Below are 144,179 nucleotides of genomic sequence, written 5' to 3' on the forward strand. Positions count from 1 at the left end.
AAAGCAAATCATTGGATCATTGGATTTTACCCTAGACCCATTGAATCAGTATTTCTGAGTCTTGAGGTTGGGAATATGGTTTTAACAGACACCCCAAACTTTTCTTAAGCAGACAAAAATACAACTTCTATATCATCTTGAAACTTTATATTTTAACATAAATGTTCTGCCTCCCCGTCTCTTTCTTTTTAATTGGGGTGTAGTTGCTTTACAATGTTGTGTTAGTTTCTGCCGTACAATAAAGTAAATCCCACTATGGGTATATACCCTTAGAAAACCATTATTCAAAAAGACACATACACCCCAATGTTCAGTGCAGCACCATTTATAATAGCGAGGACATGGAAGCAACCTAATGTCCATCAACAGATGAATGGATAAAGAAGATGTGGTACATACATACAATCAATTCAGTTCAGTCCCTCAGTCATGTTTGACTCTTTGTGACCCCAAGAATGCCAAGCCTCCCTGTCCATCACCAACTACCAGAGCTTGCTCAAACTCATGTCCATCGAGTTAGTGATACCATCCAACCATCTCATCTTCTGTCATCCCCTCCTCCTCCTGCCTTCAATCTTTCCCAGCATCAGGGTATTTTCCAATGAGTTAGTTCTTTGCATCAAGTGGCCAAAGTATTGGAATATTCAGTTCAGTTCAGTTCAGTCGCTCAGTCGTGTCCAACTCTTTGCAACCTCATGAATCGCAGCACACCAGGCCTCCCTGTCCATTACCAACTCCCGGAGTTTACTCAAACTCATGTGCATCGAGTCGGTGATGCCATTCAGCCATCTCATCCTCTGTGTTCCCCTTCTCCTCCTGCCCCCAATCCCTCCCAGCATCAGAGTCTTTTCCAGTGAGTCAACTCTTCCCAACAGGTGGCCAAAGTATTGGAGTTTCAGCTTTAGCATCAGTCCTTCCAATGAACACCCAAGACCGATCTCCTTCAGAATGGACTGGTTGGATCTCCTTGCAGTCCAAGGGACTCTCAAGAGTCTTCTCCAACACCACAGTTCAAAAGCATCAATTCTTCGGCGCTCAGCTTTCTTCACAGTCCAACTCTCACATCCATACATGACCACTGGAAAAACCATACCCTTGACTAGACAGACCTTTGTTGGCAAAGTAATGTCTGTGCTTTTGAATATGCTATCTAGGTTGGTCATAAATTTCCTTCCAAGGAGTCTTTTAATTTCATAGCTTCAATCACCATCTGCAGTGATTCTGGAATATTGCTCAGCCTTAAAAAGAAATGAAGTTGGGTCATTTGTAGAGATGTGGATGGACCTAGAGTCTGTCATACAGGGTGAATTCAGTAAGTCCCTGGTTCTTGATCAAGGCATATTTCATAGTATCTACAACCACCTTGCTTCATGTGATGGGAAGGGACACATTAAGGAGTCTATTTTAAACTTGAATTCCTCCCATATTACAGGCAGAGCAGAACACAAGAGAAGGTGAAAGGGGGTCAATAAGGGCAGGCCTGGTAATCTTTCATTGATATATAGGTCTTCATGGATCTCAGCCAGCTTTCACTGCACAGATGGCAGGAAACGTCAGCTGACTTACATTGCAGCACCCCTTGTTTTGTAGGAGATGTGCTGCTTTTCTATATAAATGTTAAGGAGAGGGAAATTATTTCATCAAGTGTGTGGATTAGTTGGATTCCTCTGAGAAGCAGGCCCCAAAAAGCAGACTGAATACACGGTTTATTTGGGAGGTTCATGACAGATGAGACAGAGCAAGTAAGGCAGCCAATAGGGGCCCAGAATGAAGAGAGCTACCTTGGGGGAGGAGACACGAGGTGGGCAACCAGACTTTAATCCAACTTAGAGGTTCTGGGAAAAGATAGCACTCACACATCCCAGTTATCCTGCCAAATACAGGGAATTTGGCTTGGATATTTATATTCCCACCCTCAAGTAATTTGTAAGGATACCCCTAGAGAGTCATTAATTTCCAGGCATTTCAAAAGGCAAAGCAGGTTCTAGCAGTCCAAGGGTAGGTATTTGACATTGTGCATGAAAATGGCAAAGGACCCAAGAAAAAATAAGGAGAACACACCCACAGCCTGTCAGAAGATCTCACATCTTCACCAAGGCTTAATCAAAACAAGTCAGACTGGGGTTGTGTATGGTTATTCTGTCTGTTCTGTTGTTTTAGCTTATTCCTGGAAAAACCTTACTTTTCTTGGAGGTAAAGAATCTGCCCCACTGAGAAACCTGCACTATTTCATCTTTTTCTGAATAAAGCAACCTGTTATCAAAGAAAGAAATAGCTTTTGGAATGCTCATGACATTGTTTCCAGATGTGTGATTTCCAGATATACACTGGCCAGATACAGAAGAGCTCAGGCCACGGTGCAGGAGCAGATGCCTGAAAGTTTGAGGGATATCCCTGATTCCATGAAGATCCTGGCTTTGTGGACCACTTTGATGTCATCTTTCATGGTTCATTGTGGTGTATGTTACTTTACAAGCAGGGGGAGCATCTGGGCTATTTCAACTGGCTTCACTTTTTTGGGGTAGTGTTTGAGATCGTTGTTTGGAAAGGCCTACACTGGAAATTGCCAGTGATAACATATGTGCTGGCTTTGTTCTTCCCAACATTCTCTCACATTGCTCCACCTCACATCTGAGCCATGAGAGCTGCCCAGAAAACCCTTTAGATGTTAGTCTCCACATGCATTCCCTTTAGAATGCAAAGAAATTGCAAGGTAGCTAATGAGTGAGTTCTGATGACAACATTCTGGACTAGAGTGAAAACAATGATCTAATTACTCACTCAGAAGGGTGCTTGAGTTACTGTTCAGTCTCTCAGTTGTGTCTGACTCTTCGTGACCCCATGGACTACAGCATGCCAGGTTTCCCTGTCCTTCACTGTCTCCCAGAGTTTGCTCAAACTCATGTCCACTGAGTCAGTGATGCCATCCAACCATCTCATCCTTTATCACCTACTTCTCCTCCCACCCTCAATCTTTCCCTGCATCAGGGTCTTTTCCAATGAGTCGGCTCTTTGCATCAGGTAGCCAAAGTATTTGAGCTTCAGCTTTAGCATCAGTCCTTCCAGTGAATAGTCAGAATTGATTTCCTTTAGGATGGACTGGTTTGATCTCCTTGCTGTTCAAGGGACTCTCAAGAGTCTTCCCAAACACCACAGTTCAGAAACATCAATATTTTGGTGCTCAGCCATCTTCACAGTCCAGCTCTGATGCTTTTGAACTGTGGTGTTGGAGAAGACTCTTGAGAGTCCCTTGGACTGCAAGGAGATCCAATCAGTCCATTCTGAAGATCAGCCCTGGGATTTCTTTGGAAGGAATGATGCTAAAGCTGAAACTCCAGTACTTTGGCCACCTCATGCAAAGAGTTGACTCATTGGAAAAGACTCTGATGCTGCGAGGGATTAGGGGCAGGACGAGAAGGGGACGTCAGAGGATGAGATGGCTGGATGGCATCACTGACTCGATGGACGTGAGTCTGAGTGAACTCTGGGAGTTGGTGATGGACAGGGAGGCCTGGCGTGCTGCGATTCATGGGGTCGCAAAGAGTCGGACATGACTGAGCAACTGATCTGATCTGACTGGAAAAACCATGGACTTCCTAGATGGAGCCAGTGGTCAAGAACCCACCTGCCAATGCAGGTAGACTTAAGAGGTGTGGGTTCAATCCCTGGGTCAGGAAGATCCCCTGGAAGAAGGCACAGTAATCCACTCATTCTTGCCTGGAGAATCCCATGGACAGATGAGCCTGGCAGGCTACAGTCCATAGGGTCGCACAGAGTCAGACACAACTGAAGCAACTTGGCACACACTGAAAAAACCATAGCTTTGACTAGACAGACCTTTATAGGGTTGGCAAACTGATATCTCTGTTTTTTAATATGCCATCTAAGTTTGTCATAGCTTTTCTTCCAAGGAGCAAGTATCTTTTAATTTCGTGGCTGAAGTCACCATCTGCAGAGAAGAGGTGGGTGCTTGAGAAGAGATTCCCATTATTCCAATTTGATTGTGTTTCTTTGATTTGTGACTCTATTTGCCTATTATTTTTCTCCCCGACAAGAGACAACCTTCTTCCCTGGCCATTTCTACTGAGTAGAAACCAAAGCTGAAAAACAGATAAAAGAAACTGTAAGACATTACGTATGACATTGAAGGAAGAACCATTTTGTTTTTATTAATTAATTACTTACTTTTGATTGCGCTAGATGTTCCTTGCTGCTTTCTCTAGTTGTGGCGAGTCAGGGGCTACTCTCCACTGGGGTGAATGGGCTTCTCATGGCAGTGGCTTCACTTGTTGGGGAGCAGAGACTCTAGGGCGCACAGCACTTGAGCTCAATAGTTGTGACCCACAGACTTAGTTGCTCTGAGGTATGTGAGATCTTCCTAGACCATTGAGCATGTGCCCCTGCATTGGCAGACAAATTCCTGACCACTGGGCCACCAGAGAAGTTCCCAGACCATTTTCTTAAGGCTTCAAAATCACTTCTCTTCCGCTTTAGAGGCAAATTCAAACTCTAATCTGGCCTGACCTCTAACATCATCTCTCCCCACTCCCCTTCTCCTCCCATGGGCCTTGCTTCTGTCCCCCAACACAGCAAACCCACTCTGGGGTCTTTGCCCTTGCTTGGAATCCTGTGACCCATGCCTGGGTGGCTTGTGTTTATCATTTAGGCCTCGGCTTTAATGTTATCTCCTCAGAGAAACCCTCTCTGACCACACCATCTTATGCATGTCAACTTTTACCTAACCTGCAACTTAACCATTCTCCAAGATTATCTGATTTGTTCATTTGTTTGCTTATTGTCTGTTTTCCCCACTCAGTTCAGTTTCTCAGTCATGTCTGACTCTTTGCGACCCCATGGACTGCAGCACACCAGGCCTCCCTGCCCATCACCAACTCCCGGATCTTGCTCAAACTCATGTCCATCGAGTCGGTGATGCCATCCAGCCATCTCATCTTCTGTCGTCCCCTTCTCCTCCTGCCTTCAATCTTTCCCAGTATCAGCGTCTTTTCCAGTGAGTCAGTTCTTCGCATCAAATGGCCAAAGGATTGGAGTTTCAGCTTCAGCATCAGTCCTTCCAATGAATATTCAGGACTGATTTCCTTTAGGAGGGACTGGTTGGATTTCATTAGAACAGGTCTCTGACCTCCATTCTGCACTGTATTCCTAATATCTGGCACACAGTCAGTCCTCAATAACTACATGTTAGGTTGATGAATAAATAAATAAAAGAGATATTGTGGGCAGAATAGAGGGTTTGATGAGCTTAGAAGCAGGACTGAAAGAAGCAAGAGAGGAAGAAGCTAGGAAAACAGTCCCATGACAACTAAGAATAGCAACAGGAGGCAGGGGCTTTCCCCTGGGCTGGGAAAGCTGTTTGACTATCAACTCTATTGCCTTTCCTGTCATTGTGACTTTAAGCTTCACAGACCATTTTAAAGGTAAAAGTGTGAGAAGTAGGCATCAGCAGCTATTGTTTCTTCGAGTCCACACTTGTGCTGAGCTCCCAGCCTGCTCATCCCCTTCCAGGAGCCTGGAAGACACAGCCAGCCAACTGGTGGCCTCAACATCCTGCCTGCAGCCAGAGAGCCTGCTCAGGCCCCTGGGAGGACCAGGGTGTTGCCTGTGGTGCTGGCCTTGTCATCTCTGCCTCCTTCTCCTACTGACTCCAATTATTCCTGGCTCCTGTATCTCCCTTAGGAGCCTGGATTCAGGATTTAAAAGACTTCGGAAGGGCAAAGCTTATTTCAAACCATGGACTAGGGGATGACTTTAATCCTAGCCAGAATCTACATTTCTGAGGGCTACTTAGCTGAGTCAGTCTCTTCAAAAGCATTATTCTGTTTAAGCTCACAATCCCACTATGAGGGAGTTGTTATTATTATTATTATCCCCACTTCCCAGATAAGCAAACTGAAGCTTAGAGAATTAAAAAAAATTTACAGCATTCCAAAGCTCAGTAATGGTGGAAATGGCATATAAACCTACGTCTAAATGCTTTTTAGGGTCATGGCCCCAAAATGAGTAAAAGTATACTTTAAACTCTCTTTCTGACTTTGGTACTCTGCCCTCAGTTTAAATGAGTAGCTCATTCCTTCTTCCATGACCGGTATGAAGGGATAAATATCTAAATATATTTGTCTATTTTTCTCTAGTTGCTGCTAAGCTGCTGCTAAGTCGCTTCAGTCTTGTCCGACTCTGTGTGACCCCATGGACTGCAGCCTACCAGTTTCCTCCGTCCATGGGATTTTCCAGGCAAGAGTACTGGAATGGGTTGCCACCGTGAATTCCAAAACGATGTGGCAAGCTTTGCACATCTGTTTAATTTTTACACGAGGTAATTGTAGGAGCCATTTTTTGATTGTTTGCCTTCTGAGGACTCCTTCCTGGCTTGCCTTGCGCCCTAGAAATCTCCTTCACATCCTTTAAAATCAGACAAGTATCTTCTGCCTGCACCTCAATTTCTGTTTGGTTCTGCCCTCTAGTGGCTAAAATAAATGCAGCTTCTGTTCAAGCGGTAACTTTTCACTGGGGCTCAGAAGCCGCGGTTTGCGGGTTGTTGTTTTGTTTTTTTTAAAACATTACTGAGTTGTGGTTGTTTAACTGGAGTATAGTTGCTTTACAACGTTGTGTTATTTTCTTCTGTCCAGCAAAGTGAATAAGTTGTATGTCTTCTTAAGGCGTCCAGAGATTAACAAACATCTGCAGGTGCCCAAGGACGGGGGAGCCTGGTGGGCTTCCGACTATGGGGTCGCACAGAGTCGGACACGACTGAAGCGACTTAGCAGCAGCAGCAGCAGCAGCATGTGCTGAATGGTACATGGGCGTCTATATGCTCTTTCTGCCCAGTAACCCAGAATTGGAAGAGCGGTTCAGAAGGATTGAGAGACACTTCCAAGTAAAATACGCGTCATTTCATCAGTTTCGAGTGCAGAAGCACTTTCTCAGTCTTCCTCTCTCCATTGATCAGAAACTAAGTAAAAGCCATAAAGTACAGAGAGAAGAGAGTGGTGGTAATTAACCTGTGCTCTACAAGCAAAGCCTTCCTCGTACATGTCCCGGAGGGTGCGTAAATCAGATGGCACCGTCGGCTTTACAATGAAATACAAATGTGAATGCAGCCCACTTCTTAGGAATTCTGGCATTTTCTTCTGACTTTGAGGGAAGAAGCAGGGGCTTCGCAGGAAGAATAGAGAAGGCTAGTAATAATTCTCTAAAAAGCCACGTGTTAGAAGGAAGAACGGGTGAAAGCTGTGAGTATACGCAAGACATCGTTTGCGAGTTTGTTTGTTGTGGCCTCTTAGAGTCTGTGGATCAGAAAAACAAAGACTCTGCGGCTGTTTCCAAGTATACAAGACTGACCAGGCTGACTGGATTAACCCATGATTCAGTCAGACGGGTTTAACTGATTATTTTCTTCCTTGAACCCACCAGTCCTTTTGATGATTCATAAACCAGCAAAACCAGCCCAGTGAGCTAGGCCAGACCACAAAGACTGATCTCAGTTTGCAAGAATTCTGACTTGGATTCAGTTCAAGGTTGCTTTCATTTAGGTCTCATTACCCAAGCGGCAAAAATATGCAAACATTACAGATGACATCAAAAATACAAACGGAAGATTCACTGATGCCGCCCGTGTTCGGCCCGTTGGCACATCCAAGGTCAGTGCCAGTGCAGCCCGGGTGGGGTGATGAGCCCCCCAGGACAAGGGAGCCCCAGGCAGATGTGCCAGAGAGACCTATGGATCGGCTAGACATCCTGAGCTCAAAGAGGAATACCGTGGCAGGGGGAGAGTTGGGCGTATTCTCCTGGAGAAGGTGTCAGTATGAAGTGTGTTCACGTGAAGGAGGGTAAGCATGGATGGCAGATTGTCCAAGGAGTACAGGTGGTAACATATATTTTCCCCAGTGAAGAATCCCTGAATCTATAGACAGATACAGCATTCTCCACGGGTCAAAGTTGAGACAGGCCTGGAACCTGGGACCTTTTCTGCAGTGCTGCAATGCTTGCATCTGGACACACACCTCACCTGGAGCAAAAAAATACCAAGAAACTATATAGGACTAAAACTAACCGTGTACATGTGCAGGTGGGGCAAATTCTGGACAAAAGATACAAAGAGACCAAAAAACCTAACTGGCATTTTTGAAGAGCCTGGAGCAAAAGCAAGGTACTGCACATGCCCCCCTGCACACAACACCACCTAAGAGGCGGGCAAACCATCTAAGCCACGCCCTCCGCCACAACCCCTGTCCCCCAGTTGTGTCTGACTCTTTTCAGTCCAGCCATCTCATCCTCTGATGCCTTCTTCTTCTGCCCTCGATCTTTCCCAGCATCAGGGACTTTTCCAATGAGTCATCTGTTCACATCAGATGACCAAAATACTTGAGCTTCAGCTAGTCCTTCCAACGAATATTCAGGGTTGATCTCCCTTAAGATTGACTGGTTTGATCTCCTTGCTGTCCAAGGGACTTTGAGGAGTCTTCTCCAGCTCCGTGGTTTAAAGGCATCAATTCTTTTGCATTCTGCCTCCTTTACAGTCCAGCTCTCACAACCATATGTGACCACTGGGAAGACATAGCCTTGACTATACGAACCTTTGTTGGCAGAGTAATGTCTCTGCTTTTCACACCTCTACCCTCACCCCATGTAAAGAACAAGCTTACCCCACCTCAAGAGTAAGTAAGCAAGGGAACCTGTTGCTTGTTCTTGCTTCCCCCTGCTGCAGTGCATGCACGCACGTTTAATCACTTAGTTGTGTCTGACTCTTCATGACCCCATGGACTGTAACCCACCAGGCTCGTCTGTCCATGGGATTTCCCAGGCAAGACTACTAGAGTGGGTTGCCGTTTCCTTCTCCAGAGGATCTTCCCAATCCAGGGATCAAACTCAGGTCTCCTGCATTTCAGGCAGATTCTTTACCATCTGAGCCACCAGGGAAGCCTTCCCTGCTGCAATCAGATCAGATCAGATCAGTCACTCAGTCCTGTCCGACTCTTTGCGACCCCATGAATCGCAGCACGCCAGGCCTCCCTGTCCATCACCAACTCCCAGAGTTCACTCAGGCTCACGTCCATTGAGTCAGTGATGCCATCCAGCCATCTCATCCTCTGTCGTCCCCTTCTCCTCCTGCCCCCAATCCCTTCCAGCATCAGAGTCTTTTCCAATGAGTCAACTCTTCGCATGAGGTGGCCAAAGTATTGGAGTTTCAGCTTTAGCATCATTCCTTCCAAAGAAATCCCAGGGCTGATCTCCTTCACAATGGACTGGTTGGATCTCCTTGCAGTCCAAGGGACTCTCAAGAGTCTTCTCCAACACCACAGTTCAAAAGCATCAATTCTTCGGTGCTCAGCCTTCTTCACAGTCCAACTCTCACATCCATACATGACCAAAGGAAAAACCATAGCCTTGACTAGAAGAACCTTTGTTGGCAAAGTAATGTCTCTGCTTTTGAATATGCTATGTAGGTTGGTCATAACTTTCCTTCCAAGGAGTAAGCGTCTTTTAATTTCATGGCTGCAGTCACCATCTGTAGTGATTTTGGAGCCCAGAAAAAAAAAGTCTGACACTGTTTCCACTGTTTCCCCATCTATTTCCCATGAAGTGATGGGACCGGATGCCATGATCTTCGTTTTCTGAATGTTGAGCTTTAAGCCAACTTTTTCACTCTCCACTTTCACTTTTATCAAGAGGCTTTTGAGTTCCTCTTCACTTTCTGACATAAGGGTGGTGTCATCTGCATATCTGAGGTTATTGATATTTCTCCCGGCAACCTTGATTCCAGCTTGTGTTTCTTCCAGTCCAGTGTTTCTCATGATGTACTCTGCATATAAATTAAATAAGCAGGGTGACAATATACAGCCTTGACAAACTCCTTTTCCTATTTGGAACCAGTAGGGGCACCAATAAAGCCTTGTCTGAACTTTTTGTCTGGCCTCTGATCAATTTCTATTGATTAAGGAAGCCAAGAACCCTGGTTGATAACAATGTGACATAGCCAAGGAAAGATAGAAGTTCCATGTGAGAGAAGATGTGCTAAGTCACTTCAGTCATTTCTGAATCTTTGTGACCCCATGGACTTTAGCTCGCTAGGCTTCTCTGTCCATGGGATTCTCCAGGCAAGAACACTGGAGTGGGTTGCCATTTTTTCTTCCAGGAGATCTTCCTGATCCAGGGATCGAACCCAAATCTCTTACGTCTCCTGCATTGGCAGGCAGGTTCTTTGCCACTAGTGCCAGCTGCCTCCTTAGGAGGACAAGATAACTTTCAGATCTCTTTCACCCTTTTGTTCATACCTGGAACACAACTGGGAGGTTAGGAGGTACAGCAGCCCTTTTGTAACTATGAAGCAATGAGCATCAAAATGAGGGCTTAAATGTTAAAGATGGTGGAATGGATCACTGGTAGTCCTGAGTGAGCTACCACATATGCCTTGAACTGGATTCCCTTCCCTGAATTTCTTTGTATGCCAAAAAAATCCTAATGTTTAAGTCCCTTGTTCTGTCCTGTGGGTCCCATCCTACTGATGGTAATGCTCTGGACTAGGAAAATATGAAGCCCCATCCGTCCTAACAAGGCACACAGATGTTCCCAACCCACACTGGGCCCAGCTTTGTGCCAATGCCCATCCTTATGGTTTTTATTATGATCACAGGATACACTTCAGAAAAAAAAAAAGTCAGCAAACTATAAGGGACAAGATTGGTTACTCAGAGAGCCTGGAAAATGTACTACACGCCCGAGGGCCACAGAGCAAGATCTCGAGGTGACAGACACAGAGACAGAGAGAGACAGAGAGCATGGGCCTGGGACTCTGCTTTTATTAGGGTCTGAGGGTGAGGTGTCTGGGGTTTTGTGGGGTCACTCATTATGGGGTAATTTGAAGCATGGGGGGATTTAGGGCTCAGGGGAGTGGAGGAAGGGTCACTACAGGGGTCAGTTATCCAGGTGGCCTGGGGAACTTCAGGAGTGTGGGTGGCCTAGTTCCTTACCTGGTTGGTCTGCTAAGGAGCAAGTTCATACAGCCAGGGACATGCCTAATCAAAATAGATGTCTTTTGAAATGGATTTCTCCACAATCAAAGGCTTAATGTCAGGCACCTACACTACCCCATTCTTACAGAGTTTTGTGTTGGTTATAACTGAATAGTACATTTCTAAGAGATTGTCTCAGCCTCCTCAGGCCACCAGAGCAACATACCATAGGCTGGGTGGCTTAAACAAAAGAAATTTATTTCTCATGGTTCTGGAAGCTGGAAGTCCAAGATCAAGGTCTCAAGGATCTGTCCTCACCAGGCTTTTCCGCAGTACTTGCTAGTGGAGAAAGAATGAGATTTCTCTTAATCTCTATTTTGTTGCTGTTTAGCCGTTAAGTCATGCCCTTTGCGACCCCATGCGTGGCAGCATTACCAGTCTCCCCTGTCCTTCTATATCTCCCAGAGTTTGCTCAAACTCATTCCACTTATCCTCTATTGCCCTCTTCTCCTCCTGCCCTCAACCTATTCCAGCCAAGAAAAAGAAATGCATGAAAGCAAGTGGTTGTCTGAGGAGGCCATATAAATAGCTTAGAAAAGAAGAGAAGTGAAAGGCAAAGGAGAAAAGGAAAGATATACCCAACTGAATACAGAGCTCCAGAGAATAGCAAGGAGAGATAAGAAAGCAACATGAACAAGGCAATGAAATAGAGGAAAACAGTAGAATGGGAAAGACTAGAGAGCTCTTCAAGAAAATCAGAGATACCAAAGGGGAATATTTCATGCAAAGATGGGCTCAATAAAGGCCCTAAGAGAAGCAGAAGAGATTAAGAAGAGGTGGCAAGAATACACAGAAGAACTGTACCAAAAAGACATTCACGACCCAGATAATCACGATGGTGTGATCTCTCACCTAGAGCCAGACATCCTGGAATGTGAAGTCAAGTGGGCCTTAGGAAGCATCACTACGAACAAAGCTAGTGGAGGTGATGGAATTCCAGTTGAGCTATTTCAAATCCTAAGAGATGATGCTGTTGAAGTGTTGCATTAAATATGCCAGCAAATTTGGAAAACTCAGCAGTGGCCACGGGACTAGAAAAGGTCAGTTTTCACTCCAATACCAAAGAAAGGCAATGCCAAAGGATGCTCAAACTACCAAACAGTTGTGCTCATTTCACATGTTAGTAAGGCTATGCTCAAAGTCCTTCAAGCTAAGCTTCAGCAGTATGTGAACCGAAAGCTTTCAGATGAACAAGCTGGATTTAGAAAAGGCAGAGGAGTCACTTAAGAAATAGAAAATAGTTTGATACAAATATCCATTTAATTACTTGAGTCATAAAATTTCACTTTATCTATTGGATTCAGATTGTGAACAAACAAAAGAAATAATTTCCATTTGGCTATCAGTTTTAGAAACACATTATCAGTTTTAAAAAGACACACATAGACATACATATACTTTTGATCCTCATTTCAGTACCCAGCCTGTTTCCAGCATCTCTTTTTTTATTTTTAATTGAGAGAGACTCCTCTGAGAGATCATGAGGAAGAATAACACAGCCTGTGAATAATTGTAAAATCATCAGTCTACAGTGGATCACTAGGAACTGCACTACAACCGTGAGTTAATAAACATGACTAAAGGAATGGATTGGAGTTGTACACCTGAAAAAGAAATTTAACAGTAAAATACAAGGTGACTCTGTGTTTGCTCAGCAGCAATGTGTCTGGGTATCATTGTTAGCCTCATGGGGGATGCATAAACATGCTTAATAGTGATTCACAACCGTAATTTTAGGTCGTAATCATACTGTGCATTTTTATGTTTTGTTTTCTGTTGAGTACTCTACTAAAGAATCAAAGCAAAAAAATAAAGAAAAGAACAACAGCAATGAGAAAATTCTAAAACATTTCATTGGACTTGAATTTTTTTCATTCCTAGCAGTTGCAGAGAACCCTAAAGATAAGAGTATGTTTTAAAATTTCCCTTTCACAACCATTAATCAGTCAGCATGATACTAGCATCCTCTAGATTTGTAAACTATGGATTTATATCCCATAAAGAGGTTGTTGTTGTTTTTCCCTTGTTCAGTAAGCTAGCAGCTTCCTGCAGTAGTACCAGCCAGGGTCCTGGCAGGACTTTGAACACAATGTCAGGAAATGAAGTGGCAAATATGTCACTTTCAGTGTTAGAAATTACGCCCAGGCAGAGAGTTTTGTTTTTTTGGTTTGGGCTTTATTTTTATTTATTTATTGGTTTTTAGGTTTGGGGGAAGAGATTGACAACATATTTAGATGCATTGCTTTTTTCAAAAAAGATAAAAGATCGGTTTTAATCATAACATATTTGGGATGTGGTTAGATCAAAATGTACCACTTAGGTTGTACAAATGCCACCGCCTTCGGCCAATAAATAGTGCTGAGCTTTGCGCAATATCTGGACTGTTGGGGGTTACAGTCAGACTGAAGTGACCTCACAAGCCATGCCTTGCCCTGCAGGGACTCCTAGGCTTTGCTTTGTCCCAGCTTCTTCTCTGAGACACTACAAAGATGACCCAGATTTTCTGTTGATGTCTGAAGGCTGTCCTTGGAGTCTAGATCAAATTAGGTCTTCTATGACCATCCTAGAAGAACTTAGAGCTCTGTGTTTAAAGGAATTAAAACTTCAGGAATGCTTTGCACAAGTAAATGAGCCCACCCTGGATAGACATTGTAAGTGATTACAAATGCCTGATCCCATTTTTTCCCCAGGTTCTTTCTCTCCCCTCCCACACATGTCCCCAAAGGGCCAGAGTATTAACATGGACTCAAGAAAGACCTCTCTTCTAGAACTTAGTGACAGAGTAGTGGTTCATTTGTTATGCAGACTCTAGTCTCTCCTTTATAAGTGGTTTTGTTGTTACTGTTGCTGCTGTTCTTGTTTAGTCAGTCTTTTGCGACCCCATGGACTGTAGCCTGCCAGGCTCCTCTATCCATGGGATTTCCCAGTCAAGAATGTTGGAGTGGATTGGCATTTTCTTTTCCAAGGGATCTTTCCAGACCAGGGATTGAACCCACGTCTCCTGCATTGCAGGTGGATTCTTCACTGTTGAGAAAATCGGAGCTTCCCTGTAAGTGGTTAACTTTAGATTGTTAATGTCTATTTGGACAGACTTACCTGTCCAAATAGACATTAACAACCTGAAGTTACAAAACAAAATTGAAAGAAGGAAGGAAGAAAGGGAGGGAGAGGTGGGAGAAAAAGGGGAGGGGAGGAGAGGAGATGGGCACAGCAAGATATGCAAGTGACATTTTGCTTTTCGTGATGGAAGATTTAAATTTTGATGATTTATTTCTTGATAAGACATATTTTTTAATCCCATGATTTACATTATCTCATGAATCTTTGACTCTCTGCTTGTAGCTAAGAAATCTTTGGTATCAAGCCCTTGGAGTTTCCTTCTTTTTGTCACAGCTCTCATGCTAAGCTGCATCTTTGAGGCAAAGGGGCTTTTGGGTCTATTTCATAACTCATGCATTTGAAGACTGGAGGTTCCTCCTGACTTTTGCTTTGACAGGTTCATCACTTTAAGCCCATGAAATTGTAACCACCTTCATTTCTATCTTGCTTAATTGTCTCTGAGATGTCAGCTTTATCTGATTATAAAATGTTATGTAATGTCCTCTAACTTCCTAGAAAACATCTGAAAATAACATGACTTGAAAAATAATAACCTAATCTGGTGAAATTAACTTCTATGACTATGTATTACATGACTGTGATTAAAACTTTATTTCAAATAATAAATATATTCTAGAATAGTTATACTGTTTCTAATAGACTTTCAGTTATGCGGCTATAAAATGAGAGCAAATGTATGAAGTACATTTTGCTACAGGTATATTTATTTCAATTTTAAAAATCTCTACAAGAAATACAGGAAATAGACAAGTTGTAGGTGTTTGAGTTCATTTCTGTTAAAAATATAGGCTTTGCCTATTCAACTCTTTCTAAGTTATATCAGATTCATTGGGATTCACATATCCCTGGTATACAAGTAGATTTTCTACATCTATACTCTTTCAAAGTATTGGGGTTACAATTTTTATTCTGTGCTTATAAAATACATTGTACTGAAAACTCCAGAAAGTCAAAATCAGCATTTATTCTTATAACTGGTACCACCTGCAAAGTGGAAGCATCACAGCCCCACCCATGGCTCCTTCCTGGGTTTCATTACAGACAGGAACCCTGGGAATTAAGGAATTTTGATTTGCAGCATATAGACAAGCGACTTAATCATCATTAGGAAAGGAGCTTTTACCCATATGTAAAAGTCAAAAATGGTTAGAGGGTTTTCCAAGGACACTTTCCTTGAGGTGACGTTTTCATGAGGCCTAAAGTAATGATTCAGACATCAATTCTGTATCACATTCCTTCTCCTCTCTTTACCTATGTGTGATGCATATGCATTTGTGCCTGCATGTCTGCATATATATATTTTTTTCATATGCAATCAGGAGAAAGTTGCTGAAATCAGCATTCAAGACATGTGTTTAAGCAATCATTACCCAATAACTGTAGAACCACACAGGGTTAATCTGCCTATGGACTAGCCAGTATATCTCAAAGTGTGTCCCATCTCTCTAGAACTATTAAGTGAGATCCTCTGCCAGTGAGGCCAAAGCATCTGTACTAAAAAAAAAAAAAAAATCCCCAAGTGATTCTTTTTCAAAATATTTATTGATCTATTTAGCTGCACCAGGTTTGGGTTGCAGCATGTGAGATCTGTTTCCCTGACTTGGGCTCAAACCCGGGCCCCTTGCATGAGGAGCGCAGAGTCTCCGCCACTGGGCCACCAGGGAAATCACAAGTGATTCTTATCTTTTCTAAAATTTAAAGAATGTCTAGGCTGGATCATTTATTCATCCATGTGTTCATTTAACAAACTTTTACTGAGCTCCTATTAAGTACTGGGGGATGCAAATGAATACGACAATCACAGTCCCTATCTCCAGGAAACCTAGAATCTGGCATCTGCTAAACTGCATCTCATAGGCTCCCAGCATCCTACAAGAACTTAATAATTGTTGCAAACTTTTCTGCTGAACAGGACCCAAGTCAAGAATAACCCATGTTCTAAAGAATAAAGAGAATTGTAAGTAATCGGAAACCAGATTCTTACTGCCTTTAGGGCTTAGTAAGTGGCAGCTGAACTACCTCTAATTGTCATCATCACCCAAGCACAAACCAATTTTCTTTTTTAATTAACTTATTTGGCTACACTGGGTCTTAGTTGTGCCATGCAGGATCTTTGTTGGATCATGCAGGATCTTTGTTGGATCATGAGGATCTTTTTTTTTTTTTTTTGGCTGAGGTACACAGACTCTCTAGCTGTGGCTCACAGGCTCCAGAATGTGCAGGCTTAGTTGCCCTATGACATGTGGGATCTTAGTTCCCCAACCAGGGATTGAACTCTCATCCTCTGGATTGCAAGGTGGAGTCTTAACCACTGGACCACCAGGGAAGTCCCACAAATCCCATTTTCTATGGATGAAGAATGCATAGAAAAATAAGAGGGGAAGAGGAGGCATCAGTTCAAGGGCATAAAGTTCCAGAGCTCTCACCATAGTATTGTAACCAAAAGTGAGGTCTGGCAGCTCGACACTCAAAAGTCAAAAAAGAAGCCATATTGGTAGAAAGGAAAGTTGTTTATTTTGGATGCCAGCAACCGGGGCAGGGTATAAGGGTGGGGGCGGACACCTGTCCAAAGGCTGACTACCCACCCTTGATAGTCAGGGAGCAAGAGCTTTTGTAGACAGAGAGAGGGGACTACATGCAGAAACAGCACAGTCAGTTTTGACATTCATCTTCCAATTGGTCATCAGTGGTCTAGCCAGCGTCATCTTGATTGTTTTAGGCACAATTAATCAGTTCCATGCAGAGAAGGCAATGGCACCCAACTCCAGTACTCTTGCCTGGAAAATCCCATGGACAGAGGAGCCTCCTGGGCTGCAGTCCATGGGGTCACTAAGAGTCAGACATGACTGAGTGACTTCACTTTCACTTTTCACTTTCATGCATTGGAGAAGGAAATGGCAACCCACTCCACTGTTCTTGCCTGGAGAATCCCAGGGATAGCAGAGCCTGGTGGGCTGCCATCTATGGGGTCACACAGAGTCGGACACGACTGAAGCAACTTAGCAGCAGTAGCAGTAGCAGCAATCAGTTCCATGGGTCCGTTTGTTCCCATCCCCTTGAGGCCAATTCTCGGAATTGTGGCAGCTTATGTCATGGCTATAATCTGGTCATCATGTAGTAAATGTCTTCCACCTGGTGGGGGTTTCAGTATCTATAAGATAGTTCACTACTGACAAAGCTATGGTTTGTCCAATCAAAGCTATGGTTTGTCCAGTCAAAGCTATGGTTTTTCCAGTAGTCATGTATGGATGTGAGAGTTGGACCATAAAGAAAACTGAGTACCAAAGAACTGATGCTTTTGAATGGTGGTGGTGGAGAAGACTCTTTAGAATCCCTTGGCCTGTTAGGATATCAAACCAGTCGATCATAAAGAAAATCAATCCTGAATGTTCACTGGAAGGACTGATGTTGAAGCTGAAATTCCAGTACTTTGGCCACCTGATGTGAAGAACTGACTCACTGGAAAAGACCCTGATTCTGGGAAAGATTGAAGGCAGGAAGAGAAGGGGATGACAGAGGATGAGATGGTTGGATGGCATCACCTACTCAATGGACAAGAGTTTGAGCAAACTCCGGGAGTTGGTGATAGACAGGGAAGCCTGGCGTGCTATAGTCCATGGAGTAGCAAAGAGTCAGATACGACTGAGCAACTGAACTGAACTGAAGATAGTTCACAGGATATATGGCTCAGAATATTAGCCATCTAGGACTAATGTCCTTGACTCAGGTCATTGAACTTGCTTACTGACTAAATTATTATTGTTTTGTCCTGTCTACTGTTTTTCTTTGCTTTTGCATCTTCTCGCTTCTCTGATTAAACTTATTCTTTAGCTAAAGTTTTTCTACATGATCACAAAGAGTTGGACATGACTTAGTGGCTGAAAAGCAACAACAAAATTTTTTCCACAGACAAAAGGCAGGCAGAGGGCGTAGAGGACAAGGACCAGAGGGTCCTGATCCATTTCAGTATTACAGCACTTCCATCTCCACACTGTGAAAAGAGGGATTGCCTCCTCATGCCAAAAACCAAGTAAAGAAGGTGCTAGCTGAGACTCCTTTAGAAATTGGCAGAAGGAGAGAATAGACATCTCTTCCTTTCAGAAGGAGAGCTAGACATCTAATTCCCTTGTCAAATGTCTACTTATACAGTGGGCTTGCTGGTCTACCATCTGTAGCTGTCTCAGCTAGGTTGCAGAGAACTTGAGAGAGGAGGCAGTGTAGAGAGGAGTGGCGGTGGACCAACCTGTATGCTCATGAAGATCACTGGATTTGAGTCAACTCCCCACCTGGGAGGGCAGTCAATTGATGAGGAATCCCTAGAAGCAAGAGGCTGTAGGGTCCACCATGCAGGTGGGAACTGAGAAATGTTGGAAGAGATTGATCCAGGAGTTCATCCATGCATTATGCAGTGAAGATCCACATTTCAGAGAATGTAAACAAGGACCCTATAAGAGAGTCAGCATTTAAATGTCTGTCATGCCAGATCACACATAGGGTTTCAGTTAACCAGGTCTCCTGTAAAGTGACTCACAATAGTGTATTAAATTACATTTCCACTTTCACAGAAAAAAAAAAAAGAACATTTGCTCTTTGTAACCTTTAGTTTTTCTCTTCTATTCCAATAGAACCCAGAAGAAGTTTGAAAGGAGAGGTGATGGTGTTGCTGACCAAAATCTTGGCCTTCTCTGCCCATCAAAGCTTTTGGAGGAAATAGAAAGGTGGTTTTAATTCTCAGCCAGCGGCAAGGGGAACACAGTACCCTCATGCCTCAAGAACTGTGCACACACACATCCCTGCCATGAGGAGTCCAGGAGCTTACATAAGACAAGGACTTGTTGTCAGGAGCCAGTGATGAGGAACAAAGGTGACAGGATCTTGATTTCTTCCTCTTGCATTGTTTCAAAGACAGTGTTTCAATGACAAATAAACTGGCATCCGTGACCCAGTAATTGAGCCCGGCAGTTTGGGGGCCCTGTGACCTTCTTTCTGCTATGTAACTACAAGGGGAAGGGTGTTTTAAGGGTAAATAACAGATAGGGGATGTATTTAGCATACAGTCAAAGGGAAAAATGTGAATTGTAGCTCCTACAGAGTTGTTGTTCAGTCGCTACATCATGTCCAACTCTTTGCAACCCCTTGCAGCACAGCAGGCTGACCTGACTTTCACTGTCTCCCAGAACTTCCTCAAACTCATGTCCATTGAGTCTTTGATGCCATCCAACCATCTTATCCTGCAGAGTTAGGAGGCAGAAAAGCAAACTTAGTTACAGAGTTAGAACCAGTTAAAGTAAAAAAAAAAAAAAACTAAGAAATTTCATGCCTACTTACTGTTCTCTTTATCTTCTTTGTTCTCAGGAAAGGGAAAGAGAAAAACTCATTCCTCTTTTTCCCTTTTCACTTCAACAATAGGGCAAACCAACATCCCCTGCCCCCATTTTGAATGCCTGTGCAGGGGGAACAGAATGATGTACAGTACCACTCTGGACAGGAGATTGAGTTTTTAATTGAACTAGATTGGAATAGAATGATTAGAAAGCTATGGGATCTGGCCATATTATTATGGCATAAGGGGTGTAACTGAAGGAGGTAACTGAAAAAAATTAAGTATTTCATGTTTATATCATAATGTTATGTGCTTTCCACATGGCTCAGTGGTAAAGAATCTGTCTGCTAATTCAAGAGACCCGGGAGATGTGGGTTCAGTCCCAGGACTGGGAAGATCCCCTGGAGAAGGAAACGGCAACCCACCCCAGTATCCTTGCTTAGAAAAGCCCATGGACAGATGAATTCAGAGGGCTATAGCCCATGGGGTTGCAGAGAGTCAGACATGACTTAGCGACAGCACCCACAAGCACACACGCACCCCCACACTATTGTAGACTGAATTTTTGTGGACCTCCCACCAAATTCATGTATTGAAACTTAATCCCCAGTGCAATGACATGTGGAGGTGGGGAGATGATTAATTCTTGAGGACGGATTCCTCATGAATGGGATTCAGTTCAGTTCAGTTCAATTCAGTCGCTCAGTCGTGTCCGACTCTTTGTGACCCCATGAATCCCAGGATGCCAGGCCTCCCTGTCCATCACCAACTCCCAGAGTTCACCCAGATCCACGTCCATCGAGTCAGTGATGCCATCCAGCCATCTCATCCTCTGTCATCCCCTTCTCCTCCTGCCCCCAATCCCTCCCAGCATCAGAGTCTTTTCCAATGAGTCAACTCTTCGCATGAGGTGGCCAAAGTACTGGAGTTTCAGCTTTAGCATCATTCCTTCCAAAGAAATCCCAGGGCTGATCTCCTTCACAATGGACTGGTTGGATCTCCTTGCAGTCCAAGGCACTCTCAAGAGTCTTCTCCAACACCACAGTTCAAAAGCATCAATTCTTTGGTGTTCAGCCTTCTTCACAGTCCAACTCTCACATCCATACATGACCACAGGAAAAACCATAGCCTTGACTAGACAGACTTTTGTCAGCAAAGTAATGTCTCTGCTTTTGAATATGCTATCTAGGTTGGTCATAACTTTCCTTCCAAGGAGTAAGCGTCTTTTAATTTCATGGCTGCAGTCACCATCTGTAGTGATTTTGGAGCCCAGAAAATTAAAGTCTGACACTGTTTCCACTGTTTCCCCATCTATTTCCCATGAAGTGATGGGACCGGATGCCATGATCTTCGTTTTCTGAATGTTGAGCTTTAAGCCAACTTTTTCACTCTCCACTTCCACCTTCTTCAAGAGGCTTTTTAGTTCCTCTTCACTTTCTGCCATAAGGGTGGTGTCATCTGCATATCTGAGATTATTGATATTTCTCCTGGCAATCTTGATTCCAGCTTGTGTTTCTTCCAGTCCAGTGTTTCTCATGATGTACTCTGCATATAAGTTAAATAAGCAGGGTGACAATATACAGCCTTGACATACTCCTTTTCCTATTTGGAACCAGTCTGTTGTTCCATGTCCAGTTCTAACTGTTGCTTCCTGACCTGCATGCAGATTTCTCAAGAGGCAGGTCAGGTGGTCTGGTATTCCCATCTCTTTCAGAATTTTCCACAGTTTATTGTGATTCACACAGTCAAAGGCTTTGGCGTAGTCAATAAAGCAGAAATAGATGTTTTTCTGGAACTCTCTTGCTTTTTCCATGATCCAGCGGATGTTGGCAATTTGATCTCTGGTTCCTCTGCCTTTTATAAAACCAGCTTGAACATCAGGAAGTTCATGGTTCACATATTGCTGAAGCCTGGCTTGGAGAATTTTGAGCATTACTTTACTAGCGTGTGAGATGAGTGCAATTGTGCAGTAGTTTGAGCATTCTTTGGCATTGCCTGTCTTTGGGATTGGAATGAAAACTGACCTTTTCCAGTTCTGTGGCCACCGCTGAGTTTTCCACATTTGCTGGCATATTGAGTGCAGCACTTTCACAGCATCATCTTTCAGGATTTGAAATAGCTCAACTGGAATTCCATCACCTCCACTAGCTTTGTTCGTAGTGATGCTTTCTAAGGCCCACTTGACTTCACATTCCAGGATATCTGGCTCTAGGTCAATGATCACATCATTGTGATTATCTGGGTCATGAAGATCTTTTTTGTACAGTTCTTCTGTGTATTCTTGCCATCTCTTCTTAATATCTTCTGCTTCTGTTAGGTCCATACCATTTCTGAATGGAATTAGTGCCCTAATAAAAGACACCATAGAGAGCTCCCTTGCCCCTTCTTCTAGGTAAGGACACGGTAAGAAGACAACTGATTACGACACATGAAATAGGCTCTCATCTCACCTCGTCTGCAGGCCCCTTGGTCTTGGACCCCCCAGTCTCCAGACTCTGGGAAACAAATTTCTGTGTTTAAGCTTTCCAGTTCACCGTATTTTTGTTATAGGAGCCCAAGTGGACTAAGACTCACAGCAACTTCAAACCATTTGGTAAACCACCTGAATGGATATTATGTGAAAAATGAACAAATGAAAACGTGTTCTTTGGTAAAATAAGACTGTGAAGCAATGTAAACTATAATCCCCACCATAAAATTAGCCACAGCTGCCACCACCACGCTGAAATTGACAGTGACAATCAGTATATTAAAGGCTCTGTGAAGTTCTGCAGAAAAGACTATTAGATTGTTTTCAACCCAGCATTTTGCTTGTTCTCAATAGAAAGAGAAAGAAGGAGATATTACATCTTAAGGGATGCTGATGTACTATGAAGGACACTTTGAGAAGTAAATGCTGGGATAAACAAAGTTTGTGTTGTGTAGTGTAGGATGTAGTGCTATGAGATGATAGATCAAAGAGATTATTACATGACATTATGGTTATTAAAAGTAGCATTGAACATACTATCATTCATGAAGATAATAATACTAACTAATCCTTATTGAAGATGAAATATCTTATGGAGATTTTCTGTACATTATCATATTTAATCTTCCCAAGAACCCTGAGGCAAGTACTATTCATATTCTCAGGTTATAGTTAAAAAGCTTCCCTTGTAGCTCAGTTGGTAAAGAATCTGCCTGCAATGCAGGAGACCTGGGTTCGATCTCTGGGTCTAGAAGATTCCCTGGAGAAGAAAATAGCAACCCACTCCAGTATTCTTGCCTGGAGAATCCCATGGACAGAGAAACCTGGCAGGCTACAGTCCATGGGGTAAAAAGAGTCGGACACAACTTAGCAACTAAACCACGACCACAAGTTATAATTGAGAAAAATGGAAGCCAAGTTTACACAGCTAGGAAAAAGCCTTAACCTAGGTCTGTCAGAGCCCAGTTCTGCTCTGGACCACTGGGATATATTGCTCTGTATCCCTTTCTATCTCTGCACTCTTTTGGAACATTCTCCAGACTGTGATTCTAGGATTACTCACTACCACATCGAATAATCAGTCATAGCTGTGAACCTTGTGGCAATTAAATGATCCTTACTTTTCCAACCAGCATGTTCAGGCTCAACAATAAGGTAAGGGTCTGCATAATAAGTGGAGCAATGATTTGAAATCGATATGAACTACAAGAGAAAGGCCAAAGAGAGGCTGAGCAGCTGTTCGCTTAGGAAATGTTAAGGTTCCTCTGGGTGGCATGTTATACGAGTCTCTGTGTGTGCTGAGGGGGTGGGGTGGGTATGGGGAAAATATTTATCTTCAATATACCCCGAGTATGAGAAAATTGGTTGCAGATGGCTCACAGCTGTGAGGAATACCTTTGTTTCATTTGAAAGTTGTTATAAATCTGTTCCTTAAACTACCTGCTCCAATGACTTTTAATTTAGAGGATGTTGGGTAAGTCCCTGGATCTGATGCTCATATATCACCATAAAAGTGGTGGGGTGGCTTGGCCTGGAAACCCCGTGGGAGAGGCCCTAGATTTGTCGAAGGACTAGGTTACCACGGGTGCTTTGGGGAGTTTGAGTAAAGACTTTTATTGATTACCAACATTGTAAAGAAGAAATCAGTTTTTACCAAGAGCAGAATTGAGGGAGAAAATCTCCTTTGGCTATAATTTTTTTTAAAAAAAGAAGTTAAGCCAGAATTAGTCTTTTTTTCTCTGAGAGCATTGTGGAAGTGGAACTGTCATTCCATAAGTTAAAGAAGTTTGGAGTGAAATGGAAAAGAAACAGTTCTGTGGGTAAGCAGTTTAACTGGTTTTTCTCATCAAGGGCAAGGAATATCGAATCAATATCCAGTGGTACATTTTTTATGGGGTCAGGGTCAGGGGATGGGAGGGAGATAAGTGGATGATAATCAAAAAGAGTTATTTGCTTTCATAAAGTCCAAATTAATGGATCTCATAGTTGGAAAGCAAAACTTTTCTCAACTGTTTTTGTATCCTACAGCAAATTGGCACTAAATTCTACAAAGTGACTTTTAAAAAGTGTCTTAAATATTGGGAGTTCTTATAATTTCTGTTTTACAAGGGTTTATTTTTAATTATTGAAATTTCAAGGCTCCTTTCACACTAACTCTTTGAAAGTCAGAAGCTTTGAGTTAAGCATTTTCTTCTGACTCCTTAAGTTTTGAGAAGACTTTAGTTAATGGCTGTATACCCTCTACAGTGGCCTCCTTTACCTCCATTATAGCCAGCATATCAGTCTTCCCAGAAAACATTGGACCCTTCCTAGAGGTGCATCAAAATAAAGATCTCAATCTTAAACAAACAAACAAAAAAGAACTCTATGAACCATTTAAGTTTCCCTATCACACACAAGCCATCTAAGGAAAAAATGAAATTCATTTTAATGAGCAACCAAGATAGAACATAGAAGGCCACCACAAGGTAACAGAGGATCCAGCTTTTCCCTGACTGTTCTCATTCAAAGATTTTCTCCACCTTTCATATGCATCAAATTAGCAAGAACTATTTTAAGAGTAGGAGAAGGCGATGGCACCCCACTCCAGTACTCTTGCCTGGAAAATCCCATGGATGGAGGAGCCTGGTGGGCTGCAGTCCATGGTGTCGCTAAGAGTCGGACACTACTGGGCAACTTCACTTTCACTTTTCGCTTTCATGCATTGGAGAAAGAAATGGCAACCCACTCCAGTGTTCTTGCCTGGAGAATCCCAGGGACGGGGGAGCCTGGTGGGCTACCGTCTCTGGGGTCGCACAGAATCGGACACGACTGAAGCAACTTAGCAGCAGCAGCAGCAGTAGCATTTTAAGGGTGATTGCCATAAATTGAATACAATTTAGCAGGCTGAGTAGTGAAGAATACTTCTATTTGTAATATTAAAGTTTGCCAGGGATAAGAATCTATATTATGTTCCTAACTTCACTAGATGTGACTTTAAGATATATCATCAATCCAGCCTCTAGAAACATCCTCAACAGAAAGAAAAAGATACTTGGTTTTACCAAATAAATATTTTAATAGTCTGAACTTTTTTATTTCTGTTTTATAACATGTTTTTTTAAATTCTGTGATCAGGTTTTCTGCTTTTATGGTAGAAATTTATTTCCAGAGACAAAATCCTTAAATATATTATTGTACTAGGGCTTCTCAGGTGGCTTAAGAATCCACCTGCCAATGCAAGAGATGCAAGTTTGATCCCTGGGTTGGGAAGATCCCCTGAAGAAGGGAATGGCAACCCAGTCCAGTATTCTTGCCTGGGAAATTCCATGGACAGTGGAGCCCAATGGGCTACAGTCCAGTGGGCCACAAAAAAGTCAGACACAGCTTAGTGACTAAACAACAATAGCATAGAAAATAAAGGTTTTCTTATTATGGTCCACCTTATGACTGTCCAGGAACTATTTAGTCATATTTTGGGGAAAGATAAAATCCATTAATTCAAGTCAAAGTGTTAATACGTGTTTTTATTCTCTTCTATTATGACAATTAAAAAAAAATCAGAAACTGGCTACTTGAGTTGCAGGAAATATTTTAATGTTCCTCTAAACTACCTCTAAACTACCCAGGGATCTTCTTAAAATGCAGATTCTGACTCATTGACTTGGATAGAGCCTGAGATTCTACATTTCTAACAAGCTGACAAGATGATACTAATACTGCAAGTTAAGAATCTCTGGTACATGGACGAGGAGGAGAAAAGGAAAGTTCCTAAATAAAGGAAAAGGCACAGCATAAAACACTGACCACCTTGACATCCTAGTGTCCATCTATAAAAATCTTGAAAAATAAATAGTTACAGCCATGATAATAGGACTTCCCTGTAGCTTAAATGGTAAAGAATCTGCCTGCAATGCAGGAGACCAGGGTTTGATCTCCAGGTTGGGAAGTTCCTCTGGAGAAGGGAATGGCAATCCACTCCAGTATTCTTGCCTGGAGAATTCCACAGACAGAGAAATCTGGCGAGCTACAGTCTGTGGGGTTGCAAAGAGTCGGACAAGACTGAGTGACTAACACACATAACACACATAATGATAATACACATATTTGGTTAAGAACTGTGTAAAGAATTATAGCAGAAAAGCCTCATTCTACCTTTAGCTCTACCACTAATTATGCGAACTTGGGCAATTCAACCACGCAATCTGGATTTTGGTTTTCTTATCTTTATAATGATGTGGGCATGTACTCAACTAATTTTACCACCAGAGATAACATGATTTGTGCATTTATGTAAGTATGAAGTGCTGCAGTCAAGAAAGATAAATAGATATCTTCCTATGCTGCTACTGTGTGTATTTTCTGAAAAGCAGATTAACAATGCCTATTTTTAAACAAGAACTCCACCTCTAGAAATTAGTCCTGAAACATAATCATCAGTTCAGTTCAGTCGCTCAGTCGTGTCTCACTCTTTGCAACCCCATAGACTGCAGCACTCCAGGCTTCCCTGTCCATCACCAACTCCCAGAGCATACTCAAACTCACGTCCGTTGAGTCGGTGAAGCCATACAACCATCTAATCCTCTGTCGTCCCCTTCTCCTCCTGACTTCAATCTTTCCCAGCATCAGGGTCTTTTCCAATGAGTCAGTTCTTTGCATCAGGTGGCCAAAGTATTTGAGTTTCAGCTTCAGCATCAGTCCTTCCAATGAATATTCAGGACTGATTTCCTTTAGGATGGACTGGCTTGATCTCCTTGAAGTTCAAGGGACTCTCAAGAGTCTTCTCCAACACCACAGTTCAAAAACATAAGTTCTTCAGTGCTCAGCTTTCTTTATGGTCCAACTCTCACATCCATACATGACCACAGGAAAAACCGTAACTTTGACTAGACAGACCTTTGTCATCAAAGTAATGTCTCTGCTTTTTAATATGCTGTTTAGGTTGGTCATAGCTTTTCTTCAAAGGAGCAAGCGTCTTTTAATCTCATGGCTGCAATAACCATTTGCAGTGATTTGGGAGCCCCTCAAAATAAAGTCTCTCACTGTTTCCCCATCTATTTGCCATGAAGTGATGGGACCAGATGCCATGATCTTAACTTTTTGAATGTTGAGTTTTAAGCCAACTTCTTCCATCTCCTCTTTCACTTTCAGCAAGAGGCTCTTTAGTTCTTCTTCACTTTATGCCATAAGGGTGGTGTTATCTGCATATCTGAAATTATTGATATTTCTCCCGGCAATCTTGATTCCAACTTCTCCCAGCCCAGTGTTTCTCATGATGTACTCTTCTTATAAGTTAAATAAGCATGGTGACAATATACAGCCTTGACACACTCCTTTTCCAATTTGGAACCAGTCTCTTGTTCCATGTCCAGTTCTAAATTGTTGCTTCTTGACCTGTATACAGATTTCTCAGGAGACAGGTCAGGTGGTCCAGTATTCCCATCTCTTTAAGACTTTTCCACAGTTTGTTGTGATCCACACAGCCAAAGGCTTTGATGTAGTCAATAAAGCAGAAGTAGATGTTTTTCTGTAACTCTCTTGCTTTTTCGATGATCTAGCGGATGTTGACAATTTGATCTCTGGTTCCTCTGCCTTTTCTAAATCCAGTTTGAACATCTGGAAGTTCATGGTTCATGTACTGTTGAAGCCTGGCTTGGAGAATATTGAGCATTACTTTGCCAGCATGTGAGATGCGTGCAATCGACATGATGGCATATCACCCAACAATTTTAAAATATTTTAAGGGATATTGTGACAAGAGATTGTATAATAAAAACCGAAAAGATTCTGGAAGGAAATGGATTAGATTTAAATAAGACTTTGTATTCGTCAGATTTTCTTTAGGGCATGGCTTTTGATAATCATAAATAAGGGATATTTTTAAGATTAATTCTCACTGGAGAATTGGGAAAGTGTTATAGATAATGAGTCACTTGCTTTCACTCACTCTCAAAAAGTTGAGTGCAATAGTTTCTTAGGTCCTTTTCAGTTCTAAGATGCAATTATTCTATAAAGGAGCCTCTTTTTCTAACAAAGCACACCAGAAAATTGAAACAACAATTCAGATAATCATTTCAAAGTCAGTTTCTCAGTTTTTTACTTGTTATTTATTTTCGGCTGTGCCGGGTCCTCAGTGCCGCCTGGGCTTTTCTCTGGTTCTGGCCAGCGGGAGCTACTCTCTGGTTGTGGCGCTCAGGCTTCTCACTGAGGTGGCTTCTGTTGCGGAGCACAGACTAGTTGCAGCTCCCAGGCTTTGCGGAGCACAGACTAGTTGCAGCTCCCGGGCTTTGCGGAGCACAGACTAGTTGCAGCTCCCGGGCTTTGCGGAGCACAGACTAGTTGCAGCTCCCGGGCTTTGCGGAGCACAGACTAGTTGCAGCTCCCGGGCTTTGCGGAGCACAGACTAGTTGCAGCTCCCGGGCTTTGCGGAGCACAGACTAGTTGCAGCTCCCGGGCTTTGCGGAGCACAGACTAGTTGCAGCTCCCGGGCTCTAGAGCACAGGCTCAATAGTTGTGGTGCATGGACTTAGGTGCTCCAAGGCATGTGGGATAGTCCTGGATCTGGGATTAAATCCATGTCTCCTGTATTTGCAGGTGAATTCTTTACCACTGAGCCATCAAGGAAGCCCCAGAGTTTCTCTTAGTATTAAGTTTTCAGTGAATAAAAGCATCTCCTTAGGAAGCATATGTGATCCCCAAGGTTTTCAGTCACTCAACCTTCTCTGTATTGATCCTTTGGGAATTAAATTTTATAATATCAAATGATCTCCAGAAGTGTCTAGGGTTCTTTTTTTTCTTTCTTTCTCAATTTTGAAATCACCTAAATGTTGTTTGCCTAATGGAAATTTAAATATTGATCAAAAAGCAGAACATCAAGTGTTAAAAATCTACAGAGTTCCACAAATTACTAGCACTGGGGTATAGGGTGAATGAACTTTGTAGCTCAAGAGTGGTATGTATATCATGCTGTTACTGAGGTAGTAATCTATGAAGATGTATTTTGGTGAAATGTTTGTCTAACAATGCATATGAAACTGCATAAATAGACTTTGTTATAAATAAATGCGGGCTTCCCACCTGCCAGTAGAGGACACATAGGAGACACAAGTTCGATCCTTGGGTTGGGAAGATCCCCTGGAGGAGGGCATGGCAACCCACTCCAGTATTCTTGCCTAGAGATCCCATGGACGGAGGAGCCTGGAGGGATACAGTTCACAGGGTTGAACAGAGTCAGACACGACTAAAGCAACTGAGCACGCATACACACACACACATAATAAACAAATGCATATCTTCTCAAAAAACACACACACACACACAAATGAACTGTAAATGCCTTAAATTAGAACAAAATCTAAGATGCCTTCTGACTTAAACTATATGTGAATCTATGTTAACGTGTTTGTCCCTTTGACCTAAAACAGTCAATGAACAGTGCAGTATCTGCAGCTTATCTTAGTTTGGGGCTGAATGATCCAGTGCTTATTCATTCTCCTGAAGTTAGGTAAACAAAGTCTACCTTCCCCACACTATCTGGGTTCCCAGGGCCTCTTCACACATCTGCATGATAGTGTGGGTAAGCAGGTGGCCAAACCCCAGATAAATCCCAAATACACATGTTTGAAATGTCAAGTCCAAAATTAATAAAATGCAAATTTAACTAGAGTTTTCTTGATAAAAAGATCAATGATAATATTTAATGTCTGAGTGTGATGCATTATTTTAAGTGCATATAATTGACATGATTTCTATTGAAGCCGTGAATCTGTTATTTTGATACTAATATGTAGAAAATGTGATTTCCTTCATAAAACTCACTAAAAACCTCTTACACCACTTCCTAGAATACAGAGCCATCGAGATTTCATTTTGAATTAGTATCAAAGTCATATTTAATATTTGGTTCAAACGAGTGAAGATAAGCTTGTTTTCTCTTATCTCATAGTAAATTTGAGTGATACCCCAATTAAGTCTTTATTTGGTCCTTGATTTAAAAAAAAAAAAAAGCTTAGTATTTTGCAAATGGATTAATAAGACCAAGTTAAACGTAAGTGTAATGAATGTGTTTTCCATTAGTAAAGCCATTTGTGTTTTGAAAAAAAAAAATGCTTTAAATGTGTGTGTTGTTTCATGTTTGCCTATTAATTGTTTTCATTTCTCCCTTGGATAGAAACAGGCAAATGGAAAGTTGTTGGATGTGTGAATATCAAACTTGTTTGAAAAAGCTTAGAAAATTATTGAGTGGCAGACACAAATTGACTTTCTGATGTTAAAGAAATAATTAGACTTCAGTTTTTCAGTTTTCACTTTCCAGCTAGTTCAGTCATTTCACTTGGCCTCCAAGATTAAAGTGTTTAAAAACTCTCACGAAGAATTCACCTGGACTTCCCCACTGCCACCTGAAGTCGTCATGTGTAATGAGAGCGTGTGGCCTGGCTTCTACGTGGCTCTTAGGACTTCGGATGTAACTTAGCAAGTGACCTCACATCAATAATTTTTTTAGAGTGATGACTGTTTTTATGAAGATGATACACGGTCATGATAAAATTTTAAACAATAAAGTGCAAAAAAAAAAAAAAAAAAAACACAGATGACCCCAAATCTTACCACACGATAATAAACATTTTTTAGTATTTGATGAATATTATTCCAGATCTCTATACATATGCAGCTGACCCTCAAATGCAGGGGGTGGAGTTGGGGTTGGGGTTAGGGGTGCTAACCCTGTTGTTTTCTTACTTATATTTTTTGGAGGATAACTGCTTCATAATGTTCTGTTAGTTTCTGTTGTACAACAACATGAATCGGCTATGTGTATATATATCCAATTTCTCTGATGGCTCAGCAGGTAAAGAATCTACCTGCAATGCAGTGAAAAATCCATGTATAACTTTATTCAGGGCTTTCCAGGTGGCGCTAGCAGTAAGAACCTGCCTGCCAGTGCAGGCGACATAAGAGACATGGGTTTGATCCCTGGGTGGGGAAGATCCCCTGTCCCTATTAAACTGTAATCATCCTCAGAACAAGACCTGTGTGCTTATTTTTTCCCCCTTCTTTTTATTTTTTCCCAGTCACCTGGGCTTTCCACAAAGCTCAGAGGGCCATATAGGCAGATGCTTAATCAATAGTTGTTGAGTGATCATTCCCAGACCAGGCAGATGGAAGTCTGCATTTTGCAGTCATTGGGTGGTTGTGATGTGCGGCCTACAGGCTCTGCAAGGCAGATGAAGGGTCTGGAGGTATCACAGAAGTGGTGAGGGGTCCCCGGAGGCTCCACCAATGGGAACTCAGGACAGATGTTAAGAAACGCCTCACCAGGGAAGCTGGGAGCTTAGTTAGAATGACAGAAACATGCCTAACAATGGCACTGCCGAATTATATCCCTGAATCGCTTTATATAAACTCTAATTAAATAAGGATAAATAAGTATAACATTTATATGGAAACTAATACATTGTGACACCTTGCGTTTAAAAAAAATGAGGGGAAAAAATCCCAAGGGTGAGAAATAAACAGAAAATTGCCTACTGAAGGGGGGTGGGGAATAAGCAGAAGCTCCTCTGGGGAAAAGAGAGGGCAAAAGGAAGACAGGCGAGAAGGTAAATTTCTTTTGTTACTGAAAGAGGGGTCTGGCTGCTCGCTGCTCAAAGGCCATTAGAGTCCAGGTTGGTGGAAAGGAAAAATTTGCTTTATTTTGATGCTGACAACTAGGGGTAGGCGGATGGGTAGAGGGTATGCCCATCCAAAGGTCGATTCCCACCCCCATCTGACAATCAGGGTGCAAGAGCTTTTACAGACAAAGAGAGAAGGCAGCATGTAGAAACAGCACAGTTCAGTTCAATTCAGTCACTCAGTCGTTTCGGAGTCTTTGTGACCCCATGAATCGCAGCACACCAGGCCTCCCTGTCCATTACCAACTCCCGAATTTACCCAAACTCGTGTGCATCAAGTCGATGGTGCCATCCAGCCATCTCATCCTCTCCCCTTTTCCTCCTGCCCCCAATTCCTCTCAGCATCAGGGTCTTTTCCAATGAGTCAACTCTTCACATGAGGTGGCCAAAGGACTGGAGTTTCAGCTTCAGCATCAGTCCTTCCAGTGAACACCCAGGACTGATCTCCTTTAGAATGGACTGGTTGGACCTCCTTGCAGTCCAAGGGACTCTCAAGAGTCTTCTCCAAAACCACAGTTCAAAAGCATCAATTCTTTGGTGCTCAGCTTTCTTCACAGTTCAACTCTCACATCCATACATGACCACTGGAAAAACCATAGCCTTGACTAGATGGACCTTTGTTGGCAAAGTAATGTCTCTGCTTTTGAATATGCTATCTAGGTTGATCATAACTTTCCTACCAAGGAGTAAGCATCTTTTAATTTCATGGCTGCAATCACCATCTGCAGTGATTTTAGAGCCCAAAAAAATAAAATCTGACACTGTTTCCACTGTTTCCTCATTTATCTCCCATGAAGTGATGGGACCAGCTGCCATGATCTTCGTTTTCTGAATGTTGAGCTTTAAGCCAACTTTTTCACTCTCCTCTTTCACTTTCATCCAGAGGCTTTTTAGTTCCTCTTCACTTTCTGCCATAAGGGTGGTGTCATCTGCATATCTGAGGTTATCGATATTTCTCTGGGCAATCTTGATTCCAGCTTGTGCTTCTTCCAGCCCAGCGTTTCTCATGATGTACTCTGCATATAGGTTAAATAAGCAGGGTGACAATATACAGCCTTGACGAACTCCTTTTCCTATTTGGAACCAGTCTGTTGTTCCATGTCCAGTTCTAACTGTTGCTTCCTGACCTGCATACAAATTTCTTAAGAGGCAGATCAGGTGGTCTGGTATTCCCATCTCTTAGAATTTTCCACAGTTTCTTGTGATCCACACAGTCAAAGGCTTTGACATAGTCAATAAAGCAGAATTAGATGTTTTTCTGGAACTCTCTTCCTTTTTCCATGATCCAGTGGATGTTGGCAATTTGATCTCTGGTTCCTCTGCCTTTTATAAAACCAGCTTGAACATCAGGAAGTTCACAGTTCACGTACTGCTGAAGCCTGGCTTGGAGAATTTTGAGCATTACTTTACTGGTGTGTGAGATGAGTGCAATTCTGCGGTAGTTTGAGCCTTCTTTGGCATTGCCTTTCTTTGGGATTGGAATGAAAACGGACCTTTTCCAGTCCTGTGGCCACTGCTGAGTTTTCCAAATTTGCTGGCATATTGAGTGCAGCACTTTCACAGCGTCATCTTTCAGGATTTGAAATAGCTCAACTGGAATTCCATCACCTCCACTAGCTTTGTTCATAGTGATGCTTTCTAAGGCCCTAAAGATCATCTATTCTCTCCTAAGAGTCTTGTATCCTTCCTCTGCTTTCCCTATAAGATGTTGTTTAATCCTGAATTCTAAGCCACCCTGGGGAGTGATTCATTTTCTTCTGAGTATCCCATGAGGAATATGTTAAGAAACTTCATTTGTTTTTCTCTTGTTAATGTGTCTTTTATTACAGGGGTCCCAACTAAGAACTCAAAGGGTAAAGGGAAAATTACTTATCCTTCCCTGCAATACCAGGGTCCGCAATAGCACAAAGTAGGGAGCCACCAGATTGAGAGCAGAAGGCGGTTTCAAGCCAGTGTTTGAGCTGAGCTTTTAACAGCAGGTAGGTTTTAGGGGCAGGAATGGGGGGGAAAGGCAAGAGAAACAGAATTGAGCTCAGAACACCCTGTTCCCTCTAACTAGAACAGCCTCACTCATCCCCCTTCCACTGTAACCAGCTCCTGCTTTAAGACTTGGCTCATGTCTCCTCCTCCAGAAAGTATTTTATGGTCAATTCCTTCTGCCCAAGCCCTGCTGAGCTACTTAGATCTGTGCTTTTTCCCATCACAGCCTTTATCCATCACATCACAGTGGCCATGTCATCTGAGTCTCCCATTAGACTTAACACTCCTTAACATACTGGTGGATTAATCACTTTTCAGATGTGTCATTAGTTTGTTACTAATAATTGTTAAAACTAGAAACCTTACCTTTTTGGGGAGCTGTGGGGGGTGGTGGTGTAGAGAATACTCCAGGTACGTCATGATACCTTCCTCATCATTTACCTTATGCTGTGTTTACCTGCCTGGGAGAGATAACATGCCTGCTTGAGAATTTTAGCCATTGTTCTAGCCTTCCAGGTCCCCATTTACACAAGGGTCCTGATGTTGGTAAACTTGACATGTCACCATAAGCTGTTTGGCTTCAGCAATGCTGTGACTTTTGCATCATAGCAGGCAGGACATTTCTCAGTGGCCTAAAAAACCAACACATTTGTGCTGTAACTTGGATTGTTGTTCAGTCACTCAGTCATGTCCAGCTGTTTGCAACTCCATAGACTGCAGCATTCCAGGCTTCCCTGTCCTTCACCATCTCCCAGAATTTTCTCAGACTCGTGTCCATTGAGTCAGTTATGCCATCCAGCCATCTCATCCTCTCTTGCCCCCTTCTCTTACTGCCCTCAATCTTTCCCAACATCAGGGTCTTTTCCAATGAGTAGACTCCTCACATCAGGTGGCCAAAGTATTGGAATTTGGATAGTGATATTCAAAATATTTTACAGCCCCTAGGCAGTGACCAGTCCGAACATACACAGGTAACACTAGAGCATGGTCCTAGGGCTTCTTTCCCTGTCTCCCACAAATAATAACCTTTATTTATTGGAATGAACAGAAGTTTAGACATTCTCAGGGAAGAAGACAGGATAACCAGGAATCCAGGAGATATTTGAGGGTTCAGAGAAACTGTTACTTGCCAACTGATATGTATCTCAAGACATTTAACAATTAGAATAAACCGCTGTTTAGTACCCAGCAAATGTCAGTGCTGCCAACCAAAAAATGAGAATTGGAGCAATTAATTTTGAAAAGGGAAAATAGATTTCATATGTGCTAGGATCCTGGAAAAGATTCCTAGACTGTGTTCCATAAGAAAATGTAGCTCATAAGATATTTCTAGATGTTCCAAGAGAAATATTTCTATGGTCAAGTAAGATTGAGAAACATGGTACAAAATATATCCCTCTTGTGTTCCACAATACGGGAGTGGATTACAAGTCCTGGAGTAAAGAAAACTCTTGAACTTCATTTAGTCCAAGTATTGAAAAAGCTTACTTCCTCAAGGGAATCCTTTCACCATGAAACCATTTTGCTCTGGAAGGAAATGAAGGTTCTGTGCAACAACGTTTAGGAAATTTCATTCAAAATATCCTCTCCACATTTAGATTCGCTCAGAGTGGTGAGTTCTCAAAGATAGCTCACTATACAAAGACCAGATTTGTCCTGCTCTCATCATTTTCCAGAGGTTTCTCTCATACTTCATTTCACGGGCTCAGGAGTCTTGGCAATTGAATTGCTTGTTTCCAACCCCCAGGAAAGTCCTCAAACACTAACCCCCAGTGGTTGGGGTCAGCAAACATTTTCCACAAAGAACCAGAAAATTAGTATCTTCAGTTTTGTGAACTGCCACGCCTTCTCAACTCTGCCATTATGATGGAGCAGCCATAGACACAAAGGAGCGTGTCTGTGTTCCAATAAAAATTTATTTACACAAATACATGAAGGGCCAGATTTGTCCTGTGATTTACTGTTTGCCAAGCCTGACCTAGGCTGAAGAAACAGGAGCCTCCTCAGCCTTCCCTCTTTCAGCCTCAGAATGGTCTTTGCTCTATTTGTTGTCCTAGATCTCAAAGGTGAGTTAACTTGAGGTTCATAAATGAATAGAAATAAAAGAGCCGAACAAGACCTTGTCACTCTTCAAATCTCCAAGAAGAAATGAAGATGGGCCACAGAAGGCAAGAATATCCCCACTGGGGACACGAATCACACACCAGGGAGTACAATAGGAGAGACCTTTCCCTGAGTCTTCTGAGATCTTTAAAGTTAGCCTCACTTCAGATACTTCCACCAAACATTTGGGGACTAAAAACCTAATGACAATCCTTTGGCTGAGAATCAAGTAGCTGTCACTTCAGTGATCCTGCTGTTTGCTACTATTTTTATTTGATAAGCAGAACATTATACTTGGGCCTAGATTTGAGGCAAGATCGTCAGTGATTCATGGTTTAGAGACCAGAGGGCCTCATCCCCAGGCCGGCCTGTGTTCAGGTTTCTTTGGCAGAAGTATTGTAGATGTTTTCAATTAGGCGGGGGAACAAAACCTCCAGGGAGTATGGCTTTGACCCAAATAAAACCTCCCCTTGAATATAATTTCCCTCTCTAGCTCTCTCTCTCTATTTCTCTCTCAATCTGTAAATCTGTATGCCGGTGTGGGTGTGGATGTGTGTGCAAAATGGTTGAGACAGCTGCCTTACACAGGTGGTATCCCAGGCAGTAAATAATATGGCTTTTATAGATGGCTTGAGACACACAGTCTCAGAACAATTAATTTTACCACTACACGTTTGACCTAAGAGCACTTTTTATCACAGCAGGAATTCCTTATCAAATTCTCAGGTGCAGGAGCCCCATAAACACTTTGGAGGCATACAGACCTCATGGCTGAGATGGTTAGTTACTCGAGGAGGGAAACAGAAGTGGTCTGAGAAGAAAGAGAAATATAGAACACTGACCCCAGCTCAAAGAGGCAAACCCGAATAGTCAACACTGCCCTTCTGGGAAGTCTGTGTATTCCTCTCCCAGTCATAGGGTTCAGTTCAGTTCAGTTCACTCAGTCATGTCTGACTCTTTGCAACCCCATGAACCGCAGCACACCAGGCCTCCCTGTCCATCACCAACTCCTGGAGTCCACCCAAACCCATGTCCATTGAGTCGGCGATGCCATCCAACCATCTCATCCTCTGTCATCCCCTTCGCCTCCCACCCTCAATCTTTCCCAGCATCAGGGTCTTTTCCAATGAGTCAGCTTTTTGCATCAGGTGGCCAAAGCATTGGAGTTTCAGCTTCAGGATCAGTCCTTCCAATGCATATTCAGGACTGATCTCCTTTAGGATGGACTGGTTGGATCTCCTTGCATCCAAGGGACTCTTAAGAGTCTTCTCCAACACCACAGTGCAAAAGCATCAATTCTTTGCCACTCAGCTTTCTTTATAGTCCAACTCTCACATCCATACATGACCACTGGAAAAACCATAGGGTTAGAAACCTCAACAATTTGGCATATATTTTTGACTGTGCCACACAGCATATGGAATCTTAGTTCCCCAACTAGGGATTGAACCTGAGCCCCCTGCATTGGAAGTGTGGAGTATTAACCACTGGACTGCCAGGGAAGTTCCTTTTTTAATTCTTTTAACCTTGACAATTTAGAAGTCAGCCATCATGGGGAAAGATTGGCTTTGTTGTCATAAGGTATATACAATTGAAGAGTTACAAGGAACGATACAGTTCAAAAGAACTGACAAAAATTTCCAAGTGGAGGACCAGGAAGTCATTCAGTTTGCAAACTGGGGCTAAGGAGTGCTTACCAAAAACAGCCAACAAAAACTTTTCAAAAAAAAAAAAAAAAACTCATACAGCTGGAAATCTATGTGTATATGTATTTAAACGTATCTTCAAATATTTATCTACTTAAAGAAATGAAGATACCCACCTCTGATACTTGTGATAATTAGTTTTACTTCTTCATAAATTAATGTATTTTATGTGTTGAAAACTCCTAGTCCAATTTTCTGTACTTGCATGAACTAAACAAAGATTTATCTGCTGCTGCTGCTAAGTCACTTCAGTCGTGTCCGACTCTCTGCGACCCCATAGACAGCAGCCCACTAGGCTCCTCTGTCCCTGGGATTCTCCAGGCGAGAATACTGGAGTGGGTTGCCATTTTCTTCTGAACCCAAAACTGCAAATTAGGGGTTTCACCAGAATTTATGGGCTTCTTTGGTGGCTGAAATGGTAAAGAATCTGCCTGCAATGTGGGAGACCTGGGTTCGAACCCCTGGTGGGGAAGAGCCCCTGGAGAAGGGAATGGCTACCCACTCCAGTACTCTTGCCTGGAAAATTCCATGGACAGAGGAGTCTGACAGGCTTCAGTCCATGGGGCCACAAAGAGTTGGACAGGACTGAGAAAATAACATACACACACACACACACAAGAATTTATATGTCAGGTTGTATTATTGCTTATTTGTTTTTATATTAAATGGCCATTGGGGCATGACATATTGTTAAAGAAGCAAAAACAAAGGGGAAGAAAAGCTATTGCAATTATTTTCAAGACCCATCCAAACCCTGACCTTTTTCTAAGTTCAACAAACATTTTTGATGGGCCCAAAAGACTGTGAAATGAACAAATCATTGCAGTAAAAGAAAGGTGCAGGACAGCATTTATTCACTGACCATCTGTGGCCTGTGAGCCCCTCCTGAGACTGAGATCCTCCTCTTCTGGGATAGAAGAGAGAGCTGGAAAGACAGGAAAAGCATTAAATGAGAAAAACCTGACAAAAACTATTCTGAATCTGAGTTCATATGTCAGTTTCATGTAGAATCATAAATTTATATATTTAAAATCCCTTTTCTGTTTAAAAATGGTAAAGAGATTATATTATATTTCTTTAACTCTCTTACTTAAAATCCTTTATTATTATTATTTTTTTTTTTTAACATCCACTGTGTCATTATAAGGGGCTTTCCCAGTGGCTCAGAGGTAAAGAATCTGCCTGCAATGCAGGAGACACAGGAGATGCAGATTTAAGCACTCTGTCTGGAAGATCCCCTGGAGGAGGGCATGGCATCCCACTCCAATATTCTTGCCTAGAAAATCCCATGGACAGAGGAGCCTGGTGAGCTACAGTCCATGGGGTCACAAAGAGCTGGACATGACCAAAGTGACTGAGCATGTATACACACATGCATGTCATTATAAAAAAGAAGGTTTCTGTTTCTTTCTGACGAGGATTCCAACTTTTGATCACAGAGGGCCTGATCACAGGGGGGAAATTAAGTGGCTGATGTGAGACACACATACCATCAACAGATAACCAATTAGAAAGAATTAGGGAAAAAATCCCAAAGGCAGCCTTTAGCCCACATCTCTCTCTAGGAAAAGTTTATTCTTTCTTTAGAGTCTAAAATGCCTATTTCAAGTACCGTTTCATTATTTTTCTCAAAAGTTTGAAATGTTTGGCACCTCATAAGCCTCCTTCTTGTTTGAAGAGTAAAGCATAGCAGACATCCTCTTATAAAGAATAACTGCTAATAAGATAAACAAGACATAATTTTTTTCTTGGGCTTAATTTGTACTTGGTCATCTGCCTTTTCCTCACAAATATTGGGGGATATCTATTCAAGAGTACCATAAATATGAGAATCTTCTCATTTATTTGATCAAAAGCTAGATACACTTGCATATCTGCCACGGGAGTGGAGGTAACTGAACTCAGATTTACAATAGCTCAATTCTACATGTTAGTTGGAGAAAGAAACCACTCTCCATTGAACTACGAAGTCATTAACATACTCCATAAATTGTTTTAATTTTTAAAAAATATGGTGAGACTGCACCTCTGTGTCCATTATATTTGAAAAGCTGGCAAAGAGAAATAGGTTGAAGACCTAACCTGAGGCAGAAAGCACATTCCTTCAGCATGGCACTCCTCCCTAGACCTGAGGAAGCCACAAAGCCTTCATTTCTCTCTCTGTAACTTTCTGTCTGCTTAAAGAACTTTCCCAGGTTCTCCTATGTCTCTTCTATGTTTCTGGATTCTCATAAAGACTTGCCCCAGTTGCCCCAAGGGTGTGTTGGAACCAAACTCCTGCCTGCTCATGTGAGCTGACCCTGTGGATCTCTTCCCAACTCCATGTTCAGTGACCACATTAAAGCTTGCAGTCAACAGTAATGGGAGTGTTTACAGCATGGAAATTGGCCAGTGCTATAGATCAGGACTGGAGAAGGCAATGGCACCCCACTCCAGTACTCTTGCCTGGAAAATCCCATGGACAGAGGAGCCTGGTGGGCTGCAGTCAGTGGGGTCGCTAAGAGTCAGACATGACTCAGCGACTTGCCTTTCACTTTTCACTTTCATGCATTGGAGAAGGAAATGGCAACCCACTCCAGTGTTCTTGCCTGGAGAATCCCAGGGACGGGGGAGCTTGGTGGGCTGCCATCTATGGGGTCTCACAGAGTCGGACACGACTGAAGCGACTTAGCAGCAGCATAGATCAGGACTTTTATTTCCTCCCTGGAGATCCAGTCAGTTGCTAAATCTACACCAGCATACCAGCGTCTTGAACACATCTTTCTACTCTTTCTCCCTTCCCTTCTCCCATTTCAAATCTTATCCTTGGATAACCACACACTTGAAATATGCCAATAAATGAATTTTTCTAAGTTAATAGTGGCTTAGATGGTAAAGAATCTGCCTTCAATGCAGGAGACCTGGATTCGATCCCTGGGTCAAGAAGACCCCCCCAAGAAGGGAATGGCAACCCACTCCATATTCTTACCTGGAGAATTTCATGGACAGAGGAGCCTGTAGAGACTACAGTCCATGGGGTTGCAGAGAGGGGGACATGACTGAGTAACTAACACACACATTCTGTCAACCATATATTGAATACTATCTAATGATAATGCCTTAACCCAAAGAAAAGAATCTCTATGAAAGCCCACGAAATAGTGCTTTTGTCTAGGACAAACTTCTCAGCATCTTTCAAATGATACCATCAAGGCAGCTAGTGACTCCACCTTAAACCAGTGTTGACAAGATAATGAAAGCAGAGTTGGGAAAACTGTCTGGATAGAAGGACCAGTGTTGACTGAAATGCAGAGACAACCTTGCCAAGACAAAAAAGAGAAGCTGATTTTCAGTAACCCCGTACAGATGTGAGAGCTGGACCGTAAAGAAAGTTGAGAACACTCAGAGGTGAGGGATGATCCTGGATAGGGCACCGAAGCACTTGCCCTCTGCCTTCTCTTCCATCTGAATGTTCATCTGTATCTTTTAATACCCTTTGTATATAATGAGTGGGCTTAGTAAATGGGTTTCCTGAGTTTTATAAGCCACTCCAACAGATTAATTGAACCCAAGGACAGGCAGCTGCAACTGGCACCCTAAGTGCGGCTGAGAGGAGCTACCCTACGTCCGAGGTCAGGGGCAGAAGCCGGGAGGACCCCATGCCCGAAGAGCAGTGGCCAAGAGGAGTTACCCCACGTCCGAGGTCAGGGGCAGTGGCCGAGAGTGCCAGGCTGCAACGTGCAGGAATGGCAGAGAAGAGCTACCCAAGTCCGAGGCCAGGGGCGGCGGCCAGGAGGACCAACCCCACGGTCAAGGAGCGGTGGCTGCCCGGGTGCAGGAGGACCTAGAGGCGCTATCCCACATTGAAGGTCAGGAAGGGCAGCGGTGAGGAGATACCCCTCATCCAAGGTAAGGAGCAACAGCTGCGCTTTGCTGGAGCAGCCGTGAAGAGATACCCCACGTCCAAGGTAAGAGAAACTCAAGTAAGATGGTAGGTGTTGCAAGAGGGCATCAGAGGGCAGACACACTGAAACCATACTCACAGAAAACTAGTCAATCTAATCACACTAGGACCACAGCCTTGTCTAACTCAATGAAACTAAGCCATGCCCGTGGGGCAACCCAAGACGGGCAGGTCATGGTGGAGAGATCTGACAGAATGTGGTCCACTGGAGAAGGAAATGGCAAACCACTTCAGTATTCTTGCCGTGAGAACCCCATGAACAGTATGAAAAGGCAAAATGATAGGATACTGAAAAAGGAACTCCCCAGGTCAGTAGGTGCCCAATATGCTACTGGAGATCAGTGGAAAAATAACTCCAGAAAGAATGAAGGGATGGAGTCAAAGCAAAAAGAATACACAGCTGTGGATGTGACTGGTGATAGAAGTAAGGTCTGATGCTGTAAAGAGCAATATTGCATAGGAACCTGGAATGTCAGGTCCATGAATCAAGGCAAATTGGAAGTGGTCAAACAAGAGATGGCAAGAGTGAACATCGACATTCTAGGAATCAGCAAACAGAAATGGACTGGAATGGGTGAATTTAACTCAGATGACCATTATATCTACTACTGTGCGCAGGAATCCCTCAGAAGAAATGGAGTAGCCATTATGGTCAACAAAAGAGTCCGAAATGCAGTACTTGAAATGCAGTCTCAAAAACGACAGAATGATCTCTGTTCGTTTACAAGGCAAACCATTCAATATCACAGTAATCCAAGTCTATGCCCCAACCAGTAACGCTGAAGAAGCTGAAGTTGAATGGTTCTATGAAGACCTACAAGACCTTATAGAACTAACACCTAAAAAAGATGTCCTTTTCATTATAGGGGACTGGAATGCAAAAGTAGGAAGTCAAGAAACACCTGGAGTAACAGGCAAATTTGGCCTTGGAATACGGAATGAAGCAAGGCAAAGACTAATAGAGTTTTGCCAAGAAAATGCACTGGTCATAGAAAACACCCTCTTCCAACAACACAAGAGAAGACTCTACACATGGACATCACCAGATGGTCAACACCAAAACCAGACTGACTATATTCTTTGCAGCCAAGGTTGGAGAAGCTCTATACAGTCAACAAAAACAAGACCAGGAGCTGACTGTGGCTCAGATCATGAACTCCTTATTACCAAATTCAGACTGAAATTGAAGAAAGTAGGTAAAACCACTAGACCATTCAGGTATGACCTAAATCAAATCCCTTATGATTATACAGTGGAAGTGAGAAATAGATTTAAGGGCCTAGATCTGATAGATAGAGTGCCTGATGAACTATGGAATGAGGCTCGTGACATTGTGCAGGAGACAGGGATCAAGACCATCCCCATGAAAAAGAAATGCAGAAAAGCAAAATGGCTGTCTGGGGAGGCCTTACAAATAGCTGTGAAAAGAAGAGAAGCGGAAAGCAAAGGATAAAAGGAAAGATACAAGCATCGGAATGCAGAGTTCCAAAGAATAGCAAGAAGAGATAAGAAAGCCTTCCTCAGTGATCAATGCAAAGAAATAGAGGAAAACAACAGAATGGGAAACACTAGAGATCTCTTCAAGAAAATTAGAGATACCAAGGGAACATTTCATGCAAAGACGGGCTCGATAAAGGACAGAAATGGTATGGACTTAACAGAAGCAGAAGATATTAAGAAGAGGTGGCAAGAATACACAGAAGAACTGTACAAAAAAGATCTTCACGACCCAGATAATCATGATGGTGTGATCACTGACCTAGAGTCAGATATCCTGAAATGTGAAGTCAAGTGGGCCTTAGAAAGCATCACTACGAACAAAGCTAGTGGAGGTGATGGAATTCCAGTTGAGCTATTTCAAATCCTGAAAGATGATGCTGTGAAAGTGCTGCACTCAATATGCCAGCAAATTTGGAAAAACTCAGCAGTGGCCACAGGACTGGAAAAGGTCAGTTTTCATTCCAATCCCAAAGAAAGGCAATGCCAAAGAAGGCTCAAACTACCGCAGAATTGCACTCATCTCACACGCTAGTAAAGTAATGCTCAAAATTCTCCAAGCCAAGCTTCAGCAATACATGAACCGTGAACTTCCTGATGTTCAAGCTGGTTTTATAAAAGGCAGAGGAACCAGAGATCAAATTGCCAACATCCGCTGGATCATGGAAAAAGGAAGAGAGTTCCAGAAAAACATCTATTTCTGCTTTATTGACTATGCCAAAGCCTTTGACTGTGTGGATCACAAGAAACTGTGGAAAATTCTAAGAGATGGGAATACCAGACCACCTGATCTGCCTCTTAAGAAATCTGTATGCAGGTCAGGAAGCAACAGTTAGAACTGGACATGGAACAACAGACTGGTTCCAAATAGGAAAAGGAGTATGTCAAGGCTGTATATTGTCACCCTGCTTATTTAACTTCTATGCAGAGTACATCATGAGAAACGCTGGGCTGGAAGAAGCACAAGCTGGAATCAAGATTGCCTGGAGAAATATCAATAACCTCAGATATGCAGATGACACCACCCTTATGGCAGAAAGTGAAGAGGAACTAAAAAGCCTCTGGATGAAAGTGAAAGAGGAGAGTGAAAAAGTTGGTTTAAAGCTCAACATTCAGAAAACGAAGATCATGGCATCTGGCCCCATCACTTCATGGGAGATAGATGGGGAAACAGTGTCAGATTTTATTTTTCTGGGCTCCAAAATCACTGCAGATGGTGACTGCAGCCATGAAATTAAAAGACGCTTACTCCTTGGAAGGAAAGTTCTGACCAACCTAGATCAGATCAGATCAGTCGCTCAGTCGTGTCCGACTCTTTGCGACCCCATGAATCGCAGCACATCAGGCCTCCCTGTCCATCACCAGTTCTCGGAGTTCACCCAGACTCACATCCATCGTGTCAGTGATGCCATCCAGCCATCTCGTCCTCTGTCATCCCCTTCTCCTCCTGCCCCAAATCCCTCCCAGCATCAGAGTCTTTTCCAATTAATCAACTCTTCGCATGAGGTGGCCAAAGTACTGGAGTTTCAGCTTTAGCATCATTCCTTCCAAAGAAATCCCAGGGCTGATCTCCTTCACAATGGACTGGTTGGATCTCCTTGCAGTCCAAGGGACTCTCAAGAGTCTTCTCCAACACCACAGTTCAAATGCATCAATTCTTCGGTGCTCAGCCTTCTTCACAGTCCAACTCTCACATCCATACATGACCACAGGAAAAACCATAGCCTTGACTAGATGAATCTTTGTTGCCAAGTAATGTCTCTGCTTTTGAATATGCTATCTAGGTTGGTCATAACTTTTCTTCCAAGAAGTAAGCGTCTTTTAATTTAATGGCTGCAGTCACCATCTGCAGTGATTTTGGAGCCCAGAAAAATAAAGTCTGTCACTGTTTCCACTGTTTCCCTATCTATTTCCCATGAAGTGATGGGACCGGATGCCATGATCTTCGTTTTCTGAATGTTGAGCTTTAAGCCAACTTTTTCACTCTCCACTTCCACCTTCTTCAAGAGGCTTTTGAGTTCCTCTTCACTTTCTGCCACAAGGGTGGTGTCATCTGCATATCTGAGGTTATTGATATTTCTCCAGGCAATCTTGATTCCAGCTTGTGCTTCTTCCAGCCCAGCATTTCTCATGATGTACTCTGCATAGAAGTTAAATAAGCAGGGTGACAATATACAGCCTTGACATACTCCTTTTCCTATTTGGAACCAGTCTGTTGTTCCATGTCCAGTTCTAACTGTTGCTTCCTGACCTGCATACAGATTTCTCAAGAGGCAGATCAGGTGGTCTGGTATTCCCATCTCTTTCAGAATTTTCCACAGTTTCTTGTGATCCACACAGTCAAAGGCTTTGGCATAGTCAATAAAGCAGAAATAGATGTTTTTCTGGAACTCTCAACCTAGATAGCATATTCAAAAGCAGAGACATTACTTTGCCAACAAAGATTCGTCTAGTCACGGCTATGGTTTTTCCTGTGGTCATGTATGGATGTGAGAGTTGGACTGTGAAGAAGGCTGAGCACCGAAGAATTGATGCTTTTGAACTGTAGTGTTGGAGAAGACTCTTGAGAGTCCCTTGGACTGCAAGGAGATCCAATCAGTCCATTCTGAAGGAGATCAGCCCTGGGATTTCTTTGGAAGGAATGATGCTAAAGCTGAAACTCCAGTACTTTGGCCACCTCATGCGAAGAGTTGATTCATTGGAAAAGACTCTGATGCTGGGAGGGTTTGGGGCAGGAGGAGAGGGGGACGACAGAGGATGAGATGGCTGGATGGCATCACTGACTCGATGGATGTGAGTCTGGGTGAACTCCGAGAATTGGTGATGGACAGGGAGGCCTGGTGTGCTGCGATTCATGGGGTCGCAAAGAGTCAGAGTCGACTGAGCAACTGAACTGAACAGATTTCTAACTGGCCATCAGAAACACAGGTTTGCGTTTGTCACTAAGGTGGAGTCTTTTGGGGTTCAGCACTATACATGTGGTATTGGATATCATCTCTCAGTTGTTCAGTCATTAAGTTGTGTCTGACTCTTTGTGACCCCATGGACTGCAGCACACCAGGCTTCCTTGTCCTTCACCATCTCCCAGAGCTTGCTCAAACCCATGTCCACTGAGTCGGTGATACCAACCAACCATCTCATCCTCTGTCATTCCCTTCTCTGCCTGTCTTCAATTTTTCCCAGCGTCAGGGTATTTTCCAAGGAGTCAGCTCTTCTCATCAGGTGACCAAAGTATTGCGCTTCAGCTTCAGTCTTCTGGTAAACAGTGTTAGAACTGACTTGAATTGTAGGACATCTGGCTGATGCCTGGGAGCATAATTTTTGGAGGTGTGTGGAACCCCCTCCCACCCCTACTCCCACACACATTTTGGGATTGGGTGACCAAGATGCAATTCAGAATAATAAAATAATGTGGAGCATAGTTTATTTCTTAGTTCATGGAATCATTATACATCTGACTTGAATACATTAGGCCTTTCCTGAGTCTACTCACTGAAAAGCCTTGAGGAAACACAAAGGCATCAATTAGAGGATGGAAATGTTACCAAGGGAGAAAGGGAGCTACCTGCAGAAATACCAGTGTGAAAGTACTCTTCTTCTCTTAATACTCTTTTTCTTTGCTTCTTCACAGTGAACTCTCTTCATATCTTCGTCCTTTATGAATGAAAGCAACACCAAACCTAAGGGCATCTTATAATCAGAAGTGCTTCTGACCAAAAATGCAAGAAGGGAACCAGCATGGATCCCAGAGCCTTGAGCTGCACACTGCAGGCTTACAAGCCCTATGCTTGCCCAGCCTGAGAAAGAGCCCAGAGTCAGTGACAAAGACATCAACGGTTTAATGGATGGAGGAGCTTACATGTCTGAAGCAAGGTCACCCTAAAGTGACACCCTACTGTATATGCAGCAGAGGGTTGGGGGCATGGACTGGCAACTGGGAGGAACTGATGTCAGGTTGGCTCGTCGGTTACCAGGGAAAGCATGTACAGAGAGCAGAGAACTATCTTAAGTGGCCTGACTATGTGCAGACAAAAGCAAGGCATGAGGAAGAGAGCTGATGAAAATTTCTCATATGCATATCCCTCATACATAGCATCTTGAGGACAAAGACCATGATGGGGACCATCCCCATAACTGGATCCTGCCCAACTGTGATAGTTAATAACACTTCATCAGTGTTTCCAGAATGTATCTTTTATTTTCCCACTTTTCCTATTTCGCTTACTTATTTCCTTTCCCCTAGCTGGAATAACTTTTCCTACTTTCCTTCTTTTCCAAAGTCCATCCATCCTTTAAAACTCATGTCAGGTCCTCTCTTGTCTGAAAAGCCTGTGCAAACATCCCCCAGACCCACTCCAGGGAACAAGGGAGTCAGCCAAAATAGCACACTGTGGATGAGGGGTCAAGAGTCCTCATTCACTGGCTGTTCCCTAACTTCCATCCTGGCTCTCCAAGACAAGCCTGTGGACCAGCTGGGGTGTGGAATGAATGGGGAAGCAGGAAAACACAGATGAAGTAGACCACTTACTATGTTCACCTCTTGACCTACTATCCCTCCCTCCTCTAAATTCTTAGACTGTAGGAAATCAATCCTAAATATTCATTGGATGGACTGATCCTGAAGGTGAAGTTCCAATACTTTGGCCACCTGATGAGAAGATCTGAATCATTAGAAAAGGCCCTGATACTGGGAAAGACTGAGGGCAGGAGGAGAAGGGGACGGCAGAGGATGAGATGATTGGATGGCATCACTGACTCAATGGACGTGAGTTTGAGTAAACTCCAGGAGATAGTGAAGGCCAGGGAAGCCAGGCATGCTGCAGTCCATGGGGTTGCAAAGAGTCAGACTCGAATGAGTGATTGAACAAAAACAATTGTCTATTTAGTCATTTTCCACTTAATCTGTGATTTGCATATTCATAGTTCTTAGCACACAGAAGGCAGTAACTCATTGACTGGATGATTGATCTGTCTTTTTCTCTTAAGAAAACTCCTTGTAAGTTCTTTTAGTTACGTTCTTTTATTTATTCTCTTATTGGCAGTTGATTTTTGTCCTTTCAGATTGTGGCGTTTACCTAATAAGAAGTAATTTAACTGTTTTTAAATAGGCTATTTGGCTATTTTAAAGACAAGAAAGTACTATATCTAGAAGAGCAGAGAGAAATGGGGATAAGAGACTGAGTCCTGTGTGGACCCAGCCCAGCTGTGTGGTCTCTGCCCTCCTGTCACTGGGCCAGGAGTTGGAAGTTCACTTTCTTGCAAATGGGGAAGCTTACATATCCTTGGCAGCAGGAATCCTGGCCACCAATCCCAGCCAGCATCCTGCCCTCAGTTTACTCCTGTTTTCAGTTCAGAGTTTCACTTATCTGTCTAAAAAGCAAACATATTAAACCCTGATGACTCAGGGCCCATTAGCTGTCTCACTTAATGGAGCAAGTGGCAGCTCCTCATTACTCTAGATTGACCCTAAGCAGATCTAGAACCTTGTATTAAACCTCCACCACTTCTCTAAGCTTACCGAGTGTGCCCAGTGAAATATCAGGATTCAATTAAATTCAACACATAATTATTGTGTATCAACAATATTCCAGACACTCTATTAGGTATAAATTAAGTAAGTAATAATTCCATTTGCTTTTATTATGGGCCACTGTCTGTACTAAATCTTTTATCTATATTATCTCAACTAATTGTTAGGATGTTTCTACTGTGACTTCTTATGTTCAGTTTGCCATTGAGGAAGCTGAGGCAGGGGGATTAAGAGACATTTTCAAGGTCACATAGCTATTAAAGGGTAGGCTTTCTGCTCAGCTGTGTCTGACTCTAAACTCATGCTCTTTCTTACCTCTTTTCTCATGCTCTCTCCTCTCCTCAGACTGTCTAGTAGACAGGTTGAAGGATCTGAAATTTGAACTCAGACTCCTAAGAATTGAATTTATATCCAAGCAACTCCCTGTGACCCCTGACCCAGGAAGTGGTCAAAAGTCCAATGATTCAGTCTCCTCTGGCTCAGCTTTTCTAACTGATAATACCAACACTTACCTTCACTAATGTTTGACAAAGTGCTTCTGAAAGATATTAGATTCCTATCAAGGGACTTCCATTGACCCTAACAATCAAGACTCCATTTGTATGGAGGCACCCATGGTGGGGGTTGAGGGTTGGGGGAATGACCTAGCAGTTCCTTCTCTGTGGCCTCACTTCACCTGGGCCCAGCCCCTCAATTCAACTGAGGTAAGATTGTTGTTGCTTAGTCACTAAGTCGTGTCTGACTTCTTGAGATTCCACGGACTATAGCCTTCCAGGCTCCTCTGTCCATGAGATTTCCCAGGCAAAAACACTGGATGGGTTGCCATTTCCTTCTCTAGGGGAGCCTCCCCAAGCAGGGATCAAACCCATCTCTCCTGCATAGTCAGGTGGATTCTTTACCGCTGAGCCACCAGGGAAGCCCCGAGGTAAGATTTCAGTTCAGTTCAGTTGCTCAGTCATGTCCGACTCTGCAATCCCATGGACTGCAGCACATCAGCCCTCCCTGTCCATCACCAATTCCCGGAGTTTACTCAAACTCATGTCCATTGAGTTGGTGATACCATCCAACTATCTCATCCTCTGCCGTCCCCTTCTCCTCCCACCTTCAATCTTTCCCAGCATCAGGGTCTTTTCAATGAGTCAGTTCTTCGCATCAGGTGGCCAAGTATTGGAGTTTCAGCTTCAACATCAGTCTTTCCAATGAATATTCAAGACTGATTTTGTTTAGGATGGACTGGTTGGATCTCCTTGTTGTCCAAGAGACTCTCAAGAGTCTTCTCCAACACCACAGTTCAAAAGCATCAATTTTTCCATGCTCAGCTTTCTTTATGGTCCAACTCTCACATCCATACATAACTACTAGAAAAACCATAGCCTTTCTAGACTGACATTTGTCTGCAAAGTAATGTCTCTGCTTTTTAATATACTGTCTAGGTTGGTCATAACTTTTCTTCCAAGGAGCAAGCGTCTTTTAAGTTTCTAAAAGAGATTCACTACAGAACAACAGTGGGAGAGCGATCAAAGATAAGAAAGGAAAACACAAAGGCAGAGAGATGGGTGAGTTCACAGAGCATGGGTTCCTTGTGCCAGTGAAGCCCAAAGTAGTCGTGTCCTTTCAAGCACAGATTCTGGTTGTTTCTCACCAGCCCATCAGGACCAGGGCTGGGCTATGCTCTCAGCCACAGCCATCTGAATTTAGCATCCATGCTATATAAGGTCTGGGACCCAGACTCAAGGTCAAGTTCTCAGACTGTTCACAGAGCCACCTTCTCTGGCTTGGCTGCAGGTGTCAAAACTGAAGCAGTTGAGGATAGAAGTTGGGAAGCAGCACATTTATCCAACATAGGATTGTCCCAATAAGTGTTTTGAGGAAATGTGTTGACATAATCATTCTTTATTTGTTTTTATTGGGACATAATTACTCTACAAAGATTTGTTAGTTTCTGCTATACAACAATGTGAATCATCCACGTGTACACATATATCCCCTCCCTCTTGGACCTCCCTCTCACCCACCCCCCATCCCACCGCTCTAGGTCATTACAGAGCACTGAGCTGAGCTCCCTGTGCTATGCAGTCATTTCCCACTAGCTATCTGTTTCACACATGGTAGCATGTATATGTCGATCCCAATCTCCCAATTCATCCCACTCTCTCCTTCCCCCTTGGGTCCACATGTCCATTCTCTGCATCTGGGTCTCTATTCCTGCCCTGCAAATTGGTTCATCTGCACCATTTTCCTAGATTCCACAAGTATGAGTTTATATGTTCTCCTCTTTCTGACTTAACTTCCCTCTGCATAACAGACTCTAAGTTCATCCACCTCACTAGAACAGACTCAAGTCCATTCTTTTTCACGGCTGAATAATACTCCATTGTATTTTTGTACCACATCTTCTTTATCCATACATCTGCCAATGGACATCTAGGATGCTTCCATGTCCTGGTTATTGTAAACAGTGCTGCAATGAACATTGGGGTACATGTGTCTTTTTGTATTATGGTTTTCTCAGAATATATGCCAAAACTATTCTTAAGTCAACGATAAAAAGATATTACAGAAGTAAAAGTAAGACCGGTGGCAAAGGGAGTCAAAGGCCGGTGCCCCCTTTATTTGTCCCTCCCATCCCCCACCCACACTGCAAACTCAGGCTCACTCCTCCTCACTCGAAGCCTCAGGCATCTAGAGCTCTGAGCCCTACCAGACTTAACTTCTGTGGGCTCTGTCTGCCCAACCCCTGAGGGAGAAAGGCACTTTTCCATCTAACCTCTGATTGTCCTGAGTGGCCTGGGAAATCACCTCTTTCACTCCCCTCCATGTAGGTCTGACCCCAGCTCCTCCCCTACCCCAACTTTGCTCCTGAAACTTTTTTGCTCTGTCTTGTTTGCATGCCTAAAACCACGGGTCTGCTAAAGCTAGTTCTTCCTGGGAAAGTTCTGATGCTCCATCTGTTCTAAGTGAACATCCATTTCTAACCCAGCTAAGACGTGTGTGGGCTTCAAGAACATCAGTGGGGATGTAACATGGACAGAGAAGCCAAGAAGACCAGCTAGAGTGTACCCCAATACTTCATGAGGGATAAAGGAGGAGGCAGAAGCAGCCCCAGGCCAGGGGCCATGGAGTATGATGGCAGTGCCATAAAGGATGAGTCCACCTTGGCCACTCGACCTCACAGAACCAAATGAAAGCTGACATCATTCACACAGCACACCTAGAACAGTGCTTGTCACATCAGAAGTCTGTGATAAACGTGAGCTATCATTTTCATTGCTTTCCGGGTAGCTCAGCTGGTAAAGAATCACCTGCAATGCAGGAGACCCAGGTTCAATCCCTGGGTGAGGAAGATCCCCTGGAGAAGGAAATGGCAATACACTCTAGTATTCTTGCCTGGAGAATCCCATGGATAGAGGAGCCTGGTGGGCTACAGTCCATGGGGTCTCCAAGAGTCAGACACAACTTAACAGCTAAATCACATTATTTTCATTAGTTATCTATGATGAATTTGCCTTTCAGGCGAAATAAATGCTCTCTATTATTGGCATTCATTATTCAGTCAGTGAAACACGTCTTCATTTCCAGAAGAAGTACAAAGTAATTTGCTGTAAAGTTTCTCTTCCACTTACTGCATTGACTTAATATCATTTCTACCACAGACCCTAAGATTAATTCATATGCCACGACAAATTAGAGACACCATTTACTATATTGGAGCAAAATTTGTAAAACCAAATTTGTTATCGGTGAGAACAGGATGGCGATTTTGAGAGTAACTTTCCACATTCCTAGCTTTAAAATTTACCTGATTCCATGTATGCTGCTGCTGCTAAGTCGCTTCAGTCGTGTCCGACTCTGTGTGACCCCATAGACGGCAGCCCACCAGGCTCCACTGTCCCTGGGATTCTCTAGGCAAGAACACAGGAGTGGATTGCCATTGCTTTCTCCGGATTCCATGTATATGCATTAATATCTGATATTTGTTTTTCCATTTCTGACTTACTTCTCTCTGTATTACAAACTCTAAGTCTATCCACTTCTCTACAAATGATCCAATTTCATTTCTTTTTATGGTTGAGCAATATTCCATTCTATATGTGCACTACATCTTGGGAAGCTGCTGTATAACACAAGCAACTCAGCTCGGTGCTCTGTGATGACCTAGAGGGGTGGGATGGGGTCAGGGAGTTGGAGGGAGGTCCAAGAGGGAGGGGCTATATGTATACTTATTCAGTTCAGTTCAGTTCAGTCCCTCAGTCGTGTCTAACTCTTTGCGACCCCATGGAGTGCCACATGCCAGGCCTCCCTGTCCATCACCAACTCCCAGAGTTTACCCAAACTCATGTCCATTGAATTGGTGATGCCATCCAACCATCTCATCCTCTGTCGTCCCCTTCTCCTCCTGACTTCAATCTTTCCCAGGATCAGGATCTTTTCCAATGAGTCAGTTCTTCGCATCAGGTGGCCAAAGTATTTGAGTTTCAGCTTCAACATCAGTCCTTCCAATGAATATTCAGGACTGATCTCCTTTAGGATGGACTGGCTTGATCTCCTTGTAGTCCAAGGGACTCTCAAGAGTCTTCTCCAACACCACAGTTCAAAAGCATCAATTCTTCAGTGCTCAGCTTTCTTTATGGTCCAACTCTCACATCCATACATGACTACTGGAAAAGCCATAGCTTTGACTACATAGACCTTAGTCTGCAAAGTAATGTCTCTGCTTTTTAATATGCTGTCTAGGTTGGTCATAGCTTTTCTTCTTAGAAGCAAGCGCCTTTTAATTTCATGGCCACAGTCACGATCTGCAGTGATTTTGGAGCCCCCCCAAAAAAAGTCTGTCACTGTTTCCATTATTTCCCCATCTATTTGCCATCAAGTGATGGGAATGGATGCTATGATCTTAATTTTTTGAACGTTGAGTTTTAAGCCAGCTTTTTCACTCTTCTCTTTCACTTTTGTCAAGAGACTCTTCACTTCCTCTTCAATTTCTTCTGTAAGGGTGGTGTCATCTGCATATCTGAGGTTATTGATGTATCTCTATAGCTGATTCACTTTGCTATACAGCAGAAACTAACACAACATTGTAAAGCAATTATACTCCAATAAACTTTTTTTAATCAAATAGAAAAAGATATTTACTCAGATCCATATCTCTAGTCACCTCTGGCCAACTATTCCACTCTCGTCATTGTGATAACATGTTATAACCACTATACCACACTCCGTGATGTTCCTCTCTATTTTCCTGAGTTCCTGTGATACCCTCAGGCGGGTGACAGAATTAGCTACATTTGCTACACAGGTGAAAGGGGGCACATTGCCACTGCCATGTAATGCCTGACTTCCAACAGCATTTCATCATTAAGAAAACTAAAAACGGTGGACTTGCCCCCAGAAAGGAGGAAGGGATTCTCTTCTGCACATCTGCCTCCTCTCAGCTCTCAGGTCTGCTTTAGTCAATATTTACCTGTCAGCCCAAAACCTGTTGATGTGGATCTCAGAGGAATTGAGTCAATCTGTTTTTCACCTACCTTGTTGGACCCTTTGTTAGCGATAGCTTTTGTGAGCTGAATGTTTTGAAGTGACAGACACAGTAGAAACTCTTTATGCCACAGACAAAGGGACTGAATTCACACTTCACTCAGGAGCTTAAAAATTGTGATCCATGGGACCCACATCACTTGTAGTTGCTCCTGATACCAGAAACAGGAGACCTACAGGGTACTGAACCCATAAAATCAATAGCTGTTATGAGAAGAGCCTTCTGTGCTTGACAACAAATTGTACTTAAACACATTTAGGCAACCATAAATACTATGTAACCAAACAATGTTATTGATTTGGCTTGTGGGATTTATACCCACCTCTTCCTCCTCTTCGTCTTCTTCTTTTAGAGATGCCACTGCAGCTGGGCTTCCCAGGTGGCACAGTGTTAAAGAATCCACCTGTCAACGCAGGAGACGCAAGAGACATGGGTCAGGAAGATGCCCAGGGGGAGGAAATGGCTACCCACTCCAGTATTCTTGCCTGGAGAATCCCATGGACAGAGGAGTCTGGTGGGCTACTGTCCATGGGATCACAAAGAGTCAGACATGCCTGAGCAACTACGCATGCACGCACACCATTGCAGCCAGTTAGGCCGACTGTGCTCTTTTCCCCGTGGGGGCCCAGTGTGCAGTGGCTGCAAACAGCAGCCTCCTCGGTAGTGTATGCAGCCTGTTGCCTGTACAGGTTGCCCTAAGGGACCTGGGATACAGCTCTTTCCAGTGGACTTTCATGACTGGCATGCTGTCCCCAGTCTAGGCTCCAGACAGGTATGCGTGGTGCCTCTGGAAAGCCCTGGGGCACACTGGCCAGGGTCCACATTGGCCAAGTCATAATGTCCATCCCCACTGAGATGCAGAACAAGGAGCCTGTGACTGAGACTCTCCTTGGGGCCAAGTTCAAGTTCCCTGGCCACCACATATTGGATCTACATCTCCAAGAAGCGGGCATTTACTAAGTTTAGTGCAGATGAACTTGAAAACGTGAGAGAAAAGCGGCACATTCAGGATGGCTGGGGGCCACATGTTATATACACAACCCTAATGGCGGCCCTCTGGACAAAAGGCAGGCCCTGCACTCTTGAGAGTCTTGGAGCTGTCCCCTCCTTACTCATGCCCACCAATAAATCCTACTTTCTTATAAAATATATATATATTGAGATGCCACACTATAGTACATTCCGTTGTTGTTGTTCAGTCAATAAGTCATGTCTGACTTTTTGCAAACCCATGGACTGAAGTATGCCAGGCTTCCCTGTCCTTCACTATCTCCCAGGGTTTGCTTAAACTCATGTCCATTGAATCAGTGATGCCATGCAGCCATCTCATCCTCTGTCATCCCCTTCTCCTCCTGCCCTCAACCTTTCCCAGCATCAGTCTTTTCCAATGAGTCGGCTCTTTGCATCAGCTGGCCAAAGTATTGGAGTTCCAGCTACTTTCCCTAGTAGTACTTTGTATACTTTAGGCATACATATGACAATTTTTCAAATGTATATGATGACTTCAGTTGTCCTGAGGCTTTATCTTTATTTGGCCCCTCTTCCTTGGAGGATGATTTGTTTTTCCAACTGTGGCAAATAGATGGGAAACAATGGAAACAGTGACAGACTTTATTTTTTTGGCTCCAAAATCACTGCAGATGGTGACTGAAGACATGAAGTTAAAAGATGCTCGCTCCTTGGAAGAAAAGCTATGACCAACCTAGACAGCATATTAAAAAGCAGAGACATTACTTTGTCAACAAAGGTCCATCTGGTCAAAGCTATGGTTTTTCCAGAAGTCACGTATGGATGTGAGAGTTGGACTACAAAGCTGAGCACCGAAGAACTGATACTTTTGAACTGTGGTGTTAGAGAAGACTTGAGAGTCCGTTGGACTGCACAGAGATCAAACCAGTCAATCCTAAAGGAAATCAGACCTTAATATTCATGGGAAGGACTGATGCTGAAGCTGAAACTCCAATACTTTGGCCACCTGATGGGAAGAACTGACTCATCTGTAAAGATCCTGATCCTGGGAAAGATTGAAGGCAGGAACAGAAGAGAATGACAGAGGATGAGATGGTTGGATGGCATCACCGACTCGATGGACAAGAGTTTGAGTAAACTCCGGAGGTTGGTGATGGACAGGGAGGCCTGGCATGCTGCAGTCCATGGCGTTGCAAAGAGTCAGACAGGACTGAGTGCCTGAATGAACTGAACTGAACTGAGTTGTTTTCCACCCACTTGTCCTTGCCTCTCACTACACTCTTATAGGAGCTATTTGGGAACAGAATAAACCAAAACTCACAGTCTTTCTAGAACCTTCCCCCTCAATGTTCTGGAGGGTCTCAAAGGGGAGTCCTTCCCACTAGTGAATAAAAGTTGTATGCATGCAGAACAGATTTCCTATAAGACCTTAGCAGGAATATTCAGTGAAATTAATATGGTGAGATACAATGGCTCTAGTGGTAAGGAAGCCACCTGTCAATGCTCACTGGCTTTGCATTGCGGATCGAATCACAGTGGATTTGACTCCTGTGTCAGGAAGATCTCCCAGAGAGGAGCATGGAAACCCACTCCAGTATCCTTGCCTGGAGAATCCCATGGACAGAGGAGCCTAGCGGATTACAGTCCATAGGGTCGCAAAGAGTCAGACACTTGTGAAGCGACTTAATAGGCACACATGCACATAATCATGTAATGTGCATGATTATGCACATTAATCATGTACTGTAATCAACAATACATATGTAAGAAACAAAATCAACACAGACTGTTTAGGAGTAAGAGACTCTTAATTCTATCAGTGGTAGCAATCCTCACTGATTGTAAAAATGGTCTGCTTTAAAAACAAAAGCTAACAGACTGCGTATTACACCTTCATCATTCTGAGATAATCACTACTGAAATGTCACAGTGAGATCCTCTAATTGTTTTTTTCCTGGTGCATTTTAACTGATTATTTTGTAAGAATTCAAGTTATTACAGAACTTCAGAAATACATAGCATTTGCTCAAAGTAAGACCCACCTTCTTTCAGTCCAAGACGAGAAACCCACCAATCTAGAAAAAAGGAAACCCTGCAAGTTCTAAAGTCATAGCCAGTTAAGCCATCGGTCAGCACATATATATTAAGTGCCCGCTGGGCACCAGATGCTCTCCCTTCAAAGCATACTCAACACAGAGAGAAATAAGAGATGCAGTGTTAGTATAGTAACCTTCACTGAACTGCATTACCAACAGAACATTTCATTTCTCACTTTAGAGTTGCTTCACTGCGTTTAGCTTTTCTTCAAAAAACAATGATGGCTACTTTTCAAAATGAAACCGCACTACCAATTAAGTATTACTGTTGGGTTTTAGTTTTGCCCAGGACAAAAGGATAGTATGCCCCAAAGGTAAATCCAACTCCCCATTTCTAATAAATAACTGAAATAATTTTAAATGACATTTTTCTTGCTTACTCCTCAATCAGAGTTTCTGGGAGAGAACAGCCAGGACCAAGTCTCTTCTTGTATACTCTATCATCTTACCTCCAAAGGAAGAAGAGACAGGATAAAGGAAATGAGAATGAGACAAGTGAGACAGCCAACGGGCTCTTGTTAGAAATAGTTATGGAAATGATGAATTTAGCATGAAAAAACTATTGAACACTAGATCAGAGGTCTATTACCTTTTCGAACACCAGGAACCAGATCATGGAAGACAGTATTTCCACAGAGTGGGATGGATGGCTCCACAGGGTGGATGGTTTCTGGATAATTCTTACGAGGGGCATGCACCCTAGATCCTTTGGATGCCCATTTCACAGTAGGGTTCGGGCTTCTACGAGAATCTAATGCTGCTGCTGATCTGACAGGAGGCAGAGCTCAGGCGGTAATGTGAGTGATGCAGAGTGGCTGTAAATACAGCGGAAGCTTCACTGGCTCACTGCCTGCCGCCCAGTTCCTAACAGGTCACGGATCCCTGTTCTAGATGACACTTGCCACTTGTCTTTGAAAAGTCCTCCTCCAGGGGCCTGGCTGATGGAGGCAAGAAAGCCTGAAGCACAGGCTGGCCTCCACCTTTTCTGGAACCAATTCGGAACACTCACCCAGCCACGCTTTGTGAAGTCAGCCCCAAGCTGCCTTCCCCCACTTTCTGCTCCCAGGAATAAAGTCACAGAGAGATGCACTGAAGATGCTATGTGGCCACCCCTCTGGCTGGCCCCCTCTGGAAGGGACAGGATCATAGCTGTAACAGAAGTTCCAGGACCACCTGTGTTGTATTATGGTACCACATCCGTAATGTCCTACCGGTTCTGCTGAATCGAAGAAGCAACTGAAAGATAAACATGAACTAAACTGTCAGTGTTGCTCAAAGCTTCTCCTTTTTCCCTGGTGCAGATTATTCTCCTTTTGGGGAAAGAACAGTTGTCCCCCCAAATCATGCCCTCAGTAAAATTCTGGAAAGTTCTCTGGAGGAACATGGGGCAGAGTTAGTCACCCCTGAAGCCTGCTCTATGGCAACAGTAGATTCTATCGTACACTCGGTTGGCCATGATGGGCGTGAGTTGGGGGATGGGGGAAGCTGTTTCCACTTTGGTTGTTGAGTAGATTAAGCCTGGAAGAATGTGATGCAAGCTGGGAGCCCCCTGCCCTCTTCAAAGGCCAGATTTCATGCCATTTCTGCGGTGTAAAGACATTTGGCAAGGCTTAGGCTGGAACAAGTGCTTCTGAATCCCCGTGCGCTGGCTACAGGTGTTCCAGCCGGAGCAGCCTTCCGGAGCTGTGGAAGCTGGTGGGCCCAATCCCAAGAAGGCAGCATCTAAAAATCACATGACTTTGCTTTTGGTCTGGCGGGAACACCCATCACTGGGCTGCAGGTCCAGCATGTAAAGCCCCTTAGTTGAGCTTTATAAGCGAAATATGTTGGTCACACAGTTGTAACTTGGTTTGTTTATATGGGGCCAGATCCCTCATCTCTGGATGAAGTAAGCACTCTCTCCTAGAGCTTCAGAGAATAAGTATCGGGGATTTGAGGGTTAACCTCTGCGAGCAGGAGTGTTTGGTTCCTTACAGAATGTTGCCATGGGACTTTGGAAATCTTTCATTTCCACATTTGGGGAATGGTGTTCGCTTAACCTTCAGTACAGGCAGGACGAGCTCTGAGCCGCCCTGGTTCCTGTAGGAGCTCATTGAGCCACAAAGAGGGTAAATCGTGGACCTGGGGTGGAAGGGGCAGGGTAGAGCCAGGGAGAAAGCACTGTGGCTGCTGGAACCCCTGCCACTCCCTGAATATCTCTGACGCCAGCACTCCAGTACTCTTGCCTGGAAAATCCCATGGACGGAGGAGCCTGGTGGGCTGCAGTCCATGGGGTCACAAAGAGTCGGACACGACTGAGCGACTTCACTTTCACTTTTCACTTTCATGCATTGGATAAGGAAATGGCAACCCACTCCAGCGTTCTTGCCTGGAGAATCCCAGGGACGGGGGAGCCGGTGGAGTGCCGTCTATGGGGTTGCACAGAACTGGACACGACTGAAGTGACTTAGCAGCAGCAACAGTGGCATGGATTTACCAGTTAGGGTCAGGGTATCCTCATAGACATCTGTGTGGCTTTTAATTCACAATTATGAGAGGGTTAAGCTGTAACTATGGTAACAACGCTATGAATAACACAGACCCAAACATAACCCTAAGTAACAGTTGCTTTCATAGTTCTCCCACAGCCCTGCGCTTTTTTCCTGTTATGCAGAATTTAAGACTCCTCCGTGGATTGTAGCTGTTGCATGTGTACTAACACCCATTCTTTGCTGAAAGCCCCTTGGGGACAGAAATCATATTTCAATCATTTTTGCAGCAAATATGGGACGAAGGATATAGCCTTTGATATCAAATCGGCTTGTGTTTCAAGCTTGGTGGCCCTTGTATGATTTGATTAACTTCTCCAAGCCTCAGTTTACTTATGTGTAAAATGGGAATAACACCCTCATCATCAAATTATTGGTTTTGGTTATTGGTTTAGCATCTCCCAGTGCTAAACCGCACCCCAGCGGTCCACTACAGTGTTTTCAGGCAAGTGATAGACACTTGAAATATCCGAACTGCATTTCTTAAAAGAAGCAGCTAATATTTTCCAAAAAAAGAAGGATAGATAGGCTCTGTTTAACAATTCTACATATGAAGGGGTGAAAGAGAGAACTCAGAAACCCAGTGAATTCCTGAAGCCATAGAACACATTGGCAGCAGGTCTCGGGTTAAAATCAAGACTCTTGAACCTTAGTAAGCTCTTCATGGTCATCTAAAGTGTTCCCTGAATGTACGATTTCAAAGTAAGCAATTATTTACTTCCTCCTGGTTCATCCGGAGACAGAAGAGAGCAAACAGAGGGCAGAGCTTCTGGAAATCTTATCAGAGCTCGGGCAATTCCCGAACACGCCACACACCAGCATCAGGGACTCAAAGGCATTAGGAGAAAACAGAGACAAGTTCTACAGTGCCTGGAAGGTCCAGACTCACTTAAAGTAATTCTATCCCAAAGCAGTCTCCCTCTTTGTGGGCTTCCCAGGTGGCGCAGTGGTGTGGAAAAAACAAAAAAACAACTCACCTTCCAAAAAACAACAACAACAACAACAAAACTCACCTTCCAAAGCAGGAGACGCAGGAGACCCAGGTTTGATCCCTGGGTTGGGAAGATTCCCTGGATAAGGAATGGCAACCCACTCCAGTATTCTTGTCTGGAGAAATCCGTGGACAGAGAAGCCTGGTGGGCTATACAGTTCATGGGGTTGCAAAGAGTCAGACACGTCGGAGCGACTGAGCACGTCCCAAAACACTGGAAAAGAGGAAATGCCTTGGTCACTGGTCCCTGGTGTTGGTGAGCACGTGGGGGGTGTGCAGACGTTTTCCATGCCTGCTCCCGTCAGTGGACCTTTCCCCCGCCTCTGGCATCATGGAAAAGGAACTGTCCATACCGCCTGCCGGAAGACCCGCCTCTGACCGAAATGTTTCCAAGGAGCCGGAAGTGCTGCGGAGAGAGGGAATTGAGTGAGAGGCAAACTACATTTGTAATTAATTGGAAGGAGCTATCTGAGGCAGGCTCCCCTGCGGGACTCCTGAGTGACGGGCTGATGGGAAGCTGCCCCTGTGGGCATCTCGAGATATTCCGAATATCTTTCGGAAACAAAGTAGGAACCCAAGGTGATGACGGAGATCAGGTCTCCACTCCCGGAAGGTATTGCCCTCCATGTGTCACAACATAACACAACAACCAGGAAGCAGGTAGCAGCACTGCCACGCTATCCACCCACCTCACCTATGACTCTGAACTTTCCAAAGTACTCTTCAGAGACGTTTTGGAAATCCCATCTAAAAATACTCCTCACGTCTCATCAATGACAGCTGACACAGAAATGGCCTCGTTCTCTAAGTGCTCTTTCTTCTGCATTTACTAAAACTCAAGAAAGCCTTCTAAGTGTTTTCTGAGAGATACATTTGTAAATAGGGCTGGTCCCTCTCAGGCTGAAGCATCTATGATTCCATTGTTCTTAAGATTGTAAACTGAAGCAAGGCAAAGCTAAGACTTACAGGGAGGAGGATTTGTAGACTGGGATGGGGCCAAGGACCTGCCAGGCTGGAGCCCAGCTTCCTTCCCAGAGAAAGCGGCAGCCTCCCCCTGCTGGCTGCTGGGAGGGCAGAATGTTTCCCAGAAAATCCAGAGCAAGGGCTTCCCCCTTGGCTCAGTAGTAAAGAATCCATCTGCCAACCAGGAGACTTGAGATAAATCCCTGGGTCGGGAAGATCCCCTGGAGGAGGAAATGACAACCTGCTCCAGTATTCTTGCCTGGAAAATTCCAAGGACGTAGGAGCCTGGGGTCCATGGAGTCACAAAGAGTTGGACACAACGCAGTCGCTAAATAGCAGCAGTATAATTATAAAACAGCACAGCAGTTACACATTAGTGTGAATTAATGTAAACAGGGCACTTTTTTTTTTTCTGTTTTGGAGATGAAAAAGACAAGAAGCTCTTGTAAGAAAGAAGGCAAAAAATAGAGAAAATAATAATTGTGTTCTATAAATGTCATTATGGCTACAGATAAGGAAAGTGAAGCTAACACATTCATGAGAGTTGGACCATAAAGAAGGCTGAGTGCTGAAGAGTTGGTGCTTTCAAACTGTGGTGTTGGAGAAGACTCTTGAGAGTCCCTTGGACAGCAAGGACATCAAACCAGTCCATCCTAAAGGAAATAATCCTGAATATTCATTGGAAGGACTGATGCTGAAGCTGAAGCTCCAATACTTGGGCCACGTGATGCAAACAACTGACTCATTGGAAAAGACCCTGATGCTGGGAAAGATTGAGGGCAGGAGGAGAAGGGGACGACAGAGGATGAGAGGGTTGGATGGCATCACTGAATCTATGGACTGAGTTTGAGCAAACTGCGGGAGTTGGTGAAGGACGGGAAGCCTGGTGTGCGGCAGTCCGTGGGGTTGCAGAGTTGGACACGACTGAGCAACTGAACAACAACAACACAGAACTAATCAAACTACAGTTACAAAATAGTGTATGCCATTTTCCTGCAAAAAGGAAGACAGAAATGTCAAAGGTTAGTTCTGCCAGCTTCACAATTTTCCTCCTGGCAAAGCTTAACCGTGTGTTGCTTGCCCTCAGAGCATCTTTCCACTTCGCCCACAAGGTGGCAGCATTTCTCCAGCGATACAGTCGTCGGCAATGAACGCTGAAGGAATTGGCAGATCTAACTAGAAGTAGAAATCAGGGGATAACTAATATGAAATATATAAAAACAAAAAAAGCTCCAAATTTGTGATTGTGCGCTATTGAAATAAAGGCTTTCAAACCGTAGATTCAAATGTAATAGCTTCCAGCCTTTCTGCAGCTTAGAAAATTTTAATTCATAGCCGACTTTTTTAGCATTGCCTTCTTCCACCACTTGATGGGGATAAAGACCCCTTCAACATCTAATTCTCATTTTCTTCTTTGATAGTTGGTAATTCTGCACACTACTAGGTATAAAATAGATAAAAAAGACCTACTATATAGCACAAGGAACTATATTCATTTTGGGGGCCATGCCATGTGGCATGTGGTATCTTAGTTCCCTGATCAGGGATGGAATCTGGTCCCTGCGTTGGGAGCTCAGAGTCTTAACCACTAGACCGCCAGGGAAGTCCCTATATTCAGTATCTTGTAATAACCTTTAGTGGAAAAGAATCTGAAAAAGAATACATATGGGGACTTCCATGTATATTGAATTGACTGGTGGTCCAGTGGATAAGACTTATCCACTGGAGATAAGACTTACCCACTGGTAGTCCAGTGGATAAGACTCAGCGCTCCCAATGCAGGGGATGCAAGTTCAATCTCTGGTCAGGGAACTAGATCCCACATGCTGCAACTAGAGATCCCCATGCCACAACAAAGACTGAGATAGCCAAATAAATAATTTGTTTTTATAAGAAGGCGTATGTATTCCTGAATCACTTTGTGAGACACTTGAAACTAACACAACATGGTAAATGAACTATAAATTCAATTAAATTTTTTAAACAAAGAACTCCAAAAGTTCATCAATCCATGCTTTATCCATGGTTCCCAGTCCCATTCCATTCAAGATGCTGGGAGCAGGTTGCCCCGTCTTTCAGGAGGCCCTCCACCTCTCTGGAAGCTGTCCCCGGGAGCTAGCACAGGGTTCTCAGGCACACTTTCCCTGTACTTGGCCTAATACAGTTAGTGATTTTCCACCTTTAATCCGCATCCCTCCAGAATTAACGGGCTTCCCAGGTGGCTCAGTAGTAAAGAATCTGCCTGCCAAGATAGGAGATGCAGGAGACTCGAGTTCGATTCCTGGGTCAGGAAAATTCCCTGGAAAAGGAAATGGCAACCCACTCCAGTATTCTTACCTGGGACATCCCATGGACAGAGGAGTCCATGGGGTCAAAAAGAGCTGGGCATGACTGAGTGACTAAACAATTCCAACCAGAATTAACTAAGCTTTCTTGGGTTCCTCCTTCAAATAGTTTCTGAACGTCCAACTCTTTCCTGACTCCAATGACCCTGCATTACCATCATTCCTCACAGGTTTTTAGGCACCAAAACTGTGCAACGCAATTCGTATCCCACTGTATCTGGTGGTGCAAGAAGCCCTCAGACACCTCCTTGAAACTGAGTCCATATCTTGGGCATTCTTTGTGAGACCAGCTTTAAGCTTTCTGACTTCATGAAGTCTGACACCATGTCTGACTTCATGTGGGTTAATTGAATGAATGGGTCATTGTGAAAAGGCCATTTCCTTTGCTTCAGTGATGCTGCTGATGAATTTCCCCAGAAGAGGCATACTGTCAGTACGTCTGCTTTGACACGGGCCTTGCACTGGCCCTGGTAACCCATGAAGATGGAGGCTGTAGGGGTAGGTCAGTGTCACGTGGAAGAAGGGGAGAATTTGTTTCAGGGAGAACTGTGAGCAGTGTGCTGATTGGGACACAACCCTTGGTGAGCTTTTACAGTGGTGGTGACCTCCCTCCCACTGAACCTTCATCCCTCTAAGCTGGCATGCTTCTAGGACCAACAGTCAACCGGAATGCAATGCCGATCCTGCCGTGGATATTTTTCCCTGAGATGAGTTAAATTATACATCGAGATGCTACTGGTACGGGGCTTTTTAGCAATAATTTCTTGGCTGAACGTTGAATGGAGAGGACTCAGGAAGACCCCTCAGGAAATGAAGGAAAAGTTCGAGGCTGGGACCTGCTGAGCCAGGAAACCTGAAGAGGTGGCTTCTTTATAGATCTTTAAGTATTTCAAGTTTTTTGGTGAATGAATGAATGAGTGAATGAATGTGAGTTGTCCTCAAAGAAAGGAAGCAGCCTTCTTGATATCATGTCAATCTCTACTCTTTTTTTCCTCCTGTGACTGTAATTAAGAATGCTCTGTTTTTCTTTTTTTGTCCACCGTGTTACTGATCAGATCGTATCTTTGTGCTGAACGAAGCGATGACTTGTTGGCATTCACTTCACACACAGGGGTGTCTGTAGACAGTTATCATCTCATTAGTCACTACCTAGTTAGTTCTGCTTTCATGTTTCCACATAAATGAATCCCTCCCACTCCCTCAGTCATGTCTGTCCTTACTCTCTGATCTTCTTCCAGCATTTCCATCTCTTTTGGGCCCCAGAGCTTCTCACTGACAGTTTATTGTTTCAGGTAAAATACCACCAGAGTTACCCAGAAGGAATATAGGGTGTGCACACTCAGAGGAGAATTAACTCATTTAATGCAGTTTCGAAGTTGGAACCTGAAACAAAAGAACTTCGTTATGGATGGCCTTAGGGATTCCCTGGTGGCTCAGATGGTAAAGAATCTGTCTGCAATGCAGGAGAACGGAGTTCGGTCCATCCCTGGGTCAGAAAGATGCCCTGGAGAAGGGAATGGTTACCCACTCCAGTATTCTTGCCTGGAAAACTGGCGGGCTACAGTCTGTGAGGTCCCAAAGAGGTGGACACAACTGAGTGACTAACACTTTCAACACTTTATTTGTACAAAATGTCCAAACTGGTTTTAAAGTGCTTGACTCCTTGCCAGCTCTACACACAACAGAAATCTTGAAAATGTGCCTCCACCATATATTATAATACATTTAATATCTCTGTCCTGATAATACTCAAACTGTACAACAGGAATGATAAACTTTTGTAAAAGGAGATGAAACGAGATTCAAGGAGAGCAGAGGAAACAGGATGAAAATCACAGGAAGAGGTCTTAACCATGGACGGGAAAAGAGTGTTCTCAGACAGCCCTGGCAAGGAGTCACAGTGGATGTGAATGAAGGTAAGTTAGAAAGGAGGATGGGGAGTAGATGGAGGAAGCTGGGTTGGGGCTTCCCCGTTGACCTCATTTTCTTGGTGTATCAGGAGGCAAGGTCGTCAGCTGAGAGTGAATAGGAGTGAGGGTGGAAGGGGTTTTGAGAGTGAAGGCTGAGGGGTGGGGGAAGGATGGATGGATTGGGAGTCTGGGGTTAGCAGATGCAAGCTGTTATATGTAGGATGGATAAATAGCAAAGTAGAGCATAAGTAACTGTATTGAATACCCTGTGATAAACCACAATGGAAAAGAACATGAAGAAGAATTCTTTTTAAAACGTGATGATTGAGCCGACCACAGGAAGGAGGAAGCATTGAGAGCTCAACTGAGACTGGAAACCCTGACCCGGAAGTGGCTTCAATCTCTAATCCCACAGTTTCCTTCTCCAACCGGTGATAGCTTCCATACTCGTTCACTCTAAGTGTTAAACATTCCTGATCCAGTCCTCTCTCCTCCATCCTCCCTGCTGCTCTCTTGGCACAAGGTTTCACCATTTTTCACCTTCACCCAACAGTTTCATACCTTCCATCTCCTGTCACCAATCTTCCTTTTTTCCTCCAGCTGCTACAGAGACATCTCTTACCACTCAATCTGATCATGACTCCATGGCTTAAAAGACTTCCACAGCTCCCTTGACTATAGGAGAGAAACCATGTCCCTTTCCTCTGCACATGAGATTTTGGTAAACGGAAAAATGGCAACAAAATTGTCCCTTCCCTAGATGCATGCAGCTTTGCAAAATGACTTTGCCATTCTTCCCATCGAGAGATGGAATCAGTTTCTCCACCCTTTCATAATGGACTTGTGATTTGCTTTGACTGTTGGGACAACAGCAAAGCTGATACATGCAGAGGCTTTAAAAGCTCTGTCTTACACTTCTTTGGAAACTTCAGATGTCCATGTGAACAAATCAGTGGATGACAGACCACAGAGTGTGAGGGTCCAGTCATCCTAGACATTCCAGCCATCATCAACCAGCCAAACCACAGACACATGGACAAGTCCAGCCTGGACCAGCAGAAGAACCTCCGAGCTTGGATCACCCCAGATTACTTATCCACAGGCTCATGAGCCACCACCACTCAGTTTTGGGGTGACTGATGATCAGAACCAGGGTCAGGGAAGTGAGGCCCCAGGGTGCAAAATGTAAGGAGGACTTCATTCATACTTCCATGACCCTGAACATGAAGCTCCTTGTGTGCCCAAGGTGCCCTACTCACCCACTCCTCTCACCCTAGGCCTGGTCCTCCATAGTTGGGTACCCAGCTATGCATAATGAGGGCTTCACAGGTGGCACTAGTGATAAAGAACACACCTGCCAAAGCGGGAACTTAAGACCTGGGTTCGATCCCTGGATCAGGATGATGCCCTGGAGGAGGAAATGGCAACCCACTCCAGTATTCTTGCCTGGAGAATCCCATGGACAGAGGAGCCTGTGGACTACAGTCCATAGGGTCACAAAGAGTCGGACATGACCGATGTGACTTAGCACACATGCATACTGATACTGGGATCTTCTCAAATTGGTTTCTGGAAAGTTTATTCCGACCAATCACAGCACCCAAATCATGGCCACCAGTCCTTTAATCTCCCTGCCATGTCCTATGACATGCGTCCGAGTACCCGAGACCTATGACATATTGCTCTGTACATCCGTGACAGCTCCTGGGCACCCAGGTCAGGTACCTCCCTAAAGCTTTATAGCAGATTCAGAAGTGTGCTGATACACAAAGTTCTGCTCAGGCAAAAGATTGGTGATGTTTAATTTAGACTAGAGATTCTAAACCTTGAGTTCTGAACCAGGAAAGTTTGAGAAAATCTGTCAGAGAACGAAGTATGCATCCATTAATTCCTGCCTCGGAAACCCTCAAGGCACCCTGGAATCCTGACCGGCCTTCCATAATCAGCCTCCATTGCGCATCAACATACGGCAGTACTTTTTCTTCGAATTACTTGAGATTCTTGTGTCTCCTGATCCAGGTAGAATTTTCTTCACTTGGCGCCACAAAAGTCTACCCCCTAGCTCTTTTGCCTTTTTGGCTTCTGTTGTGTTCACCCTTTGTGTTGAGAAATACTGAGTCTACTTTTCTAAGCCCACATCACTTTTGTACCTTCACTCAGCTGATTCTTTGGCTAGCTCCCTTTCATGTGTCTGGGCTTCCCTGGAGCTCATGGTAAATAATCTGCCTGCAATGCAGGAGACCCAGCTTCGATCCCTGGGGTGGAAAGATCCCCTGGAGAAGGGTATGGCAACCCACTCCAGTATTCTTGCCTGGAGAATCCCATGGACAGAGGAGCCTGGCAGCTACAGTCCATGGGCTCACAAAGAGATGGACACAACTGAGCGACTTTCACTTTCACATGACTCTGAGAGAGAACTCTGAGAGTGAAACCAGATTGCCAGAACCACGAGATCCTTTAACTGTATCTCACAACCTTGCTCCAGTTTCTGCCTGCTCTGCTGCTGGTGGCTTCCTCCTCCCTCCCAGCACTCATGACCCTGGAGATGACCTGTATTTCCTGGTACACTGGGGAGTTTCATCCCCTCCTCTTGCTTGTCCATCAGGGAAGTCCATTACCAGTGACAGACTGGTGTGAAACTGCAGATCTCGCTTCAAGGAGGACAAAGACTGAGGTGTCATTTATGCCTCAGAGCTCAGGCTGAATCTGGGACTTCACTCTTGCTTGGCTCCTTCCCATCTTTGGGCTTCCCTAGTGGCTCAGATAGTTAAGAATCTGCCTGCAATGCAGGAGATCCAAGTTCGATCCCTGGATTGGGAAGATCCCCTGGAGAAGGGAATGGCAACCCACTCCAGTATTCTTGCCTGGAGAATTCCATGGACAGAAGAGCTTGGATGGTAGCACAGAGTCAGGCACAACTGAGCAACTAACAGTCACACACTCCCTCCCGTCTTCATATGATATCCTGAACTCCCTTACCAGCTTCTCCTGGGAATGCTTCCCTTGCATGTATTCCCCTGCAAAACCCATACTTGTGGTTCCAAGTTATGCTTAATGATCATGGCGGTGAAGTGTCCCTGACCACCTAGGGAGAATCAATTACTCCTTGCCCTGGGCCAGTGCTGACTTCTCCAGCAACTTCAAAGCTTTGCATTTAAGCAGGTCAACAAGTCAGTGAGCTGTCTCTCTGACTGGTCAGTGAGCACTTTGAAGGCAGGGGTATGGTTCTATTACCATCCATGAGAATACCTCCTGAAACCATTAGGAACACAGGACAATATTTGTTCATTAGAAAATTCTTTTCATTGACTTGAAGTCTGTGTCCTTGTGATTTTCAATGTGGGGCCCTAATTATTCCTGTAACACAATAGACTGAAAGCTTCTGATGGAGGTTATTTCTCACCAAGTTTTCCCTTCTGGCTCTGGGTCCAGCCACAATTTTACATGTCTTGGATTCCTGAAACATCACTATCCTTACCGCTGCCTTTTTGGTGCTCCTGAGTTTATCAATGTCCCCCTTAAAGCCTCAGAAGCAAAGACAATAAGATGACAAAATAATACGATGACAAAACTACAGATGTGGTTTAGCAGGATGGTCAAAAACCTCTAGTCCTATATCCAGATGCAGGATTTTTTCTCTTTTTTTTTTAGATGTTATCATTATTATTTTTAAATTTTTAGTAGAGTACACTTGATTTACAATGCTGTGTTAGTTTCAGGTGTTCCGCAAAGTGAATCACGTGGCATGCAAGAGCTTTGTTCCTCTACCAGGGATCGAACCCACCCGCTCTGCTTTGGAAGCTTTGGAAGCCAGACCACTGAACCACCAGGGAAGCCCCAGGATTTTTCTAAGTGAGACTGAGATGGCTGCTAAGAGCATCTGCGTGATGCCACACTATGGGTCCAGTGGCGAGAGAGGTGAGTTTAAATCCCTGGGGCCCTTTATCTGAGCTTTTGTAAGACACATTCTCTCTCCTTGCATTTATAAGAGTGAGTTTTGAACCTAGCTTCAGCCAGTCAAGCTTCATCTGATTTAGTTTTATTCCTTTTTTTTTTTTCTCTCTTTTCATCTGCACCCCACTGCTTGTGGGGTCTTAGTTCCCCGACCTGGGTTTGAACCCGGGCCCTTAGCAGTGGAAGCTTGGAATCCTAAGCACTGGACTGCCAGGGAATCCCCAGGTTTTATTCCTTATTGCAACAAAACAGAAATGTTTTGCATGTTATGCCACATCAGTTTTGCGACCTTTTTGATCTTCATGCCGGTCAGTGATGAAAATGAGAGTGGACCAGGATCGTGTGGGAATGCTGTCATTCCCTGCCAGACCGGTATCCAGGCAACGCTGACATCCATCTCTAGTCTGCGGGCACCACTGTGCAGTGAGCTCTGAATCCTGTGCTGCCAAAGGTCTGAATTTATTCACCCATAGGATAGCATGAAGACTTATTTTTAAAATTGCCAAAATCAATTGTTCTTATATCTTTGAAATCTTCATAATCTATGGAGCAAAATCATCGACCAATTAAGAACGTGAATTTAGAGTCTGACATAGATAAATCTGAGTTGTGCCACTCAGTTTTGTGACATAAACAAGGTGCTAACATCTCTATGCCATGGCTTCTCTAACACTTCATTAAGAGTGAGAATGGTTTCCAGTGCATAAGATCACTCTAAGTAAATATGTTTATTGTATCAAGAGTTAACAGAGAAGCTAGCATATAGCAGGTAGCTTCTTGGTAAGAGAATCTGCCTGCCAATGCAGGAGACACAAGAGATGCAGGTTCGATCCCTGGGTTGGGAAGATCCCCTGGAGAAGGAAATAGCTACTCACTCCAGTATTCTTGCCTGGGAAATTCCATGGACAGAGGAGCCTGGTGGGCTGCAGTCATGGAGTCACAAATAGCTGGACATGATTGAACACGCAACACACACACGTTACATATCACAGTCAAATTCCATACATGTTATAACAAACTAACGGAAGCCTTGGGGAGGGGTTTGGTGCTTAGGAGAAACAGTTACGATCACTAATTCATCATGTGGAGGGGGGTTCTTCCCACACTTACCAAGCAATTCTCCAATGCTAACTGGAGGTCCTACAACTCAGCTGAACTCTGAGTTAGATCCCATAGGCTAAGGGCACAGTCCTATAAGACCTCCCGCCTCCCCTACTTCAGATGCCAATCACAAGTACGGGCTATTACCTGTATTTCTGACCTATTGGCTATATTTTGAAAATTTCCACAGCCTCCCCCTTGGGTTTGACTAATTTGCTAGAGCAGCTCACAGAACTCAGAGACATATTTACTTACTAAATCACCCGTTTATTATGAAAGGATAGAACTTGGGACGAGCCAGAGGGAAGAAATTCCTAGGGTAAGGTCGGGGAAGGGAGCTTAGTGAACTGTACTCTGGTTTCTCAAGCGCCTGCTGGGAAATGAAGTCACTTCCCCTCACATTTCACCAGACAAAGCCACCACCGGCCTCTGCCTAACTTCAAAGATGATGGGAAATGCAACCCAGGACATGCCTAAGAATTCGAGACATGGAAGTATTTGGTGACTAGCACCAACGACTACTGCTGATGGGAAAATCAGAAGTGTTTTTGTTTTCATTTTTTGGACATGACCATCCAAGTGGAGGTGGAGTATGTGCAAGTCTGGGTCCCAGGGGACAGTAAAGGGTGGACCCAGTTTTGTGGAACCAGGAGTTTATATCACAGGAAGCTTATTTAAGGTTAAGAAGTCAAAGGTGAGAGATGAATTAGGAGTTTGGGATGAACAGATACATACAGTATGTACATATAAAATATAGATAAACAGCAAGAACCTACTATTTATAGGTCCCTGTACAGCACTGCTGCTGCTGCTGCTAAGTCGCTTCAGTCGTGTCTGACTCTGTGCGACTCCATAGACGGCAGCCCACCAGGCTCCTCTGTCCCTGGGATTCTCCAGGCAAGAACACTGGAGTGGGTTGCCAGTTCCTTCTCCAACTTCAGTCATGTCTGACTCTATGCGACCCCATGGACGGCTACCCACCAGGCTCCTCTGTTCACGGAATTTTCTAGGCAAGAATACTGGAGTGGGTTGCCATTTCCTTCTCCACTATATAGCACAGGGAACTATATTCAATAGCTTGTTTGAAAAAGAATATGTGTGTATATATATATATATATTCTTATCCTGCAAATGGGGACGTCACCAGGTAGCCGAGGATTTTAAAGCAACGGGATTGAAGGAAGTCACCACTGCAGTGATAATAAATAAAGGAGTCCCTGATCCCTGGGTGTTTGAGATTAAGAAGCAATTAGCAAAGGAGACTGAGAAGTAGCCAGTGAGACTGATTTGATAATAAATATTTTTTTCTCTTTGCATTGACTTTGTGCTTGCTCTCCCATCCGCTGCTATTTATTTTTATAACAGCTCTTTTCTTGAACTCCTGCAAAATAGTGCCTTTTATCATTTGACTTTTAGCATCTGCATTCAAAACCTGGGGGTGGCCTCAGACCAATTCAGTGCAAAGAGAAATTCAACATTGAACAAGCAGTATAGGAGAAATAATTGACTACAGGTCAGGAGATGAAATCTTAACTTCTAGCCCTGTCACATACACATGCATGTCACATACGCATACACATGTCACATACACATACACGGAGAGTGTATGCACGTATGAGGGTTATATTATTTTCTCCAGAGTCCTTTCTGACTCTACCATTTGGCCCATGTATTCCATGTCACTTTGGTTTGGATCTTACATCTAGATCACATCAATTTCCATGATATGTATTTAACAACATTCACTGACTTGTGCAAACTTTTCAAGTTCCTTATTCATTTTATACTGATTAAGATCGATGCAGTTGAGGGTAATCAGCAAATAAAATATGGAACCCTAAAAAGATGTTTGGCAATAAAAGGGAATGAGTAGTCTCAGAGTTCAAGGTAACATGTAGGAAGGATTACCTAATCCCTTTATAAACCTCCTCTGTATTAGAGGAGTTTAGAGGGGTTTAATTAATGGCACAACACTAATTAATGGCAGACACCAACTAACATATAATTTAATCATAAAAGAGACACATGGTTAGTTTTCTAAGATAGCTGTAGGAAAGTACCACAACTGAGTGGCTTCTACAGAAATGTATGACCTCTGGGGTCTAGAGGCCAGAAGTCTGAGATGCAAGTGTTGGCTAGCCTGTGGTCCCTCTGAAGACATCAGAGAAGGACCTGCTCTCAGTCTCCTACTTTATGGTAGTCCCTTAGCTTGTGGCAGCATAACCCCATCTTTACATGCAATACCCAACCCAGACAGCATATTAAAAAGCAGAGACATTACCTTGCCAACAAAGGTCCATCTAGTCAAGGCTATGGTTTTTCCAGTGGTCATGTATGGATGTGAGAGTTGGACTATAAAGAAAGCTGAGCATGGAGGAATTAATGCTTTTGAACTGTGGTGTTGGAGAAGACTCTTGAGAGTCCCTTGGCCTGCAAGGAGATCCAACCAGTCCATCCTAAAGGAGATCAGTCCTGGGTGTTCATCAGAAGGACTGATGTTGAAGCTGAAACTCCAGTACTTTGGCCACCTGATGCAAAGAACTGACTCATTTGAAAAGACCCTGATGCTGGGAAAGATTGAAGGCGGGAGGAGAAGGGGACGACAGTGGATGAGATGGGGTGGATGGCATCACCGACTCAATGGACATGAGTCTGAGTGAATCAGGGAGTTGGTGATGGACAGGGAGGCCTGGTGTGCTGCAGTCCATGGGGTCACAAAGTGTCGGACACAACTGAGCGACTGAACTGAACTGAGCAGCCAGTATTTTCTTGCTAAAATGCCCCTGGGACCTTGTCACCTCACTGCTAAAAATCCTTCAGTGGCTCCACATAGACCTTTTGGATAAAGTGCCATCTCTCAGCACAGATCTCCAACCTTTCCTCCTTCTGGCTCCTGACTACCTCTCAAGCCTCAGCTTAAACCCTAATTCAGATGTAACGAACACAAGGTGGTTCTTTGAGTGGCGTATTTTCTTTGTGCCCTTTAGGAAGTCTGCTCTTAGCGTGCAAGAGCCTCTGTGCCAAGTAGGAAAAAGTATCCCATCAGGGAGGATGAATTATATAAAGCCCTCCTTTCTCAGGATGGATGTTACCTCAGTACAAGCTCCATACACAGCTTGGGGATGGATTTCAGTGCCAATCAGAACAAAATAATATATCCATATCTAGCTTCCTGGCCCTGCCCACACCTTGGTAAGACTTCCCCAGGCTAACATTCATAAGATCTCAGATTTGCATCTACAAGGAAAAGCTCTCTGATCTCCCAAGCTGATTATTTAAGAATAGAAAATTCTATGGGCGCATTAGGGAAGATGGACTCTCAACACCTATTTCACTGCAGGCTGGTTTCCTCAGGGGAAGGTAGCTCCTTCAAGCCTGGTTCTGGGTCTGGGTCACATCCCAGAATCTCGGCGCTCAGCACACTGTGCAGCACACTCCGTCCAGCTCAAGTGAGATTATTCCTTTTTTTTTTTTTTTTTTTGACAAGTAGAAAATCTGTGAATTCGAAAGTGCTGGATTAGCTGAAAACAGCACAAGTTGTTGAGGGTGTGAACCTGGGCAGAGTCCCAGACAGGCTGACCTGCACTGGAAGGAAGCTGCTTAGTGCCAAGGAATGGTCCTAGATTGTGGCTCTAGTCCCAGGCCACTCACCAACTAGCTTGATGGCTAGAGGAATCAATTGCTTGGTAAAACCTTTAAAGGTCTTACATTGTATGGTTTTATAAGGTCCTCTCATCCACATTTGTCTCCTTGCTGCCTAAGTTTTTAAATTCTACGAGAATTTCTAAATTCCACTGTACTGTATGCCCTAATGGGCTTCCCAGGCGGCACTAGTGGTAAAGAACCCGCCTGCCAATGCAGGAAACGTAACCCCCGGGTTAGGAAGATTCCCTGAAGGAGGGCATGGCAACCCACTCCAGTATTCTTGCCTGCTGAATTCCATGTATTGAGGAGCCTAGCAGGCTACAGTCTATGGGGTTGCAAAGAGTGGGATACGACTGAAGAGACTTAGCACGCATGCACACATATGCCCTAATACTCTACCAGCTAGACAACCAACATGAAATGATTCTGTCAATCACACAACGGTATGAGTTGGCTTAAACCTGCAAATTGCTAGCTAAAATCAGCAGACCCTGAAGAAATGCACATATCGATTTGAAGAGAGCTCCAGGGCAAGGAGAATGTTAAGGGGGATGAATGGGAGGTGGGGCTGGAAATAGTGTTGTCTGATACTAACAAGGCTGAGCGGCCTCCATTCATCCTCTACCCTCTAGAGCACGTGACCACCAACCTCCTGGGGCCCAGGCCCACTCTGAGCAAGGATAATGGATAGGACTCTTTGTTAAGGCAAAGAAAAGAGACTCCATAGGCACTATATCACCTGGGGATTGTGCTGAAAGAGGTGGCCGAGCTTAGTGCTGCAAGAAGGGAAACCTCTTCCACAGCCTGAAAGTGGGCTCTTATCTAACACTCGGAAATGAATGGTCTGGGGAGACTTTCCTGCTGACAAAGCAAGAGACTTTATTGGGAAGGATAGCTAGGTGGAGAACAGGAAGGTAAGGGAACCCAGGAGAACTGCTCTACCATGTGATCTGCAGTCTCGGGTTTTATGGTGATAGGGTTAGTTTCTGAATTGCCTCTGGCTGGCCCATCGGGGTCCTTCCTGGCAGCGCATGCATCACGCAGCCAGTGAGGAGGATTCTGGGAGGTTGGTAGCATATGTAGGCTGGTGTTTCCGCTCTCCTTTTGACTTTTCCTGAACTCTTCCGGTTATTGGTATCTTGTTAGTTCCACATTCCTTACCAGGACCTCCTGTTTAAGATAATTCATGCAACTGGTTATCACTATGCCTGCTTAAAATGCAGGCAGTTTCAGTCAGTGGTTTCCCTGATATTAGCGGTTCCAGAACTATCTTCCTTCATACCTTCCATGTATGTTAGCTGCTCAGTTGTGTCCAACTCTTTGTGACCCCAGGGACTGGGGCCCTCCAGGATCCTCTGTCCATGGAATTCTCCAGGCAAGAATACTGGAGTGTGTGGCCATTCCCTCCTCCAAGGGGAATCTTCCTGACCCAGGGATCAAACCTGGGTCTCCTGCATTGCAGGCAGATTATTTACCATCTGAAGGGAAGCCCCACGCCCTCCAGGTGCTAAGTCGCTTCAGTCATGTCCAACTCTTTGCGAACCTATGGACTAGAGCTCGCCAGGCTCTGCATGTCCATGGGATTCTCCAGGCAAGAATACTGGAGTGGGTTGCCATGCCCTTCTCCAGGGGATCTTCCCGACCCAGGGATCAAATTCGCGTCTCTTACGTCTCCTTCACTGGCAGGCGGGTTCTTTACCACTAGTGCCATCTGGAAAACTTCTGCCTTCCATGAGGGCAGCATAAAACTCCCTTCAGGTTCTTTCCAGGTTAACAGATTACAGGCTGAAAAACTACTCCAGAAAAACCCTAAGAACGATTTGCACCATACTCTGAATTCTCTGAATATAGGAAGTTCTCTTTATAAGCATACCTTGGTCATAGGATTGCACCCCCACCTCCTTTATGTGCACCCCACCTTAAACTTTATGTTTAAGAGCAGAGCTAAGGGATCCCATTTATTCCACTGTGTACCTGGCCATCGCAGCATGGCTGGGTTTATCTGTAAGCCAAGTGAACACCCTGAAAAAAAAAGAGCATTTTACAAATCTTGAGCCTTTGTGGGGGCATCTAGGAACCCTGTGGGTTATCCTTATTTCCCATCTGAGTCTAAACTGCCTGAAAAAGCATGCCCTCCTGCCAGGGCTTCTCTGCCCTGCACAAAGGCCTTGACAATTTTCGAATAGGTGGAGAAGGGTTGGTGATGCCTGTTTTCCAGAATTTTATAAACTTTATTTTATGGAGTTCAGTAATTAAAAATATCCTCCCTAGTTATCTTTATATCTATCCATTTCCCTGATACTGATTTTAATAGCTAAATAGCTTGTAGTTTCCCGAGAGAGCAGACTTCCTTGATTCATTGTTTTCTTATTAGATCTTCAGTGTCTGAGTATTTCAAAAGCTCCCGCACTGCTAATGCTACATCTCTTCCTAAATTCTTCCACTTGCCAAAGCTTTGTCATTTACATACCCCTCTACAGTTTTCTCTCTCTTCTGAGTTGTTTCCCTGTTCCTTCCTTTGATCCTTCCTCTTTCGCACAGGTCTTCCTGGACTAGGCTTCAGGGAGCATTTGCAGCCAAAGGAGAGAAGGTATCTACACTCACACGACTGGTCCATGCCCTTGCTGGTTTCTTTCCGTGTAGGACTTCCTGTAAAAGGTATGTCAAACTCAGGAGTCTTCAGAGGAGGTCTCCAATCATTTTTAAGATATGAAAATTGACAAAATGCAGAAGTGGACTCTGATCATCATGAGTCTGAGTTTTGGTCTTTTAAGCCAAATATTGACTCATTTGTAAATGACTAGGTGTGAACAGACACTTTATCTAAGATTTTATCTGTACAAACCAGCATAACTGCAACAGCTGCCGTGGCAAAGATATAGTCTACACAACAAAGCATTTTTGTAGTCTTTGGTCTTTGGAAACTATGCTTTCTTCATCTAGCACCTTTGAAATCACAGAACTGGACTTGCACAAGGGGAATTTTTTGGTTTCTGGTCTGGGTAGCAATCACTCTTTACCATAAAGAACCCTATCCCTTTGTGTGGAGTTGAACTGGAGTGGGGAGCTGAGCCTTTATCACTTCTTTGTCTCCAATCAAGTAGCAATTATCCTCTTATCCATTCCCTCTTTAGATACAACAAACAAAAGAGCCAGGCAGAAAGAAGGGGTTGGCAGCACAAATGCAGGATGCTGTATTTACTTACTAACTCATCTCTCAGTCCAGTAAGCGGAGGAAGCGCTTTCCCAAACCACAAACTCTCAGACCATGAACAGCAGACATCAATTAATCCAGACCCATTACTTCTAGTTGAGGACACTGAAGTCCAAAAGTGGGGGAAACTTCTCCCAAAGTCCAGAAAATCTGGGGAGAGTGAGGTTTAGCCCATAAGCCTCCCATTCTTTGGGCTTCCCAGATGGCGCTAGTAGTAGAGAACCTGCCTGCCAATGCAGGAGACATAAGAGATGCGAGTTTGATCACTGGTTTGGGAAGATCCCCTGAAGGAGGGCATGGCAACCCACTCCAGTATTCCAGCCTGGAACATCCCATGGACAGAGGAGCCTAGCAGACTACAGTCCTTGGGGTCGGTCACAAAGAGACTGGATCAGAATCACTCAAATTTACACTCATTTCCAAAGTCAGACTATTACAGGGGGGCTGCTGCTGCTAAGTTGCTTTAGTCGTGTCCGACTCTGTGTGACCCCATAGACGGAAGCTCCAATTCCCAGACAGGTAACCAGCTCCTGGATTCAACATTTTAGTACTGAGCACAGAGGGAGAAGGCAATGGCACCCCACTCCAGTACTGTTGCCTGGAAAATCCCATGGATGGAGGAGCCTGGTAGGCTGCAGTCCATGGGGTCGCTAAGAGTCAGACACGACTGAGCGACTTCACTTTCACTTTCCACTTTCATGCATTGGAGAAGGCAATGGCAACCCACTCCAGTGTTCTTGCCTGGAGAATCCCACGGACGGAGAAGCCTGGTGGGCTGCAGTCCATGGGGTCGCACAGAGTCGGACACGACTGAAGCGACTTAGCAGCAGCAGCAGCACAGATGAAGACCCCACATGGTTCACCTGCGCGTACGAGGATCCATAACTGCACTGTAAAAAAATGAACAAGGCCACGGTCCTCCCACTACCGTGTCTCAGCCAAGTGGACAAACACTGCTGAACGGACTTTCCCACAGTGACTCATCCAGGAAAAGACGATTCCATGCTTTCATTTTCTCTGCCCAGCGTAGGTGGAAAGAGGGAAAGAAAGCAAACTTGCTTTTAGGGTGGAAAGCCCACTGATTTGGCACTCTTCAAGGAACACAAAATTGTCCTGATTGTTCTGAGAAATATTAGTTCCCTTCTTCTTTACTTCTGGAAATTGTGTTCCATAGACCTTTACATAGAAGTCCTAACATGTTGGATTATGTGCACATTTAAACTTAAGTTTGCTAACAACTAACCATATTTTGGGGCTTCCCAGGTGGCGCTAGTGGTAAATAAAGAACCCCCATGCCAATGCAGGAGACAAAAGAGATGCAGGCTTGATGATCCCTGGGTCGGGAAGATCCCCTGGAGGAGGGCATGGCAATCCACTCCAGTATTCTTGCCTGGAGAATCACACACAACCATATTCTAAGACTGCTATCTCATGCTATCCAGAATGTGAGTACACACTTTGGGATGTTTCATTTCTCATTAGATCAAATCTTAGCCAAATGAAGGAGGGTTCAGGCTTGTGGAGTGGGGTTTAAACCTGTCGAAGCCTGCTAGCACCAAAGGGAATTGACTACCTGTGAACGTCCTCATTGCATTAAGTAAAGAAAAAAATGCATCCTTTAAGAGAAGTTGATACTTAAGTATAGAATTAAGGCAGATTTTTAATTAGGGTCTATTTTGCATGGATCCGGACTTATTCCATAGTTTCAAGCCTCTAACCTCTAACAAAGGCAACTTTTGGATACCTTAATCTCAAATCCCAACCTCTTCTGTTAGCACAGAGTAGGGTCAAGTGATCTTGATGACATGAAGCAGAGAACTGAATCTATTGCCTAATCTTTCAAACCCAGAAAAAAATTTTTGGCTTGACTTATCCAGGAATTTCCCAATTTTCTATTAAAATTCTGGAAGCCCAGGTCCAACAAAAGTCCTTTTCAAAATGTCTTAAGGGTAAAGTTAATAGAGTCGTCATCAGAATCTCTTTGAGTTCAATATGTTTAGTTAGTTTCCAGGTCACTAAGCACATTTTTTTCTCCAGGAAGCCAATTCAGGAATTCCTTTGAACTCTTAGCTCCCCATCCCGCAAAAAAAAAAAAATCAACTTTTCTAGCCCACGTTTCTATCCCCAGCGGTCCACTCTCCATCAGAATAGCAAGACATGTCTGGAATAGAGGCAGGGGCTTTTGTTGAGACAGGCCACAGGGTAAACAGAACGCAGCGAAGTGGAAGGCAGAGCACCTCGATCATTTGTAGCCGATGTAACTGTAGCCTGTACAGTTGAGCAACTCAGCTTCCAAGGCTGAGCCGTGCTTTCTTGGGATTCTACATGCAGGAGACTAATGGGCAGCAGTACAAAAAGAAGCACAAGTTTGCTAAAGGTGCAAGAGGTATGAGAGGAAACATCAGGGGTGTCAGAGCTGGGGCCAGTGGAGAGGGAAAGCTGAAAGCCTTCAAAGACAGATGCGCGGCAACCCTTTACCAATGATGTTCTTTGTTAGATGCAAGGCAGGCCAACGCTGGGGAACCTGGGCCTGTGTCCTCAAACACAGGAGGTTTGTCCTCAAACACAAGGGCTACTTCAAATCCTGAAAGGGGGCTCTCTTCCTTCCCCACCCAACTCAGCTTGATGTGAGGCCTCAGCTCAGAGCCCGCAGCTGAGGAATGCAGGGCGTGTCTGAACAGAACACATCAGAATCCACGTCTATGGGATGCTGTTCACACTTGTGTTTACCCAGACTTCCATCCAGCCACAGCCATGATCAAGGCACCTAGACCCAAACCCAAGGAGGAGGATGGTGAATTACTGCCACAGCTCAGTTCCTGGTTTAAAACTGCTGGCTTATCTGGGCATGAAAACAAAAGGCACGAGAATGGTAACTCCGTGAAGAGTTATGGTTTAAACACCCTTATAATCTCTAAAAATCCCTAATTTGTTAAGCCTCTTATCACTTTAGGAAAAAAATGTTCACTAGCCCCATTTATGTATCTAATTCCACTCATTAGGGCTGACTCATTGGAAAAGACCCTAATGCTGGGAAAGATTTGAGGGCAGAAGAAGGGAGCGACGACAGAGGAGGATGGGATGGTTGGATGGCATCATTGACTCAGGGGACATGAGTTTCAGCAAACTCTGGGAGATGGTGAAGGACAGGGAAGCCTGGCGTGCTGTCATCCATTGGGTCGCGAAGAGTTAGACACAGCTTAGCGACTGAACAACAACAACGCCTTAAATAGAAAATCTTAGAGCATGTTCGCAAACTCATTGTAATGCTCAGAACAGCCAGTTAAGAGAGTCGAGGTCAGCAGCAAACTTTCTTTCTGTAAAGGGCAGAGAGTAAAAATCCGAGGCTCTGTGGGCCATTCTGTCTCTGTTGCAACTATAAGACCCCGGTTTGTAGGCAAAAGCAGCCGCGAGGAACTGAGTAAGCAAGCGAGTGAGTCTGTATTCCAAAGACTTCACTTATGGATGCGGAAACTTGCATTTCATATCATTTTCATGTATCGTGAAACACTTTTTTCCTCAGTTTTTTCCAACAATTATCACCTTGTGGCTCAAATAAAAGTAGATTTGGCCAGCAGCCCATTATTTGCAGACCCCCCAACGTAAGTGGTTGAAAGATGGCCATGGCTGCTGTCATGGCAACACCTGCAGGATGCAGAGTTCAGGGAAAGGCAGTGGAGGCACTGAGAGGCAGTGCTGTAGGGCACCCTGCTGCTCTTCAGATTCTAGGCCCAGCAACATCAGCATGCCCCGCACCCTACCCAGACCTACAGAATCCACACCTGCAAGTCAACAACATCCCCGTGTTCCTCGAAAGCTTGAAGGTTACACTGAAGTCTGAGAAAGCTGGACAATGTGATTTCCAGCCTGGGCTCTAAAATTAGAAGGTTTCGGTCAAGTCTTTGTGTCTCTCATTAGCTACATGGCCTTGAACGAATCATCATCATTATTGATGCACCTATTTCCACACCTAAAAGCGTGGGGATGATGATCCATGCCAAACATTCAGACGTGTCTGGCAAGTGATGCTTATTAAAAGATGGCTCAGTGGTAAGGAATCTAGCTTCCGTGCAGGAGACCCAGGTTCAGTCCCTGGCTGGGGAAGGTCCCCTGGAGAAGGGAATGGCTACCCACTCCACTATTTCTGCCTGGAGAATCCCACGGGCCGAGGAGCCTGCTGGGCTACAGTCCATGGGGTTCGCAAAAAGTGGGACACAACTGAGCAACCACCACTTTCATGTTTTCAAGAATGGGTTCAAGGAAGTCAGGAGCCACACACATACTTCTAAAGGCCACTTCCCCAAGGACAAGCCACATTTCCAGCCAGTCCCTTGAGTCGAATGACTGAGATTCCAGTCCCCCACCGCCCCCACCTCCCCATCAATTCCATCCAGTAAAGAAACGAAAGGCATCACAACTCCAGGCCGCAGAGTGTCAAATATATTGATGGTTGTAAAGGGACAGCTTAGAGACATTTTCGGTCTGCTGAGATGGCGTGCAGTATACAGACATGCTCTGTTTTTCTGAAACCATGTCATTAAGTTTTCAAATACATCTCTGTTTTGAACATGATGTCTTGTTTTTTTTCATTAGCACAGTTTACTACTCTACAGATTCTCCTAGAGTAAATAATGACTGTTTGCAGAGCAACTATGGATTTGTTTAGATGTTTAACAAGGTGAACTATTTCACAATTAGATTGACCTCTTGAGTTAACAGCAAGATGTTTTTCATTTGTTCATTGCTCTAGTGGGTAGGGAGCGGGGGGTAACTTTACCAATTTGTTTTCTGTTCACATGTTCAGTTGCCAACAGATTCCAAAAGGTAATGAAAAATAACAGACTGTTAAAAAATTAAATTGTAATTAGACCATGGGGTTTTTTTTCCCCCCAAGGCCCTTACAGTCAGATAATTCAAATTTACAAGAGGAAAAAATAATACACATCATGGAAAACTAAGTAACAAAAAAAGACTACTAAAAAATACATCCGTAGAACACAGTGGTCAGTTGTAAACAGCTCAGGAGGGTAAAGAAAACAGACAGTCCTTCTAGAAAGTTACACAGTCCAATGACAAACTCTGCCTTTTTTTTTCTAGTGGCTATTTTCCTACCACAGTGTTGAGCTTCATTATTATATTAAATAACTTATATGGGTAAAAAGGAGTTTGCTAACCAGCAGCCAACTCAAAACCTTATAGGAAAAGGGAAGAGGGGAATTCACAACACAGCCCGAGCTCAGGGAAGCTAAGTCCGAGGCTGGCTTCCAGCCAGCCTGATCCCTCTGGGGCAATGCCACTGAGCTGCAGTTTGGGATCTAAAAGGAAGGCTTGCTTCCCCTCCCTTCTCTCCCTTTTTCTTTTAAGTTAACAAAGAAACATGGGCTTCCTAAGAGCCAGCCCTCAGCTGGGCAAGTCCCATTAGCAGCAAATGTCGAACCAAATTAAAAAACACACAAAAAAACAAAAACACACACATACACACACAAAAGAAAGCTCCATCCAGGTGCAGAGCTGTGATTCACATGGAAATTCCAGGAGATGAATCATTGCAGAGCTGGGACCCTTAGAGGATTCTTTCTCAAGTGTCCTCAGTGAACATTTCAGTCTCATAGAATCTGAGGCAATCTGTCAGCTGCAGGGAGCAAGGTCCCCATCTGCTCTTGAGGGAGCGTGCTTGCAGGGACTTCATGATTTTTTTGGTAGCACAAGATTCCCGAACACAAAGGCCAGCCCCTCGATGATCTACGTGATGCAGCGGCGGCGGCGGCGGCAACAGCAGCAATCAGCAGCCCGTGTGTTAAACTCTGCCCAGGAGGCTGGATCTGAGGAATGAAGAAGACACGATCAGAAGGGAGGCGGCAGATGATCTGAAGGAGGATGAGAATCCTCACGTAACACCAGTTTTGTCTTTCCCATATTTGAAGCTCGATTTTAAATAGTTTACAGTAAGTCAGACGAATATCATGTGATATTACGTGTGTGAGGAACCTAAAAAAATGACGCAAGCGAACTGATGGACAAAACAGAAACGGACTCACAGACATAGAAAACAAAGCAGGATTACCAAAGGGGAAAGCGGGGGGAGGGATAGAAATTTTAGAGTAACATATACACAGTGTCCATGCATGCTAAGTCGCTAATCCTCTGGGATTTGCTATACTCAAGTCTGGGAATTTCTCCACATCTCTAAAGTAATAAAAGTATATAGGGCAAGATAGAAATTCTATATTAATAATTAACTTCTGACTGTTTTCCAGCTTTACTGAGATATGTGTGTGCTAAGTTGCCTCAGTAATGTCTGACTCTTTGACCCTCTGGACTATAGCCCATCAGGCTCCTCTGTCCATGGGGTTTCTCAGGCAAGAATACTGGAGTGGGTTGCCATTTCCTTCTCCAGGGGATCTTCCTGACCCAGGGATCGAACTCACATCTCCTGCATTGCAGGCAGATTCTTTACCTCTAAGTCACAGGGAAGCCAACAAATACACACTACTATATATAAAATAAACAACAAAGACCTATACTCAATATTTTGTAATAACCTATAAAAAATCTGAAAAATTATGTGTATATATATATGTGTGTGTGTGTGTGTGTGTACACATATATAAAATTGAATCGCTTTGCTATACATCAGAAACTAATGCAATATTGTAAATCAATTATAATAAAAAATAATTTTAAATAAATTTTTAAAAAAGGACAGAAAAATATTAAGCACTGAAGTCTTTCAGATTTTCTGGGAGAACTGCTAGTTCAGGTAGGTACATCATTTGAGAATCTGTTGTTGCTGTTCAGCTGCTAAGTAGTGTCCAACCCTTTAAGACCCCGTGGCCTGCAGTGTGTTAGGCTCCCCTATCCTTCCCTATCTCCTGGAGTTTGCTCAAACTCATGTCTTTTGAGTGATGCTATCCAACTACCTCATTCTCTGTCATCCCCTTCTCCTCCCTGCCCTCAATCTTTCCCAGCATCAGGGTCTTTTCCAATGAGTCAGCTCTTCCTATCAGGTGGACAAAGTACTGGTGCTTCAGGTTCAGCATCAGTCCTTCCAATGAATATTCAGCACTGGTTTCCTTTAGGATGGACTGGTTGGATCTGCTTGCAGTCCAAGGGACTCTCAAGAGTCTTCTCCAGAACCACAATTCAAAAGCATCAATTCTTCAGCACTCAGCCTTCTTAATGGTCCAGCTCTCACATCCATACATGACTACTGGAAAAACCAGAGCTTTGACTATATGGACCTTTGTTGGCAAAGTGATGTCTCTGCTTTTAATGAGCCTTAGAATCCACTTAGCATGTGTGGTTTTGCAAAGAACCATCGCATACTTCTTTTTTATCTTCCTTGGGGGTGCTCTGCCTTGCCCAACACCTGCATTACCCTCAGTGTCATTGCTCAGCAGCACAAGAACATGTCCAGAGCTGTGGCAGACATGAGGGAGGAGCTAGTGCTCACCCTAAGGCTCACAGAGCAGAAGGGTAAAGAAGAAACAGCTCCAGTCCTTTGCCTATTACCACGATTTGTTCTAACGATAATAAAATTCCAATGCCTCCGTACCTTATCTCTCCTCTATAAAAGGTTCAAAGAAGGCCTAAATTTTCCTTTGAAACAAAATCACACAAAAGCAAATATATCTTAGACACCCTGGTTCATAAAACCTAGCCCTGATCGAGTTTAACGAAGGCTCCCAAATGACTCTGGAAAGAAGAGAAAATGGGCCTGCCAACCTGGTACCAAAAGGCACATACTCCTAGAGTCTCTCAGTAAAAATACACAAACAGCAATTTTGGTTATAGTAATTCTATATCCTGGGCTACTTTCGCCCATTAAAGCATCTCAAGTGGTTAAAAGACAAACTTATCTATCCTAGTTTTGTTCAAAAATACTAATAAAATCACAAAATGTTTAAATTTGAAAAGATTGTGGATTATGTTTCAAGTCCTAACTCTCTCTCAAACCAAAGAGGGGACCAAGATCTAGGCAATAAGTGACGCTCTCAGATTTACTAAACCAATTGGTCTTTTTTATCTCAGGTCAAATAAAATTTTAGTGTTAGAACAATTCTTATCTTTTAGATGAAGAAAATGTGTCAGAGGCCTTTTTAACACACCATGGGGAAATTTCAGTTCCTCATCCCATAAAATACTGGGAGAGAAAAAGCAGCAGAGAGTCACTGTATATCTGCCAGTATTTAAAAAAAAAAAAAAAAGGCAATAAAACTGAAGGATGGCAATGAAGATTTTAAGCCACAAAGATTTAGTAAACAAGAGATAAGCTACAGAGAGGGCTTGCAACACGCAGGCAGGGACTTCCTACAGCAAGCACATAGCTTTTTTCACTTAAGGCCAACATGTTTAGATTTGTACAGCAATGAGAAGCAATGAGACTCACCTTAAGGACTTCCATCTGTCTTTCTCTATATGATTTTCAGGTCCTTCACTTTCATAGGATGCCAAGTAGAGAGCTACAATCAACCAAAAGGAAGAATGCATGAATGCGGAAGTCTTCTTCTGATACATTACCCACCTCCATTCATCCCCCATTCAACCTCAGCCAAACCCTACAGCTAAGCACACTCTTTAAAACACTGAATTACAATTGGGAAGCTTTAGAAACACAGAACACTACTTTGCCCCTGCTGGACCCTCTCAACAAAACACCAGGGGCCTCTAGACCAAAAAAGCAGTTGGTTAAGTAAGACAATTTATTATTATTATCTGTTAAAGGGATACTTGTGAAAGACATGCAAAGTCTGACATGCCCACAGCATATCTCCCAGGTTCTATTTTTTTAAAAGCTTATTTATATATCTATATATTTTTTAAAATTTATTTTTGGCTGGCCTGGGGGGGCTTTTTCCCTAGCTGCAGCAAGCGGGGGCAACTCTCTGTTGCAGTGAGAGGGCTTTTCACTGTGGTGGCTTCTCTTGTTGTAGAGCACGAGCTCCAGGATGCTCAGGCTTCAGCAGCTGCAGCACGTGGGCTCGGGAGTTGCGGTTCCCGGGCTCTAGAGCACAGGCTCAATAGTTGTGGAGTGTGGGCTTAGCTGCTCCACAGCATGTGGGATCTTCCCAGACCAGGGACTGAACTCTGTATCTCCTGCATTGGCAGGCAGATTCTTTACCACTAAGCCGCCAGGGAAGCCCATAACTAATACAATTTTTGAGGCAAAAAAAAAAAAAAAGCTTATAAAGGCAAGCCACAGGACTGGAATATACGCTCACATTTATACTCTTTACAAAAAGGAGGACTGGGATGGGGAGCCTTTTCTGCTGGACTGATTCATTGATTTGGCTGTGCCGGGTCTTAGCTGTGGCACATGGGCTCTTCAATCTTCACTGTGGCACATGCGATCCAGTTCCCTGATCTGGGATCACACCCAGGCCCTCTGTACTGGGAGTGCAGAGTCTTAGCCACTGGACCACCAGGGCTTTTAAAAAGACTCCCGGACCCCTGTTAGCTTTTAAAAAGACCTTTTAGCAGGTAAAAAGTTAGGGTTTTTAGGTCAATTTTTCACTCTTCTAATGTTTTCACTTTAATTTTAAGTCAAAAAGATTTCCAAAGCTTTAAAAGCTTGGTATTAATCTTGCCTTCAGAGGTTAGTAACAATCAAGCCCTCTCTGGAATAGATCTTATTAATTCAAAATGTTCTTTAGTCATTATCATAAACACTATCAATCTACCATGAGAAATAGTTAATAGTGCAATTGATTTGTATAATATTAGGCTATAATAGAGTAATATAATCAATCCCCAAGTCTTTTACAAACTTTAAATATCCAGTCAGTTTTTCTGGTACACAATCACTGTTTCTGTCTCAAAGTCCCTAGTGTTTTAACAGGTTAAGACTTTCCATGGTTTATTTTTTACAAATAGCAGCGGGTAGCAACTGCTTTGTTTTTCAAGTTTATCTTGAATATCAACATGTCACGAAACACCTTTTTTCTCCATTAACGCAAGCCTGAACAAGGGGAAAAAAATCCCTCAGTAACTTTCCATTTGTGCCCCAAAGCTCTGCAGATCTAATATTATAAAAATTTTGTTTAAACACAGAAATGTACTATTTGTGGCTGAAGAGTGAGTGAGTGCCTGACTCAAATATTTTAGGGATAAATCACACAGTTTTTTGTGCAACAGAAAACTCAAGATGGAACAGGTCAGAACACAGGCTTCATACTACATAAGGAACCAGACACCAAGCATTTAATACACTGATTTCCTGATTGTAGGTTCTACAGATCCTGGTAGCAGTCACAGCTTAACAGGCTACCCACCATCTTCACTGAAGACTGGTACTGTGAGTAGATGCTGTAAGATCTTCCGGTCCCTCTCAAATGGGCACTCCACTTGTTTCCACGTCATGAATTCACTCACTTGTTTGGCCAGTTCCCAAAATTTCTACAAAAGAATCAAATGAAAGTTGAATTGAAAGGCAGTTGTCGAAAATCATGAGCTTGGATGATTTAATGTTCTCTTCTGGCTTCTAATCTTCTTAACTACATCATTTTCTTAATTTAAGAAAAATCAGCTATTGGTATTTTTAGGTAGTGGTGAAAAGTTACTCAAATATCTCTGGATAAGAATAATAACGGTGTAGCTAATTTATTCTACTCAGCACTGTTATCTTCTCACAGATTAGCAAGGAAAGAGAAAACTTGGTTTGAGAACTTCAGAATCAAGCTCAGATGGCCTGGGCTCTCTGCACTTGGTGGAGAGGCTGGTCCTCTGCGCTCAGATTTTTGCAACCTACCCTTACCTCAAAGTTGACATGGCCGTTGGGAAGGCGGTTGGCACAGCCCTCATTGAGGAAATAAATATCTTTGATTAACAGACTGAAGAATGGTATCACAATCTAGAGAAAACAAAAAGATTCTGGTTTGTTTTGGGCAAATAAACATTTAGTCTCTCATCAAACAATACAAGACATCAATGAAGGGATTACATAGTTGCTGTTCAGTTGCTCAGTCATGTCCAACTCTTTGCAGCCCCATGGACTGCAGCACGCCAGGCTCCCCATCCCTCACCATTTCCCATAGTAGGCTGCCATGGATTAGGGTGGGTGCAGTGTTTTGCTGACCTCCCATGACAGCCATTTCCTTCTTTACATAATTTTTCTGAACATGCGAATGCTGTTAATAACCAAAACGAAGCAAAGATGAGTGGCAATGGGAGATGGATGGATTCAGGTTGTTTTCCTTATTTTTCTCAACATAATAGCACAGAGTAAAATCTGAAAGTTCTCGTTATAATCAAAGGGACAAGATCTAAAGGACTCTTACTTTTCATTCAGTTAGAACCAAATAATAGAATACCTGCCACCGCAGGTACAAAGATTTTTTTTTAATGTTTATTTATTTGGCTGTGCTGGGTCTTAGCTGCAGCATTCAGAATCTTTGAGTTGCAGCCTATGGGGTCTAGTTCCCTGACCAGGGCTTGAACCTGGGCCCCTTACATTGGAAGCACAGAGTGTCAGCCACTGGACCACCAGGGAAGTCCCACAGGTACTAAGATTTTAAAATATGTGACCCATCTGTCTGTGAGGGTCTGTACTTTTTCTATCATTTACACATCTACATTTTAGATGATGTTTCTTTTTAGAGGAACATTTTCTTTTCCCTTGAAGAACTGTATATATGCTCAGTTATTCAGTCGTGTCTGACTCTTTGCAGTCTCATGGACTGTAACCTGCCAGGCTCCTCTGTCCATGGAATTTTCCAGGCAAGAATACTGGAGTGGGTTGCCATTTCCTCCTTCAGGGGATCTTCCCGAAGCAGGGATTGAACCTGCATCTCCTGAGTCATCTGCGTTGACAGGTGACTCTTTAACACTGAGCCACCTGGGAAGCCCCTTCTCTTGTACACACCGCTTAAGATAACATGAGAACTGGGAGTTTTCAGTAATAGTTGCTACAAACTTCCTATTGAGCAAATCTGGCCTTGTATGTCAGAACAAGTAAATACCTGCTGTCCTGGGAAAGCACCAAAGCAGTATAATACCTTGCACAACAGTTGTGAGGGAGGCCCAGGTGAGGGGGGATATGCATGTGCAAGTTAATAGTTGTTTAAAAAACAACGAGCCTTCTTTAGTAAGCCTTTCCTGCCTTACATCTTTGGTGTGCTAGAGTGGTATTTAACGAATTAACCTAAAATCATAATCTCTGAGACAGTATCCTAATTCCTGCTAAATCCAGAAGGAACAAAGAATAAGACTCTCTGTTCTTCCCCTTTGTAACTTCTACTTTCTCTCAAATGCTAACATGCTTTTGAAGATTCTAAATTTGCGACAGTGCAAACGATGCTGCAAACACCCGTGGGTGGGCCTATGCTGTTTACCCAAGAGCAGGTTTTTGAAGTTTTCCCAAGCTTATGACTCATGTGGTACATCTATCCTAGATGAAGGGGAGGTCTGGAAAACATATGTTTTGGCTTATACACAAAAATATTAGCATACATTTTCACTTCTAGAGAGAAATTCAGATTTTCCCCTAAAGTCATTTAAAAAAGATAGGCTTTGATTATTTTTTTGTTTTACTGATTTTTTGACAGCACTTTTGAATGTACTTAAAATTTTTTTTTTTAATTTACTTCTTTATTTTACTCTTTTTGCTGCACTCGGTCTTTGTGGCTGCATGGGTTTTCTCTAGATGCGGTGAGTAGGGGCTACTCTCTAGCTGTGCTGTGCGGGCTTCTCATGGTAGTGGCTTCTCTTGTTGCGGATCATGGACTCTAGGTGAGCAGGCTTCAGCAGTTGTAGTTCATGGGCTCAGCTGGACCTGAGGCATGTGGGATCATTCTGAGCCAGGGATCAAACCAGCATCCCTTGCACTGCAAGGCGAATTCTTAACCACTAGACCAGCAGGGAAGCCCTGAATTATTTGCTATTGTCTGGAAGTCTCTAAACTGAATTCGTAAAGGTCCCTTCATAACCTTCTCATAATTTTACTGGCTATTTTTTCTATTATTTTAGAACTAAACAGCCATCACCACAAAGATAAAAGCACATCTGCACCTCACTTCTTTGCAAGACCACCTGTGCCTGCAAAGTGTTGGGCTTTGCCTCTGCCAGATTCAAATGCCTGAACTGAGAGGCAGCCTCTCAGTTTCAAATCTGGCTCCACACTCGACTGGCCATATAAACCATGAGTCTGCCAACTGTGGCCCACAGGCCAGCCCATCTCATCACCTGTTTTGGAATGGCCTAGAGGTCACACAGTTTACATTTTTAAATGGCTGGGGAAAGAGCAAAAGAATAATATTTCATGAGCATGAAGTTAAAATTCCAGTGTCCAGACAGCTTTCGTGTGAAACAGTCACATTCATCCACTCACCTACACATCACCTACATCAGCTTTTGTGCCACTCTGTCTGAGCTCAGTAGTTGCAACAGAAACTGTGCAATTTACAAAGCCTAAAATATTTATGATCTGGTCGCTAAGAGAAAAAGTTTGCCAACCCCAGGTATAAGGCTAACATACTAAGAAAGCCTAGTTTCTTCACTTTAAAATGGAAACAGTGCCTCACTGAGTTGTGGCAAGGATTAAATAAAACAAAACTGACCTCAATTAAGCATCCCCCCCCAAACCCACGGGCCCCATACAAGGGGACAAATACTGCTGATGGATCATCATCAGGAAAATGAGGACTGAATTATAATTAAGGTGGACCTACATATGGTACTGATGACTCACTGTCTTACAAGGATATTTAAACTCTTCAGAAGTTCTTGTCACATGCCTCTAGCTAGGTGGCAGAGGCTATAACATATGTGAGTTTTGCATTCATGGTGTGTGCCATACAATCCAGTCTTTTTTAAAAAATAAAATTTACTTGAACCAGAAAAAAAAAGAACAATTCACTTATTTCCCCCATTCCCTACCTCACGTCTCTGACAACCATCAATCTGTTCTCTCTATCAATAAGCTTGTCTTAAAATGAAAAAAATTATATATATATATACACACATATATATACATTTAGATCTCACATATAAGAGAGATCATACAGTACTTGTCTTTCTCAATCTGATTTATTTCACTTTATGTCTTCCAGTTTTACCTATGTTACCACAAATGGCAAAACCTCATTCATTTTAATAGCTGAATAATATTCCATTATGTATATAATGAATAGATTGCAATACATATATATTTGTATGTATATATTTTATATATATGTATGTGTGTGTATATATGTATGTATACATAAATTACAATTTCTTCATCCATCAGTGGATAAGACTGTTTTCATATCTTGGCTTTGTAAAAAATGCTGCAATGAACATGAGGTACATATATCTTTCCGAATTAAATGGTGTTTTTGATATGCTTGGATTCCCAAAAGTGGAATTGCTGGACTGATCCACCATTGATTGTCAGAACTACTTTTCCAAGATGCAGCAAGAGAAATAATCTCCCTTATTATTCCTGCTCTGTTCCTGATGCCCATATGCTAGACAGAGCGGACTCACAAGCTCCTTCACCTTCTCATTTCCTCATGAATGGTTCCCTTCAGATCGGCAGCCCCTACCAAATCCACCACAGTAAAAATCGGGAGACTACAAGGACTCTGGATTTCCAGAGCTAAGGTGGACATATAGGCTACTAACAGGAACAAAAGTTTGGTTTCTGAGAAGTCTTTCAATGAAGGCTTTCGTGGGAAAACTTCTCAAGTAGTAATGTTTCCTAATTCCCTTTCACAATATTCTAAATTCACAAACTTGGCAGCTACACCTTAAAGGAGTTATCAGTTCCACACCTAGACATGAATGGTGATGAGGAGGAATAAGTTCCCATGATCAGAAATGGGATGGTAAAAGTATTTAAAACCATACACTCACATGAGGAGTGGTGAAAAACCAGGAGACACAAGGACTCAGAGGAAAACCAGCTATTTAAGGATCATTTAACGGCCCCTATGTGACAGACAGATTTAATCTGTTCTATGATGTGGTTCCTAGAGAGAAACCACATCGGCCACATAAACATAATTCAAAGAATATCAAAGATTGTATTACTCTCGTCATGTTTCCAGGAAGACTTTAAAATAGGCAATAACTCAGAGGTAAAGAGTTTACCCTCACTTCAAAAAAAGAAAAAAATATTCCAATTCTCTTGAATCAAAGATGGCTCTTATCCCCCCAAATGCTTTCATTCATAGACTTGGAGGACAACTGTGAACTAGAAATGTCAGATTTTTAAAAAATTGGTGGTGATACCATTTGTTTTATGAACTGCAGAATACAATCCATATGCTCAGACAGAACTGGTTTAAGAAAAAAATGAAATTAAAGTCGACAATTTATTCAATGACAGAAAGGGTAAATACTGTTTTTCTGGAAAAAGCTATCAGAGCCCCACAAGTACAACATTCACTGAGATCTTGGTTGGGGGGGTTGGCCAGTGCTGCAGCTTCAGACTTAGTGGTAAAGAATATACCCTCCAATGCAGGAGACACAGGAGACTCGGGTTCAATCCCTGGGTTGGGAAGAACCCCTGGAGGAGGAACTGACAACCCACTCCAGTATTCCTGCCTGAAAAATCCCATGGACAGCGGAGCCTGGTGGGCTATATAGTCCATGGGGTCGCAGTGAGTCGGACACGACCGAGTGACCGAGTAGGCATGCATACGTGCACGCAGTTCCTGATTGACAGAGATGACTCTACAGCTGCTTCCTCCCTTGGACAGAGACCCCTGTAACTCACAAAGGTTCTGCAGAGAAAGCCTTGCACATTCTGGGTGCTGGTATCCTCCCACAAGTCTGCTCATTTTCTGAAGCATAAAAAGCTTCCGATTAGATTTTTTTCAATCTAGTCATGGAAGTACTGAGATGTGGAAAAGTAGTACTGACCCAGAGGGATGGTGTCGGGAGGGAGGAGGGAGGAGGGTTCAGGATGGGGAGCACGTGTATACCTGTGGCGGATTCATTTTGATATTTGGCAAAACTAATACAATTATGTAAAGTTTAAAAATAAAATAAAATTGAAAACAAACAAACAAACAAAAAAAAGCTCATATAGGGACTTCTCTGATGGTCCAGTGGTTGAGACTCCAGACTCCCAATGCAGGGGACCTGGGTTTGATCCTTGGTCAGGGAACTAGATACCACATGCCATAACTGACATCCAGAGCAGCCAAATAAATAAAACATTAAAATAATAAAAATAAAAGCTTATATACTCCCTTGGGCTAAATTGAGATAGTCATCTCTGCTTCATCCCCACTCCGACCTTGCTTCTTTATTTAAAAAATTAATGTATTTACAATAGCTCTCAAACATGATCAGAACCAAAAATTTAGATTTTGGTGAGAAGCAATTTAGCATGCTTAAAAGATGAGATTTCTTTTTGCATTTGTTTTCATTTTAGATCACGGAGGCTGAAGCTTTTGAGGGTGAGTGACCAAGAGGGCCTAAAATCTTGTATCCTCATTTTCTTTGATTTGTTGGAGCATATAGTTCAAGTTAAAAGATGGGGTAGAACCTAAGCAGAAAATTGTTTTCACCAAGCAACCTTCATCAGCCCATTTACTGTAACCAAGTATTTACTTCTCAAATAACATGATTTCCTAATGTCAAAATGACTTCTGCTTCCCATGTATGAAATGTGGGTAAAGGCCCTTCCAAGTCAGGAGCACGGCTGATCCAGGACGGTGTGAAATGTTTAAGGATAGGGCAGGTAGCGTGCAGACCATTCATTTCTCAGACCTCATCCTGGCACTTTTCCTGCCACCCACATACCCAATTAGTAACAGCAGGCCTAATGCTACAGCAACTAACCTACTTTCTGAAAATAAATGACTTAACCATGGGAGGTAAGCTAATTCTTTAGAAGATTACATTATGTCAGCTACCTTGTACAGAGCTTAAATGTCTGTATTCCATTAAATCAAATTACTCTCTAATGCCATTAGTCATCTTAACGTAGGACTTAATTTATTGCTTGAAACACAACCATGACACATTACAAAATAATCACTTAAATAATGCAATAATAACGTTTGCAAAGCTCGCTACCAAGTTACCTTCCCCTTTCCTCCTTCTTCTTTAGCATCTCCCCTCCCTATGTGGCAAGTGAGAAACATGTCTACAGCATATGAACTTTCTTTCTTAGATCTAAACAGGTAAAAGCAGCTGAGTACAGTGCATTTCAGGGCTTCTCCGGAAGCTCAATGGTAAAGAATCTGCCTATAAGGCAGGAGCTGCAAGAGACACGGCTTCAGTCTCTGGGTGGAAAAGATCCTGGCGGAGGGGATGGCAACCCACTCCAATATTCTTGCCTGGAGAATCCCCATGGACAGAGGAGTGTGGTGGACTACAGTCCGTAAGTTCACAAAGAGTCAGACACAACTGAAACGACTTAGCACGCACACACACACACTGCATTTCAGTGCAACACGTGGCAACTGTACCACGAATAAGACTTGTTTAAACACATACCTTCTCTCTGCTGCTATGAGCAGTTAAAGACCTTTGTGCTGCCCCACGAAGAGCTGTTCGATAATTATAGAAATTGCTCGAAGGGTCCATTTGATGCTGTAGACAAAAGAGAGGAGAATATGAACTACACACTTCTCACCTGCAGAAAGTTTATGAGATCATACTTTAAATGCTGGATTCAAAAAGTCCAAATAATTCCGGGCCAAAATGTTACTTAACAGCAAGAGATCCGCTTCACATACCTCAAGAACATCGAACTTGGCAGTCTTCACTTTGGCCCAAGTTTTTTTCAGTCGAGAGACGGGGCTCATGTTCATGCCAGCTTCCGATTACAATGGAAGGCGAGAAAAAGAAAGTGGAAACGGAGAAATCAGAGAAGTCATTGTAAGGTACATTCTGAAAAAGTGTTCATTACTAAGTAAAAGGAAGTTAGCTTTATTTGAAAAAAAAAAAAAAACTTGCCAAACGACTTTCCAAAGTAGCTGTCCCATTTCACAACCCCACCCAGGTCTGAGAATTCTACTTGGTCCATAATCCTCACAATATTTGGTTCAACCAGTCTTGTTAATTTCAGTTACTCCAGTGTGTGAAATGTATTTCACTGTGATTCTAATTTTAATTTGTATTTTTCTGATGACTAATGACGTAGAGCTTCTTTTCATATACTGTCTGGCCATCAGCGTATCTTCTTTTATGAACTGCTCATGTATTTTGCCCTTGTTTTCACTGGGTTATTTGTCTACATCATGTTGCTCTGTAGGGTCGTTTACAGAGTTTGAATACAAGTGTTCAGCTAGATGTATTACAAATACTTTCTCCTGTGACATAAATTGCCCTGACATTTTCTTAATAGTACAAGAGGGAAATTAGGTAATCTTCTGTTACCTAGACTGTGGGCCGTTGAAGTCCCTGATTTAGATGACTTTTCTGTTCACTATTTTTGTGCAGTAAGCCAGACAATAAGCTGAAGATTCACCAGTTATTTTTATGGGGGAGACGAGGGGGAAAAAAGATTTTTTAAGGGAAAAAGGGATTCATGAGGGGGGTTATTAAAATTAAAATTATTAAATTAAATTCAGTAGATTCTCTGGCTTCAAACTGACCCTGATTCTAAACAGCCAGGTAAATATTCATATATATACTGAGTACTTATAATGTGTAAGATAGCCATATCGTTTATCATATAAATCAGGATATTTTTAAATGAAACAGTCATTATCAATAATCATAGCAAGAAAACAGGTATAAACTGGAAAAAAAAAGAAGATACAGTGTTACCCCCATGCCCTATGTTTATTGAATGAATAGTCGCTGGCATTAAAAATCCTTGTGAGGCTAATGAGGTCAGCAGATGACAAGTACTAGGAACACGGGTAGTTAGAAAATGTTCCAGTTTCTCAGGCCAACCTCTTGTCTTACCAGTGGAATCATTTGATTTACTCTCAGATCATGTTTCTATAATGCTTGATACACAAGCTTCTCAAACACTTTCTAAAATCCTTAATTTAGGCAAATATCTTTTAAATATTCAGATGAAGATTAACTAAACGTATTCCATGAATTCTTATATACTTATAAAAGATTAAACGTATTTGTATCAGTTTGTATATTTAAAGCTTTCTGATCATTCTGAAACAAGTCTGGATTAATAAGTACAGTTTTCATGAACAAAACTGTACTATTTGCTAATTCTTAGTGGGTCCATTTCACAGAACCTATACAAACAAAGGAAACATATCTCTCAGAAAACACTCACAGATTATTGCCATCAAGGAATTGAAGTTGCCAATGTTAAAACACTCCCGAGCCACGTCAATGAAATACTCAATCATCCTTGCTCGATGCTTCTTCTTTACAGGCTGTACAGAATGAGAAGAAAGAGAGCAGTTGTCCAACATGTAGGCCCAACAAATATAAAGGAAGTATGAAAAAGTAAGATAGAGGGCTGGGAGAAAAATTCATTTTCTCACCATGCAGATTTCTGTAGCAACCAAGTAGCTGAGGCGATTAAACCATTCCACGTAGGCTTCTAAGTTCCGTGTTTTCTTCCGTTCACTGTAGCAACTCTATTGAGAAAGTAAAATGAGCAGATGAGTTGGAGGATAAAAGGGTGTATGAGGCTCTTGTTTTTGTCAGATATAGGCCTTTATTCTCAGTTTATGAATTAGGAAGACTTTTGAGGATGGCGGGGCAGTAGGGAGGGGAAAAAGAGAACAAACCCCTAATAGTCTTGACTCTCCCGCGTGTGTGTCTGCTATGTCACTTCAGTCCTGTCCGACTCTTTGTGACACTCATGGATTGTACTGTCCATGGAATTTCCCAGGCAGGAATACTGGAGGGGGTTTCCAGGCCCTTCTCCAGGGGATCTTCCTGGTCCAGGGATCGAACATGCATGTCTAAGATCTCCTGCATTGGCAGGCAGGTTCTTTACCGCTAGTGCCACCGGGGAAGCCCATAACTCTCAATACAGAAGTATCAGTCTCTTAGTATAGTCCTGTGAAAACCTGAAGATCTAGAAACCTATTCTGCTGCATTCATGGCAGTGCCTTCTCTCCCAGGAAACTAAATTACTCTGGGTGAGAACAGTCCTCAGAAGTACCATTCCCAAATATATATATATACCTATGTATTGGCTGCATTCTAAAACAATCTTGACCAATTAATAGGGGTGTGACTACCTACTGCTATTCACATAGCATGGAGGAGCTGAGAGTATAGAGGTCTAGAAAATTTTCTCTTAAGATTAAATCTAGGAGATAATTTTGGAACACTGTGTAGCAAGAAACTAGTATATTCCAAGGTAGGTAAAGCGGAAGTTTACACTGTCCCGGTTTTTGGAGAGTGGGTGACATATTGTTCAAAAGCAAAAAGAAGTTAAGCTCATCTCAGAGTTCAAGGCCAAGCTTAAACAGGTTAATTACACCCCTCTTTCCTTCCTTCCAAATGAGGCAAACAAAAAAGTCCACTAGCCTCTATTGCAAAACCTGATCTTCACTTCCTGTACTGAGCGAAACTATTCTAAGGCCGGAAAACAGCTGCTGCCCCTACTCTGGAAGAGGAGCTTTCATTAGTGGGTGATACAGTCTTTGCCTAATACTCCTGGAGGTAACGCGAGCAAAAGTTTCTTATGTGTGTGTACACCAGCCTTACAGCCATGTCTACCATCAATTGCTGACCATATGGGCTGCACTCAGGCAACAAACGTGCCATGAGGGATGCACCTTAAAACAAGAGGCAGAGCAGTAAAGACCTGTCCTTAGCACACTGGACATGCATCCTGTCTTTACCGCCCCTGCTACTGTTGAATCATGAACAGAGCATCCTCTTGTATTTTCTTTCTGACTTAACCTGCTAAAACCATTATCCTTTCTCTCCTACCTTCATCACTACAAATGCCTGCATCTACTTGCTTATTAAATTTCCCAATAAGGAGAGAGAGAGAGAGGATAAAAGTTGGTGATAGGGTAAGAATACTGTTATGGCACTTGGAGACCACACTCAAGAATAAAAATGCAATGAATCAGACATGGCTGAAAAAAAAAAAAAATCTTTCTGAGGGAGTTTCCTGGTGATCTAGTAGTTAAGATTAAGACTCCCTGCTTCCACTGGAGGGGGCACGGGTTTGATCCCTGGTTGAGGAACTAAGATCCCACACGGTGTGTAGGATGATCAAAAAAAAAAAGCCTCGTGCACAAAGTGCAGGCATACCTCAGAGATATTGTGGGTTTGGCTCCAGACTACCACAATAAAACAAATATCGCAATACCATGAATTTTAAAAAAACAACTTCCTGATCTTTAAAACCTAAAACAAAATTGTTCCAATTTCTGTCTCTCATACCCACTATCATGGACTAAAGAATTCCATTTCCAACTTCAGGGCTAACCTCTGGGTAGACCCATTACCTTGTCATTGTCCAAAGGGTCCTTCTGCACAAAGGCTTGTACAAATTCTTCTGGGCCAATGTAATTGAGCCTCTCCTGAAACACAAACCCAACACTATTGAAGAAACACAAGCTTCAGCGGTATTGAAGAAAAGGAGAAGGAATGGTCTTTCCATTCTGTCTATTAATTTCTGCCACTATCCTCATTTTTAACAGGCAACTTGTAAAATGAGCCTTTAACCTTCAAAACCGTCATCATCTTTAAGATCTGAGCAGAGACAGTTTTCTGCTTGGGTCAATGTATATATTAGAAAGTAAAAGGCTGAGCGAGCAATGGAAAAATTCATTAGAGGGGTAACATGAGGAAGGTCAATAACCTCTTCGCTCTTGCTTAGTATTTATTTTAAAGTGAATTCTCAAAATATCAGAAACAGTCATAGGCAAATATCTAAACAAAACATGCTGCTGCTATTTCATAGATTAGCTCCCATTTGGATTATTTTCACCTCTCCCTTGACATTACTGCCAATGAACATGCTATCTGGTTACCACGGCAAACCAAGTCTGGGTTATAAAGACAAGGATGACAACGGCCTCACCAGCTCTATGTGAGTCAGCTGCTGGGCCAACGTGTAAGGGTCACTGCAGACAGTGATGATGTCCCTTTGGATGGACTGTGGTTTGGTCTTGAGAACTGTGAGTCGATCTGTCGACGTGGAACTGATTTTGGCCAGAACTTCCTCATACTGGCTGAGTGCGGCCAGCTTGCGGATCAGACACTGGATCATCTGCTGGACATTCTTCCGATATGTCTGCCAGGAAACAAGCAAAGGATGACCTCCTCACTCTGCCTGTGCATCCACACCACAAACTCAAGAGATCTGCACTTGATGCTCTTACTTTGATGCTGGATAGCCACCTTGGTGGAGGGCAGTTAGAGGCAGTCAGTTTTGCTCTAACAATTTAAAAGACACATATACATACGGTGTCTTTTCAGACCTGCAAGATTTAGTTCTTTCCTTGGGTTGCTCTTGGGAGTGCGACTCAAGTTGGGCCATGAAACAACTACAGTGATATTTTAGATGAGCTATTGAGGGAATTCCATATAATAGGAACCACATACAACTAATGTTCTCTGGAGTGAAATAGGAACCTATTGGTTTTCTTCTGGGAGGTGAAGATGCACAGATCTCAAGTCAGAGCATCCTTTTCCTAATTCTTTTTCTTTAGGCCCACCTTCTTGATTTTTCTACTTCTAACATTCCCAATCACATTTGTCTAAGTACAAACAACTATTTGTCAGAAATACACCATCACTTCCTACTCAGCCCCTAACCACCTTCCTGACTTCTACATATAACATGCGTCCCCACCAAAAGAAGCCTTGGATATTCCTTTTTGGTATCTGACCTCCATTCGGCTCGTGTCTGTTTTTGTCACACTCATGAGTCAGCGCTAATGTTTACAATCAAATTCTTTCACATGGCAATTCTCCCCGTAATGCTACTACCAGCTGCTGCCTGGTTTGTGACTACATCATGCTACAGCCACGCACTAAGATAAATTAGTATTAAAAGCAATGCACGTATTATAGATAAATGTAACCTCTTGACTTTTAAAATAGTTATTAAGTCCAAAAAATAACTCCACAATCAATCCCTAGGGGGCAGTTATCATGATGTAAGTTAGGGGTATTCTTTTATTCTTCCTTTTCCAGCCAAAAATTGCCAAACACTTAGCCATCTAAGTCAACTGTGACGCTGGTATCAAAGAAAGGCATACAGGCTAATTCATTGCTAGTGTGGTCCTTAGGTTAAAGCTCCAAAGAGGGACAGCCCCAGTGAATTTCCAGATGAAAACCCTATATCCATGCTTTACTAACTAATCAGGTCCTTTTCAAAAAGTACCACAATAACATTTGCTGAGATTAATTACCTGAAAATTAAATGGCATCTTACCTAGAAGCCTAAGAACCATCTTATTTTTTCAACAGTGGTAATTTGTTTTACCAGAGCATCTTACAAAATTTTAAATGAACAGATGTTTTCATACTTAAATGGAGGAAAATCACAAACAGGAGGGAATGAGCAATTCTCATACAGTCAAGGTGAAAAAGCACACACAACCTTCCTTCTCTTCTTCTCTGTTTGTCTGGTATATATTCCACTGAGTTCTTTAAACTGGTTCATTAGATGACCTTTTGCCCTCTTCTACCTTCACAGATCACCCTAAAGTCACTAACGAAATACCTAAGTGTTTAAAAAATTGAGCCTTCAAAGCAGCTGTCTTGACACAGCACTAAAGTTATCAGTTTAGAAGATGCTATCTATTTGATAATATGCTTGTCACTCAAAGAAAGTGCCTCTTTCTTCAGAATTCAAAGCACTTTAGGCCAAATTGAGGGCTATTTTAAATCCTTCGCTGCGGGATGAGCATAATTGGTAAGAGGGAGTCAAAAGGTAGAACTTCCAGTTATAAAATAAGTCATGGGGATGTAATGTCCAGGAAGGATGGTGACTTCAGTTAATAATACTGCATTGCATATTTGAAAGTTGCTAAGAGATCTTAAAAGTTATCACAAGATAAAAATTTTTTAACTATGAAAGGTGACAGATGTTAACCAGACTCACTGTGGTGATCATTTTGCCATGTACATAAGCCATGAATCATTATGTTGTACACTTAAAACTAATACAAGGTTATATGTCAACTGTACCTCAATGAAAGTAAAGAAGAGTAAAATAAAAATCCTTCATCCCTATTTCCCTTGCTTCTTCTACTTTCATAATCTTAAGTTAGGTAAAAATCCATCAACTTCAAATGGTTTCTGCGGTCTTTGGTTCCAAATATCATAATAAATGCTCTCCAGGTGATTCTGACACACAGCAAAGAATATTTGGTGAAAGATCCTTATTCTGCACTTAAAAAGTGCTTTTTAGGGAACAGGCAGAGGAATGTACAGTGGAGGATTCAGCTAGTGAGCAAAAAGCAGTAAAATATGAGGAAAACATGTATGCAACAGGGTACAGGGGAAGAGCCATTCAAGTAACAAGGAACGAGTGTGTGCACAGGTGCACACGCAGGTGTGTGTGTGTGTGTGTGTGTGTGTGAGACAGAGAGGAATGTGTGTGTGATACGCACGTGTGTGATCTCTTTGAAAAGTTTGTTGCTGCCGCTTGACTCCATTTGAGAAACCAAAGCTTGGTGTCATTAAGCATGCTTCCTTCCTGAATCATGGATTGCTAAATATGTACTTAATCTTTTTTATAACTTCAAATGCCAGTGTCAGTAATTACCTGGCAAATAAAGATAGAATAAAGACCAGCCCCTTAAGGAAGAGAAAATTGCATTCTGCCCACAATAGTCATTTGTCATGTAATTCAATCATCAGTTTCATTTCAGGTTCCTTGCAGCCAAGTCCTAATAAACCTGTTCATTTTGGGCAAATCCTGAGGCAGGAAACATATTAGGTCATATTATGTGGAACTGTTCTAGCAGATTCAGAACTCAACTAAATTACATAGGGAGCACACCTGGATCCATTGACTGCCAAAAAAAAGTCCCAGGCAAGATGCAACAAGTCCCAACCCAAGCTCACACTCCTTCCCAAGAAGGGAGATCCTTTTTCCAGTGGAGGGAAATATTTTTTCCTATTCCAATAATTGATTAGTTTGTTAACTCATTCATTCATTCCATTCAAACACTCCTGGGTGCCCATTAAATGCCAGGTACTGGGCTAGGAGTTAAGGTGCTATGTGAGCAGAAGGGGCACAGCATGGAGTCTAGATGGGGGGAAAACAAGTCATAAAGAGAGTAATTACTAATCACAGAGTGCTATGAAGAAATTGGTGGTGAGAGCCAACAATGGGGAGTGACCATGGCTGGGTGGTGGGGGAAGATCTCTCCAAGGAAAGACACTTCAGCCCAAGACAGGTTAAGTGGCCTGCCAAGCACAGACCGAGGAAAAGAGCATCAATCACAAAACTTTACTTCTAGGATTGATAGAAATGAAGGAGGAGCAGAGAATTTAGAGAACTTGCCAAAGCACTCAAATCAACCAGCTGCCAAATCATGGACCCATGTCTGAATACTGGCTATATAAGTGGCTGAAGGAATAGCATCTCACTATAAACCCAGTCGAATCATGGCAGGTGACATCTCTCCACTCAAGCCCTAGATGAATCAACCAACTCTGTGGTTACACTTGGCTTATCTTCTCATCTCCTCTTTTCACACTTAAAACTCTCTGAAGACGTCAGGGTTTATCAAGGATTTATTGTGAACACAGGAGGGCTGAGAAGAAGCCCAGGCACAAGACTGTCTGGCTCCCTTGCTTGGTTCCATCCAATTCTTGAATGGCTGGATCCTGTTAAAAAGAGATTGGACCCAATCTGGCCAATACAGATAGCAGCAATCCCCTTTATGAACTTCCATGACAAGAAGGACAAAAAGCCATCCATTTGGCACTGTATCTGAAAAAGATTTTTAAGGTATTCCTTTGGAAAAAAACAAGGCATCATTTCTACCTTTTAAAAAGGCGATAGAGAAAAAGGAAGCTGACTGCCATATCAACTTAAGTATCTAAACACAACTTAACTGAAATGAAGCACTGCCTGAGTCAGGGCTTAGCCTCACACAAGAAAAAGTCCTTATGATGCCACTAATCTTTTGAGCAGCTTGTCATAAACTTAGGTCACCGAGACAGCCCTGCTTCTGCCAAGCAGCATAGCAGCTTAGCGCTCTAAGAAAAGATTTACTAAAAAACAGTGATGCCTAACTTTTGCCTTTATGAGTGATGCACATACCAATTCCTATCTTGCTAGAACCTGTTACACACAAACTAGCAAAATGATTAGAAGTGTCAGAATTTGCAAAAGGACCCAGGGAACTACTCATTCAGTCTTGTAGCAGTTATGGCTGTTCTGAGCACCAGTGTTCAATATAAAGTCATATGTGCTTATGCACTCAGCTGCGTCCGACTCTTTGCTGCCCCACCATGCTCCTCTGTCCATGGAATTCTCCAGGCAAGAACACTGGAGTGGGTTGCCATTTTCTTCTCCAGGGAATCTTCCCAACCCATAGCTCGACAAAGTCATAGGGGAACTGTAAAAGGATTAATTCCACTTTCATGAGAACATAATGTGGCAAGCATGTGCACATTTTTCAAGTGTTAATCTTAGAAAAATTTGTCTGATTTTTTTAAGTTTGGGGAAACAGTATTAAAATGTATTCACCAGAAGCAGACAGAATAGATAGGGTGTCTTGTTATAGGATCTTGACGGCACATCACTGAAAGAATGATTTCTCCAGTTAGGGTATCCATAATGGGAAAATGCATTTTAAGACAAATGAAACAAGACACCACTGGCTTTGCCAAACGCTTCATCTATCTTTTTTGAATGTTGTATCTGGGCCTAAGTAATGTGTTCCCTGGAGCACGCCAGCAACACGGAAACTACAAAGGCCTCCTTGCCCAACAAGCCTCAACACAGAACACCAGTCCTCCAGGCTTGCTTCAAAGAGGATAACCTTGAATTTGTCATAGCTAGTTAGTGCTTATCAAAGGCTCAATTGAGGAACGTGATATTTACGAAAGATTATCTAACAGACTTATTTTCCATCTCCACCTAGTCTAGGTGCTAGCCTTGAATCAACTCCCGGGCACAAGACTTGAATCCTTTTTTCTCTGTCTTTTCTACTCCTAAAGAATTACCTTTACTAATTTATAATAATCTAATGGCAGCAGTTTTTACCAAGGAGTATTTGTTGTAAACACTACACAGAACAGTTTCCATGATCATATTCACCAAGTCCTTGCAGGACATTTTTAAAAAGTTTTATTTAATTCTTTGAAGAATTTATATAGTTTTGCTCCTCTGATAGTGCAAATTATATAACCAACTGTGTTTTCCTTTTACCTAGAGATTTACAGTGAAATACAACAATCTTGTCCTAGTCAACTGGTTCTTAATATTAGACTATTCGTTTTCTCCTTTCCATGATACAAACTATTTCTTATTTAGTATTTCTAGATATTCCTAGATATTCCTTATTATCTGTTAATATATAAATATGTTATTTTATATGTATTAGTATTTATATCTCCTACTGTGATATTCTTTATCTAACTTGCTAGATCAAACCTTTCTGGAAGGAAGAGAGGTATCAATAAAACACCATGAAAACATACTTGCAACATGAATCTCTGCATGAACTGACATGAACATATCCCCAAATTAATCACATAAAACTTTAGATCACATCCCTTTGAAGTGGGATCATCTAATCAGCTCTGTCTGGCACACCAAACAGAACAGTACTCTGTGGAGAGGACTTGCCCAAAGGCAGAAACCCAGAGGAAGCAGAGGAGATGCCAGTGTACAAGTCAGCACCACTTCCCAACTAAGGTCCTGCCTGGAAATCTGAATGACTCTACTCAATTTAGGTTACCAACCTCCTCGCCACTGGCTATTCGGTGAGCCAGATCTTTTAAGTTTCTCATCATTCTTTCATCCCGAAAATCATAAGGAAATGTTTCTGTCCATTCTGTCAGGAGCTGAAGAATTTTCGGTGCAATTTTTCTTATCTGATTCTAGGGAGGAAAAGCAAACTGAATTCAGCGATATCCATCAAATAAATAATTACAAACAATGCTACTGACAAACTTCCAGTGCAAAGTCTTTGAGGCTAAAGAAGCTCTAGTGCCCCTCTCCCAAGTCAATGTCAAGTGCTACCAACTTCAGGAAGGACCTAGGGATCTTCCATGGCACTGGACTTATATTTCTTCTTTATTCCATTCCCCATTCCCTTTGCATAGCCGTGATACTCTTCAGCCCAGGGAGAAGCCACGGTTACTTCAGGAGACCCACTTCACAAGATTTAAGCCATAATGCTACCAAACCCAATAGAAAAAAAGTAAAGTTCAAAATATATCATTACCTTATCACTGTTGGGATCACTTAGTCTCTGGTGCTCAACACATAAGTGGCAAACTTTGGCCATTAGCTCATACGGATGCATAAATAACCGAGAACTCAACAGGAAGGTAAATATGTACGTTCTCTGTGGCAAGAGAAAAAAAAAAGTTATCATGGTTAGAGCCTACATCTGAAACTAGTATCTTCCCTAAACCTGATCCATCATATATCAAGTTCTCCTGATCAAAGTGAAAATGCTGTAGTTTCAAAAGTGATGCTTACTAGTAGGAAAACAAGATGGATTTCTCCTTTACCTTCTGGTACATCTTTTCCCTTAAACCATACTAAAAATAACAGAAGTACAGGATAAGTTGAGCTACTAAATTATTCACACCACATTTTTATATCTACCCTCTGGGAGCCTGCATACCAGGACATATAACTCAGCCCAGTAAAGAAGAATGAAATTCAGCCCATGGAGATCAATCTAACTTACACACACCACCCGTACAGAATCTTGTTCTGTGTCCAAATATTATGGTAACCCAATGGAAATTAAAAAACAAAAAACCACCCAACCCACATCAGTTCAAGGATTCTCCAGTGGGTCCAGTATTACACACTGGAGCATTTGTGTGCTTGTCAGAACATTCAAAGACAGGCGTTCAAGTCATCTGTTTACTTGCTCAAAGGCTAAGCAATTTGATAAAACATAATATCACACTATATACTTTTCTTTAAGCACACTGTCTCCCAAGAAGCCAGTAATGAAGTAATGCTTATTTGTTATAATAGCTTCAGACTCCCAATAAAAAGAAAAATTCCATGGGTTTTTTCTCCCCCTGAGGCACCCTTTTATGGCTCATAAACACTTACAGGGCTGAACAAGGGACGCCTTTTACTTTTGATTACAAGTTTTCCCTGTGTGGCAACATATTTGAAAATGCTATGTAACAAATCACACACAGAGGGAGATAACTCAGTAATAAACACTATGGTGAACTCCAGTGGCAAGCACAGACTATCGTTTGCACGCCAAGGTCATTATTACATTTATAAAAGGATTTGAATCCAGTGTCTGGATATTTTCATGAAATCTTTATCAACAAGCAGCTGTTGAGAAATGGGGTCAGCCACAGCACAAAGGAAGTGGGGAGAAACATCACTTGCTCTAGAAATAGAAAACCCGGGTTTGATTGCTGATGTCGAGCGTGAGACCATGTGCCAACCGAATCCCAAATTTCAATTTTTTTCCTCTCTGAGTCTCTTGGAATTGCTCTAAAGACTGAGAAAATATAAATGGATTTCCTGAATTAGAAAGGATTACCTATACAAATGTCAGGGATCAAAGGAAAACATAAGCAAGCATATTATCTGATGTCCAGGCTACAAAGAATTGCATCTTGAATGTAACTCGTGTTCTCTTTTCTAGGAAGCTTCCCTGTGTCACTTAACCTTTCTCAACATAGTGATGGTCTTGGAAACCAAAAAGGCACTAAACATTTGAGGAGCATCCAAGGTTCTCTGGCATTTCTATTTAAGGATCATGGTACACGCACGAGTCAAACCTTACAGTTATTTAGATGGTCTCTGACCGTCTACACTGTGATGCCAACCCTGAAAAGAAAACTAATATGCAGAACTATTGTATCCAGGCTCAACTGGGTCTCAAAGCACTCAATAATCAACATGCAACTTCTTGTTAGAAAAATTCTTAGCAACCCAGATATAATTCTGGAGCATCCAGGGTCCCTGTCTGCTGCTGCTGCTAAGTCACTTCAGTCGTGTCCGACTCTGTGTGACCTCATAGACGGCAGCCCACCAGGCTCCCCCGTCCCTGGGATTCTCCTACTCTATTGTAATTTCTGCTGGATACCAAGGATGTGTTTCAGAAACATGTGAATACTTACATCCGGATAATAATCCACATTGGGTACCAAGTGCTGGATGAGCGCTTCCAGAGACCCGGAGAGGAGGTTGTTGTCATGGTAATACAACCCCCCACAGCTGTCCTCTGCAGACTGATAGAGGTTTCGGTTGTAACCACTGCTGTCAAACATGGCAGAAAAGGGAGGAGTCTGAGGCATGCTTTCCTAAAATGAATAAGAAAGGAAGAAACACGGTGTCAGTAATAGGCAGTCCCAAAGAAAAGCAAACTTTAATAGGCATGAGGCTTTCACAGTCATGAAGAAGCAGGCAAGTTTTAACCCAGGTTAGATTCTGAAACAATCTCAGAACTCATCAAGAAGTACACTGCTTTTGAACAGCACACGAATGCATATTTTTTGAGTAGCAATCGTGTCCAATAAAGTACCATGAAATACTTGAATCAAAGGCTCCAATCTATGCCTAAAGTCAAATCTCTGGCTGCTGTGTTTAGATCTTATGCCTTCACATTTGGTTAGGAAGGCAGGGAGAGGGGTTGAGCTTTAAAGTGCTTTATCCTCCCAGTCAAGTATCATCCTAAGGTGGAAACATGCACCTTCAAAGTTGGTGGGGAAGAATTACATAATGCTTAAGAAATATTGGACTAGCATTGAGCATATTAGAAGATAACCAAAACAGAAGTTGAAAACCTGAAACCTAAGAGAAGCCTAGAATTAAAGTATCTGTGTGTGTACGTGTGTGTGTGTGTGTGTGTGTGTGTTTATGTTCTTGTTTAGTCACTAAGTCATGTCTGATTGTTTGCAACCCATGGACTGCAGCCCACCAGGCTCCTCTGTCCATGGGATTTCTCAGGCAAGAATACTGGAGTGGGTTACCATTCCTTTCACCAGTGGATCTTCCCAACTCAGGGATCAAACCAGAGTCTCCTGCACTGCAGGCGGATTCTTTACCACTGAGCCACCAGGGAAGCACTGTGTAAGTTTATAGATGCATATATATATCAGGAGATTTCATGCCAGCTCCTCAGCGTTCACTGGAAGTCTGATGCCATTCATTTTTGCCCCTTTGTGTTAAATTCTTTCGGGGTGAAGGGCTCTATAAAGCCTCAGTGCTCGGTAAACACACGGGCTGAGAAAGCACCTGACTGAGGAACAAGGAGTGCTGTGACGTCCGCTCCCTGTGTGTGCTTTCCTGCTCACAAAGCCCGCATAAGAGGGTGTTTGCTGGAGGCCAGAGGCTATTAAGTTATTACTTGGATTCCGAGGAATGGAGCTCCTGGCCCTAGAACAGACTCCCGTTTCCGGCAGCCTGTCTGGACAATGGAGGCATTCAGGAGTTGCGGAGATGGAGGGTTTCAGAGGCAAACAATGAGGGAGAGGCAAACTCCAGGGCTTGGACTGACAGGCCTAGGGTGTTTGGAGGCTGCAGGAGGACACAACCTGGGCTAATCTTTCTTTTCAAGAGGCTTAAGATATTTGCATCCGAATGGGGGCGGGGAGTGGGGGTGTGTCTGTGGCTATACATCCCTCTCCAAGCACGGCTGTCCCAGGTGCCCCCTTGCCACCCTCCCACGGGGGCCAGAGCATCACAGTACCTGCACGTACCTGGGCAGGGAGCCGCCAGGGGTGGGGTGTTGGGAACAAACAACACCCACTGTAAAGCCGCCCTGGCAGGTGAAATGGCATTTAGGGAAAGAAGCATCAAGAAAGTGAAAAAGGAGAAAAATAATAACTTCAGTATTTTGTGGTCTATCCCATCCATAAACCAATACTGAGGGAGAACATAAAACCATCCACAATGAAATAGCACAAAGAAAAAAAGATAAACCTCATATGATACTGCTTATATGCAGAGTCTTAAAAAGTGATATAAGTGAATTTATGTACAAAACAAAAACAGACTCACAGACATAGAAAACAAACGTCTGTGTTTACCAAAGGGGAAAGTAGTGGCAGGAGGTGGTGGTGGGGATAAATTAGGAATTTGGGATTAACTGATATGCATTACTATACATAAAATAGATAAACAACAGAGACCTACTGTATAGCTCAGGGAACTATATTCAGTCTCTTGTAATAATCTAGAAAGGAAAAGAATCTGAAAAAAGAATATCTTTTTCCAGTAGTCACGCAGGGATGTGAGAGCTGGACCATAAAGGAGGCTGAGCACCGAAGAACTGATGCTTTCAAACTGTGGTGCTGGAGAAAACTCTTGAGAGTCTCCTGGACAGCAAGGAGATCAAACCAGTCAATCTTAAAGGAAATCAACCCTTAATATACTTGGAAGGACTGCTGCTGAAGCTCAACACTTGAACCACCTGATGTGAAGAGCCAACTCACTGGAAAAGACCCTGATGCTGGGAAAGATTGAGGGCAAAAGGAGAAGCAAAAGGCAAAGGGCAAAAGGGTGACAGAGGATGAGATGGTTAGATGGCATCACCAACTCAATGAATGTGAGTTTGGGCAAGCTCCGGGAGACAGTGAAGGATAGGGAAGGCTGGTGTGCCGCAGTCCATGGGGTAGCAAAGAGTCAGACATGATTTAGTGACTGAAGAGCAACAGTATATATATGTATAACTGAATCCTTTTACTGTACACCTGAAACTGACCCAACATTGTAAATCAACTATTCTCCAAAAATACAGTCACAAATGGGAAGAAAGTGAGGACTGAGAATCACTGTCTGGGGAGACCGGTAACCGCCAGAGTCATCGCTGCCATCCCTCTCGCTTGGGCAGGACATGGTCATAATGGCCAAGGGACCAGGAACATTGAGATGTAGATGTTAACACAAATGCTCTCCACTTTGTTGGTAAGATCTTATACATAGGAATCACAGTTAAACAACTCAAGGCTAACATTTTCTAAGACAATGGACAAAGTATGCTTCTGTCCTCTCCAAACTGCCAGTTTTCCGTGAGCCTGTTTCACATGCAATATCATCTTTGCACATGGGTTGTTCCTGGTGGGAAGAAAAACAAGAGACCATCTGCCCTTGCCCTGATAAAGTCAAAATGTCCTTAAACTGGGACACCAGAGACTGAGATGAGAAACACCTAAAAGTTACAGCCTGGAAGGAACCTTCCATTTGGATGTGGTCACCTGCCTCTGGCTTAAAAAAGCTTTAGATGGTTAAAACCACACAGTATCCTTGGCATCCAAGGCTGACAAGTGGAACTCACTCCATCATGCCCTTGAAGGTTTTCTTTTTCCCCTTCTGCCAAGAATCATGAATTTTCCTTGATTTTTCCACTCACTCATTGCTACTGAAACCATCATAGTAAAGGGCTTTGGGGAGACAGTAGGCCAAGAGTTGGGAATTTCAGACAATCAGAAAGTGCCAAAAGTTCAAAAGGACCATAGGAAATCAACTAGTCGAAGGTGGAAATAGGTTTCATCTCACTTTCTAACTGCAATCAATCTGAAGTGGTTGCCCAGAGGCCCCACGAAGAGTAAGGATTCAAAGGCTGTAACTAGGTGGGGAACATAATGATAACAGACTAGTATCTAAGGCTGTAGCTAGGTGCTAAGGGATCAGCAATGACTAGAAAACAGTTATGCAAGAAGCCAAGGTCCAAGCGCCATGACAGTCAGGTCCACTCTCCTCTGTCCACCAGTGCACAAGCTGAGACCCTGTGCAGTGAGGTGAAGCGACCAGATTAGGACCACACAGTCACGTGGCTACAGCATCCAGTGAGCCCGAGGAACGTTCTTGCATCTTGCACACACACCCCTGCGGCCTTCGATTTATCGACAGGAATCACTAACCCACAAAATGGTCACAAATTACTCAGAGTTCCCTTTCAAAAAATCAGCACCAAAAGTACTTCTTAATTATTTACTCCCATAAAGTGGACAAGGATCCAGATATGGGCAAAGACGCAGACTGTATGAAGCCCTCATCTGGGGCTTAAGAGCCTTGGAAACTTTGGAGACTCACTTACTCACCCCTAGTCAATTATTTCCACTTTTGCTCTCTCCTTCCAAAATTCTAAATAACAACAAACTACCAATTTCCTTTATGGCAAAGTTAGAGCATTTTTTAGAGCAATGACAAAAGGCATTTGTATTGTTCCTGGGAACTGTGTACAAAATATCAACACATCAAAAAAACTCTCTGACCAGGTACCAAAAGAAAATACTGCAAATAGCAAAGGGTGGTAAACTGAGATAAGTTAATTGGGGTTATAGTTTACTAAAAATCAAATTTAAGAAAAGACCATGTAGCTGGTTGCTTTCTGCCTTCTAATTAGCCCAAAGTTCTGTTGCTGATCAGCTGATTGATTGACCACAAACCATCTTGATAATTCAACTTGCATACCATTTTTCAAACCCAGGTCTTCACATTCCAGGTTCAAAATTTACAACTCTACATCATGCTATACTGCAAATGGTCTTCTTTGAACTTCAAATGTTTACCCATAAAATGAAAAGCCTGTCAGTCTGCTCCAAATTGTAGTCTATTAGAGTAATTTATATGCTTTACAAGTTCTACATAAATCCTTGCTCCCAAGATGTATGATAGGCCATTAATTACTCTTATTAAAAAGCAACACTGTCAACAGAAGTATTTAAGATACTGACCTTTGCCATCAAAGAATAATCCCCTCTAATCAGAGATTTCAGAGATTCTAATATACACTTCTTTGTATTTTAGTTTCTTTGAAATTGGGATTCATTAGATAGTTGAGTGACAAGAAAACACATTTAACCATCAGTCTTTTTTTAGCAATATATAAAAGAGCATCTTATAATGGATGACATCTTAGATTCAATGAAATACAGTAATATTTGCTTGTGTGTACTTTATAGATTTCCAGAAAAAAAATCTGATGAGATAAAATGATACAAAGAAAGCTCATAGATCACAGTAGGCATAACTAATTTCTGGACAATCTCTAGCAAGTGGCCAGTCTGTTTTCTGGAAAGATCAACTGCCTTGTGTAACAGACATATTTGTTAAACAAGGGGAAAGGTCAGCAGAACGGCACAGAAAGTACTGTTTGTGAAGTGGATTTTTAAATACTTCCAAAGATAAACATAGTGGAATTTTTTTTCTCTCAAGTATCTTTCCTCTTATTACCCACATCAGGAACTACTGTTTATTTAGCATTACTCAAACTTGATGTTCAAGACTTTAGTTCAACCTGCTACAGTTCTAGAATTAAATAGGGAGGCTCAGAAGATTAAATATTGGCTTGGTTTTTGTTTAAGAAAACAAATTCACAGAATGTCCAAGTACTGGACACGAGAATCCAAAGAAGCATTTAGCCCCAGGTGCTATTAATTCCAGGAATCCTTTGCTGACGTTACCCCAGTGGACGAAGGACTGAGTTTAAGGTAGTTCCTACCCACAGCTTCCATTTATTTTCTTTAATCTCAGTGAAGCTCTGGCTTCTTATCTGCAGCAAACCTTCTCTTTACAGCTCTCACAATTACTATGTTCTGTCTGTTGGGTTCTGTAAACTCTCAATTTACTTACCTTCTCTATCCTTTCCAACATAATCTCAACACTAACTTCTCCGTCCTTCTTTAGCACATCCTCCACCAAGTTCTCCATCCTTCTTTAGTACAAATTTTGCCCAACCCAATGTACCTGCTGTGGGGACCAGATAGCAAAAATTCTGGTTTAGGAGAAATTCACTTTTTTCCAAAAATGAAATAAGTGACAGCATTAAGTGCTGTGCTGTGCTCAGTCTTGTCCAACTCTTTGAGATCCCATGGACTGGTGCCCGAAGGCTCCTCTGTCCAGGGGATTCTCCACGCAAGAATACTGGACCGGATTGCCATTTCCTCCCCCAGGCGATTAAGTACCGTCCTTAATTTGCTGGTTAAGTCAAACTTCAAAGCAGTTAACTCTTTTGGAAAAAGTGAGATTTATGTGAGATGCTTGAAAAAGCTGTTGACTCTATTCAAATTACTACCAGGAAGATAAGGCTTAAGAGACAGGTTAATCTCACAAACAGTTCTCATCTTGCAAAGTTTCATTTGTAACCCAGTTGCTGGAAACTCAGAATATATTCTATTTGGCCAGTGGGCTCTAGCTTTTTAGGGAGATCACAAACTTCTCTGCAAGAAATCAACCAACAAATGTGTATATATTTTTAGAGAGCTCAGATCTCAGATTAGGAAGTATGTGTGCTGGTCTGTACAGAACTTGGATTGTATTTATTACCCACTTCCTCAAAGAAGGAGAATATGGTGGTTCTGAAGAGAACCTTGGTGTAACACATTCAAAACTGGCTCCTTAGAAAGCAATAAATATTTGGTTTTTGTTTTTTGTTTTTTTTCCTGGTAGTACTGATCCAATGGAGTTAAAGAGAATGAAAAAGACACTTCTTTTTTGGGGGGTAGAGATAATTAAATAGGCCTTCCCACCCTCCCTCCCACACCCTCCACAAATTGAGGACTTTGGAATGGAGAGAAGGCAATGAGACAGTGGGAAATGAATTTGGTTTTTAAAACAATGACCCAGGATAAAAGAAAGCTTTGAGTTGCCAGAATTAGCATACAGATTACAGGTTCTTCTGGGACACTTCCCAAGGGGAAGTAAGCGATACCCAACCCAGGTATACAAGATGAATGCTCTTTCTTAAAATGAATTTGGGAACCTGGAAAGTTGGTTGACAGACAAGATATCTCACAGGAGCAGCTAATTCAGTCACAAAGATATATCATGTTCTTTCAAGGACCCTGCCAGAGTTCAGCGTGACATTGATCCAGCAGCAAGGAAGCAGGCTCTGGGTGATTTAAGGGATGAATGGATTTGAAAGGCATGCCTAATGGTTTCAAACCAACTAAGGCACCAGATGAAAAGCTGCCTTTTCTCGAAACAGCAGACTATGTTTGAATCAGCGACTGCTTTTGCACAAGGTTATTTATGGGGAGGCAGGTGCAGGAGGCTAAGGTGGTTTCAGGTGACAATGCAAATTGGAAAAGAGGGCCAGGAAAAGATGGGTGTGGGAACTAAATCAAAGGCCATCCTTCAACATCTGCTTTAGGTGTTTTGTAAATCTCTACCAAGATGTCAAGTCAGCATTTCGTTTACACCCAGGAGAATGAGATCGCAAAGGGTAAGAGTGCAAGAAAAAAAAGAGATGTATTTCTCCCTATTTCATCATACAGCGCCTTGGTGAGATATTTAATAAATCCAATGCCTTTATATTGATTGCTATCCTTTTGCTTCTGTTAAAAAATGCTGGGCATGTGTCCCAGTGAGGTAGAGGACAGCCACTCTATCACAGTTGAACTTCGAAACCATATTTGCTTAGTAAGGAGAGGCTTAATTTAAGATCCGGGAATGACTGGTTCCCAAATTCCCATCCAGATTCCAGAGGAACTTTGCCCTTTGGTGAGAGGCCACCACTTCCCTTTCTCACTTGAGGTTCCAGAGATGGGAATGAAAAAAGAGTTCACATATTTCAGCTTGACTCCAGCTGGGATCTCAAGTACTTTTATCCTCCTTCAGGCACTGCGGAATCTCAGAAGACAACAGTTAACAGTAGGCTCAGAGAGGGTTTCTCTAATTATGGATCTGAGTTGGAAGAAAGTAAAATCAAGTTTCCAACACTATCTAAAACAGGATTATTTTGAGCTTGAAAACGTCTCAAAGATTATCTTCTCATTTCTTCCTAGCAGCATCTCTGGATGCTAGAAAAGCTACACCTTTGCTAACCTCCTTGAAAAAAGAGGTATTGTGTTGAGATTACAAACAATACAGAGCAGACAAGTAAGAACTGACTCACCTCTTTGGCATGAGAACAAAAAGTAACTAACTCCCAGATAAGTACATTCTTTGGAACTGAGCCCCAAATGCTTAGGAGATCTCACAGTCAAGGGGAAATAATCAGTATTTCTGAGGAAAGAAGGTCCTATTTCTCTCTATAAGGATGAAATAGGGGTATTTCCTGATTTGTTACAGGTTTCCATATAAAAAATGAATTTGCATTTTGCTTCATTTGTCCTAGATGCTACCTTTTTTAAACAAAACTAATTCCTAGTTAACGAAGGAAAAGAATTCTGACTCAAATAATTACTATCTTTGGTTTCCCTGGAAGAAAAACAAAGCTAAAATTTGTCATCTTTTGACTTGGGACTATCTTGTCAGCAGTTTATCAAGACACAAAACAACAATTCAGTACATGGAAACTATAAATAGGCCTGGAGAATCATTTAAAACCTTTCTTTGAGATAAATCTTTACTATTTTTTTTTTTGTAGGAAATGATCCCAGTGCATGTTGATATTCTTCCTGCACCGTTTTTCATCTACAACTTCCATGCAGTTCCTGAAGGTAACAGTAGATGGCTCCACGTTCCTTGTCGTTGAAAGGGCTGGTGCATTCTAGCAGAAACAGTAGGTGCTGGTTTAGAAAAGTAAAAGGACAACTGGAGTTCTGGGGGAAATATTTTGAGAAATTGGTTGTTTGTGATTGTGGCAAATTACTGAACTTTGGGAGGTGGCATTGCTCATGATATACAGTTGCAAACATACAAAGCCAGTCGGTCTTACTTCCTTATGTCTTGGGTGCTGTTTATGATGAGAATTAATTGTAATTTTCCCAGGGGAATAAAAATGATCTTCTGGATAATCAAAATCATCATCATCTAATTAAGGGCTGTCAAAAAGAACTTGCTGAGATATTTGAAACTTTCTTTTTCTGGCCAATACATCAGCCACTTACACACGTAGCTACTGAGCACCTAAAACATGACTCGTGCAATTTTTTTACTTTGTTTAATTTAGTTAAACTTAAGTTCATATATCCCCATGTGGCTAGTTACTGAACAGCACTGGCTATCATATTGCACAGCACAGAGATAAGTAGTGGAATCATCACTTACACATGATAGATTTCAAGTCAAATTACAGAATATCAAATGGGGAAGCAACCTTAACTAAAAGGGTTTATGTTTCTAAACCCAATTTACCTCAATAGGAAAATAACCTGATACTTAGGACATTTAGTAAACAAGTATAATTTTCTATTAACATGGTTACTAGGATAATATTATTTTTTTGACTGCAAGTTCTTGAAAAATTACCGTTATCTGCCACCTCCCCCCTCCATTCTTCCCTTTTAGATAAATAGAAGGATATTAGTAGTCTATAAAGTGCTTTCCTTTCTTACAAGACTAACTTGTGCTTTCTCTGTGTTACAGTAATTTTCATACCAGAGTTTCCTAATAAAATATGAATCAACTGAATGACTTCTAGACATAGAAGTTTTGAAACAAGGTAATATACAGACCATATGAAGTAATATACAGACTGGCAAAAGATTGATTTTAAGATGATCAGTTTTAATAGTAACACTAATTTAAAAGGTCAAAAAATTTTCCTCATTCAGCCTTCTTGAAAACTAGCATTTTTAAAAACACTTGTAGGAGAAAAACAAAAGGCAGTTCAGGTGAATAATAAATCTACATAATTTTCATCAATAAGAAATTTCACTCTCCTGTCTCATTTTTGTGTACCCATGAAGTAGCTGAACATCTAACCACAGATCATGACTTCAGCCTTCATTCTTCCACAGCCAATAAATGGTACAAATGAATGAAGTGATAGTATAGCAAAATAAGTCAGCTAACACAGAGCTAAAAGAGACTCATAAATCATCTAGTTTGACAACTCATCAATTTCACAGATATTGCAGGTATAGGGAGAGAGGGAGTGACTTGTTAGGGCTCCAGATTGATTAGACCCCTAGTCTCTATTTCCAAGGCAGAAATCTGCCTATAGCACTTGGCTACATCTGTCATTCTAGGATAAGATGGTTGCACGAATCTAATTTTTATAAATTTAACTGCGAACCCAAAAGTGCAACTGAAGGGGAGGTAACATTTGAATACAACCACTAAAGACAAAAACCTCATCAATCTTAAGCAGTATTTTCAATAGTACAATTTGTCTCCTTACAACCACACAAAATGTTATGGCTTTTCCATTCATTATCTGTGGCATCAGAATCAAGATTCTAAGTCCCTGCTTTAGAGATGCCAGATTCTTCTCCCAAGGAAGGGAGTATACCCTTATTTCCTCATCTCCTGTTCAAGCAGATATTCTCTCTGGGGTCATCCGAATGCTCCTCCAAAGTCCAATTGTTCCAGGCCACCTCTGGAGACTGATGAAGTTGAACCCACCTTTTCCTCTGCCACATTAGGTACCTTACCAACATAGACCATCACCTAGCTTTGCCCTTTCAATTTTCTTAACCATTTCTTTTTTCTCCTAGAGAGGTGTTATTCGACTGATATTTTTTTCTGTGTGTCTATTGTAGCTTATTAGCTAGTAGCTAATTTTGAACTGTAAGAATGCAGTGTTAGTAATAATATAAGAAGTGTGAATTGTGATAAATAATATTTAAATATTTAATATATGGATAAGAATAAATTAAATTTAAAAAACAATAAATACAAATGGTTTATGATTTTCTATTCCAAAAGTCAGTAGGGTCTCAAACATCAGATTAAGTGTCTGCTGCTGCTGTTGCTAAGTCGCTTCAGTCGTGTCCGACTCTGTGCGACCCCATAGACGGCAGCCCACCAGGCTCCCCCGTCCCTGGGCTAGTGGAGCATATAAAATAGAGCAAGACTGAAAATGCACCAAGGGTGAAATAAAGTCTAAGGCTTTAATAGTCCATTAGACCACTGGAAAGTACTAGGCTTAGTAGCCAGAAATGTTGCCACCTCTAGGAAAACAAAGGATTGACCAACATGTAGTAGAAGAATGCCAACAAGAAACTTGCTAATCCGTAGCTGATCATCTCCACTTTTTGCCTGAAAGGTGTAACAGAGCATCAACTGTGAACCCTGATGTCTGTCAAAATGCCCCAGGTCCTCCCTGGCCCAATCCCCTCCTCCCTCCCCCCCATATAAAATAACCATTAATAATAGGATCCAACAAGCTGCCACACTTTTTAATCTGTTATGAAAATCTCAACATCCAAGCATTTTTATTTTTATTTCCTTTTAGAAGTCACTTCTACATTTGCTCTAAACCTCACCTGACTAGTTGTTTTCCTCCCAAATCTCTGATCGGGCGTATACTCTGGTGAACTGTAACCTCCTTGTTTCTTAGCCTAGGCTTATCACCATGGTCTATGTTTTAAATTAAGACACAGCCATCACATGCTAAGCTCTAGCCGCTGTCTTCAGAAGGAAAGAATAATTATTCACCCCATCTGAGTCTGACTGTACCAGACATTAATCAAGAGGGCAAAAGCCTGATCCCTGAACTCTTCCCCTTTATGCACCCAGTTCAGAGACCCTCCCAGGCCATCAGATCATCGAGGTCTAAATATAGATCTACGCGCACCAGCAGTCCCTGACCACCGTCACATGGTGCTGCTGACGAATGACTCCTTGGAGACGCTTTCGACCCAAACACACGTACACAAATTTGTGTGCATATCCATCCATATACACTATACCCACCGAATTCGTTAGCAAAGATGGGCATATCCATCCACTAGAAAAGAGGGTCGCTCCCTAGAGATGCCCTCTTGGTACACTTGCGCCACTCTGTACTGTCAGAGGACTTAGCTACGTTGCTCTCCCTTGACCTGCGCGGATCACGTTGGGGTAAGGTGAGAATCAATATTCCAGTGGTACGTAGACAGACAGACACACCTACGTACCCTCCAGCCCCCCTGTTCTGCTTTTTCTCAGGAACAGCACTGAAGTTTCCACGGTTCCCCGAGAAAGGAGCCTCCCTCCCGCCAGCAGCCCGCGAGACTCCCAGGTACCCACAGTTCAGATTACTATCTCCCAGCCAGGTGACCCAAGACGACTCACCTGAGCTCAGGCAAGAGCAAGGGGACACTCTGTCCCAAGTAGCCAGCCAAACGGAGGAATTAAAGAATATCACCGTGTCAGTGGTGAGCACATGACTTCTGTTCCCTTGTCTCTTTTAAGAGTCAAACCTTAAGATTTTAAGGCTCCGACACCAAAAATAAACAGCACCCCTCCCCCTCCCCCACCCACGCACGAAAACTAGCCAAGAAGTAGAAGAAAACAACCTAGGCAGGGCGAAGAGGATGAAGAAAGGATGAACAGCGACTAGGACTCGGACAGATCCTCAAAAACTGTACCAAGATCTCGAGACAGAGGCCTGGCTGTGGGATCCGACTGAGAAAAACAAGGCAAAAGCCCAAGCCTGTCCCCTCCTGGACCCCATCGACTTGGGTCCCGCACCTGTTGGCACCGTGACCGCTCCAAAGGTGGCCCCAGACGCCCTCGGTGGCCAGGCAGGAGAACTCCCCACTCCACTCGCTTTCGCGGAACGCTCTGCACCAGGAGCGCTCGCTCGCCCTGCTCTCCCGCAGCCTCCAGGGGCACCGACAGCGGGAGCGAGTCCGAGAGCCTGGGAGAGGGCAGCGCGCGGCAGGGTCGCGCGTTCCCGCAGCCGGGCTCTGGTTTCTCCCAAGAGAACTACTGATCAGGGAACAACTCACCTGCAGATGGACCCCTCGTCCTCGGCTTCCCGACTTTTTTCCGTGTGCCCACCAACGCAACCAAAGGACAGGGAACGAAAGCGCGCGGGAAGATGAGGGGGAAAAAAAGAACTCTGTCCAACCAGTCCGGTGCCTTGTTTATACTGAAACTACGGCCGCGGCCGGGGCGCACACCCACTTGGCTCCGAAGGCCCGCCCCCGCCGTCAGCCCCGCCCCGCGCCCGTCCTCACGGGCCAATCACGGCGAAGATCCCCGCCCACTCCGCCACCGCCCCCGGCTCCCGGGACCCGCCCACGCGTCCCCTGGGGCCCGGGACTCCGGCAGCGAGGTTGCCTCGGTACCCTCCCACGCTGCGGAGGCCGGCGGAGCCCGGCGCCGCAGTGTTTACCAGCGCTGGTTCGGCTCGCTCGGTCGGCGTGCGCTTCCTCCCAAGTACACCTGCCGGGGGCTGTTTGTGCAGTCATGTGTGTGCCTGTGTGTGTTCGTTTACTTGTGTGCTACCTGTAAATACCGGCTCGACTTGTTATACCGTCTCTATTAACATAATTATGAGCTAGAGGTTATTGTCCGTGTAACTTTCAGAAGAGAGCGGAGAGAAACCACAAGAACATTCGCTCAGCAAATATTTACAGAAAACCTGAGTGCTAGGGTTGTGCCAAACGCTGGGGGCACACTCCAGGTTGGTCCCTGACATTATGAAGCTTACAGTTTAGTGGAGGACAAACATTTAAAAAATCGTCACCCGAACAAAACGTAAAATTGAGGCTGTTACAGGTGCAACAATGAAAGGGAACTGTGCTGTGAAATAAGATTCTGGAGGCAAAGGGGTGGCCTGACCTCAGTAAATGTCTTGCTGTCATGGTAACCTTATACTTTATCATTGGATACTTGATAACTATTTTAGAAAAAGAGGTAAAACCCCCAGTACTTCACCTTGTACGAAGAAAAAGAGACTGGAGGGAAGAAAAGATGAAAAACAGGGGAAGGAAGAGATGCAAGAAAAGGACAAAATCTTAAAGCATCAGGAGGATACATGTGTATGTATGGCTGAGTCCTTTTGCTGTCTACCTGAAACTATCACAGCATTGTTAATTGGCTATATGAAGTGAAGTGAACTGAAAGTAGCTCAGTCCTGTCTACTCTTTGCCACACCATGGACTGTAGCCTGCCAGGCTCCTCTGTCCATGAAATTCTCCAGGTCACAGTACTAGAGTGGGTAGCCATTCCCTTCTCCAGGGCATTTTTCTAACCCAGGGATCAAACCCAGGTCTCGATTGCAGGCGGATTCTTTACAGTCTGAACCACCAGGGAAACCCAGTTGGCTCTATGCTCCAATACAATATAAAACACACACACACACACACACACAGACTCTTGCCTGCTATGTGACCTTGGATAAGTAAAGCAGCTTTTCTGAGCTTCCGTTTTCCCATGTATAAAACAACATTATTCATACCTGGCCTATAGGACTATAATTAGGATTACTGAGATAGAGGAATGTTTTTTTGTCTCTGTGCCATCTTCCCTCCCTCCCTCCTCCTTCCTGGGATGGAAACAGTGCTCTTGAAGCTCACCTTGCCTATGCTTAGCTCATCCCTTCCCTCAGCTTCTTCATCGGTGCCTCCTGGGGCTTCTCTTTCATTAATTATACTACATCCTTCTCTTCTACAAATGGGTCTCCCCCACCCCACAACTCCCCTCTACCTCCCCATCCCCTTCCCCCCTCCCCGCACCATGACTCAGGAAGCCACTCTCACTTATCTGAGCTTCTCTACAGTTTAAAGAAGGAGCCATAAGGTCAAGACAGCTTGTCATGGCCAGCTAGCTATTCAGAGTAAAGCACCAGGCTTGTGTGGCCCAGCCCTGTTGTGGTTGTGCTGGTTGGCTAGTTTTTCCAGCTCAGTTTTCCACCCTGGTTCTGCAGCAAAAAGCCATAACAGGTTGGGCAAGTCATTTCCAATCCTGAGGTTCCTGCTCCTGTAGCAATAAATAATAGTTGGAGTAAATCATGATTTGTTAATGGAAATGTTTGACATCCTTTGTAGTAGCCTCCGGATATACCCACCAGCCCAAAAGATTTGCCCAGTTTTACATTCTGCAGTTTTTCTTTCTTCCATCCAAATAAAAGATGTTTGTTTTAATTTCTCAAAAATATATAATAGATACTATGATACTATTGATTCGGTGCTTTTCCAAACCACATTCCTGCTCCCCATTCTGGCTCATCCCCCAGGGCCCCTTCCAGCTCTCTGTGTGAGAGTAATACATAAGAAGACTGCTCCAGAGTTAGGTGGCTCAAACTCTAATCCTCTATCTCTTACCCAGTGATCAAACCTTAGAAAAGGCAAGGAAGGATTCTTGAGGCCCAGCTGACTCATCTAAAAAATAGCAGTCATGCTTTATAAAAGCAAATTCTTCATGGAACAAGATGAAAAGATGTAACACACAAAATAAGCTTGGAAAAGTATCCCTTGGAGAAGCATTCTCTGACCTCATTATTATTTTTTAAATTCGTTTTAGTATTTATTTAATGCTTCCCAGGTGGCGCTAGTGGTAAAGAATCCGCCTGCCAATGCAAGAGATACTGGAGACATGGGTTTGATCTCTGGGTGGGGAAGATCTCCTGGAGAAGGGAATCGCAACCCACTCCAGTATTCTTGCCTGAAAAATCCCACGGACAGAGAAGCCTAGTGGGCTACAGACCATGGTGTGGCAAAGAGTGAACCCGACTGAGCACACATATACACAAGGCCAGGTCTTAGTTGTGGCATGCAGGATCTTTAGCTGCAGTATGTGGGATCTTATTTGTACCATGTGGGATCTAGTTCCCTGACCAGGGATCAAATCCCGGCCCCTTGCATTGGGAGAGTGGAGTCTTAGCCACTGTACCACCAGGGAAGTCCCCTGATCTCCCTATTTAAAACTGTAGACCCCTCCCCCATCCATCTCAGCCTTCTCTGCTTTGTTGTTTCTTCCACAGCACTTTCTACCATTTAACATACTGTCTATTTTACTTATTAGCATTTGCTTCCCTCCCTTCATTATAAGTTCCATAAGAGCCAAGTTTGTGGTTTGTTGCTGGAGTTGTGGTCTTTCTGCTGTTTCCAATGTCTACAACAGTATCTAACACACAATACACACTCACTATCCATATGTTGGTTGAATGAATGAATGCCTCACAAATGGTAAATAATAGCTTTTATGAGTATGTATTTAATTATCTTTTATCATGAAAAGATATTCATTCCATCCTCTACTTGTCATAGTTTCTTTCTGGTCTTTGGACTCCATTGGCTCAGCTCTTGTCTCTGACATGTTGGTAAGCTCAGTAATGTTGGTCAAATTGATGCAAATAAACCCCTGCTGAGTAGGACCTCACTTGGGTAATAAAAACAGCCACTTGTATTGAGCTTCTATATGGCCAGCTCTGTGCTGAACATTATTTTTCTTTCCCTTCCCTTTGGACCTGAAGCTCACAAAATTACAACAGTCGTCACGACTGATTCATGTCCCACATTCCTCCTTTTATTTCACTCTCTTTCATTTCCCATCTAAGACCCCACTTCTCACCCAAAGCCACCTACTCCTTCTCACAGATGTGGTACGGATGTTTTGATCTGCTTTTCATGAACGATGACGTGTATTTTATGTGAGCACCACAAGAGTTTATTTACCTAAACATTATTGTGTAATCCATCTCATTTTCTTTCTCGTGGTTTTTTCTAAGTTTTGATCATCTATCCATCCATGTTGACATAAGTTGATGGTGTTCATTTCGTTTACTCACTGCTGAGTATTTCATCATGTTCATTTTATGGACTGAGCGACTAACACTTTCACTTTCATATTTGTGTATATTATCGTTTGTCCTCACCAAAACTCTGGGATATAGGTACTGTTTTCTCCATTTATGAGATAAGGAATTAAGGCTTAAGAAGGTAAATAACTGCCAAGAACATTCAAAGGAAGAAGCCATGAATTAAACTTGTATCTCTCTGATTCCAATGTTCCAATCCACTCTACAGAATGGATATAATTTCTCTAAGATTTTTGAAATAATATCTGAAAAAAATCCTCTATTTCTTGGTCATATCACATGTCCAAGATATTTCTGTTAAAACTAGTAACTATGTGTATATAAATTAAACCAGAGTCTGGCTTTTTCATTGCTCTTAAAACTGGTAGATACATGTAGATAAACCAGAGACCAGTTCTTTTCATTGCGAAGCAATGTTTATCACTTGTCTCAGACACAAGTTAAATATCATTTTTGTGGCTTATGATTTTCTTAAGACACAAGAAATTTAAATAAAAATCTCACAAAGATAGCCTTCAAATGCTTAAAGTGCATCATATCAAAGAGGAATAAGGCTCCAGAACACCAAATAGAACTAAACAGGGAAAAGTATAAAGGAATGGACCAAGGCTTCAGCGTAAGAAAAACAGTAACAAAGGCCTGTCTAGTCAAAGCTATAGTTTTTTCCAGTAGTCATGTATGGATGTGAGAGTTGGACCATAAAAAAGGCTGAGTGCCAAAGGATTGATGCTTTCGAATTGTAGTGCTGGAGAGAAGACTCTTGAGAGTCCCTTGAACTGAAAGGAGATCAAACCAGTCCACCCTAAAGGAAATCAGTCCTGAATATTCATCAGAAGGACTGATGCTAAAGCTGAAGCTCCAATACTTTGGCCACCTGATGCAAAGAGCTGATTCATTGGAAAAGACCTTGATGCTGGGAAAGATTGAAGGCAGGAGGAGAAGGGGATGACAGAGGATGAGATGGTTGGATGGCATCACCAACTCAATGGACATGAGTTTGAGCAAACTCCAGGAGATGCTGAAGGACAGGGAAGCCTGGCATGCTGCAGTTCATGGGTTACAAAGAGTTGGACATGGTTTAGTGACTGAACAACAATGCTCCCAATAGAACAGCAGCCTTTTTTGGTATTGAATTCCCTCTCTCTGGATCTTAAAGGGCCTTGTGAAATGGCCAAGTAACTCTCCAGAACACTTCCACATATTCTCTTTCATTTAGCTTCTTTGTGTCACTCTGAAATATGAAGATGAAGAGTCTAAGGATATGGAATCTTAGCCCCAGTTTATAAATGGCAGGAAACAAAGGCATAGGTCACACTGCTTATCAACAGCCAGTCTAGACCACATCCTCAGCCTTCTCACTTTCAAAGCCAAGGAAGACAAACCCATGTTTTAAAAGTATGAGGTACACTGCCTCACATATATTTTGACAGAAGATTACAAGAATTTCAGAAAGCAGAAACAGGAAGAATGACCAGATGCAATTAAACAGTTCCTAAGCAAGGTATGTTAGTATAAGTTTGCAGCTGGTTAATTCATCCTTTGTCTGAACTAATTGCAGCTTCTCTGGAATATGCAAAATCAACAGATAAAAAGAAACCAAACTCTATAATACCTCGGTACTGCACAGATACCATTATTTTATATAAAAGGGTGGGAAAAGTGATTGCTTTTGCATGAGAATCAATTTAAAGGAAGAGGGAGGAAAGAAAACCACAAGGTTCCCCCGTACTGCACTCTTTCACAAAGGGAGGATGAGATACTACAGTGGTGTGGCTCAGTAGAGACAAAGACATTTGGAACCAGAGGTCTGATTTGTTGGCATCGTCTCTGTTTGGATTCTCCCTTTCATGTGGCTATAATGGGATGATGAGATGTTGATCAGGTGAATTAGAGCAGCCTGGCTCTAGACCTTACAAAAAAACCCTTATATTCCCCTGCTTTTTAGCATGACTTTTCCCTGACTTCCCTTTCCTCATCTGAGACCCTAGAGTGAAACAGGGAAGGAAGCTGCTTGGCATGCTTGGGTTTCGTGGCCTCTTCCTCATTCTAGCCTGAGTAAAACGAATTCTGCCCATGGGCCCTCCTAGCCTATGAGGGGGCCATGTTGGAATTTCACAGTAATAAAGTGTGTATATGTTTTACACTGAACCTCTATTCCTACCTTTTCCTGGAACCTGAAGGAAGGATGGTGAGCACAGGACTTGAAAATTTAGATATGTAAGATTCTGAGTCCCTGGTCTTTCATGACGATAAAATGAACCCTGCCACTTGGGAGAAATTTTTGCAACGAAACACTTGATTGGGGAGCCTTGGAATGATCTCCTCAGTAATAATTCCTAACAATTGTTATCATTTACAATGTTCTTTCACAGCACTGTCTCATTTAGGGAGAATACTGAGTTCATGAAGGTCACTCCATATTAATGGTGGTTATTACAGAGGCATATATTTTCCTTTCCTGGGATCACTAAAAATATTATAGAGAGCCATTCATTTAGATTTGCTAAGAAGTTACCACTAAGTAAAAGGGAATTGACTAGAAAAGGTAACTTCAGGGAAGTCTCTTCCACACATCTAGGTGATCCTCTAGGTGACAAATTGTCACTGTTTGTCTACTGGACTTTAAAGTTGTAGAGAAAAACTCATCCTCCTGAAGTGCCGGGAAATGCCCCACATTTAGTGATTTTCCATTCCTCTCGGTGAGGAGGGCAGGAGCTCACACGTGGTCATAGGGCTGCCCTGTTGGGAGGGGCAGGTGGCCCAAGTATAAAAAAAAAATAAATAAACAAATAAATAAAAATAAAGTTGTAGAGAAGAATGTCACAACTGCATGGAAAATTCCACAAAGTAGGTAGGTTTACATAGTAGGTTTTCAAAGTGCCCTAAGAAGATGTAAAAGTTACCATATTTTCATTTATACCAAACAAAAACTACAGAAAAGCAAATATATTATTTTTCCTTTATAAGCATCGTTATTTTGCTCATTTGCCAATTCTTACTTATTCAGACAAAGTAATTTTTGCAATACCCTCAGAAGGCATATTGATATTGAGAAACAATATTGCTTGGCCTGGTTATAAGACAGTCTCATCATCATTGATTATATAATGCATAGTGACTTTTTTTAATACAGAGAAAGAAATATTTCATAACCTTAAACACTATTTTAATATAATGTATCAGTCTGAGCAAACTCCAGGAGATGGTGACGGACAGGGAACTCTGGTGTGCTGCAGCCCATGGGGTCACAAAGAGACGGACACAGCTGAGCAACTAAACAACAATAAATCATTCTTTTGAGAGGAGATTCAACTATATTTAACATGAATTTATTTAGATAAGTGTTCTTCATCTTGTAAAATCTTTATAGTGAATGGTAGACATACTATTTCTCTAGTTCAAATTTCTCTTTATAGTGGTTTGGTCTGGCTTCTTGTGGAGGAGTTGATCTTATAATGAATGAAGAAAAAGTTTTATGTTTCATATTCTTATATCCTTTAATATTGTCTGGTTATTTTGCTAGACGATCCCCTTAGTTTTGACTAATTACCAGTCTATGCCCTAGAACATTGAGTGTGGCAGGGAAGGGAGAAAATGAATAATAGAATAATAAAATCTTAGAGCTGAGAAAAATTAATGATCATCTCTGTTCATCTCTCCCCACCTCAGTGCCACCAACCAAGGCATTTATTAATTGAGGAAATTGAATACTAAGAGATGAGATGATCTCCCCAAGGCCGACCAACAAGGTAACTGCCAAGGTTATACAAGTCAAAGAGCCTGGATGGTAAGTCCAAGACTTCAAAACCTACCTGATTTGACTTCCTAATCATTCCTTCAGGGCTGAAATTTGTGGAGCTACTTTAAAGTTCAGTTCAGTTCAGTTCAGTCGCTCAGTCATGACCCCATGGACTGCAAGACTCCAGGCCTCCCTGTCCAACACCAACTCCCAGAGCTTACTCAAACTCATGTGAGTTGGTGATGCCATCCAACCATCTCATACTCTTCATCTCCTTCTCCTCTGGCCTTCAATCTTTTCCAGCATCAGAGTCTTCAAATCAGTCAGCTCTTCCCATCAGGTGGCCAAAGGATTGGAGTTTTAGCTTCAACATCAGTCCTTCCAATGAATATTCAGGACTGATTTCCTTTAGGATGGACTGGTTGCATCTCCTTGCAGTCCAAGGGACTCTCAAGAGTCCTCTCCAACACCACAGTTCAAAAGCAGCAATTCTTCAGCACTCAGTTTCTTTAAGTCCAACTATCACATCCATACATGACTACGGGAAAAACAATAGCTTTGACTAGATGGACCTTTGTTGACAAAGTAATGTCTCTGCTTTTGAATACGCTGTCTAGGTTGGTCATAACTTTCCTTCCAAGGAGTAAGCGTCCTTTAATTTCATGGCTGCAATCACCATCTGCAGTGATTTTGCAGCCCCCCAAAATAAAGTCAGCCACTGTTTCCACTGTTTCTCCATCTATTTGCCATGAAATAGATAGGACCGGATGCCATGATCTTGTTTTCTGAATGTTGAGCTTTAAGCCAACTTTTTCACTCTCCTCTTTCACTCTCATCAAGAGGCTCTTTAGTTCTTCTTCACTTTCTGCCATAAGGGTGGTGTCATCTGCATATCTGAGGTTATTGGTATTTCTCCCAGCAATTTTGATTCCAGCTTGTGCTTCATCCAGCCCAGCATTTCTCATGATGTACTCTGCATATAGGTTAAATAAGCAGGGTGACAATATACAACCTTGACATATTTCTTTTCCTATTTGGAACCAGTCTGTTGTTCCATGTCCAGATTTAACTGTTGCTTCCTGACCTGTATACAGGTTTCTCAAGAGGCAGGTCAGGTGGTCTGGTATTCCCATCTGTTTCAGAATTTTCCACAGTTTAGTGTGATCCACACAGTCAAAGGCTTTGGCATAGTCAATAAAGCAGAAATAGATGTTTTTCTGGAACTCTCTTGCTTTTTCCATGATCCAGCGGATGTTGGCAATTTGATCTCTGGTTCCTCTGCCTTTTCTAAAACCAGCTTGAACATCTGGAAGTTCATGGTTCATATATGGCTGAAGCCTGGCTTGGAGAATTTTGAGCATTACTTTGCTAGCATGTGAGATGAGTGCAACTGTGTGGTAGTTTCAACATTCTTTGGCACTGTCTTTCTTGGGGATTGGAATGAAAACTGACCTTTTCCAGTCCTGTGGCCACTGCTGAGTTTTCCACATTTGCTGGCATATTGAGTGCAGCACTTTCACAGCATCATCCTTTAGGATTTGAAATAGCTCAACTGGAATTCTATCACCTCCACTAGCTTTGTTCGTAGTGATGCTTTCTAAGGCCCACTTGACTTCACATTCCAGGAAGTCTGGCTCTAGGTCAGTGATCACACCATTGTGATTATCTTGGTCGTGAAGATCTTTTTTGTACAGTTCTTCTGTGTATTCTTGCCATCTCTTCTTAATATCTTCTGCTTCTGTTAGGTCCATACCATTTCTGTCCTTTATTGAGCTCATCTTTGCATGAAATGTTCCCTTGGTATCTCTAATATTCTTGAAGACATCTCTAGTCTTTCTCATTCTATTGTTTTCCTCTATTTCTTTGCACTGATCACTGAGGAAGGTTTTCTTATCTCTCCTTGCTATTCTTGGGAACTCTGCATTCAAAGGGGTATATATTTCCTTTTCTCCTTTGCTTTTCGCTTCCCTTCTTTTCACAGCTATTTGTACGGCCTCCTTAGACAGCCATTTTGCTTTTTTGCATTTCTTTTTCTTGGGGATAGTCTTGCTCCCTGTCTCCTGTACAATGTCACGAACCTCCATCCATAGTTCATCAGGCACTCTGTCTATCAGATCTAGTCCCTTAAATCTATTTCTCAGTTCCACCATATAATCGTTAGGGATTTGATTTAGGTTATACCTGAATGGTCTAGTGGTTTTCCCTACTTGCTTCAATTTAAGTCTGAATTTGGCAATAAGGAGTTCATGATCTGAGCCACAGTCAGCTCCTGGTCTTGTTTTTGGCGACTGTATAAAGCTTCTCCATCTTTGACTGCAAAGAATATAATCAAACTGATTTCAGTGTTGACCATCTGGTGATGAACTTTGAGGTTATGGAAGGATAATTTGTTTTCAAATATTGATGACAAATACTCTCTACTAAATACTTCTTGATGAAATGATAAAGAAGAATTCTTTAGGTGTTCTTAATACCTTTTATTAGATTTCTCTAAATATTGCTAATATCATTTATCTATTTAATATTCAAGATAGTAATATAGTAAACTCTCGGTTGCTTTATCATTAACATAACCATAGTTTAGACTATTAGTCTGACTTTATAAACTGTATTCAAGAAATTATGAAATCCCCTGGCAGTCCAGTGGTTAGGACTCTGAGCTTTCACTGCTATGGGTCTGGGTTCAACCCCTGGTTGTGGAACTAAGATCCCACAAGTTGTGGAGCGTGCCCGTCCCCCAAAAAAGAAATCAAAAACCTTCTTTAGTAAGCATTTGCTGTTGTCATCATGAAAACATATACTTAAAAGGTATTTTTTATTTAATTTAATAAAATAATTTTTATAAGACTGTATCCTCTTTCATAAATATTATAGCATTGTTGTGATTTCTCGATAATTTTGTGAAGTTTAATTTTGTAAAATGTCCAGACGTTTTGACTCATGGACAGCCATTATTTTCATAGTAACAGCAACATTTCTGTTCAATATATTTAAATATTGCTGTGAAATATGTAATACTAAGTATATTTTTATGCACAAAAACAAATGGGGCAGATCATATAATTTAATTAGTTCACTGAATTAGAATGGCTGTCCCTGGGAAGGGGTGGGGGTGGGACTGGGCATGGAAGACAACTTTATGTGAAGTGTTTTTGCTGTTGTTGTTCAGTCACTAAGTCATGTCTGACTCTTTGAACCACATGAACTGCAGCACACCAGGCTTCCCTGTCCTTTACTATCTGCCTGAGTTTGCTCAAACTCATGTCCATTGAGTCGGTGATGCCATTCAACCGTCTTATGCTCTGTCACTCCCTTCTTCTCTTGCCCTCAATCTTTCCCTGCATCAGGGTCTTTTCCAATATAGTATTTATTCCTTTCATAAAGAAGATATAAATCAGACACAACAAGATGCTTGATATTATCATTTGTGGGTGGTGAATACACAGGTGTCCATACCTTTTCTTTTTTAAATTTTGTAAATTTCTTTCAAAAACGCAAAAGATTTTTATGGTGAAAATTGGATGTTTTCATATAACTATGTTACATAATCTTAAAATTATTTCTTTTCTTCTTTTTTTCTTTCTTCCTTTCTTGTGCTGTGCCATGCAACACTGGGCTGGAATAAGCACAAGTCAGAATAAAGATTGCCAGGAGAAATATCAATAACCTCAGATATGCAGATGATACCACCCTTATGGCAGAAAGTGAAGAAGAACTAAAGAGCCTCTTGATGAAAGTGAAAGAGGAGAGTGAAAAAAATGGCTTAAAGCTCAACATTCAGAAAACAAAGATCATGGCATCTGGTCCCATCACTTCATGGGAAATAGATGGGGAAATAGTGGAAACAGTGGCTGACTTTATTTTGGGGGGCTGCAAAATCACTGCAGATGGTGATTGCAGCCATGAAATTAAAAGACACTTACTCCTTGGAAAGAATGTTATGACCAACCTAGATAGCATATTAAAAAGCAGAGACATTACTTTGTCAACAAAGGTCCGTCTAGTCAAGGCTATGGTTTTTCCAGTGATCATGTATGGATGTGAGAGTTGGACTATAAAGAAAGCTGAGTGCCAAAGAATTGATGCTTTTGAACTGTGGTGTTGGAGAAGACTCTTGAGAGTCCCTTGGACTGCAAGGAGATGCAACAAGTCCATCCTAAAGGAAATCAGTCCTGGGTGTTCATTGGAAGGACTGATGTTGAAGCTGAAACTCCAATCCTTTGGCCACCTGATGGGAAGAGCTGACTCATTTGAAAAGACCCTCATGCTGGGAAAGATTGAGGGCAGGAGAGAAGGGGATGACAGAGGATGAGATGGTTGGGTGGCATCACTGACTCAATGGACATGAGTTTGGGTGAACTCGGGGAGTTGCTGATAGACAGGGAGGCCTGGCGTGCTGCAGTTCATGGGGTCACAAGGAGTTGGACACGACTGAGTGACTGAACTGAATTGATGCAGCTTACAGGAGATCAGTTCCCTGACCAGAGATTGAACCCAGATCACGGCAGTAAATCTCAGAATCCTAACCACTAGGCCAGGGACTCCCTAAATGTCTGTATTTAAAGTTTTCATTTTAAAGCAATATATACTGGTAAAGTTATTGTTTTACCTTTTCCTGCTTATTGATTAATCACATTTATAAAGTATAACTTAATAAAAAGTCCAGAGAATTTGTGGCTCAGCTGGTAAAGAACTCACTTGCCAATGCAGGAGACACAAGAGACTATAGGTTTAATCCCTGGGTCTAAAAGATCCCCTCAAGAAGGAAATGGCAATCCACTCCAGTGCTTTTGCCTGGGAAATCCCATGGACAGAGGAGCCTGGTGGTCTATAGTTCATGGAGTCACAGAGTCGGACACAACTGAGCGCACACACACGCATATAAACACACACATACATACACACAAAAAATTATATATATGAAAACTTTGTTAAAGAACGTTATGCATCTCACAGAGTTTATCAAGATTATTAGCTTTCTCTTGCTGTGATGTGTCTGTGTGTATATTCTCTCAGACTGTGATGTTTATTATGAGTATTAAACCCACAAAAGAGCTTTGAGTCTGGATAGAAATCTTCTTTAAGGTCAAACCTCATACACATTAACACCACTAGCATATGACTAATGTTTCTAGGGCTTGGAATTAACTAGTGATAACCTTAGAATCTACAGTTACCCACATAATTATCTCCAATTAGCTGTCTCTGAAGAGTGGTCAAGAATGAAAGGAAAATGGAGGTTGAATACATGGAAATGTCTATTACTGGAATAGTCCATTCACTTCAGGTCTGTTGAGAGAGTCAGAGTATATGTTTTCAAGATGTGTTTGATGAGTAAATGGGGTGGAAGGACATGCCTGTTGCCAGCAGAGGTGAAATTTGGAAAGAGATGGAATAAATAGAAAATTTCTGGTCCAGAACGTATTTCTCAGTGATTTTAAAGAGATTATCTCCCAAGAAAAAGCATGCAAGGAAATAAGCCTAAGAAAGACCAAGGCCTTCTCTGTGAAAGGATGAATTTAACACCTCTCGCAACAAGAAATCCACAACAGAAGGTCAAATAAAATATCTTAGCCTGGATAAAATCCTCCAAATATATAAAACACTTGTCTTAAGTTCTGTTTTGTTTCTTAAGAACTCATAACAAACTCTTTTTGAAATGCCCTGCCTTCCTAAGTTAAAAGTCAAACACCAGCTGTTACAAAAGGCAGTTGTGAGCCCAAACTTTCTAACTTCCAAAATACTAACAAGCTGTACTTTTCCCCCCAGAATAGCTGAACTGGGACATACTGTTTCGAAAATATCTCTAAATAGATGCAATTTTGGCTAGCCCTGCCCCCACTCTTGCACTAAGGCTAATAGTTGACAATGATCATTTTTTGATTCAAAACATACAACAAAATAAAAATGAATGTGAATTTTGGCCTGTGCCTTTCCACCGGTGAGGGAAAAACCTAGCCTTTAAAGTATATCATAGTGATATAACTCTAGGAACATCTAGCTTGATAAGGCGCCTATACTAGGTTTCACAATTTTTTACAGGAGTTTTTAGGCTTTCTTTCCTTTTATTTTTCTTTTATCTTCTTTTTTCAAAAATTTCCCTTTCTTTCTTTCTCTGTGACTTACATAGCAGGGAAATTTTTTACTCTAAATCTCAGAGTAATTAAACCAGGAAGAAGTAATGTTTGAATCTGTTAGACAGTTATTTTAGGGAGAACTAACCAGTATATTGAAATAAGTCATTTGCAAAAAAGGCTAGCTGAACTTGTTCCAGAGGATACAAAATGAGGAAGAAAATGTAAAACAGGACAGCCTGTTGAGAGCAGATAACAGAAGGAACTCATTTTCTCACCTGTAAAGCGAAAGCAGTGAACACTCTTTGAAAGGGACCCTGAACAGTATAGGAATAAGTATTAATAACAGGGATCCTATAGAACTTGGCTCTCTGTTGGAGAAGTTAACACCTCAGATTCTTAGTTTCCTCAACTGTAAAATGAGGGGATTGGAGATTCGATTTCAGAGGTGTTTTCTAGCTGGCAAATACTACTTCATATTAATACTGTTTTTAACTGTCAGTTTTTAGACTGATTCCATCTGGATGCCTCAGCAGAGAGCCAAGAGGCCTGAGAAGGCCCAGAAGTGATGGACTTGACCCAACTCTACAGACTTGGTTATGACTATAGTTCTGGTTGTATCTTTCCCCAGAGTTCATTGTCTGCATTGTTATAGTGATGAGGATGCTTCAAAGAGTCCCCAGGGATCAGTTGCCACTTTGCCTAAGGCTCGGCCTAACACTAGAGGCAGTGGCTGCAGCTCACCATCACACGGCATAGTGATACCTCTGTTCTGCGTCTGGTTTCATAAGCTTTGACATTCAGCTTCAGGGATTGAAGGTCTGGGGCTAATTTGGGGGGCTAATTTCTTATCTAACAGATGTGCATTTCATATAGGGTGACCAAGCATCTCAATCTGCTCAGGACTACCCTGGTTCTGGGCTTCCCTGGTGGCTCAGTAGTAAAGAATCCACCTGCAATGGAGGAGACTCAGGCTCAATCCCTGGGTCAGGAAGATCCCCTGGAAAAGGGAATGGCTACCCACTCCAGTATTCTTCCCTGAAGAATTCCATGAACAGAATCAGATGGTAAAGAATCTGCCTGCAATGCAGTAGACCTGGGTTTGATCTGTGAGTGGGGAAGATCTCCTGGAGAAGGGAATGGCTACCCCCTCCCCCTGTATTCTTGCCTAGAGAATTCCATGGATAGGGAAGCCTGGGGTCGCATGGGGTCGCAAAGAGTCAAACACAACTGAGCAACTAACACTTTCGCTTCATACTTTTTTCACTGCATCCTGGTTGTAGCCCCCCAAATCCTATGTCTTGGGCAAACCCTTAGCTCCTGGCACACTGGCACAGTTGGTCACCCTAATTTCACAGTTTACCAAGAACCTTCTATGGGTTTGGCCCTAGAAGAAGGAAACCCCATGAGAACAAAGCGGACAAGATTCCTGCTGTCATGAGGCTACCATCCACGTGGGTAAGACAGACATTAAACAAAGGAATAAATAATAAACAATCATTACAGATGGTGGTCATTACTGGGAGGGAAACAGCTGTTGGGCTTTGCTTAGAGGGGGTCAAAAAGATTTCTCTTGAATTAGACCTGAAGGATATGAAGTCAGTCATGAGTATTGCCAAGACAGGTAAGTTTTAGATCTTTTCTAAAAATTAAGAGATATTTCAAGAAAATCCTAGGAGAATATTATTCTCCAAAACTGTTTATCCATTTATGTGCTTACTGTTAGAATCAGATGTAGAATAAAATGCTCATAGAATACTTAGAATAAAAATGCACTCACACAAAGACCTAATCTACAATGCCAACAGTGCCCACAGTACTTGGTATTAGGTGTCAGTATCTATTGAATAAATAAAGGAGAGTAATATTTTGATTTATTAATACTATGTAGCTACCCTAAACTTACTTTTCCGGAGTTATATCTTTTTTCTCAACCAGAATATCTATGAGGCAGATGGAATTATAGATCCTATGGACCATGGAACAGCCATGAAGCTTCAGGTGAGAGCTCTTCTAAGCCAGTCTGTGCCTGCTGCTCCAAGCCCTTTCCTTTGCTCTGTGCCCAGGCATCAGCTCACAGGATGTTAGGTGTTCTGCTACCCAAGTTGAGGGGAGAGAGATCTTCAAGACTTCAGCTTTATTGGTGCCTCTATTGGTGGGCTGTGGTGTTACTAATTAAAAGAAGGTCCAAGTCTAGCAAACTCTAGCTAGATTCTAGCAGAATCTAACAAATGAACTAATTTACCTTTTCCATCAGGAAATTTCTCAAGTCCCTTGAAACAGCTCATTATTATTACTTTCTCACTTGTTTTTTTTTTTTTAACTTTTTATTTTATATTGGAGAAAAACTGATTAAACAGTTATGTTGTGATAGTTTCAGGTAGAGAGCAAAGGGACTCAGACATAAAAATACATGCATCTATTCTCCCCCAAACCCGAAAGAATACACGCAGCCCAATGTTCATTGCAGCATTGTTTACAATAGCCAAGACACAGGAATGGATAAAGATGTGCTGTGCTGTGCTTAGTCACGCAGTCGTATCTGACTCTTTGTGACCCCATAGACTGTAGCCCTCCAGGCTCCTCTGTCCGTGAGATTCTTCAGGCAAGAATATTGGACTGGGCTGCCATTCCCTTCTCCAGGGGATCTTTCCAACCCAGGGATCAAACCCAGGTCTCCCACATTGCAGGTGGATTCTTTATCATCTGAGCCACCAGGGAAGCCCAAGAATACTGGAGTGGGTATCCTATTCTTTCTCCAGGGGAACTTCCTGACCCAGGGATCAACCCAGGGTCTCCTGCATTGCAGGTAGATTCTTTACCAGCTGAGTTACCAGAGAAGCCCAAAGATGTGTAACAATACATACAATGGAATATTACTCAGCCATTAAAAATGAAATAATCCCATTTGCAGCAACATGGATAGACCTAGAGATTGTCATACTGACAGAAAAGGAGAAATGTAGTATGACATCCCTTATGTGAGAAATCTAACAAATGGACTTATGCACACAACAGAAACAGACTCACAGATTTAGAGAATGAACTTACGGTTACCAGGGAGGAAGGACAGGAGGAAGGGATAGTTAGGGAGTTTGGGATTGACATGTACACACTGGTCTATCTAAAATGGATCATCAACAAGGTCCTAGTGTATAGCACAGGGAACTCTGCTCAATGTTATGCGGCAGCCTGGATGGGAGGGGAGTTGGACTTCCTCACTTCTGATCATGGTACCTTTATTTTCTCAAGTTACTCAGACTACAGACCTCAAAGCCAACTTGGCCTCTTTATCCAGGTTTATTGCCTACATCCAGTCAGTAGCTATATCCTCTAATTTTTCTACCCCCAAAATCTCCCTTACTTTCCCTCACCATTCTAGTCCCATTGCATTCAGAGAATAGAGAAATGACCACCTACCCAACTCCCACCCCTGCATCTCCCAACAGGACACATACAGATATGCATATAGCACATTTCCAGATTAGACTAGGTCTGATATGTGAGATCTCAGAAACTTGAATTGTTCAGTTGCTCCAAAACTGATAGTAGTTTTTCATTCTGAAGCCTGAAGGTTTTCAACCAAACTTTCCAATCTTACCTCTTATTTTGCTTTTACATGTATAGTAATACAACTGAGTTTACTACCTGTCTCTGGAAAAATTTTTTTACATTTTCCCATTTCTATGACTTTACTCAGACTCTTCCATTTACCTGGAATGTCATTTCTTAGTTCCAAAATATATTACAAATAATTATTCCTGCCTGAATTTTATAAACCCATTGAAAATATCATCATTTTACGTTCCTAGAGGGAACTTTTAATACCCGGCACAAGCTTAATAAATGAAGTCACAATGACTATCATAGTGATCATTAATTTTATTTTTATTTTTTCAAAGCAAAACACATCTTTACTAAGTTTTCTCCAGCAATATCAGCCTCTCTCCTATTTAAAAAGTATGTGTTTCCTTTTTTTTTAGAAAATAAATATAGATTCTCACTGCACTCTATTGCTGTTGTTTAGTTGCTCAGTCGTGTCTGACTCTTTTTGTGACCCCATGGACTGTAGCACACCATGTTCCTCTGTTCATGGGATTTCCCAGGCAAGAATACTGGAGTGGGTTGCCATTTCCTTCTCCAGGCATACCAATGATTTAATGCTAACAAACATATATATTTTTAAAGACTAGTTGAATTCTCCTGTTGTAGACTTCAGAGATTCAAAGCCATGGTCCCTGATGCCAAGCTGACAGTGAATGGACACAATTGCAAGATTCAGCACTGAGCAATCACTGAGCATTGGGGGTTTCTCAGTATGAGCCAAAGTCATTTGTGGTCATCCAAATCAAATTTCTAAAAAGGTAAGGAGAGAGGAAACATTTACTGGGCATTCACTATATGCCAGAACCGTGCTAAGTGCTTTCAGTCCTATAAAACACTTTATAGTATATCCATCTTCACAAAAGAGGAAACTGAAACTGAGGGAAGTTTTTAAAAATTGCCAAAGAACAACATCAAATAAGTAACAGAGCCAAGATCTGAATCCAGGTGGGCAGGACTCCAAAGATCATAGTCTTCCTGTGACAAGGAAGACACAGTCTATAGAGTAGACACATAAACACTAGCTGGACTTGCATGGTAACAAGCACTGTAATGGAAGTAAATACAAAGTGTGTGTACTTTTTGGGGCAGAGCGATGTTGCATACGTAATACTCAAGATCACCCACGATGGAAACAGGAAGCTCTTGGTTCAAAATCTGGTTCAGTGTGAACTTAAGCTTCGGTTGTCTCATTTGTGAAATTGAAAGAATAATGCTTCAGTTTTCTCATTTGTGAAATTTACAAATGAAATAATACCAACATATAAAGTCATTAGTACAGTATCTGGAACATAGAACTCAATAAATGGTAGTTAATTAAATATAATTATCATCACTATTCAGCAGACTCTTTCTATTTTTAACACTTCAGCGTCTTTCAAACGTCTTAAAAAATACGACTCTATTTGCTTGTCTATATGTGTGATTTCCTTTTGGGCTGCTGAAGAACAATTTGAAAGTTGCTGACACACTTAAATACTTCTACATGCATCTCCTAAAAGTAAGGACATTCTTGGACAGTGATACTGAGATTTCTAAACACCTAAGAAAAATTGACAATGTTAACTAATATCATCTAATTTCTAGTATATAATTTAAATTTCCTAAATTGTCCCTCAATATTATCCCCAAGAATTTTGTGAACCAGGACATAACTAAAGTGTTTTATTTGGTTGTTGTTTCTTTGTGTCTGTGTTCAGTCGTGTCTGACTCTTGGCAACCCTGTGGACTGTAGCCCACCAGGCTCCTCTGTCCATGGGATTTCCCAGGCAAGAATACTGGAGGGGGTTGCCATTTCCTTCTCCAGGGATCTTCCTGACCCAGGGAGTGGGTTGTCATTTCCTACTGCAGGGGATCTTCTTGACTCAGGGATTGAAGCCCTTGAAACTCTGTTGTTCCTTCTCTTTTAATGTGTACCAGTCCCCACTCCACTCCTAACCCCTTTCTGCTTTTCTTGATACTGCTTTCTTTGTGAGGAAACCAATCTATTTGTCTTGGAGAAAGTGCCATTCTGGAACTGTTTGATATTTTTCCTTGAGATGCCATTTAACGTTTCCTTCTATCCTCTAAGTTATCCAAAAAAATGGATTGAGAGGCTTAAAGCTTTATTGATTTTTAGATAAAAATGGCAAGAATGCTTCAAAGTTGATGCTCTGTAGTTCATATTACATCATAGAAAATTTCCACGACCACTTCCTCTTCAAAACATGTTGTGGTTTTGTAGCTACCTCTAGGGTATGTAGGCTGGTGGTTTTCAACTCTGGCTTCTCTTAGAATCATCTGGGGAGTTTTGAGAAATACTTGTTCCTGAGTTGCAACCCTAGAATTTCTTACCTTAGGTCCAGGCATTGGTATTGTTGCAAAGCTGTTCCAGATAATCCTCACTGTAATCTGGGTAAAGGTGGATGAGAGTAGGATCCCAGCTCTGAGAAGGCAGGAGCACGCCTTTATTTACTAATTCGTATTCCATGGTCTTTCCAGGTGGTGCTAGTGGTAAAGAGACACAGGTTCAATCACTGGGTGGGGAAGATCCCCTGGAGGAAGGCATGGCAACCCACTCCAGTATTCTTGCCTGGAGAATTCCATGGCCAGAGGAGCCTGGCGGGCTACAGTCTTGGGGTCACAAAGAGTCAGATAAGACTGAAGTGACTTAGCACACATGCATGTATTTGATCTGTTCAGTAGAAGTGTGCTCAGTCACTCAGTTGTGTCCAACTCTTTGCTGCCCCGTGGACTCATGACTGTAGCTGACCAGGCTCCTCTGTCCATGGAATTTTCCAGGCAAGAATACCAGAGCAGGTTGCCATTTCCTACTCCAGGGGATTTTCCTGACCCAGTGATTGAACCTGCATCTCGTGCATCTCCTGCATTGGCAGGAGGATTCTTTACCACTAGTACCACCTGAGAAGCCCACTCAGTGGAAGGCCTGGCCCATAAGTGACCGCGAAAGTCGCTCAGTCATGTCTGACTCTTTGTAACCCCATGGACTATACAGTCCACGAAATTTTCCGGGCCAGAATACTGGAGTGGGTAGCCTTTTCCTTCTCCAGGGGATCTCCCCAACCCAGAGATCAAACCCAGGTCTCCCGCATTGCAGGCAGATTCTTTACCAGCTGGGCCACAAGGGAAGCCCTGGGTAATAATTACTGCTCAGTAATACATGCTCAATCAATCAATATTCAGTGTATAGGCCACCTCATCCTCCTTTCATGCTTCAGGTTTTCCTTGTTTTACATGTGGCATACTAGGAAGCCAATAGGTTAATTTTATAACATGTTTAGAGATATCAGAACATGCTATTGCTTTTCCAAGTTTCTGAAAACTGTATATCGATTGAAAAATTGTTTTCAAACTTCAAAGAGAGGAAAAAAGAGCAAATCATCATTTAGTGATAGTGTTAGATTTATTGTTAGACAATTCCACTTTTTTTTTCTTCTCACGTTATCAGTTCTTCCAGTTTTATTGTAAGAACCGGCAAATGATTTTAAAATGACTAACAGGAAAAAAGACTGGGAGTTTTTCTTAGTTGAACTTGTTTTTTCTTTCCTATACTGACCAAATTTCAACCATGTGGAGGAGTGCAATAGAAAGAGAAGGACTTTGGGGATAAATATAATTCTGTTTGTTCCAGTTCAACTTGGTCAAATCTTAAAAATAGAAAGAAAAGATGTAGGGTTTGTTGGGGCTTGCCAAAACTAATCACCTGTATGTAGCTTCAGTTACAAAGAAGGTAAGAATAGCCACCTTCTCCCAACAAAGAAGCCTACCCCACAGCAAACTTAGGAAATAGTGAATATACACTTATTTGTTGTGCTTTGTCTGAATGAAAATCATCAAGAGCCCAAGAGAAAATCAGAGTATGCACACAGCTTGTATTTGAAAAGGTTTTTAAACAGACGCTCCCTCTTACTCATACTGACAACAGTGTAAATTAAAACTATACTGAGGTATCTTTTTTCTTTCACTCCTCAGATTAGCAAAAAAATCCATGTTGTGGAGGATTACAAGCTTACACACTTTTTGATTCACCAAGAGGAGCTAACGAAAATTATCCTATAGATACACTCCACTCACTATGTGAAGTAACATGTGAACAAAGTATTAATTCATTTCCTCAGGTAAAATATTAGAAGCAACTTACTGTCCCTCGTTAAAGAGCTGAATAAATATGTTTTGATAAATGCTCAGAATTCAAACACTCAGCTAATATAAAACAATAGACAATAATAAGGAAACTGTGTACTGATATGAAGTGCTCATATATTGTTTAGTGAAAAAGGGTACACATTATCATATAGTGTGTGCTATTATGTGAAAAAAAGGGAAAAAAGAAGGAATATATACTTGTATTGCATTCTTTTTTTTACATTGAAAAATCTTTGGGTTGATAAACAAAGAACTGACAAGTGGTTGGTTAGCTATTCGGTGGAAGGGACGAGAAGACAGTGAGAGGGAGAGATAGGAAGCAAACTGCTCAAGACACCTTTTCTTACTTTACCATGTTTGTATTTGTGTGAATACATTCAAAACTTTAAATTCCTTAAAAGCACTACCAAAAGTCCTCAGAAAATGTAATTTTCTTAATAGAAAAAATTCCAGATCTTCTTTTAGTGTTTATTCTTGCTGTGGAGTTTCCAAGTCACGTCTGGTGCTCCTCAATGTCACTGAAAATGAAACCGAAGCCCTGCATGCTTTGCATATAATCAGAACTAAAACACAGAGTCAAAAAGAAACAAAACCCCATAAGAAACTGGTCAAGACAGCTTCCAGTCTTGATTTTTGTTCTTCTACAGAATTTTAAAGCTTAGGAATAAATCAAAACATACAGTAGTTAAAGTCCAAACAGACCATTGTGGAAAGATAGCCATCCCAAGGCTAGTGCTTACATACAATTGAATAATGATGTAAAGTAAAATTAATCTCTGCTTTCCATGTAGCAGCTGCAGGAGATAGGGTTTTGACTGAATGTCTCATTTTTCATTATGGTACTTCTAATACTTTGAGCCTAGAGAGCACACAGAAGATCGGAAGAATTAGGGCAACCTAATGGCTGTTGTCCTAGCAAGCCTGGGGAAAATTGAAGAACTAATCTGGAGAAGGCCCAGAAGGATAGGGAAGTATTGGTCAGGTCCTGGTTAGCATGGTTATAAAAAGGAAAATAAGAGGGGAGTGTGTAGCACACAACAATGGGGGAATTTCTTCTAAAAAGGAAGGGATTCTTTCTTCACAGTCAAGTCTATAAGACGAAAAGGAATTGTAGTTTACTCATTGGCTCTTGGCATCTATTCCCTTTGGTTAACAGGTAATCTTTGTGTGCATATTCCATTACCAAAAAAATATGGGATTGGTGTTGTATCGCTAGCACGTTGCCCAGCGCAATGCATACAACATACCATAGACGTCTGACAGACCACAGTCAGATATATCTGTGGTCTAGGGGCTCTGTGACCTTGCCAAGTCATATATGCTTTTCCTGTCTTAACTCACTTTCCTTATCTGGAAGTGGAGCGATAGTGTCCAGCTGGAAATCCTCAGACTTTTGACATGGTGACCAAATAATACAAAAGATTCTGGAAAGTGTAAGTTGAAAGCATGTACTATTGTTACTGCTCTTATGACATAGATCTAAACAAATAGGGCAGAGAAAGGAAAAACAACTCCAGAATAAGCTTCATGGAGAATTAGTCTCATTTCCACAGATGGGCAATGGGAAACCTAGAAGAGTGAAATAACTTGCTCAAAATCAAATGGCCAGTCAGAAGCAGGCCTGCAGACAAATTCCCATTCAGGAGATTTGATTGAATGTCTCATTTTTCTTTTCACTATGGTACTTCTATTACCTTGAGCCTAGAGAGTACTCAGAAAATAGGAAGAAATCAGGACCACCTGATGACTGTTGTCCTAGGAAGGCTGGGGAAACATTGAAGAACTGATTTGGAGAAGGCCCAGAAAGAAAGCAAAGTATTGGTCAGATTCTGGTTGGGATGGTTATAAAAAGTAAAATAAGAAGGGAGTGTGTAGCATATACACACTACTGTATACAAAATAAATAACCAACAAGGACCTATTGTTTAGCAGGGAACTCTACTCAGTATTCTATAATAACCGATAAGGGAAAAGAATCTAAATAAAGATAGGTGATGGACAGGGAAGCCTGACGTGCTGCAGTCCATGGGGTCGCAAAGAGTCGGACACGTCTGAATGACTGAACTGACATAGCACTTTGCATATTCTGTTACCTAGGACTTCATCTAAAAAGCAATTTTGCCACCTAAACTAAAACTCTCAAGTTTTAGAATTAGACAAAGACTCATTTATTCACTAATTAAGACATTTTAGTATTTATTCACTCAATATGTATTATAATCCTACTTCTATGTACCAGACTCAGTAATAGCAAAAACAGATGTGGTTTCTGCTATCCTAGAACTCAGAGTGTAGTGGGGAGAAACACTTTATTCAAAAAATTACACAAATAAATGTAATATTACAAACTCTCATAAGAAATATGAAGGGAAGTTACAAGATGTTATAAGATTATAAGAACATTTAAAGAGGGCTATGTCCTAATTGAGAGTGGTTCCCTGAGGAAATGACCTTGCACTGGGATTACAAAACCTGAGACCTTAGGTTATTTCCCATTTCTAAGCGTCAGTCTTCTGTAATGATAGGGATGGTGGATTGTCCTAAAATCTTAGTGAGGAGACGTGAAGAGTTTAACCCAGCACTTAGTAAGTACTTAATTAATGACATAATTAGTCGACCTTGTTA

General features: G+C 42.5%; 1 protein-coding gene, 1 long non-coding RNA gene and 1 other non-coding gene across 3 annotated transcripts; 1 reads left to right on the top strand and 2 right to left on the bottom strand.

The window, feature by feature from the left end:
• Nucleotides 1-210: 210 nt before the first annotated feature.
• On the bottom strand, nt 211-60,810 carry LOC138988235 (uncharacterized). The gene is made up of 7 exons (XR_011464531.1): nt 60,495-60,810; nt 54,211-54,291; nt 38,245-38,307; nt 33,940-34,034; nt 29,000-29,119; nt 3,626-4,100; nt 211-1,238 (listed from the first exon to the last, which is right to left on the bottom strand). It is a non-coding gene; the product is annotated as an uncharacterized lncRNA (long non-coding RNA).
• LOC138988329 (small nucleolar RNA SNORA70) lies at nt 54,471-54,605 on the top strand. Its single transcript, XR_011464633.1, has one exon. It is a non-coding gene; the product is annotated as a small nucleolar RNA SNORA70 (small nucleolar RNA).
• A 21,212-nt stretch (nt 60,811-82,022) lies between the features above and the next one.
• RASGEF1B (RasGEF domain family member 1B) lies at nt 82,023-120,328 on the bottom strand. The gene is made up of 14 exons (XM_005903092.3): nt 120,175-120,328; nt 107,746-107,928; nt 105,858-105,980; nt 105,373-105,510; nt 99,518-99,730; nt 98,940-99,014; nt 97,005-97,100; nt 96,791-96,893; nt 95,277-95,356; nt 95,035-95,130; nt 88,358-88,453; nt 87,876-87,999; nt 85,994-86,066; nt 82,023-83,426 (listed from the first exon to the last, which is right to left on the bottom strand). Exons 2-14 carry the CDS (start codon nt 107,920-107,922, stop codon nt 83,402-83,404), a joined length of 1,419 nt encoding a protein of 472 aa, XP_005903154.1. The 5' UTR covers nt 107,923-107,928; nt 120,175-120,328; the 3' UTR covers nt 82,023-83,401.
• Between the last annotated feature and the right edge of the window lie 23,851 nt (nt 120,329-144,179).

This window comes from Bos mutus, chromosome 6, assembly GCF_027580195.1.
Source record: "Bos mutus isolate GX-2022 chromosome 6, NWIPB_WYAK_1.1, whole genome shotgun sequence".
In the NCBI taxonomy this organism is placed as follows: Eukaryota; Metazoa; Chordata; class Mammalia; order Artiodactyla; family Bovidae; genus Bos; species Bos mutus.

Excerpts from the sequence above, each read along its gene's own strand:
- RASGEF1B (XM_005903092.3), bottom strand. The coding sequence starts at position 107,922 with ATGCCTCAGACTCCTCCCTTTTCTGCCATGTTTGACAGCAGTGGTTAC. Across the intron at positions 105,981-107,745 it reads ATGTGGATTATTATCCGGAT|AGAACGTACATATTTACCTT; the intron begins GTAAGTATTCAC and ends CTCTTGCCACAG. Across the intron at positions 96,894-97,004 it reads TTGCTACAGAAATCTGCATG|CCTGTAAAGAAGAAGCATCG; the intron begins GTGAGAAAATGA and ends CATTCTGTACAG.